Source organism: Tamandua tetradactyla, chromosome 11, assembly GCF_023851605.1.
Source record: "Tamandua tetradactyla isolate mTamTet1 chromosome 11, mTamTet1.pri, whole genome shotgun sequence".
NCBI lineage: Eukaryota > Metazoa > Chordata > Mammalia > Pilosa > Myrmecophagidae > Tamandua > Tamandua tetradactyla.
The window spans coordinates 13239770-13383948 of record NC_135337.1 but is presented as its reverse complement, the minus strand read 5'-3'; the positions used below and the strand labels follow the sequence as shown (position 1 = coordinate 13383948).

Here is a 144179-nt window from a genome sequence, read left to right as displayed (position 1 = left end):
AGCATGGAAGAGCTGAGGCTGTCCCCCTGATGGCTAGAAGGCTTCTCGACACCCCGGCACCAGCAGCGGCAAGGGGTGAGGTACAGGTATATGAGGACCAGGACCACGCTGAGAATACAGCCCACTAGGGTGGTATAGGCTGTGTTGAGAGTGTCATGGTGTCCGTGTAAGGTGAAATTGTGCACTTTCAACTCCACAGACAGGGTCTCGTTGAAAGCGTCCCCCATGGCGTAGCAAGTATACACACCCCCATTCTCAACCTGCACCTTCTGGAAACGAAGGCTTCCATCCTTAGACACTGTCACTGTACCATTGGACACCTCACCTGGCACTTGTTCATTGCTTGGTGTCATCCACACCTTGGTCATCCCCTGCTGCTTGGTGTCACACTTGATGGTCAAGCTGTCACCCAGGTGGGCCTCCCAGGCACGCTCCTTGTACTCGCTGCAGTTGAGGAAACTCAGGTTGAAAACATTGTGTATCTTGTTGGAGTTCATGCAGTACAGATCCTCCTGAAAGTCCGTCACCGAGCTCAGCTGCCGGTACTGCCAGTGTGAAAAGAGCTGGTAGAGCTCACAGTTGCATGGCAGGGGGTTGTTATGCAGGTAGAGCCCATTCTTGATCCAGGCGGGCAGGTTCTGCAGGTCGGGCAAGGGTAAATTCTTCAGCCTGTTGGAAGACAGATCCAGGAGCGTTAGGCTGGGGAGTTTGGCGCCTTCCTTGACCAGTTCCAGAGGGAAGCGGGAGATCTGGTTTTGGCTCAAGTAGAGTTTCTGCAGCTGGGACATGTCGTCGAAGGCGCAGCGGTCCACCTCTGTGATGTGGTTATTGTAGAGCAGCAGCACCTCCAAGGCTTGCAGTTCACTGAACAGGAACTCGTCCAGTGTGCGCAGCTGGTTGGAGGAGAGGTCCAGGTAGCGCAAGTTGGGTACTGGGGAAAAGGCCTCGGAAGAGATGAAGTTCAGGTGGTTGTGGCTCAGCAGCAAGGAGTGCAGGTGGGTCAGGCGTGTGGGGGTCCACTCGGCCCGTAGGCGGCTCAGGTTGTTGTGGCTGAGGTCCAGTAGCGCCGTGTAGCGGGGCAGGGAGTGGGGCACGTTGGGCAGCTGCTGCTTGGAGCAGCTAAGGATATTGCTGGCGCACAGGCAGGCGGCAGGACAGCTGACCACAGGACGGCCAGCTCTGGCCACCTCAAGGAGGAGCAGGAATAAGGGCAGCAACAGGAGCCCGAGGCCTCGCAGATCACACTGGGGTTGCATAGTGTCACTCGGGCGGTTGATGAAGACCAGGAGAAAGATCTGGGAGGGAGTCACCGGGCATGTTCTGGTAGGGCAAGGAAGGGTCACTTTCACTACAGGCTTAAGGAAGAGAGAACGGGCTTATAGTCACCAGGGCCTCTGGAGGGGAGGACAGACCCTTCCTCCCTGCCCTCCCACCCCCTAATCTCCTCCCCCGACTCCACCCCTTGGGCTAGAAGAGAAAGGAAGAGATGTTGGGACGTTCCCAGACACTGTGAGCAGTGGGCTCAAAACACTGGGGCAGAGGAAGGTGTAGACACAGGGCCCGCCCGACTGCGGTTACACGGGTGTCAGAGGGGACGACACGCAGGGTCACAGAGCTTGCCTGGGCCGGGTTTGGCGGCGGGGGCAGCTGGGCCTTTCGGGAGGAGCTGAGGGAAGGTCAACAGGACACGCAGTGAGATTGAGGGTCCCCGGGGCCTGTCGCGGCGGGCTCCCCCCAAGACCTCTGGGCACTGCACCTGCTCGGAGGAGGACGTGTCTCAGCCCATGGCCAGTCCGAGAGCCCCGTCGCGGCCTCCCTCGGCGGCGCCGCACCGGCCGGCCTGTCACTGCACCCGCCTGGCGCAGGGGCCCGCGCCCGGCGGCATCGCCTCCCGCGCACTCGCGGCGCTCGGCTCCTCTCACCCGCTCCGTCGCCTCCGCCGCTGCGCCCGCCGCAGCCCGCCGACCACGGCTGCCGCCTCCGGGGCTGCGGGCCGGGCGTGGAGGGGCCCGGGGCGCTGAAGGCGCCGCGATCCGAGGGGAGGGAGCGGCGTGGGGGCAGCGAGCACCGCGCGCACGCCCGCCGCCGCCGCCGCCGCCGCCGCCGCCGCGGGAGCCCCGGGGCGCGTGCGCGCGGCGGGGGCGGGGCGCACGTGCGTGTGTTTGTGTCGGGGCCCGGCGGGCGGGCGCGCGCGGGGCCGGAGCCCTGGCGCCGGGTTGCCGGCCGGTGCGCTGCGCGGGGTCATTCTCTGTGAGCGGTCCCGGGCGCTGCAGCTGGCGAGGAAAACCGTCAGGCAGTGGGTGGCGGGCCCCGCAGCCCCTCAGTTAATTCCTCGGCCATCCCGCGTCCGCCCATACCCCCGGTGCCCTTTCTCCCACCAAAGCCCGCACTCCGAGAAGTATTTCTAACTGAAGAGAATTCGCTTCACTCGGCTCCGCCGCAGGAAACGTCACCTGTCTTTTAATTTTCTAAATTAAAAAAAAAAAAAAATCTGGCTCAGCGCCCACCTGTCAGTGTTAGTGGGAATTCATTAGTCATGTCTTGAGTTCCCTCCTCCCCTTTATGGTGCACTGAAGTCAGGAAATTTTAGGGGAAGGCGTTTTTCTTCAGTCTCGGTGGTGGTAGTTCATGGCCTGGGGTACCGCTGAAGGGAGCAGCTTCACAGCCTGAAAGCCACTTGGGGTGGGGGAGTAAGGGTGGCTTCTGCGTCTCCAGGGCCAGGCTCCGGGGTTCCCACTTTCCCAGACACCCCGTGCAGTGGCCTTAGGCGGGACCACTTCCCCTCCCCATAAAGGGCGATGCCCGCATAATTTCTGTATTACCAAATCCTCAAGATGAAGGCCTGCGGGACAGGGTCTGCTTTAATGTGGCCCCTGAAACACTAAGAAGCTATTAACCAGTGTGTGTTGCTGTGGATTGGGGTGAAGAGAGGGGCGTGTAGGAAGAGTTTAGACCCTATAATTCGAAGGTTAGCTATTCTTGGGATGGTGGGCCCTGAGGGAGAAATTACCTTTTTGTTCTTTCTCGTCTCTTACAACAGCAAGAGCAAGATTGAAATTAATGTCTCAATAGATAAGCCTGCTAAGAGTTTTAAAAAGGAAGAATTTATATCTGTCACATACGTTTTACCCTGAATTTGAGTGAAGGTATTATCTCTTCAAAGGGTATTAGCGTGTTAACCTTATGCATAGTGTGAAAAGGTCTCTTTCCCTGTTCATTTCAGGGCTCCCAGAAAAAAGGTGGGGAGGGTATTCCTTTTGGGGGACAGGGGGTGGGAAATTCTGATATCACATCGCATCAGCTGCTTATTGCTGTGTAACAAATTGTTCCAAAACTTAGCAGCCTAAAACAACAATATATATTTATTCCGGAGTTTCTATTGGTAAGAGATTCAGGAGTGGCTTGGCTGGCATTTCTGGCTGAGAGGTTCCCCAGGTAGCCAGTCATATTACACACATGGCCGGCTCACGTGGCTGACTGTTGGTGGGCAGCCCCAGTTCCTATCCGTAAGGACCTCTCCACAGAGCTGCCTGAGTGTCCTGGTAGCATCCTGGCTGACTTTCCTCAGAGCAAGACAGCCAAGACAGAGAGAGCACTGGGGCCAGCTTGGAGGCTAGCTACCGCAGATATCCTCTTTGTAATCACATCTGTTTTTTTAATTTTGAAAAAATCTCAAACATATGCAGAAGTAGAGAAGATGGTACAATGAACCCCCATAAACCCATCATGCATTTTCAATCATTATCAAGGAAATGCTATCACATGCTCCCTCCCCTCACCCCATTCCTATATCTAGGGGCTCATCCAGGCTCTCTTCTTCTCTTCCTTTCCCCTTTTTGTTATGTTTAAGGGGTAGGGAAGAAATAGATAAAAAAGAAAAAAGAGGGTCTCCTTATGCTTGATACCAGTCTCAAGTATAGGTATGTGCAGTTTTAAGGGGGTGCCACAGGTGTGATCCTCATTTGGTCTTTTTCTTTAGCCCATTTAGAAGGAACCATTCCCTTTTCAAACTTTAATATTCATACGCATCACCTAGGGTTCTTGTTGGCAAAGTCTGATTCAGTAGGACTAGGGTGAGGCTTGAGATTCTGTGTTTCTGACAGGGTTCTAGCTGAGGCCTACCCTGCTGGTCCACAGACCACACTTTGAGTGGTAAGAATCTGGAGCTGTCCTGTCCCATGCCGCACCCATTAGCCACATGAGGCTACTTAAATTAATTAAAATTAGATAACATAAATCAATTCCTCAGTTTTACTGGCTACGTTTCAAATGCTCGAAAGCTTCATATGGCTAGCTGCTTTATAGGACAGCTGTGTTAGTTTGCAAGCTCCCAGAATGAGATACACCAGAACACACAGCTTTTTTTTTTCTTTTTTTAATTTTAATTTTTTAATTGTATAATATAACATATAAATAAAGCAAAGAAATAAAAGCAATCATTTTCAAAGTACTCTTCAATAAGTAGTTACAGGACAAATCCCAGGGTTTGTCATGGGCTACCATATCATGCTCTCAGATTTTTCCTTCAACTGCTCTAGAACTTTGGAGGCTAAAGGAATAAATATATTTTTTTTATCATCACAATCGACTTTTTTTCTTTTTTGTGAAAAATAACATATATACAAAAAAGCAGTAAATTGCAAAGCACAGCACAACAATTAGTTGTAGAACAGATTTCATAGTTTGATATGGGTTACAATTCCACAATTTTAGGTTTTTTCTTCTGGCTGCTCCAAGATACTGGAGACAAAAGGAAATATCAATTTAATGATTCATCAATCATCATATTAATTTGTCAAACCCTAACTTCTCTGTATAACTCCATCATCAACTTTGATCTTTCTATCCCACTCTTTAGCAGTATATGGGCTATGGGCATTCTAATTTTGCATGTTGGAAGGGACTGTCAATAATATGGGGTAGGAAGATGGAACTAGCTGATGTTCTGGAGAGGCTGGTCCCTCTAGGTTTCAGGACTTATCTGGTCCAGGGACCCATCTTGGAGGTTGTAGGTTTCTGGAAAGTTACCCTAGTGCATTGAACCTTTGTAGAATCTTATATATTGCCCTAGGTGTTCTTTAGGATGGTGGAATGGCTTTTAAAAAGGGGAATTTAATAAGTTACAAGTTTACAGCTCTAAGGGAGTGAAAGTGTCTAAATTAAGGCACCAACAAGAGGTTACCTTCACTCAAGAAAGGCTGCTGGGTGAGGAGCACCTCTGTCAACCGGGTAGTCATGTGGCTGGCATCTGCTGGTCGCTGGCTCCTGGGCTCCACTGCTTTCAGCCTCTGCTCCTGTGGAGGTTCCTCTCTATACTTCTCCAGGAACGGTTCTCATCTCTTGGCTTCCCTTGGCTCTCTCCAGGTTCTGGCTTGCTTCACATCTCATGGCAATATCTGTTGGGCTCCAAGCATCTCCACACATGCATGTCTCTGTTCTCCACGTGTCCTCATCTGTGTTAGCTCTCCTGTGAAGTTTCTGTCCGCTCTGAGGCTTCTGTTGTTTCTGTCATTTCTGACTCTCTCCAAAGCATTTTCTCTTTTAAAGGAGTCCAGTAAACGAATCAAGACCCACCTGGAATGGGTGGAGTCACATCTCCACGTAATCAAAAGTTAACACGTACAGTTGGGCGTGTCAATCTCTGCGGAAATTATCTAAACTAAGCAGGTTTCCACCCTACAGTGCTGAATGGGGATTAAAAGAAATGGTTGCTCTCACGAGATTGGATCAGGATTAAAACATGGGTTTTGTAGGGTGTTAATACCTACAAAATACTTTCAAATTGGCACAATAGCACAGGTAAAGAACATTTCCATCAGCACAGAAAGTTCCATTGGGTAGTGCTGATCAAGAGAATTAACTCATAATAACTTTTTAGACCCAAAGCTGCTTTCTAGACCAGAACAATTGTTTATTAATTCACAATGGAAGAAGACCTGGACTTTATAAATAGCAACAGTTGGTTTTCTCCTGCTAGAATGCATTAACCCAGTGTTCCTAAGTACAATTTGGAAGGTTGTTTGGTCAGTTCAGCATTTGACCAAAAGAGGTTGAGTGTTCATAAGGGGAATGTCCCCCAGGGTATGAGATTGGACGAATTGCTTTTTTCCACACTGGAAGTATTTTGATCTTTCTCAATAACTGGTACTGGTCATTGGAGTCAGAGCTGGAGAAAGCTAGGGGTAGGGAGGGCAGCACTATTAAGAAGTCCCCTTTTGACTTCTTAAAGACTCTCTGCAGTTGGCCGCCCTTCTTTTAAGACGGTACAGCCTAATTTGCTGGGCACACTTAGGCATTCCTTTCTATGATTTCACTTCATGTTGTGTGTATGTCCTTATAGTATTTTCATATACTGTTTTGTCTGTTTACATATCTGCTTCTTCGTTAAACTGTAAGCTCCTTGAGAGCAGGGATTTGTCCTGAGCCTGGCTCCTAATAAGTATTGAAAATAGGTTCACTGAATTAATTAGTAGGTATATCAAATTAGCATATTTGTTACATGTTAGTCTCCTCAATGCCTGATGTAGGGGTAGGGATGGAGCCTGGGGTTCGGGCTGTATATTGGCTGTGTAACTTTGGGCATATCTCTTGATTCTGTTAAATCTTATTCCATCATCTGTACGATGGGGGAAATAATAATGCCTGATTTACTTCATAGAGTTATTTTGAGGAACAAATGAGCTAATAGTTATGAAAGTGCATAATCATTTATAAATTATTATTTTTGTTTAAAAATTTTAGTTTTCTCAAGTGTTGGGAGATACCCTGATGTTTCATGTTTTATGTTTTGTTTTGTTTTGGGAGGTGCTTGGGCTGGGAATCAGACCTGAGTCTCCCTCATGGCAGGCAAGCATTCTACCACTGAACCACCCGTGCGCCCTACAGCCTCGTTTTGATGTCAGTGCATGTACAGGTTACCTTGCACAATTGCTGCCTTGTTCTCACATTCTAGGGTAATGTCTGTTTAGAACAGTCTCTCACAGTTTCAAGCTCTTCCTCTCAAGCCTATCTTTTACCCTTTAAAGTATTTCTAAATATGAAAATTTTTCACTAATTTGAAAAATTTAGAAATACTTTAAATATTCCTGCATTTTGCTGAGAACATTAGTGTCATTACTACCATCAGCACAGTTCTTATAGTTTTTGAGATATCTTCAAAAAGAATGGAGCTCTAAACTTATGTAGATAGTTTGATTGAATGTCATAAGTACTTGGAATCTCAGGTAGGACATGAGATTTTGTTGGTTTGTCCAGAGTGATGCCCCGATCAATCCCAGAGTGATTTGATCAGTGAGTGGAAAAGTATTTGCAAGCCCCCTTCAGGGAATGGTGAGAACAGGAAGAAATTCAACTTCCCCAAGTCGAATTCTTTTTTTTTTATTATTAATTAACGGAAAAAAAGAAATTAGCCCAACATTTAGAAATCATACCATTCTACATATGCAATCAGTAATTCTTAACATCATCACATAGATGCCTGATCATCGTTTCTTAGTACATTTGCATCGGTTTAGAAGAACTAGCAACACAACAGAAAAAGATATAGAATGTTAATATAGAGAAAAAAAATAAAAGTAATAATAATAGTAAAAAAAAAAACCTATAGCTCAGATGCAGCTTCATTCAGTGTTTTAACATGATTACTTTACAATTAGGTATTATTGTGCTGTCCATTTTTGAGTTTTTGTATCTAGTCCTGCTGCACAGTCTGTATCCCTTCAGCTCCAATTACCCATTATCTTACCCTGTTTCTAACTCCTGCTGGACTCTGTTACCAATGACATATTCCAAGTTTATTCTCGAATGTCGGTTCACATCAGTGGGACCATACAGTATTTGTCCTTTAGTTTTTGGCTAGACTCACTCAGCATAATGTTCTCTAGGTCCATCCATGTTATTACATGCTTCATAAGTTTATCCTGTCTTAAAGCTGCATAATATTCCATCGTATGTATATACCACAGTTTGTTTAGCCACTCTTCTGTTGATGGAGATTTCGGCTGTTTCCATCTCTTTGCAATTGTAAATAACACTGCTATAAACATTGGTGTGCAAATGTCCGTTTGTGTCTTTGCCCTTAAGTCCTTTGAGTATTCCCAGCAATGGTATTGCTGGGTCGTATGGCAATTCTATATTCAGCTTTTTGAGGAACCGCCAAACTGCCTTCCACAGTGGTTGCACCATTTGACATTCGCACCAACAGTGGATAAGTGTGCCTCTTTCTCCGCATCCTCTCCAGCACTTGTCATTTTCTGTTTTGTTGATAATGGCCATTCTGGTGGGTGTGAGATGATATCTCATTGTGGTTTTGATTTGCATTTCTCTAATGGCCAGGGACATTGAGCATCTCTTCATGTGCCTTTTGGCCATTTGTATTTCCTCTTCTGAGAGGTGTCTGTTCAAGTCTTTTTCCCATTTTGTAATTGGGTTGGCTGTCTTTTTGTTGTTGTTGAGTTGAACAATCTCTTTATAAATTCTGGATACTAGACCTTTATCTGATATGTCATTTCCAAATATTGTCTCCCATTGTGTAGGCTGTCTTTCTACTTTCTTGATGAAGTTCTTTGATGCACAAAAGTGTTTAATTTTGAGGAGCTCCCATTTATTTATTTCCTTCTTCAGTGCTCTTGCTTTAGGTTTAAGGTCCATAAAACCGCCTCCAATTGTAAGTTTCATAAGATATCTCCCTACATTTTCCTCTAACTGTTTTATGGTCTTAGACCTAATGTTTAGATCTTTGATCCATTTTGAGTTAACTTTTGTATAGGGTGTGAGATACAGGTCTTCTTTCATTCTTTTGCATATGGATATCCAGTTCGCTAGGCACCATTTATTGAAGAGACTGTTTTGTCCCAGGTGAGTTGGCTTGACTGCCTTATCAAAGATCAAATGTCCATAGATGAGAGGGTCTATATCTGAGCACTCTATTCGATTCCATTGGTCGATATATCTATCTTTATGCCAATACCATGCTGTTTTGACCACTGTGGCTTCATAATATGCCTTAAAGTCCGGCAGTGCAAGACCTCCAGCTTCGTTTTTTTTCCTCAAGATGTTTTTAGCAATTCGGGACACCCTGCCCTTCCAGATAAATTTGCTTATTGGTTTTTCTATTTCTGAAAAATAAGTTGTTAGGATTTTGATTGGTATTGCATTGAATCTATAAATCAATTTAGGTAGGATTGACATCTTAACTATATTTAGTCTTCCAATCCATGAACACGGTATGCCCTTCCATCTATTTAGGTCTTCTGTGATTTCTTTTAACAGTTTTTTGTAGTTTTCATTATATAGGTTTTTTGTCTCTTTAGTTAAATTTATTCCTAGGTATTTTATTCTTTTAGTTGCAATTGTAAATGGGATTCGTTTCTTGATTTCCCCCTCAGCTTGTTCATTGCTAGTGTATAGAAATGCTACAGATTTTTGAATGTTGATCTTGTAACCTGCTACTTTGCTGTACTCATTTATTAGCTCTAGTAGTTTTGTTGTGGATTTTTCGGGGTTTTCGACCTATAGTATCATATCGTCTGCAAACAGTAATAGTTTTACTTCTTCCTTTCCAATTTTGATGCCTTGTATTTCTTTTTCTTGTCTAATTGCTCTGGCTAGAACCTCCAACATGATGTTGAATAATAGTGGTGATAGTGGACATCCTTGTCTTGTTCCTGATCTTAGGGGGAAAGTTTTCAATTTTTCCCCATTGAGGATGATATTAGCTGTGGGTTTTTCATATATTCCCTCTATCATTTTAAGGAAGTTCCCTTGTATTCCTATCTTTTGAAGTGTTTTCAACAGGAAAGGATGTTGAATCTTGTCAAATGCCTTCTCTGCAACAATTGAGATGATCATGTGATTTTTCTGCTTTGATTTGTTGATATGGTGTATTACATTAATTGATTTTCTTATGTTGAACCATCCTTGCATACCTGGGATGAATCCTACTTGGTCATGATGTATAATTCTTTTAATGTGTTGTTGGATACGATTTGCTAGAATTTTATTGAGGATTTTTGCATCTATATTCATTAGAGAGATTGGTCTGTAGTTTTCTTTTTTTGTAATATCTTTGCCTGGTTTTGGTATGAAGGTGATGTTGGCTTCATAGAATGAATTAGGTAGTTTTCCTTCCGCTTCGATTTTTTTGAAGAGTTTGAGGAGAGTTGGTACTAATTCTTTCTGGAATGTTTGATAGAATTCACATGTGAAGCCGTCTGGTCCTGGATTTTTCTTTTTAGGAAGCTTTAATTCAATTTCTTTACTTGTGATTGGTTTGTTGAGGTCATCTATTTCTTCTTGAGTCAAAGTTGGTTGTTCATGTCTTTCCAGGAACCCGTCCATTTCATCTAAATTGTTGTATTTATTAGCATAAAGTTGTTCATAGTATCCTGTTATTACCTCCTTTATTTCTGTGAGGTCAGTAGTTATGTCTCCTCTTCTATTTCTGATCTTATTTATTTGCATCCTGTCTCTTCTTCTTTTTGTCAATCTTGATAAGGGCCCATCAATCTTATTGATTTTCTCATAGAACCAACTTCTGGTCTTATTGATTTTCTCTATTGTTTTCAATTTCATTTATTTCTGTTCTAATCTTTGTTATTTCTTTCCTTTTGCTTGCTTTGGGGTTAGTTTGCTGTTCTTTCTCCAGTTCTTCCAAGTGCCAAGTCGAATTCTTGATATTCTCACAAGCAGTGTGGACAACCAAAGCTATAGGCTGAGACCCCAGTCTTGGGGTTTGTTCATATGAAACGTAACCCCACAGGGGATAGGTCAAGCCTACTTAAAATTAAACCTAAGAGTCACCCCCAAGAGAACCTCTTTTGTTGCTCAGATGTGGCCTCTCTCTCCAGCCAACACAGCAAGCAGACTCACCACCCTCCCCCTGTCTACGTTGGACATGACTACCAGGGTTGTGGATCTTCCTGGAAGCATGGGACAGAAATTCTACAATGAGCTGAGATTCAACATCAAGGGATTGAGAAAAACTCTGGACTGAGCTGAGACCCAGCATCAAGGAATTGAGAAAACCTTCTCAACCAAAATGGGGAAGAAGGAAATGAAACAAAGTATCAATGGCTGAGAGATTCCAAACAGAGTCGAGAGGTTATCCTGGAGGTTATTCTTATGCATTAAGTAGATATCACCTTGTGGTTCAAGATGTAGTGGAGAGGCTGGAGGGAACTGCCTGAAAATGTAGAGCTGTGTTCCAGTAGCCATGTTTCTTGATGATGATTGAACAATGATATAGCTTTCACAATGTGACTCTGTGAATGTGAGAACCTTGTGTCTGATGCTCCTTTTACCTACCATATCAACAAAAGAGTAGCACATATGGAATAAAAATAAATAACAGGGGAACAAATGTTAAAATAAATTTAGTTTGAAATGCTAGTGGTAAATGAAAGCGAGGGGTAGGGGGTATGGTATGTATAACTTTTTTCTCTATTATTGTTTTATTTCTTTTTCTGTTGTCTTTTTATTTCTTTTTCTAAATTGGTGCAAATGTTCTAAGAAATGATGATATGCAACTATGTGATGATATTAAGAATTACTGATTATATATGTAGAATGGAATATCTTATTGTTTGTTTGTTATTTTTTTAATTAATAAAAAAAGTCAAAAAAAAAAGAATGGAGCTCTAAAATGGGGTTATTTCTGGGATGATAGTGATAAAGACAAGTCACTTGTTAAGTATTGCTTCAAGGGCTGGCATTTAAGCCTTCACCAGGGGCCGAGCCCTTTCTCTACCTAGAAGTCCGTCCATATTTCCACTTTTGGTCTGCCCCGTTGCCATCCTCTAACCCCCACTTACATGAGACATCAGTCATTTACTGACCCTTTTAGCCTTTTAACTTTCCTTCAGTAGGCTCACGCATTCATTTTTCAACTGTCCAGGAGTCAAATATTTCTTTTGGGGGGACAAATGACGTCTGACTCCCTTTTTGCCACTCCTTACCCTTTTCCACCTCAACCGTGTACACTTCTTGGAAGCCCCACTTGATCTGCGGAAAGCAGGAGGATGTGGATATTGACTAGGGGGCAGAAGAGGAATCACGGTGTGGGTGGAGGTTTGCCGTGGACGCCTGCCAGTGTCCTGGGCTCTCTGGGTTTGAAGCCTCGGGAGAGCAGGTCTGTCCGACAAATCCAAAGGCACCTTTAAAAATCTATGGCTCGTGCTGTCGGTTAGGGCTATCCTGCCTCCAAAGAAATGATCATTCCAGATGGTCAAATCATGAACATTTTATTGACTTTTGACACCCACATATGGACATCTCAAAATATTCCTGCACTGAATCATCAGATGTGCTTCTGAAATATGGCTGACAAATACATTTGTGGTTCAAAATGCTATTTCAGCCTTTATGGGTGGAGCTCTTCTACCATTGTCAGCCTTCAGCTGACCAGACGTCTCAGAGATGGATGACTTCAGTCACAGACACTGTAATAGGGAAGGCTCCCCTGGAACTCCTGTGTGGAACTAAATAATCAGGATGTCCTCTAAGAGAAGTTTGGTATTTTTTTCATGAAGAAGTTTCACCATAACTCTGAACATATTTTCTTTTCATGTACGTACAACCCTCTCTTTTAATTCCTAAAGGCTTTATATCTAAAATCAAATCCTAGCCAATGTTATAACTTCTCATCTCATTTCCAGACCATATGAACCCTTGACCAGCTTGTGTTGTATTTACAAAGTTAATATTCAATTTTAGGAACTCAGGGCTTTCATGATTTGGAGGAAGGATTATAGTTGACCTAAATATTAAGCTTATGGTTAAGGATTTTTCTCCCTGATCTGCAGCCATTTGATAAGTTCCATTAATAGCCCTTTCTGGGTCTATACTACTATTTCAAGTTTCTACTCTTCAACACTTATACTGTTCTTAGCTGATTTTCAGGCTCACTATATCTAACATTAGTCAGTCTGGGCATTGCCTATGATGAGAGAACTTTAGACTACCAGCACTGGAAGAGCCCTTAGCAGCCAAGGCACCCAATAGTTAATGGAGGAGCTGAACTGAGAAGCTGGAGAGGAAGTGTAATCTTCTGGTTAAGAGTGTGCCAGCCTTCTTGGGATCAAATCCCTGTGCTGCCACTCACTGTGTGACCTGAGTCAGTCACTTAACCTGTAAAATGGGGATAATAAGAGTACTCTGCCATTTAGGGTTGTTGTACATATAACAGCCACCTGGAATCCCCACCCCCCCACCCACCACCACCTGTTTCCTCTTTTTTGCTTGCAGATAGTGCCCTACTTAAACATCAACCAATCAGAATAGAGCAAAGCCAATAGCTGCGGTCAAAAGACTACAAAATCTAAGCAACCACAGCGCAGGAGTTTCCAGTTTAGGGCGCAAGTACAGTTCAATAACAAGTACCCTAGAATAAACATTAGCTCATTTTAATAGTACATTTTCTGCCTCTGGGCAGAAGTTAGTGCCATTTTTGAACATGTGATGTATGACCAAGTATGTTAGCATATGTAGTAACACAGAGCATGTGCAATTGCTCTCTCCTCCCTACCTGTCAATCCTCTCATCTACTCCCTTGACTGCTTCCTTACACAAGCCAATATACTGCTGCTACTCCTGTTGCTAAGGGAGGCAGATTTGAGAACTGTTCTCCTGACCACCGCCAGCTTAACAGCAGCTCTTCCCTTGTGTAATCAACCTTGTGTGGACTCCAGTTTCTTCTCCAGACAAGAACCCAGGGATCCAGCAGAGGTCCCTAACAATTTGGTGACCATGCAGGGACTCTGGTGCTTCTGAGGAGATTGCTGCCTGGAGGACTTGTTGGCTTCTTAGGGTAAGTGTTCTCCAACCTTGGTTTTGCCGCTGTTGGAGCCTCTTGCCTCTGAGAGCTGGCAGCAGTGCATCTTGCCCCCGTGTGCCACTGGTCCAAACAGCAGCGGATTCATAAGGAAAACAGCTTGACTTCCTCCTCAAGTCTGGTGAGTAACTTGGAGACATCTGTTGTTTGAGAAATTGTGAGTGAGGGTTTAAATCTTCTGCTGAAGTTGTATGTGGCTCAGCCATGTTTGTTCTTGTTTCTTGTGGGCACTGGGTGCTATTGGAAAGGGGAGCAGCCCGCTGGTAAAGGAGACCCCACCTAGCCCGGGCATTAGTTTTCTGTACTTGAATTAACTAGTTTATTTCTTGAGAGTATCCCAGAGTGCAGAAGAAGTAAGTCAACAAAATGGGAAACAAACTGAACTTTGAATTGGCTAAGGGAAAATGTCATCCATTAGACTATATTCTTAATAATTGAGAATAATTTTGCTGTGAACTATGACTAAGAAGAGAATGATATTTCTTTGTAAAATGTCCTGGTCTCAATATGAACTAGAAGATGATCAAAATTGGCTATCTAAGGGATCCTTTGAATACATTGCTATTTTACAGTTAGAACTGTACTGCAAGAGATTGAGTAAATGGGATGAAATACCTTATGTTCAATGCTTTATGGCCTTAGCTAATAATCCTAATTTGCTGCCTCAATGTTCTGTTCATGGAATTATGCTTGCTAATCAAAAGGGATGAGAGATAGGTAAAATATGAAGGAAAACACAAAAGAAACCCTCCCTGATTCTACCCCTAATGACGACGTGTTAGACTCTCTCCTTGTCCCCACAGCACTGCCTCCACCTATGAGGAGTGGATGGCGGCAAAGCCGAGGGAGATGACGCAGACACCTCCAAAATGGTTCCTCTCCACACCTGAAGGGATGCCCGGTTTGGACAATAAGTTAAGACAGGTACCAGCAGACACTGATGACCAGGGCAGACCAAGAGGCCATCGACTTGTCCACACCCTCTTCTCAATCTCTGACTTAAACAAATTAGAAGGACTGAGGCCTTGGTGATTGGGATGGCGCCAAGAAATGGAAAGTTTAGTCTCTCTTCCATCTTCGCCACACATAACCCAAATTGGGCTTCTATCCAAGCTCTGCTGAATGTGCTCTTAATGTCCGAGGAAAGACGAATGGTCCTGGGAAAAGCCCATGACCGAGCTGACTTTGTAAGCAACGATTACCCAAATAACCCAGTCCACATCCCTGGAGCCCAGGCAGTGCCCTGAGCCGAACCAAGCTAGAACCCAAACGATCAGGCAGACCGAGCCAAACTTGATTACTATAAGGCCTGCATAATAGAAGGACTCAGAAAAAGGTGCCCAAACCCAAAAGCCTCAGAGAGATCCTGGAGATTATTTAGGGTTCAGATGAGAATACATCTACTTTCCAGAGCGGCTTTTTGATACATGCACTGATTTAGACTCTGAAGACCCTGACAACTCACACATTATTAACACGTATTTCCTGAAACCAAAGTGTACCAGATATAAGGAAGAAACTCCAAAAGCTGGAGGGAAGATTGGGCATGCCCATGCCACAACTAATAGAGGATGCTTTTCAAGTATTTAATCACCAGGAATCCACTTTTGAGAAACAGCAGAAGAAACATACTGCCTATAAAGCCAGACTCACAGGAGCCTCTGTAAGTCAGGACTTCAGGGGCCCACAGACCCCGAGGCTAAGAAGCCACAGAGATATCAAGGAAGGGTAAGACACCCGGGCCCCCAAAGAAACTACTAAGTCTCCAACAATGTGTCTTTGTCAGGAGGAGGGACAATGGAAACAGGGCTGCCTGAGTCTCACTTAAAAGGGAAGGGCTGTCACCTCACCTAATGGCCCAACTCACCCAGCCGGCAGGGGATGAAGACAGAGACTTAGAGAGTGATGGGGCTGTCAGTCGGGAAAGCATCCGCTCACCCACACTGAGCTTCGGGTACCCTCCCAAGTGGGTAAGAAGTTGATCAATGTTTTGGTGGACACTGGAGCCAGTCCTGAACTGTAAGTTTTTTTTTTTCCTTTTTTATGAAAAATAACATATGTATAAAAGCAATGCATTTCAAAGCATAGCTCGACAATGAGTTGTAGAACAGATTTCAGAGTTTGGTATGAGTTACAATTCCACAATTTTAGGTTTTTACTTCCAGCTTCTCTAAGATACTAGAGACTAAAACAAATATCTGTTTAATAATTCAGCAATCATATTTGTTTGGTAAACCCTACCTTCTCTGTATAACTCTATTATCATCTTTGGTTTTTCTGTCCCACTCTTTAGGGGTATTTAGCCTATGGCCATTCTCACCTTTTCATGTTGGAAGGGGCTGTCAATAATATGGGATGGGAGATGGAACTAGCTTATGTTCTGGAGAGGCTGGGCCCTCTAGGTTTCAGGACTTATCTGGTCTGGGGACCCATCTGGAGGTTGTAGGTTTCTGGAAAGTTACCCTAGTGCATGGAACCTTTGTAGAATCTTCTATATTGCCCTAGATAGTCTTTATGATTGGCTGGAATGGTTTTGGTTGGGGTTTGGCAAGTAATGATAGGTAGCAATGTCTAATTGAAGCTTGTATAAGAGTGACCTCCAGAGTAGCCTCTCGATTCTATTTGAACTCTCCCAGCCACTGATACTTTATTAGCTGAACTGTAAATTAAATAAAGAATCTGATGAAACAGTTCCCATAATTAGTGTCTTGAGAGCCAAAACCTTCAAACTCTTCCTGCGACTATTACACTGTCACATCAGGGAGACCCAGTTCTCCCATAAGTTTCTATACCTGCCAGAATGTCCAATTCCCTCCTCGGCTGAGACTTGCTTTCCAAATTTCAAGCCACCCTCTACTTTACAACTAAAGAAATAGCTTTGCAGATTCCCATAGAGCATGCCTCCGAGCCCCAAGCCATGTTACTAGGCCTGGCCTATACCAGTGGGCAGCTTGGAGTTCCCAAAGAAAGAGAAAAAAGCAAAGTGCCCACAGAAGAATGGGTCATGAAGGACAATCAGGATGAACAACCGGTTTATGCTCAGGCAGTCAAGGAAAGAGTGTGTCCAAACACCACTCCATCACACCGGAAACAACCCCTACTCTGACAGGAAGCCAGGGAAGGAATTTCGTCTCTAGTTGAAAAGTTTTTGTCTTGAGGACTGCTTAAACCTTGTCAGTCTGATTACGGCACTCTGATCCTACTGATACTGAAACCTAGCACACAAGAGTATAGATTGGAACAAGACTTGAGAGCTATCGGCCAGACAGTAGAAGACATACCCAGTGGTATCTTACCCATGCACACTCTGTCAACATCGCTGAAGCCCATACCTGGTTCACAGTAGTGGATCTAAATGATGCTTTCTACTCATCCCCTTAGATCTAGAATCTCCATGTGCGTTTGCTTTTGAGTGGGAAGACCCCAAAACAGGATACAAACAGTACTGCCACAGGTTTTAAAAATTTTCCCAGGCCTTCTCTAAGGACCTATGAGGATTGCAGCTCAAGGATGGCATATTCCTACAGTACATAGATGACGTTCTTATTGCAAGCAGGACTAAAGAAACCTCAGATAAGAAAACTGTTATTATGATGAAAGGTTGGCACAAAAAGGCTACAAAGTCTCACCTAGAAATTTTAAAATCTCTCAGACTCATGTTAATACCTAGGCTTTGAACTCTCCAAGAGGCAATGAGCTCTTTCACCAGGCGGAAAAGAGGCTATATATCAAGTGTCTCAGCCCAGAAGTAAGAAAGAACTCAGAGGGTTTCTCAGTATGGCAGGCTTCTGTAGAATATGTATTCTAATTTTGGGCTCATTGCCAAACCACTGTATGAAGCTTTAAAAGGGAGTGACAAAGAACTACTTGACTGGACACTCACATGCAGCTTTGCCTTTGCTGGTATCAGTGAGTGGAAAAGTATGTGCAAAGTCCCCTTCGGGGAATGGTGAGAATGGGGGAAAACTCAACTTCCCCAAGTCGAATTCTTGATATTCTCACAAGCAGTGTGGACAACCAAAGCTATAGGCTGAGCCCCCAGTCTTGGGGTTTGTTCATATGAAACTTAACCCCACAGGGGATAGGTCAAGCCTACTTAAAATTAAACCTAAGAGTCACCCCCAAGAGAACCTCTTTTGTTGCTCAGATGTGGCCTCTCTCTCCAGCCAACACGGCAAGCAGACTCACCACCCTCCCCCTGTCTACGTGGGACATGACTACCAGGGGTGTGAATCTTCCTGGCAGCGTGGGACAGAAATTCTACAATGAGCTGAGATTCAACATCAAGGGATTGAGAAAACCTTCTCTACCAAAATGGGAAAGAGGGAAATGAGACAAAGTCTCAATGGCTGAGAGATTCCAAACAGAGTCGAGAGGTTATCCTGGAGGTTATTCTTATGCATTAAGTAGATATCACCTTGTTATCCAAGATGTAATGGAGAGGCTGGAGGGAACTGCCTGAAAATGTAGAGCTGTGTTCCAGTAACCATGTTTCTTGATGATGATTGTATAATGATATAGCTTTCACAATGTGACTGTGTGATTGTGGAAACCTGTGTCTGATGCTCCTTTTATCTACCTTGTCAACAGATGAGAGGAACATATGGAATAAAAATAAATAATAGGGGGAACAAATGTTAAAATGGATTTAGTTTGAAATGCTAGTGATCAATGAAAGGGATCAGTAAGGGGTATGGCCTGTAAAAATTTTTTTTTTCTGTTTGTTATATTTTTCTGTTGTCTTTTTATTTCTTTTTCTGAATTGATGCTAATGTTCTGGGAAATGATCATGATGATGAATACGCAACTATGTGATGATATTGTGAATTGCTGAGTGTATGTGTTGGGAATGTTTGTTTCTTGTAATTTTTTTTAATTAATAAAAAAAAGAAAAAAAGTTAATGGCTGGTCCAGCCTAAGGACTCCCAGACCCCAAGAAAGAATTCATGAAAGGCAGGGTATCACCTTGGGAGCTTGAACCCAGCCCTTCAGTGGGTATGCCAGATCTGTAGTTTATTTATCCAGACAACTCCACCTGGTAGCAAAAGGATGGCCTGCTTGCCTGAGGGTGGCAGTTACTGCTTGTGACCTGCTACAGGAAACTGAAAACTACAGTTTTTACCTCCCATTATATCCTAACATTATTGGAACAAAAGGTGGGGGGCATTGGGTAACCAAGAGGTGCTTTAAGCAAACGCCAAGCTCCCTGTTAGATAGCCCAAATAGTGAACCGAAAGTGGGTATGAAACTAAATCCTGCCACCCTTCTACCTGAATCATAGAAACTGGATGGCAGCAGCCTAATATGACTGTCTACAGCTTGTTGAAGAAGTCTATTCTAGATTTCTGGATTCACTGATGTGTCCTTAATAGATTCAGAACTTGAGCTTTTCACAGGTGGCAGCAGTTACATGGGCCCTGGGAAATAGTGAGCAGGCTATGCTTGATGGGGTGATTGAGGCAGAAGCACAGCCCCCAGGCACTTCAATCCGAGGAGCAGAACTGGCCCCACTATCTTGAGCATTCAGGTCAGCATGGTAGAAGAGCAAACATTTACACCCATTCCAGGATGCCTTTGCTGTCTTACACATGCATGGGGCCATATGGAAAGAAAGATGTCTGTTAACATCTATCAAGGACATTAAGCATGGAGAACAATTTAAAAACTCCGAGAAGTAGTATCCCAAGAAGTTAAAAGTAATGCACTGCCCAGGGCACCAAAAGGCTGACTTAAAACAGGCTGCAGGGAATCCACCAGCAGACCAGGTGCTAAAGCTGCTGTTGGACTGTGATTTTAGTCTCATTCATTGCAGCCTGTACCCTGAACTTAACCTCCAACCTTTTGAAGCGCCTAAATATTCAGAAAGAGACTTACAAAGAGCCCAGGAATTAGGATTTACCCAGCAAACAAAGAAAGGATGGTTTGAGAGTGAGGAAGGGAAAATCGTCATTCCAGAGAATGTAAAAAAGGCCATTGTCAAATACTTCCATGACAAGGCTCACTGTGGCCGAGGAGACTCTGTATCAATGGCTATTCAGGTTCCTAGCAGGGCCATGGGTGAGCAGAACTATACGAGTTACTAATACACAATGCAAAGATCAACCCTGCCCAGGACCACCAGTTTTCAACAAAGGAGTACATTATAGGGCTCTGGGTGAAGAGGAAGATTGGCAAATAGATTTTACTGTTATGCTCAGAGAGCCCCAGGCATCTTGAAGCACCTGCCAGTCTCTGTAGACACATTTCCCAGATGGGTGGGAGCAGTTCCCAGCAGGACTGAAAAATCACAAGAAGTAGTGAAAATGCTACTTAAAGAAATCATTCCTAGATTTGGGCTCCCAATTTCTATTCTGAGTGACCACGGAGCAGCCTTTGTCTCCATCACAAAAGAAGTCTCAAGACTACTAGACATAGAATAACCTTTATATTCACCTTGGAAGCCCCAATCTACAGGAAAAAATGAAAGAATGAACTGTACTTTGAGAGAAACTATAGCCAACCTTTGCCTAGAGATGGGTCTCAAATGGGATAAAGCTCTGCCCTTTGCCCTCTTGAGAGTCAGGACTGCTCCCCAAAGTCGGCTTGGTTTAAGGCCCTATGAAATGATGTATGAGTACTCAGAAATGAACAGATCTATAGCCATCATGTCTGTGCTGAAATAGCAATCGTACGGTATGTTAGATCTTCAGGAGCAACTTTAAATGCCGTTCAGGGCTATGCTTCTATGAGACGTTCGTTCCCTATAGACACTCCATTGCTCAGCGTCAGTCCAGGAGATGGGGTGTTGCTACAGATCTGGAGGCTCTCCCATCCCAACTCAACTTGCCTTTAAGTGGACAGGACTTTATTTAGTGTTGCTTATTACTCATTCTTCTCTCACGTTGCAGGGTGTCCAGCCTTGGGTGCACCAGACCCATGTGAAACTCTTGGAACGGGAAGAGGGAGATACAACCCCATCCAATGGAAAGCTCTTGATGACTCCCACAAAGCTCTTCTAGCCGCGAGAAGACCCCTCCAAGAACTTCCAACCACACGTGTTCCTGTGAGCTCTTAGATGAGCTCAGAGTCTTATTCAGGAAAGCTGCCCGTGCCCCAAGGGCCCCCCAAAAGAGGGACTACTTGACCTGGCACTCTTGCTGACCCTGCCTCCTAATAATTGCCTCTTTACTCCTAACCTCAGGGATTTGAATATTAGCTAATTTAAATTTCTTGCTTTATCTTAGACATGTACTCTGCACCCAGGAGTTTACTCTTGATATTTTTATGCCCCTACTGTACATTAAACCTGCTAATCTAACTGAAACTGGATGTGGAAACAATTTTATCATAACCTTCCAGGCCCTAGCCTGGGGAGGTCATTTAAGAAACTGTTGGATGGAGCCTGTCCAAGCTAAAAAAAAGAGAGACTTTTGGATATACCATCCCAACCCATATACCAAATCTTCTTCCTATATCGCTACACCAATGCAAAACTTCCATCAAGTCCCAGACCTAATCTCTTTTACAGGCCAAAAAAATGTAAAACCTGAGCCTCCTATAGAAGGGGCATTGCCAGCCAACAGTCCATTTTCATGTTTTAGCTTGACCTCTCCCCAGAACCAATCTCTGGAAGATGGGGAAGAAAGGAAAAGAGGAACAGGAAGCCTGTACCTAATATCCCATACCCCTGACTTGCCATATCCTGAAGCAGCTGGATACTGGCAGGTAGACATAATGAGACTCTTTGTAATAACACTGTAAATGGAATTTCAGATAAAGAGGCCATATGTCAGGACCACAAAAGGGAGACAAAAAACACAGGGGAACCCCCCCCCCCATACATATGCTATACATTTCAAAATCCAGGGTGGGCATAAGTACAAGGAACCTTGCGAAGGGCATGAGATTTTGTAGGTTTGTCCAGAGGGATGCCTTGATGAATCCCAGAAGGACTGGAACAGTGAATACAAAGTACATGCAAAGTCCCCTTGGGGGAATGGTGAGAAAGGGGGAAAATTCAACTTACCCAAGTGGAGAATTCTTGATATTCTCACAAGCAGTGGGGACAACCAAAGCAATAGGCTGAGTTCCAATCTTGGGGTTTGTTCTTATGAAACTTAACCCCACAAAGGATAGGCTAAACCTACTTAAAATTAGGCATAACAGTCACCCCCAAAAGAACCTCTTTTGTTGCTCAGATGTGGCCTCTTTCTCTCAGCCAACACAGCAAGCAAACTCACTGCCCTCTCCCTGTCTATGTGGGACATGACTCCCAGGGGTGTGGACCTTCCTGGCAATGTGGGACAGAAATCCTAGAATGAGCTGGGACTCAGCACCAAGGGATTGAGAAAACCTTCTCAACCGAAAAGGGGAAGGACGAAATGAGACAAAATAAAGTGTCAAAGGGTGAGAGATTCCAAACAGAGTTGAGAGGTTATCCTGGAGGTTATTCTTATGCATTAAATAGAAATCACCTTTCTAGTTAAGGCATTACAGAGAGGCTGGAGGGAACTTCCTGAAAATGTAGAGCTGTGTTCCAGTAACCATGTTTCTTAAAGATGACTGTGTAATGATATAGCTTTCACCATGTGACTGTGTGATTGTGAATACCTTGTGTCTGATGCTTCTTTTATCTACCTTATGGACAGATGAGTAAAACATATAGGTTAAAAATAAATAATAGGGGGAATAAATGTTAAAATAAATTTAGTAGATTGAAATGCTAGTGATCAATGAAAGGGAGGGGTGAGGGGTATGGTATGTATTAATTTTTTTTCTGTTTTCTTTTTATTTGTTTATCTGAATTGATGCAAATGTTCTAAGAAATGATTATGATGATGAATAACAACTATGTGATGAAAAAAGAATGTTCATATTGTATGTTGATTGCTTTTATTAATAAAAATTAAAAAGAGAAAAAAAAATCCAGGGTGGGAACTAACATACAAAACACCAAGAAAATGAGTTGCTTGGAAAAAATCTTGTGCACACCTGCCTTGGAATCTCATTCATTGCAAGACCTATACAAACAAGGTCCTCTGTCTAACCTCTGCTATGTCCTGAACAAAACATCGGACAGTCACAAGATTTTCAGGAAAGTTCAGGCTTTACACGGAACTAATTGAGAAGTCCCATGTGCCCCTAAAAGTTGAGCTTTTCGTCTATGGATGCCCCAAGAGTCAATGACCTTTTAAGACATTTGGAAGAGATGTCTGTAACTCTCAGGTCCAGATACTCCAAGGTGTGAACAGTATTTGAATAAAGGCTGATGTACAAGAGGAAATCTAAAACCTATATCTCTATTTACCAGCCTACTAGTCATACCCATAATAAACATGTGCTAGGCATGAAAGTGGCTAGTCTAGGGTTAGCCTTAGGACTGTTAGCACCCTAGAAAGGATTTGCCTATCAGGAGGCCGCTCTGTATAATTTAGCAACTACAGCAGAATTGCTGGCCAACACCACTGCTTCTGCTTTCAAAGCCATTCAAATTTCCAGTGGCACATTGGCTAATGTTGTCATAGATAACCAGGTCGCTTTAGGCTATTAGCAGAACAAGGAGGAATATGTGCTATAGCAAATACCTCCTGTGTACTGGGTAAATACCTCAAACCAGATAGAGTGAAACATAAAACTATACACCCAAGCCACTTGGCTGCACAATATAAACAATCCTTTCTGTACAATCTGTAAGGCAATCTAACAAGCATTATCTACCCAAAGTATCTTGGTTCTTGCCAATACCTAGTCCTGTAATAACAATCTTTGTAATTCTTATATTTGGTCCAGTGATTTTGAAATTAATAGCCTCTTTTGCTTTTAAGCGCTTAAGGCCACTAGACTCTTCACGGACTACCAGCCCTGCACAACTCTGACCCTGAAAGAGGCAATCTGCAGTTCTTCCACCAGCGGATCTAGTGTTTCACCAGCAAGACCCAGGCCCACACCCACTGCCAGCAGAAAGTAGTTAGAGTGGTAATCGCCTGCTTCCCCAAGGTTGGTGAAAGATCCTAAAAAGGGGGGACTTGTAAGAGCTACCCAGAAAAAAAAAACCCCACCTGTTTCCTTTCCCTTGCTTGCAGACCTTGCTTTACTTAAAGGTCAACCAATCAGAATCGAGCAAAGCTAATAGTTGTGGTCAAAAGTCAACCACGAAATCTAAGTAACCACAATGCAGGGCTTTCCAGTCCCTGGTATTAGAGAAATTTAACCTATAATGAAATTTAGCTCATTATAATAGTAAGTTCTCCGCCTCTGGGCAGGATTTAGATGCCATTTTTGAACATGTGATGCATCACCAAGTATGCTGGAATATGTGGTAACACAGAGCATGCACAATTGTTTAACTCCTCCCTACCTGTCAATCCTCTGACCTAATCCCTTGACCCCTCCCTTACACAAACCAATACAATGCTGCTAATCCCATTGATTGCTCGGGGAGGCAGATTTGAGATTTGTTTTCCTGAGCTCTGCTGATTTAATAAAGCACTTTCCCTTGTGTGATCAAGCTTGTGTGGACTCCAATTTTGCTCCAAGCAAGAACCCCAGGAACCAGCAGAGGTCCCTAACATGAGGATTTAATGAGTTCCTGTCCATAAAGCATCTTGAACAGAGTCTAATGTGCAGTAGGTTCTTTATAAATGTGGGGAGTGGGGAGTGACCCGTCTCCTGCATCCTTGTTCAGGATTTTTTTTTCAATGCGTCATGATATTGCCAGGGACAGGGCAAAGCAGACAGAACTGGGGGAAAGCTGTGATCCGTGACTGGAGCTCTCCCCAGAGCAGGCGGCAGTTCTTTTAAACTTGCACAGGAGTCCTGTTGTAATCAGTTTGGGTCTGACCGTAGCTGGTGTATCACATTCAGTTCTGGGCAGCTCATTTACAGCTGGAGCACAGCCAGAGGTAGTCGATGGAGTAGAGAGCAGTCCAGTAATCATATCATAGGAATTTGCTAACAAATAGCTGCTGAGCTTCCAGGGCAGTGCACTGTGTTACATGTCTGGGGGTGAGGCTGGGTGGAGTGGGCTGCAAATATGCTTTAGAAATAGTTTCTTCTCCCTAGGGGCTAGAAAGTAAGATAGGTGGAGTCTATTCAATTTCTCAAGTACCGTTATGTTCAGGATGCTGTCTAATTGATACTGCCTTTGTGGCTCAGTAGAAAGAACACTGAACTGAGTGAGTCTCAAGGGAGCTGGGTTCTAGTCCTCCTCCTGTCACCGACTGGCTGTGTGTCTGTGGGTAAGTTACTCTGGGCCTCGGTTTTCTTACATCTAAAATGGAACCTATTGAACCTACTCTGTTAACAGTACAAATTCCCAGGTCCCTGACCCACTGAATTAGACTCTCCAGGGAGCAGCTTGGGAAGCACTGGGATATCAGGGCAGTTGGGAGAAACTACCCTTTAGGGCAATGTTCTCCATGTGGGGCTTTCAAACTCCCTACATCAGCATCTCAGGGGAACTTGCTTAAAAAGGAGGATTCCAGGGCCCGTCACTCACTTGCTTAGATAGGAGCCTGGGAATCTGTATTTAAAGGTGATCCCTGGTGATTCTTTGTACTCCGCAAATTTAAGAGTCTCTGTTACAGGATTTTGTGCAGATTAAATGGGAATGTATATGAATACTTACGGTCGTCACAAATGAAGAATGATTTAGCAGTGGGGCCTTTTACTTTGAGAGGAGGTTATAATAACCACCCCTGAAAGTTGAAAGGTTGTGTATTAGTCAGAACCGTTGGGACTGCAAGGGTAAGCTTCAGGTAGAGAGATTTATTGCAGGAACCCTTAGCGTAGCCAGGGAGTTCCCTTATGAGTTGTAGTTGTTGTGGACCCAGTGCTTCTGAGACTTGGAGAATTGAAACAGTGATATGAAATGACACAAGAGGCTTGCATCCCCAAAGTTACCCTTCTGTGGGTTCCGCCAGGATGCTGACTTCCCCAAAGACAGGCTTTGAATGAGGCAAATGGCTACCATCCAATATGGAACATTCTTTTGGGTAGAATTCTTATTCAGCCCTTTCCTTTGGCCTCCTGTGTGTCCCACTCATATGTGGTTAATTTCAATATGTGGTCTAATCCCCATGCAAACAAATGTGGTTAGAGTTGCAGAGTTGGTTTTGCAAGATACATGACAGATGCCATAACAAGTTGGGGAGCTGCTTTCTTCAAAACTCTGAGGAGGGAAAATCTTAAAAAGTCAGCATTTTGAGGCTTCATGTTGTTTGTCATATATAGGTTCCCATGAGGAGGAGAGAGCAGACGATTGGAGCATGGCTCTAAAGCTTGGGAACACAGATCCTTTTGAGAAAGCAATGGATCCCCTCCCCCAAGCACATGTGCAGAGACACACCCCATTTTACATAAATCTTTGGGTGGCATGAACCCAGCCATAGGTTCTTGTGTTGAGTACTTCTGCTCTTCTGGGCCTTCAAGGACAGAAGTCTACTAAAACATGCAAGTGACAGAGAAGCAGATTTACATTCACGTACAGAAACAGCTTCTAATGTTTCAACTGTCCAATAATGGATGGGCCATCCTGAGGTAGTGAACTCCCATTAAGTGAAGAATTCAAGCAGGGGTTGGATGAACACTTTGTAAAGGTGTTCATTTGTTCATTCATTCATTCTGTCACACACACACCCATTCACATAGCAAGAACTCCAGTGAGTGTGTATAGGAGTAGAAAAATAGCATACAAAGGTAGACAAATAAGAAATAGTCTCTGTTCTAAAGGTGCCATGGTTTGGTAAAGGAAACTGAGACATAGGTGATCACAATGCACAGTGACAGGTGATATAAGAGCCAATATGTAAAGGAATAAGGAGGCCAGAGGGGAGAATGAAGCAAACCTGTGGTGGGGTCTTGCATGCGGCCTGAGGTTGACCAGATCATCCCTAAATCCTTTCGCAATTTTGGTACCCTGTGCAGCAGTGGGGCCAAGGGGTGGCTTAGGGGGTTTTAGCCACGCCGCTCCAAACAGATATACAATATACGTAACAAACAATGTGCTTGCTCTGCAAGCATAGCTACAGGACGAGTCTTCAGGCTCCCCACCCTCACCCCTACTTCTGCTTCCAACCAAATGGTCCCCTCTTGCCTACCCTATATGGAAATTCTGGAACTGCCGCGGAGCCTATGGTTCTCTACTTCTCCAGGTTAGCAAAACACAGGACTGAGCCATTCCCAGAGGTTGGGATTTGAATGGCGCATCTTGGAATGGAAAGCCACTGGGCTTGCCAGCGAGAATGTGCTGGTGAGGATGAGGAAGGGAGCAGGAAGGAGTGCAGCTGAGCATACAGTAGCTGTCCTCACACCTACAGCCAGCTCCTCATGTTTGTTCCAACAACTTTAAGGTCTGAAAGCATTTCCTTTCCCTCCTGGTTTCCCTTTTTCTGTGCCTGCTTTCACAGACAGTGCGCCCGCCCTCTCTCCCTCCCACCAAGGTCACCACTCAGCAGGCTTTGATAAATGTCATCTTTTTTTTGAAAGTCGCCTTGGAAAAAGGCAATTTGACTGCAGCGAGGCAGAACAGGGAGCTAAGTGCCAGCAGCCCTTTATCGACCAGAGCCCAACCCCAAGAACAAAATCAAGAGGACTGTAGAACCGCCCTGGGCTCCTGGGGGGTCCCTGGGCCTCTTTTCCCCAGGGATCTGTGCACTTTGCCAAAGCCTGCAGCGCCTGGGTTTCGGGGGTCCATGTCCCCTCCTTCTTCCCTCCCTCTCCCCAGCCTTTTGTCTTCTGCTACTTGTTTCCTGGCTGGTAACTAAAGGTCCCTGAGAACCCCCACAGCTCTCTGGGGGCGGGAGCCCTCTCCACTGTGCAAGCAGTGGGCTGCTGATTAGTGTGGGGAATAAATAACAGCAAGCTAATTATCTCCCTGATTGCGACTTGCCTCACTAACAAGGCTGGGCTGGAGTGGTGATGCGGCAGTTGATACTATTCCAAGCCTGCTTCTGGGTTCAGGGAAATTTCCATGCCTTTCCAGTCTGGAGACACTTTCCTTTCCCAGATGCTCTGAAGTTCTAAGTGCAGATGTTCCCACTCTTGCTTCACCTTGGAATAGAGAGACTCACCCCAGACAGTCAGATTGGTTGTTGCAGTCCCTAGAGGTGATGGGAGCTGATTTCTCGTACAAGCAGGGAAAGAATCTGGGTTGGCCGAGGGCACTGAGAGATGGCTCCTTGGGGACCATGCACTCCAGCACTTAGTATCCTAATTATATCTGCTATTCTGACCCCTTAAACTGAGTGCTTCGCATTCGATTTGCAAACAATGTAGAAAAGTGTGTAGAGCCCTGGTCTGGGAGTGGAGAGGTCTGGAGTCTATTCCTATCACTGACTAACTCTGTGTTCTAGGTACAAGCTTCTCAACCACTCTGGGCCTCCATTCCCTCTCCATGAAACAAGGGAGGTAGGCATGGTAACCTTGGAGCTTTGCTCAGCTCTGGAATTGAGATTCTGTGACTCTAACTCTGAAATTTAGACTGAGATGTTTCTTGGTATCCCAAGCTAGGAAACTTCGGATGCCTTTTGCCTCCTCATCTCCAGACTGAATTTTTCCTTTCCCCCACATTGTTGCATTGTTCTCCACCCACCCTCTGCTTTGCCTGACTTCTCTAACTTCTCTGTCTTGAAAACTTCTTGCCTGGAGGGAGAGGGGTCAGCAGTATCCTTCTTAGGAAGATTTAAGTTCCTAGCAGCCTGGGCTGGGCTGGCTGGCTGAACCAGCAGCTATCAGCCCATGTAATGGCAGGATGTAACCAGTACCTGCCACTGGCCGGCTGTGTGTGTAAAGGAAGAAATTTAATTTGTCCCCCAGGCACTCTGGCCCCTCCCTAGACTAGGCTCTTTCACCACAGTGTCCACTTGTAGGAAATCGAATGGCTCTTTCTTCCCCTTTTGGCTAGAGAAATCCATCTGTACTGGCTGGGCAAGTCTCTTTCTCTCCATGCTTTTCTTGGAGACACTAGAACTTTAGGTGTTAGACAAACCAGATGTTTTCATCTAACCAAGATGAATCCATGAAAGAACAAACCTGCAGGGGTCACCATCCCCATAGGAAAGGGGAAGGGAGAAAAGGTAGAACTGGTGTCAGACTTGGGCTAAGGAGGAAAATATCGCTTTTAGAGTAGAGAAAGTTTCTGAAAGATAGGGCTGCAGCCTCCCGAGGTCGCAGTGTCCAGGCTACCCGTCTGCTCAGACAGGAAGAGCCCATAGGAGTCAGAAGGTCATATTCAACATTGTTTTGTCAAAGCACAAATGTGGGCAGTTTATTTACTTCCTTTATGAGTTAGGTGACCTAACTGTTGTGACTAATAACCCCCAAATCTCAGGGGCTTATCACAACAGAAGTCTACGTCACAATGTGCAAAACAGTTAAGGCAGGGGCTCAGCTCACAGCTTTCTGGGAGGTGCCGCAGGGGTCCAGTACTGTGGAGCTGCTAGCTGGGAGGGGTCTCGGGGTCCTCGCTGCACCCTCTGTCTTCAGTCAGCTGATGGGGAGAAGTCAGGGAGCAGGCAGGATTGCGTGGGAGGTTTTATGGGCCACGTCTAAACACAGCATTCATCACTTCTCCCCACATTTCACTGACCAGAACTCAGGCATGTGGCCACACCTGACTGCAAGGGAGGCTGGGAAGTGTAGTCAAGCTATGTATCCAGGAGGTAAAGGAAATGGTTTGATGAGCAACTACTCAGTCTCTGATGTACCTTCTTTGAAATTATGTCTTCGAATTTATTAGTAGGGCAAAGGGCCTCTACTAATTATCTCCACAGACCTAGTATGAATATGAAAAATAGAAAAACAGGTTATGAGAAGCAAATGTAGAATGAATATACACAAACACACTCATATATTATAATCTGTTTCTCAGATTAATCTAGAATAACAATAATACTGGCTCTACTGGAAACATTAAAGTGCTCTGATTCAGAACAAATAACTTTGGGTTATTTAACAAGTGTCTGAATAACTGTGGAATTGGTTCCACTGTATGCTAAAGACTGAACACTTTAATAAATCCAATCCTTTTAAAACATTGTGAATTGTGTCCCTTCCTTTCCTTCTTCCCTTTAGTCAGGATGGAAGATTCAGACAGCATAGCTGGTACGATCAGCAGGGTTGGAGCAAATATTTGGCTGACCCCACCAGCATGCTTGGTGAGGTACGGCAGGAGACATGGTTGGATGATTAGGAGATCAGTTACAAGCTGAGGAACTGAACAAATGGATAATGCATTGAAGATAATGGGGGCCATATTTCTTATGGCTACTGGAGGGAGTTACATATATGGAAAGGGAAAAGACTGGTAGAAGATTAGAATGGGAAGTATTAGTCTGAAGTCATGTCAGATAGATAATAGGTAGAGAGACAGATAGATAGATAGACAGATAGATGGATGTTGACGTAAGTGTGTGTGTATTTCTAACTTTGCTGAGAAGTCCAATGATATCTCAATAGCAGTGGGTACACCAATCACTCATAATTTGGCTTCTAAATACCATTCTCCATTAAAAGCAACCACGCCTGATCAGCCTTGGGTGATTCTGTAGAGAAATTACTAGATGAGTCTGGCACACCTTGTTGCACTAGAAAGGAAGTGCTCAGAGACTGATGGGAACATATCAAAAGGGTATAGAATCAAGCTCGAAAGGGATCCCACAGGACAAGTCTGGGATAATTTATGCATCAAAATAAATAATCGTAGAAATAGATAACAACCTGTTGTATAAAATAAGAATCAACGCGTTAGTAGATATAAATAAATAAATAGGGGAGAAAGGAAGGCTCTACCTTATAGTATGCCAGTTAATAAATATAGAAAAAAAGGTGAAATTAGAAAATTGTCATTTGGTAACCATCATAATAATGACTAATATAGGCAAGAATAATCAATGGATGCAAAAAGTAGTGGGTAAAAGTTTGAGGAGGAGCACAATAATATTTATATGGTCTCTCCACAAAATGTTACCCCACAAATTCTTATTAATTGATGAACAGACAACATTATTGACTAAATAGTGGAGAAACTTGGCAGACATCATCTTACCAAGTAGTCAAAGTTATCCTGGTAATAGGACAAGTCACCATTGCGTGCCTCTTATTGAGAAAAACTAAGAAGCATCACTTTTGTAGCATTCCTGACAAAAATGCTTAATTGCATAAACTGAATCCACTCATTAGGAAACATCAGCCAAACTCAAATTCAGGGACATACTGCAAAGTAACTTCATGTATTCTTCAAAAATATCAAGATCACAAAAGACTGAGGAACTGTCTAGATGGAAGGAGACTAAAAAGACAAGGCAACTAAGTGCTGCCCGCGATCCTCGATTGGAACCTGGACCTACAAACACTATTATTAGGACCATCAGCAAAACACGAGTGGAGTCTCTGGAATAGATGACAATTGCATCAATGTTACTTTCCTGATTTTGATGTCGTAGTGGAGTTACGTAGGAAATACACATTGAAGTGTTATAGAAGGATCATGTCTGCAACTTACTGTCAAACAGATCAGAAAAAAGTACATATGTGTTGTCATGGTCAGGTTCGTGTGTCAGCTTGGCCAGGTGGTGGTATCCGGTCATCTGCTTGGACAAGCGCTGGCCCGTCTGTTGCGATGAGGACATTTCATGGACTTAAATCATGACTATGTCAGCTGCATCCACAGCTGATGGCATCTGTAATCAGCTAAGGGGGCTGTCTTCTGCAATGAGTGATGCTTAATCTAATCAGAGGAAGGCTTTTACGGAGGATTCAGAAGACACAGTCACTGCTCCTTCTGCTCCAGCCGGTGAATTTGTCTGGAATTTGTCCAGACTCGTCACTGGAGTGGCCAGCCTCACACCCCGCCCCACGATTGTCCAGCCAGCGTCTCCTGAGAGTGCTTGTGGGCTTCACTGGAGCTACCAGCTTGCAGCCTGCCCTATAGACCTTGGACTCTACAGTCCCACGGTTACATGACACACTTTTATAAATTTTATATCTACAGATATTTCCTGCTGATTCTGTTTCTCTAGAGAACCCTAGCTCCGCGGTGTATATGTACATGCATGTGTATATACTTATAGAGAGAGGGAGGGGCAAAATAAAAAGTTAGAGTATAGAATGTGTAACATACTGAACAGCTCCACCTCTAGACTCAGACAGGAGAGACGCGTGGTGAGAATTAGAAGTTAAGGAGAGGTGAGAAGCAATAAAGTGTCCTCGAAAGGGAACAGGATTTGAGATAAATGACCTAGATTGGGTCTGATCCCGTCTCCTACCAGTTGGGTGAGCTGGAGGAAATTCATCTCTCTGTGCCTCAGATAATAGCACTGAATCACAAGAGTGCCATGTGGCTTAAATAATAATATGTGTGACAGTGCTTTAAACACCATAAAACACGATCCCAAGTATAAGTCAGTAGTGGCATCTTCTTTTTCCTGGAAAACCACAACTAATGAACGCACAGCTCTTCCTCCAGGCCTGACATCTCTTTTAGTTCTTGGGTCAGCTACATATTCATGAAGTTATGCTCAGAGAAATCAACTCCCTGATGTCCTGGAACTGGGGAGGGCTGCCACCTGGGAAGGGGACACAGTTGACAGCAAACCACTGGGGACTGTCCTGGTGTGTGTGTGCTCATGTGTGCTTAGGTGTGTACACATATCCTGGAAGCCTCGGTTTTAGGTGTCCTCTCTGTGAGCAGAGAGACCCTGTGGGGACTGATGTGAACTATTATAGATTCATAAACATCTGCTAGGGTGACTTGAGTAGTCCCTTCTAGAAGGAAAGCCCCTTTGCATCACTCCTGACAGTACTTGTCTACCCAGTATTATGATGCAAACCATTCCCTGGAAATCTATGAAGCAGGGTCCTAAGGCACCGCAGATTAGCCGAGAGACAGCGGCGTGTGGTTATAACAATCATCCTTACTGTTTGCACATTTTCCAAAGCCGTTCGCTTTAGAGACACAGCAATCTGGAAGGTAAATATTGCATTTTCCCACAAATCAGGAAACTAATGATCATAGAGCCTAGGACTTGTCCTAGTCCACAGATGTAGTAAATGGCACAGATGGGACTTAAAGCCAGGACTTTAGCAATATCGCTCCACACCAGGGTGGCACAGAAGGTGGTTTGTCGTTGGCGCTCCTCTCATTCCTTTTCCATGTCCCCTTTTCTGCCTCTCTTTCCTTCCTCCTTGTGCCCTTGATATCTCAGAGCTCTCCTCTCCTGCCACAGTGATCTCTGTCCCCTAGATCTGCTCCCCTAAGCACGCTGTGCCTGGGTTCCCCTCTCTCCCTGCACCCCACCCCCATTCCAGCTAGAGCAGCAGGGGTCCAGTATCTCAGCCTCTGCTGCTTAAGGCTGTCACTGCCACTCCCTGTTCTGGAGCCAAAGAGGCCATCCTGCCAATGGCCTCAGGAAGTTGGCCCTGTGACCCCACCTGTGTGCCCCCTCTGACAGCCAGTCTGGTCCCAAGTGCATCTCTAGCCTGTGTTGACCTTGTCCCTCCTCATAACACCAGCAGAAGGGACAGTATACAATTCCTTCTAATTCACTCCATTCCTGAGAATCCTGCTGGAGGAAGCTGCAGCAATACCGGGTTATTATTAGGCTCCTTCTGCCCCACGTGCCTCTGGCATCCGGGCCAACAGGCAGATCAACATGGGACGTTCCATCTCCTACCACACCTCAACTGACGTCTCTGCTCGCCCAGTGGGGTGTAGCAGCCTCCGAGCTGAGAAGGAGCTGGGTGAGCTCGGATGGGCACCAGGCCTTCGGTGCTGTTCTGAGAGCCCTGGGAAAGAGAGGTCACTCTGGGTTTGCTAGGGAGAAGGGACGTGGGACATGCTAGATGGGCCAAGGCTAGGGCGCGAGGCCTTAATCAGCGGTTTTGGGGACGCAGAGCCAAGGCCTGGTGGGGGAATGGGGCCAACACGGACCACACGGGAGTTGGGCCACCTGGTCTCAGCTCTGTCTCTAAGCAGCTGGGTGTCCTTGGGCAGACTGCTACCCCTCTCTGGGACACAGTTTCCTCCTCTGTAACATGAGGAATAAAATGTAATGGCCCTGCTCCCCAACTTTGTGTCCTAATTAAATCGGTCTGCCGGGCTGGAGCCAGGCCTTGAAGGAACTCGAGTCTGGGATTCAGGCCTTCTGACTCCTGTGCTCTATTCACTGCTGATTCTAGAAACTGAAGTCACGGTGGGAAGTTTGAGGAGCAGGGGGCACCCTTTGCACAGACTGGCTTCTGTGCAAAGCAGGGGAGGGAAACAGTTCAGGAATCCAGTAGCTGGACTCAAACAGGACTGCCAGGGAGTGGCACTGTGTTCCGGGGAGGTGCTGCATGGGGCTGGAGGCTGGAGGTGGGGTGGAGGGGAAGCCTGGCTGTCCCCATACCTGTACTCCACCAGCGGCCTGAGGACATGTGCCTGAGGAGCCTCAGGGCTCTATCAGAGGTCAGCACAGAACAAACAGGAGAGGAATAGAGAGAAGCATTTGTTAGAGTCAGTCTGGCATGTTAGGGCTTGGTTTCTTTCTCTGTAAAATGAGGAGCACAGGGTGGTGCGATGGTGGCTCAGTGGCAGAGTTCTTGCCTGCCATGCCAGAGACCCGGGTTTGATTCCCAGAGCCTGCCCGTGCCAAAAAAAAATAGAGGAGCCAAGGAAATGAGGAATGCAGATCAGGTATTTTGGCAGTCTCTTCCAGACTTGACGTTTTACAACTTCAGTTAAGAAGTCAGCTCATTAAATAATGCTGACCTCCCCTCTGTCAGCGGGATTCTGGGGGTCAGGCAGTGTGGACAGAACACAGCCGGGGAGAGGGAGAGGGAGAAAGAAAGTGAAAACTATTGTCTCTTCTCCCCGTTCTTCCACTCCCCTCTGCACCATCCTCCCCCCTACCCAGAGTCCGAGGACCCCCTGCCATCTCTCCACCCCACAGGGAACCGATCCGGCTCAGCCCCAGGGGCCACAGGGAGGTGGGCCTGGGGCCAACAGAAACAGCTGCCTTAGGTGTCAGCTTGCCGTGGGGGTGGAGAGGAGCTGGACTCTGACGGTCCCCTCTGAGACCAACGTAGGTAACCTGAGACCCTTTCTGGCCCCTCTTTATCTCTGGAGAGGGGAGGTTCAGAGAGTCCCCTGCGGGCCAGTCAGGGTCAGCCAAGGGGCCACGAGCCCATCTTTCCAGGCTCCAGGAGGGAAGGAGTTGAGCTTTTGTGTGTGGAGGCAGAGGAGCTCAGCTGGCGTGCAGCCCCTGAGAGCGACACAACCCAGGGTGCCAGAGGAGGCAGCACGAGGCTGCTTCCCCCACAGACAGACGGGTATTGATCCTGCTCGCACAGCCCCTCCCTCTCTCCACTTCATGGCGCAGCTAATGGCCTGGAAAAAACTGGCCAGCTGTTCCCCAGCTGTGACATAATGAGCTCAGGGACGATCAATGCCCATTCCGGCCTCTAATTAGGCCGGGGAGCTGGCTGGGGGTGAGAGTGTGGCCTGTGTCCTGAGGGCACCGCTTCCACTCCAGCCCCCAGCTGCTGTCTTCTGGCAGCCACCTGGGCCCACGCATCTGTGCCCTGGAGAAGTGGTCCTGGGGAGGGTCTTCTGAAGTAGGGACTCCATAGCTCCGTTAGGTGGAGGTGGACAGGCTTGGGGGGTGTAGTCTGGCTTGCATGTGGAGCTCATGGCCCCCCAGCTTGCTGCCACACCCCTCTCTCTGCCTGGCACTGTCACTCTGTACAGTGGCTTCAACCCTGACCCCCTCCAGCTCCCTATCCCTGAGACCTTGCCCAGCATCTTCCCTCCACTGCTGGTCCTGGACACCTAAGGCCCAGGGCTGCAAGGAAGAGGTTGGTGGCAAGTTTGGCTCCTAGCCCAGTCTCCCTCTGCTATTTATACCCCCAGTCCAGGGAAGGCTGGATCAGATTCTCAATGTACTCATTGCAGAGGAAGAAGTGAGGGTGGAGAAAGATGGAAAAAGAAAGGTGTACAGAGGGAAAGAAACAGAGAAGCAGGGAGAATAGGGATCCATGCAAAGATGCTCCGAGTCTTGGAGAGTCCCGACAACAGGAAACAAAAAGCAAATAAGAGAAAGATCCAAGGAAGGAAATTGAATGAGAGGCAGAAAAAGTGAGAAATGGGGCCATCCAGGAAGGAAGAGGAGGCGGGATACAGGAGCAGGCCACACCCCCCGCTTGCATGTTAGATCAGATGCTCTGTAAGGGAAGCTGGGGTGCTGGGCAGAGTGAGTCTAAGGGCCTGGTGTGAAATTACAGGATCCAGGAGAGAAGGCCTGGGGTCAAAAAGCAGCCAGGGAACAGAGCATTGAGGGCAGGGACAGAGGCTGGTGGGGTGAGGGCGAGGAAGGGGAGTCCAGACATGGGGAAAGCCGAGCAGTACTCACCTCTAAAATCGAAATGTGGACTTTGCTTTCTGGAGGTGGAGGTGCTGGCCGGGAGCTGAAAGCAGGGGTCAGAGCAGCCCAATCTGGCCCCATGGCTTTTGGGTGTCCTCGACTGGAAGGGGCATCCTCCAGCCAGCCGCCATCCACACCCCTTACCCCCTGCAACTCATACCGTTGCACACAAAGCAATCAAACAGACCGCCTTAGATGGATCCTTCTCGGCCTCTACACCGACCTAGGACTGCATTTCTTCCTAACTGTGATTCCCAGAAAAATGACCTGGTTTGTGGAGGTCAGGGCATCCACTGATATTACCTCTGCCCTCTCCCACCCACTGCCCGGGGCCTCTCAAGCGGTCAGCGCCCTGGAGAGAGAAGCTACTCAAAGACAGCAGCTGCTGACTCAGATTCTTAAAATCTAGAACTGAAAAAGATCTTAAAGAACATCTAAAAATTCTAACCCAACCCCTCATTTGAAGCAGGGGCTCAGAGAAACTAAGTAAGTAGCCCAAAGCAGACTGTTCGTTTAAGGGCAGGTGCGGATCTGGGCTCCAAGTTCAGTGTTCTTTCCAGCAGTCTGTCCGTCTCTTCCCAGTCACCTCCTAGAAAAAGATTTTCATTTGCCTGGCTCTGTAAAGGTGGGGCCCACAGGCCGGCAAGCTCCCCAAGAGGGAGAAAGCTGTTGGGGGTTTGAAAGGAGAAGCTGGTCTCCAGAGACCGCAGTCAGCGCTTTGCATCTCCACGGCCAACACTGCCCCCGTGTGGCTGCTGGCTGCCAGGACAGCCTGGGGCCCTCAACTGAAATAGTCAGTTCCTATTTCCCGCTGAGGCCCTCACCATCCTGGGAAAGCTGCCCTAGATGACAGGCTAGATTTAAACCCTTCAGGGCTACCCCTCCAGGATAGAGGACCCAAAAGACTCAGTTTCACACCCATGTGTCCTCCAATAGGGTCTCCAGGCAGGCAAGGGCTGACCATCGCTCCCCTCCAAGGGGCCACTCGCAAGCCGTCTCTCCATTTCCAAGGAGCCCCTAGAGAGATTTGGAACCTGGGCATCTGGCTCTTCCTTGGGCTGAAAGAGCGTGAGAGTTGGGGGATGGGGAAGAGTCCTGTATTTAGGTGGATCAGGAGTGGTAGGGAGAGAATTTTGAAGAAGGAGAGTGACTGGCAAAGAGCCCACAGGGTTAGTCTTGCCATGCCATGGATGCCCAGCCAGGAGAAGGAGGAGTAAGCCTGCCCAAGGCTCAGCGGGGAGTGGCATGGCTGGGGACAGTGATGCTTAGGGAAAATTGTGCCAGAAACATAGAGCAGAGGCACTTCCCAGAGTCACAGATCAAGTATTCCTGGCAGGGCTCTGTGGAACCCTATGGTGGAAATCCAGCTCAGCTTTTTGTCTTAGACCAGAGCCAAGGAAGATGGCCTTGGCTGGGCATCCCGGGATGGCACAACTAGCTAAGTGGTCCAGAGTGCCATCGGCTGCTGATCAGGCTGGGCAGCTTCTTATGACACCGTAATGCTACAGGGAGAATTTCCAGGCACTCAAATTACCACTCCACCCTTTTTACCTCCTCCCCAAAGAATGGACATGCAGGTTACTCACAGGTACTGGGACCAATTCTCCAAGAGCTCCACCTGGGAAACGTATTATCTGATCTCTATATCATTTCATCTCTGACCCACCCTTTCCTCTGGGCTCACTCCGTAATATGTTCACACGTACGCTCTCTGTTGATGACCTATGTGGGTTTTTTTCTCCTCTCTCTGGGCCTGAGTGACTAGGAAAATTTCCAGCCTCTAGTTCAACCCCTAGCTTTGGAACTTGTAGGTTCAGTAAATACTTATTGACTGACTTTGTGGCCCCTTGTCTCCTGGCTCAAAACAATTTGGCTTTGTCAACTTCTCAGTCTGGCTTGCGAGGCTTACCACGGTCCAGCCAATCTACTTCCCTGTTCTCACTTCTTCCCTCCGCACGTGTTATTTTTCAATCAAACTGGATAACTCACAATGCCCTGGTATTCCTCAGAACTTGTCTGTTTCCATGGTTTTGCTTGTCCTGCTCTCAACCTGGACTAATCTTCTCCTCAGCCCCCTTCAATCCTACCTCTCCTCTAAGACCCATGCCACTTCCTTCATGAAGCCTTCCCGGATTTCCTGAGTGGGTTCACTTTTTTCTTTGAATCTTCATAGCACTTTGACCCTTCCTTGTAGTTTTTAACCTGTTTTGTACCCATCCTAGATTGTAAGCACCAGGAGGATATGCTCTGTATTTGTTTCCTTTTTGTATCCCTCTCTCTCATTCCCTGTGTACAGTTTTTGCACATGGTAGATGCTTAATAAATGTTTCTTGAATTGAGTGAAATGAGCCTGAGGGAGGGTGGAGCCTGCAGTCCAGGCTGCTGGTTGCTGAAGGAGAAGGAATGGGGTGCCTGAAGCTTTAGACCGCAGGAGTGTGCTTGAAATGGGGAGTCAAAGACCTGTACAGGGGAGGCTGGCGGGGCATCTGGGCCTCCTCAAAATTGTGCTTAGAGGCACTGTGCTGAAGGGAACAGGCAGCTGAGTGGGCCTTGGAGCTGCAGTGGATTGAGGAAGGGCACCAAGTGGGGACCCCAGTGCCAGATCTGATGGACACCAACTGTCTGCCTTCTTAATGACAGGCCCAAAAAAAGGAGTGTCGGGGGTGGGGGGGAGATGCAAGGGTAGTTCAGTGGCAGGATTCTCACCTGCCATGCTGGAGACCTGAGTGGGATTCCTGGCCCATGCACCTCCCTCCCCGACCCTGAAAAAAAATCAACAAATGGTGCTGCAATCACAGGATAGTCACATGAAAAAAGAATGAAATGTGACCCCTACCATACAGCATACAACAACAACAAAAAAGGAGTGGGAATGTAGAGGCTTGGATTCAGATCACACCTCCTTCACCCTCTAGCTGTGTGATCTTGGGCAAGTTACTTCCCCTCTCTGAGCCTATTCATCCATACTGTAAGGGATTAGATATCTGACCTTTGATGACCTTTTCAGCTCTGCTGTTCTGATTCCATGTCAAGCTCTGTGCATAGAGGGGAGCTGAACAATGGAGATTTGTATACATCATCACCTGCCCACCCCCACCCCCCCACCCCCCGCCCCAAGCCCCACTCCCAGGCCTTAGCACCAGTAACGACCCGACCCCACGAGGTCTTAAGCAGTTTCTCAGAGAAGGGGACAGAGCTGAAAGCCGTGAGGAAGGAGGCAGTATGGTTGGGGTAAGCTGTGGTCTGCTTGGAGGATGGAAGGGTGGGGTGTCAGGGGGAAACCACATCTCCAATTTAGACCAAATTATCAGGCCCCAGGGCAAGATTTTTGGGGACATCCTTTTCCTTTGTTGAGCTTCTCTGCCCTCTTCCTTGCCCCACCTTCCAGTCTGAATAAATATATCTGGGATTTTAATCCCAGCTTCTCAACTGTACAACACAAAGAAAGTCACTTACCCTCGCCGAGCCTCAGTTTTCTCACCTGTCAATGGAGTTATTGAAATGAACTCAGAACGTGGTTGTGGGAGAGCTCAGCTGAAAGGGTGCAGAACTGGGCCTCCTGCTACGGCTGCCTTCCTGAGTCTGGCAAAGGACCGCTGGGACAGACTGCCCACCAAACACAGGGTAATGGTTAATGCAGGTTTGCCAGTGCCTCGAGGCTGGGCCGGGGCATACAGAAGGGCAGGCCCCCGATGGGGGGGTTGGCTGGGAAGAATGGGCACGGGGGCATTGCCCAAGAAGTCTCTGATGGCTAGGGAGGAAGGCCCACTCTACCTGTAGAGCTATTTATTGTGTACTTATCAAGACCTGGGAGCCCTTGGGGACGTTTTCTTTGAGGGGGGGTGTCCAGCATTGACTCCCCCCAGCTAGAGGATGGGGTTAGGGGTCAGCATCGGGGACGCTCCCTGGTCGCCCAGCAAACCTGGCCTGCATATGCACTGTGGGTGTTCCTGCCACTCTTTTGAGCCCGGTTCATCCGAGGCCCCCAGTTTCTAATCTGGTAGGGAAGGATTTATTTTTGGGTCCCTGTAACCTAGCAATGGGCTCACATGACCAGTGGCAGCTGCAGGCTGAATATACAGTTGGATCTCGGCTCCAGGCAGGGGGTGTGGGCTAGACTATGGAGGCATAAATGGAATGGAAAGGCTCTCACCTCTGTTTTCCTCCACCTCCCTCCTCAGCTCCTCCACCTGGCCCCCAGATGGCGGGCAGGGGGAGGTGGGCACCTGGGGAACGGGCAAAGCCAGAGCTGCCACCGGAGGTTCTGCACAGCCGGGAACCAGGCTGGGATGGGAGGACCCCATTTGTGGATCTGCACCCTGTGGGGGGAGGGTCAGCTGTCCATGTGCATGGAGGCGGACGGAGATGGAGCGAGAATGCGACGCTGGCTTCCTGGGGCGGGGAAGGTGGAGGGGGCTAAGGCCAGAGTTGGGTGTAGGTGGTCAGAGTGACAGCCTACACTGTAGGGCCTCAGGAGCACCCCATACTGAAATTCCAACATTCCAGCCTCTTCCCTTTGTTCTTTGTTAAATTGTTAATATTCCTGGGAGAGAGAACACATTAAACCTCTATCAGCGTGAATGGATTTATCAGCCTCTTTCTTGAGAGCCGGTTTTGACAGCAGGCAGATGGAGCAGAGAAGGGGTGCAGTGGGCACCACTCAGCAGGCGAGGGGCTAGAGGCAGGTGGCTGTGGGCACGTCAGAGTCATTCAAGAGATATTTATTGAATAAATGGATGAATGAATGAAATATAAACTCAACCTTCAAGGTCTCATCCTGGGGCAAGAAAGGATGGGTGGGGTGGATATAACCCAATCAAGAGGTGCTGGTGGGCAAGGGGAGGGCAAGGGGAGGGGCAGGGCTGAAATCAGTCTTCGGTACCAAGGACCCTGCCATGATGGTGAGGAAGGAGTTGTCACTGCCGGGAGGTGGGCCTAGTCCCCATGTGGAGCAGGAGGCTCTTGGTGGGTGTGTATGCAGCAAGGGTGAACCCTGAATCTGTTTGTAGGGCCACACCCAATGCCTCCACCTTTGACATCCCCTCCATTGTGCAAAGCCTTCAAAGGAGGGAGTGGCAGGGTGGGGTGGGGATATGTGAGGTCAATAGCTCATTTAATGAGATGCAGCATATGAAGTGCCTCCCCTGAGTGGGCCCTCAAGAACTAGTGGCATGGTTATTATTATCAGCTGGTCCCAGGCCAGGGCAGAGGCAGCGTCCTGCACAGCCTCCCCTCAGGCGCCCTTCCCTGCCTTCCCTCTTCCCTCTCTCCTGAATCAAGATGCCTTCCAGCAACCGAGATGATGCTCCAGTATCCTCTGCCCCTTTTCCCCAGAGCTCTGTGGGAGGAGTCTTGAGGGCCTGGAGACCTTGCCCACTGGTCACCACACCAGCCGTGTGGCCTGCCAGGCCACCAAGCTAGCTCCCCCAAGCCTGAGAAGGAGGCTAGGTTTGTACTACAGGCTCCTTAACCCTACTATATCAGCTGGGGAGTAAAGAATTTTGCCTATTTTAGAGATAGAAAAACGAAGGCAGAACTGGCTAACTTACAGGCCAAGGTCTTACCACCAAACAGTAGAATAGAGCCAAGGTTTGCTGACCCCCCTAATTCAGCACTCTCTCTACAATCCTGTTGTGATGAGCCCAAGTCTGCCCTGAGTCATTCTGAGCCCCTTTGGAAGCGGCTGTGTCAGTTCGGGCTGGGCTCCTGCAAGAAGAACGCGAGTGCTGAGCAAGGATGGGCTTTCCCGGGTCTCAGAGAGTTTGATTGACGCCAAGATGATCTTGCCAACATGATGGCACATGATCTGATTGAAACCACTCTGCTGTCTGCAAGCTTTTTATTTGCCATTTCCTTTCGATTTCCCTGCAGCTGGGTGTATCTAACGGGGTTTGTTCCAGGCAGTCTCTTGGAGGGCAGAGGCCACTTCCGTTGAACCTGCTTTAGGGCTTAAGCCCTGAGCCTCAAGTCAGCTTCCAGAGAGGCCACAGGGGGATGGCGGGAAGGAGCGAACGTTTTAGCTTCAAACCAATCTGGGTTCAAATATTGGCTCTGGCACTTACTAGCTATGTCATCTGGGCAAAGTCACCTAACTTCTTGAATCCCGGTTTCCTTACCTGTAAAACAGGGTAAGTAATGGCTGCCTTGAAGAGTTGGTGTGAGGACTGAAGTTGCTGTATACAAAGGGCCTGGCACTTGTCAGAGCTTAAAGATGGTGGCTGGGAGTAGAGATCACCGCATCACCTTTGGCTGGTCAGTGACCTCTTTTGTTGTTGACCTGGGGCAGCCAACTTGCCCTCTATGAATTCCCTGAGGAATTCACTGATCTTATGACTCTTCGGGTTGTACCAGTAAACAATTCTAGAATTCCCTTTCTTCCTTTTTGGAGACCAAAGGAGCAACAGAATAGGCAAACCTCAGGGCAGAAGGCTCTGGAGTAGGTATCATGCCTGAACTCCCTGTCTAAACTCAGGGCTTTGCCATGTGGAGCTGTGTGGCTTTGGGCAGTCTCTTTCACTCTCTGGGCATCTGAAACATGGATGCCTGGGCTTGTAGGATGTCAGACAGCTCTACAGTGCTTTGATTCTATCCTTGGCTGAAGTAACCATGGGAGTGAACTGTTCCTGGAGAAACTGACCCTCTTCTCCATATCTCATGAAACGCTATGTCCCTTCATCTCACCTCCACAGTTGGGAGTATGTGTGGGTGTCCTCGTTGATTGGGGAAACCCACCACACAGCTTCTGAACTTCTAGGGACAATGCTTCCCAGCTCTGCCCAGTCCCAAACCCAGACCAATCTGAGTCTTCCTGGGTACCTGGCTCTTACTTGACCTTCAGGAAGGAGGGTTGTGGTGATGTTACAAGGTGGCTCAGGGGAATGTCAGAGTCTGCTCCCCCCACTCCTATCAGCCTCTAGAGCCCCACTCCAAATAAACATACAAACTAAGAAAACAATAATTACTTGCTTTTTGGCAGGCAAGTGCAGGGTCAAGACAAGCCCTTTAGCTTCCCTTCAAATCCAACTGCCACTCCTAAACCTGTTCTCTATACATCTTCAGAGCTGTCAAAGAAGCCAAGCCTTGAGCCATGCCCTGGAGCCTCGGTTCCTGCCAGGCCTAACTTTGGGGTCCTGTGACTGCCTTGACCTCTCACCACAAAAGCCCCTTGGCTTTGATGTCACAGAGAACCAAGCATTGGAAGCACTGGAAGGGACCTGAGGGCTCATCTACCCTATGTTCCCTTTGAACAGATAAGGCAACCAGAGCCAGAAATCAGAAGGGACTTGCCCAAGGTCACATGGCTAGTAAGTACCAGAGCCAGACCTTGAACTTGGATTTTTCTGACTCCAAGAGCTCTGTTTACTTCATCCCGCTGGCCAGGAGGGTCTCCCTTGCCTCCCTTCACCTGGTGCCATATGGTTTTTGAGATGCCACTCCAGTAACTGGAGGGAAGGGAGAGGGGCTGTGCCCACTCCTGGGCACCTTGCCTCCCGCACTGGTGTTAGGCTCTCTGCTCCAAAGGCTGGGTGGGAAGCAGGAGGCCCTTAGGACCCAGAAGCTCTCGAAGCATCCTGCCCTGCCGGCTGCCTCTCACCGCTCACTGCAGTGGTTCAGGCTTCAGCAGCCTTGGAGAAGCATCAGCTGAGAGGAGCTATCACATGGGAGCCAGGAGCTGCTCAGCAAAGGTAGGAGTTGCCGACTAGGCCAGGACCAGGGGGCCAGACCCAGGGCCTGGTGGTGAGAACTAAGGTCCCTACAGAGGGATTGCTCTGTATTCCAAGGAACAGCTCACTCTGTCCTGTGGTTGACAGTCTTGCCAGAAGATGGGCCCCCAGATGTCCCAAAGGCAGAACTGGGGTGTGGGCATCTATGAAGCCTAGAGACGGGGGGTTGACCTCCTGTCGGCAGGAGTACCCACACCCTGCAGACAGACAGACTCTCCATCTGTCTCGTTCCATGTCATAGAGATGGGTCTCCCACATCCTCGGAACGTGTCGGGCTGATGGGTAACTCTGTGTCCTCGGCATGGGCTGCTGGGCTGGGGGAGAGGTGTTGGCTCTCTAGAAAGGCATCTCATCTGGCTTAGGAAAGGCAGGAAGGCTGGGCTCAGGTCCTAGGGGTGGAAGCTCTATCCCTGGGAAATAGGTGCTTGTGAATTCTAACGACATCCCTGTGGCTTTGGGCTGGGCACTTAATATGCCGCGGGGGCAGGCCCATCTCGCACCCTGAAACAAGGCTATTTGGAACTTGCCCATGCCCCTGCTAGCAGCCCAGCCCTCTGCCCCACGGTGGCAAAGCCCTCCAGGCACAGAAAGGTCCTCAGGGTAGGAGGGGAGTTGCTGGAAGGAAGCAGCAGGGGGATGGGGTAGAAGTCATGATGATACGAGCTAAGAGTGGAAGGAGGCTGCCTGGGTTTCCCCCTCTGAAGCCGTTCACCGTGGCCCTCCCCTCCATAACCAGAGCCCACCCGTGAGGGGGTGCGGAGAAGCCCGGTATATTGATCCATCTGTTAGGAGGTAAATTGGAATCCTGGGAATTAGGAGTCAGTGTGGAGATCCTGGCAAGGCTGAGGGGGCTGTGAAAAAGAGAAATGTCCAATGTCTTCTTGCCTGGGGCTCCATCACGGCTGCATGGTAGCTCTCCACCTCCGTGTGGAAACCATTTCTGATTCCCCCAGTCTGGGACCCCGGTGGGGCCCTGCTAGATCAGACTGCTTGAGGCCCACCTATCCATGGTGGCCTTCTCCTTCTTTAGCCCGGGCAGTGCTGGTGGCAACAACTAGCAGAGCCACGTCTTCTGGGCCCCGTTCACAGGAAAGGATGGGTTAATCAAGGCATGGAGACTAATGGGCAAGCATGCCTTCTGTAGTATTTCTTTCTGGCATTTTTCCTGGTAGACACTCTCACGAGAAGTTGAGGCTCATTATCTCCTCTGCAGACCCCAGGTCTACAAGGCCATTTTAACTGAGAAAAGAGCTTTCGGGTATCCCTGGAGAGAGGCACGTTTCTAGGCAGTTGTCCAAAGTTAGGGTTGCCTCGCATCCAGGAACCTGGGTTATCCTTTCTGGAAGAGAGTCCTCTGGCTGGCACACAGCTGAATGACTGAGTATTCTTGGAGTGTATACTGGGGGGCAGGGATCCAACCAATCAATTTGAGTTTGATTCAGCTCACAAAATTGTACTGTGCACTGATGGCAGGTATGTATGGCATGCTAGCAGCTAGATTAATTGTTGGTACCACAAAAGCCCAGGCTACAACAATGGACAGGCGTGGGCCCGTCTGCCTCAGGTGCTCCTCTGTTTCACAATCAGAGAAATGATTTTTTTTTTCTTTTAATTGAGCAACCACCAGGCCCTCTGCAGCCCAGGAACTCAGGAGTTATCAAATGTAATCATGCATAGAAATCTTGGAAGTTATTTGGTTCGACACCCCCCAACCCCACTACCCTCCACCACTCCACCCATTTTACAGATGAGGAAACTGTGTTCTAGGAACTTGTGAGTTGTCTATGGAAAGGGGATCAGACTTGGCACATCCACAGTTTGCCTCTGATTTTGCGAACCTTCACACACTATACTTATGGGGTCTTGACTGCAAGAATAGTTTATATAAATGAGAAAGATTTTAAATTATATTGGGCAACCTCTTTCAATGATATGCAAACTCAGCAAGTTCAGGAGGCCCATGAGACAGATTTGATCTGTCATTCCAGATTGGGAGAAATGAGAGTCACTGAGACCACAGACTTCCTCTTCTCCCAATTTCCTTCAGTTTTCTTCTCCACTTTATGTTTACCCACTTCCACGATCATGGTCATCTACCCATTCTCCCTGGACCCACCTTTTTCCACAGATGCCTATTCCTTGCGGCTAGTTCTGTGACTGCTAATACCAGAACGCATCCCTTTTCCTTTCCTTTCCCAGAGCGTGAGGCTTTTGGGGTAGGGCTCCTCCAAGGACCAGAGACCTGGGGCGCTGGAGAGTGGAAGGACGGGAGCACTCACCCGCCCCCACCCGGAGGGGTACAGTGTCCCTGAGAAGTTAGTGGGTGGGTGGAGATGGGAAGATGACTTTTCCCAAAAGTCAAAATGACTTTTGACTTTCTGGCTTCAGGATCAGTGGAGGCTGGCTGAGCTGGTCCCCCAGGTTCCTTCTACCCAGGCCATTTTGTTTTCACTGCTCCTTCTCCCAAAGTTTTTTGTGTTTGAAGTGGGGGTGGGGGATGTCAGAGCAGTCTAAAGCACAAGTAGTCCTCTCCCTTTCCAGGTGACCTCTTAGACCCTAGAGCAGAGAGAGAAATTTCTAGAGACGGTTCAAATTCAGCTAATATCGACAGCACGCCTACTATGTGTAGGCTCACAGCCCTTCCCGGGCAGCATGGCACAGTGGTCTTGAGTCCTGGCCCTGGAGCCAGACTCCTGGTATGTGCCTGGATCTTGCCACTTACTAGCTGTGTGACCTTGGGTAAGTTACCTGCTTTAGGCCTCAGCTTTGTGACTGTAAAATGGGGATAAGAATCATCTTTATCTCAGCGGGTTGTGGTGAGGATCAAAATGAGCTAATATATGTAGAGTGCTTAGACAGGTCCTGGCAGTGGTAAGCACCACATAATCATTACTGCTTATTATTAGTATTATTAATACATTTTCACAGGACCCATCCAACATAGTTGTGAACTGGGCATTATTCCCTTCCTTTTGCAGAGCCTTTATGAGGAAACTGAAGTTCAGAAGAGTCACAGACTTAGTAATTCCCCGGCCTGGGATGGGGAACCAAATCTTGTGCTCCTTCTACACTCCAACAGTGGCTGCAGTTCTGAGGAGACAAGAAATCAGAAAATTTACATAAGCAACACCCAAAGTGGGACACTATCCCAGAGCTCAGCAGGACCTTGGGACGAGGAGACAGGGCATTCCGAATCCCTGGATAATCGTCCTTAAAAGGGGAGAAGGACATGGAGAACGGAGGAAAAGAAGTGGAAAAGAAGGAGCTGGAGACCACTCAGAAGGTGGAGCGTTGAATGGGTGGGGCTCCCACATCTCTCAAGTGTCCTGCTTCTTTGCTACCTCCCACTAGAAAGGGAATATGAGTTATTGAGCCTCAGCTGCCCGGCCTGGCGCTCTGTACCCCGACGAGCCTCTCCAGGAAGGCTGGCGGGAAGATCCGGTCAGGGAGGCCCCAGCGGGAGGCGCCTGTGGCGAAATCAGGAAGCCTGGGCCTGGGCTCGCCATCCCAGGGTCGCTGGACTAGGATGGGGGATGGGGCCGTGACAGGAGGCGGCCTGGGTGTCCTCTTTCGGCCCCATGGAGTCCTCACCCATCCCTCAGTCATCAGGGAACTCTTCCATTTTGGGCAGGGCCCCTCAAACCCCAGGCCCCTCTACTGCCAGCGGGGTCCCGGAGGTGGGGCTGCGGGACGTGGCTTCGGAGTCTGTGGCCCTCTTCTTCATGCTCCTGCTGGACCTGACCGCCGTGGCTGGCAACGCTGCCGTGATGGCTGTCATCGCCAAGACGCCTGCCCTCCGGAAATTCGTCTTCGTCTTTCACCTCTGCCTGGTGGACCTGCTGGCCGCCCTGACACTCATGCCCCTGGCCATGCTCTCCAGCTCCACCCTCTTTGACCACGCCCTCTTCGGGGAGGTCACCTGCCGCCTCTACCTGTTCCTGAGCGTGTGCTTTGTCAGCCTGGCCATCCTCTCTGTGTCGGCCATCAACGTGGAGCGCTACTATTACGTGGTCCACCCCATGCGCTACGAGGTGCGCATGACGCTGGGGCTGGTGGCCTCCGTGCTGGTGGGTGTGTGGGTGAAGGCCTTAGCCATGGCGTCCGTGCCTGTGTTGGGAAGGGTCTCCCGAGAGGAAGGAGCTCCCGGCGACCCCCCAGGCTGCTCGCTCCAATGGAGCCACAGTGCCTACTGCCAGCTTTTCGTGGTGGTCTTCGCTGTCCTTTACTTCTTGCTGCCCCTGCTCCTCATGCTTGTGGTCTACTGCAGCATGTTCCGGGTGGCTCGCGTGGCTGCCATGCAGCATGGGCCCCTGCCCACGTGGATGGAGACGCCCCGGCAACGCTCGGAATCGCTCAGCAGCCGCTCCACCATGGTCACCAGTTCTGGGGCCCCCCAGACCACCCCACACCGGACGTTTGGGGGCGGGAAGGCAGCAGTGGTCCTCCTAGCCGTGGGGGGACAGTTCCTGCTCTGCTGGTTGCCCTATTTCTCTTTCCACCTCTATGTCGCCCTGAGTGCTCAGCCCACTTCAGCTGGGCAGGTAGAGAGTATAGTGACCTGGATTGGCTACTTCTGCTTCACTTCCAACCCTTTCTTCTATGGATGTCTCAACCGGCAGATCCGCGGGGAGCTCAGCAAGCAGTTTGTCTGCTTCTTCAAGCCAGCTCCAGAGGAGGAACTGAGACTGCCTAGCCGGGAAGGCTCGATTGAGGAGAACTTCCTGCAGTTCCTTCAGGGGACTGGCTGTCCCACGGAGTCCTGGGTTCCACGACCACTCCCTAGCCCCAAGCAGGAGCCACCTGCTGTCGACTTTCGAATTCCAGGCCAGATAGCTGAGGAGACCTCTGAGTTCCTGGAACAGCAACTCACTAGCGACATCATCATGTCGGACAGCTACCTCCATCCTGCCCCCTCACCCCGGCAGGAATCATGATGGGTTACTGGATGTTTGGAGGGAGATGGGGTTGGGGGTTGGTTATGATTGCGAGGACCACCTTGTGGGATCACCTTTTCCCAGCTGGGAGGGGCCGGGACAGGGTCTCTGAACCCATCTTTTGATGAGAATTTCCTGGGTCAAGAACAGAGTCAACAGGTTGGACATATGACAAAAGTCCTTGGACTTGGCTGAGAGCCTTGATGACTGGGGGAGGGAACCCGGGAGTGGTGAGACACTGATGAGAGAAAAGGTCACAAAGGTGAGGTGAAGCCTCTCAACTGGGGAACTTTCCATGCCTCAGGCAGCAGGGAAGCTCTGTAAGGGTAGGATTTGAAGGATATAGGCCAGGTTTGGCCTTATTCTGGGGCCATTCAGAATATTTTATTTTTCAGTGTAATTATCCAGGGCAGTAACTGCACCCAAGCAAAGTAAGAAAATGATCTGTCTTCTCATCTCCTTGGTAGGCTTAACAAGTATTAAATTACAGCCAAGTGTTTCCATTTGAGTTAATAGATGATTTTCTAGTTTTATACCTGATATTTCTTTAAAGTGAGAGAACCAGTTGGATATATTTCTCTCTACCAGTTTTCTGAGTTTTACCAGAAGTAAGGAGAAGGTAGCAATCAGGGTATATGGAGTAGGAAACAGGAAAGCTGACTGCAGCTTCTCTCTTCCGCTCTTCAAGAACAGTCCTTTTGCTCTATTTCCCTGTTTCTCTTCCATGCCTGGAGACCAAGATTGAGGCTTAATCTCAGCAAAGGCAAAAATAAGACAGGGATGGCTTTTTCCCCCCTCATTTCAGAGTCAGAAAGCTGGGGGTAGGGGGACTAACATTTGAATTGCTAAGGTGACTGGGTACAAAGGGACCAGATAATCACCTTGATCAATAATACTGATCACCTTTTCCTTCCAGGAATGACCTCCCTGATCTTTCTCCTCATGGCAGTGACTCCACCTCCAGCCCTCTGGACAATAGGGTACAAGAGACTAAGGTTGGGCATGGGAAAGGTGGGGTTTCCATGGTCCATTAAATTTCTCCCTTTCATTCATCGTGCTCAAAATTAGCTTCATAACAAAAACTTAAATCTCTCTCCAGTATGCAGCTCTGGGTTGGAGACAGGGCACAGGAGTTGGGCTCAGCTTTCCACGGTTTGATTCAGTAGGAACTGTGTTGGTTGGTAGTGGTGGCCAACGCATGGATCAACCAAATTTTCAAGTGAAGGGGAATAACTGCAAACTGGACAGGATGTGGGACTACCTGTCTACCCCATTTCCGTCAATACAGTCAGGTGACACTAAAGAGTCACGGACAGCATGGTGGTGTGTCTGCATTTGAATAACGCCTGACTCAATGTTAATGGGGAAAATGGGATGGTGGGAGTGGGATAGTTTCCCCTTTGAATAGCCAATAAATAATTTTTATTATAAAAGACTATACTGATATCAACATTGACTCTATCAGTTCCACTCAGTGCATAATATTTGGATACCCATATCCCCTGGGACTTACAGAGAGGATGTGTGGTCACTGCCTTCAAGGAGTTCATAGTCTAATTTGATCAGATATATTGTACTTTACAGGGATTTACAGCTGGTAAAGCACTGTAGAAAATATTCAAGAAATAGAGTGGAGAATATATCCAGGGTTCTAACTTTTCAGAGTTGAGTCCATTGCAGCAAAATATCTACACTGAGGCTTACTGCAGATTGTGGAAAGGATGGGGGTTGTAAATGAAAATTCTCTAGTGAAGAAAGTAAAGAAAGGAAACTGAGCAAACCTTCCTTTTCCCCTCTTCACCTAGGAAAATTTCCAGGTTTCTGTCTTCCTACCATTTACTCCTCCAGTTTAGTGCCTACTATATTGAGGAAATCCCTTAGAAAGATAGTATATCCAGGGAGGGGAGTCCTTTGTGATTAAAAACATGTACTTTACTCCCCTCTCTCCTCCATTTTGAGGTAAATTCACACTGAGGAATTTCATTCCTAGATGGTGGGGGGAAACTATTCTTCCTAAAACCCCTGATCAGCTAGTAGACCCTAAGTATTGCCAGCAGGTGGCAGTATGAGTCCAGTGGAAATAGGAAAGGGGCGTATCCTAGGGGTGGTGGTGGGTGGTGTTGGCATTAAACCATTAAACGTCTGGCAGCCATTTTATTAATTTATTTTGCCTTTTCTTTTGGTTTTGCCCTCTAACCTTTCCTTCACATACATCAAAGAAGAAAGTTTTAATTGCAAGGATTTCTCTAGTTCAGACTGAAATTTCCTGACACTGTGATCTCACTAGCGTTTATTATAGTTTGACATATATGGGTTCACTTGCCATTTATTCTTCTCTGTCCAAGGGCATAATGAAAGAGACTCTTCTGTTATGCTGAGAACCTGCCCAACAATTTCAAACATGGTCACTTCCCAGTTTTCTAGTCACCAGAATAACCCGATAAAAATTTAATATGTAATCCTTAGCTCGGAAGCTATTCCTGGACAAAACTTGAACTTTCCAATCATTGAAGAATCAACAGATTGGGGAACCTATCTTGTCAATTCTTTTTGGCTTCCTGGTAGTGTCAGGGTGACTCCCAGTCTTACGTGAAAATTATAGATCCTCTCTTGTCAGATCTTCTCAATTAACGTCATATAGGGGCATGGTAGAAAAGGGGCAAATTTGGAGTCAGATCTAGTACTCACTGTGTGAACATGGGAAAGCTGCTTAATTTTCTCTGAGCCTATTTCCTCATCTGTAAAAATGGGGATAATATTACCTACCTCACAGGGTTGTTGTGAGGATTAAGAGATGAAACATGGAAGCACTAGCCTTACCTGGCATATAGGCACTCAATAAATATTGGTTTTTCTTCCCTTTCCTCTTGCCCTTTTTCCCCAGAAATATTGATTATGAAAAAACTGTCCCTTTCATCCTAAGAGTCAGTCTGGAATGAATGGGAGACTTTTCAAACTTTGAAGAATTGGCATTGATAAGAGTTATGGTGGGTGATGCAGTCTAAGGTGGCTCTCAAGGAATCACTCTAATTAATCAATCACCATATAAACGTTTCTGCTGGGAACCTTAGATCCTAAGGTTTAAATTCTATTAGGGTAATGAAATAATTTTTAATCACAGGCAAAGATTTTGGGATCTACAAAAGAGTCTTCCTCCTGAGAAATTATGGTGAAGACACTGAGGGGGGTATTTGTCAGTGAAAGAAATTTAGGGCATTTTCACACTAGTACTCAGGGTTACCTGTGAAAGGGTATCAGTCTGGGCTTTCACAGGGATTTACTTATCTTCAGGTGACACTTGAGCTGAAAGTCAAGCTTTACTAAAACTTCCCTTTTTGTGTGGTACAACAGGAAATTTTAGGAGTTTTACAGGCCGCAATGGGTGGTTTTGGAGGAGGGGCTGAGGGTGACTAATTTTGGCACAAGTCCTAAGCCCCTAACCCAAGACATCTGTAAACGCTATAATTGGCTTATATTGGGAAGAAGGGCAGCAAGCAAATTTTAAGCAGGAACTACACGCTTAATTTTCAGGTTACAGGGTATCAGTTGGTGATTGCAAATGGCCCTCAGTCAACATAAGAGCTGGGTAATTCCCAAGCCCACAGTGTAAGTAATGGCACAAGGACCACGATACACTTTGAAAGGAGGAGGCAGTGAGTCGAGCAGAGGGCAGAAAGGGATCGCTAACCCCCCCGCACGATTGGTGTTACTGATATCAGATGTGAGGCGTGGCCGGGGCCCAAGCTAGGCAGTTTGTTCCCATCCTATAGAACCTGGCTGAAACGACCCTGGAGGAGGATAGGATCTAAACTTGGGCAGGCCCAGATCTCTACCGCCAGAGAGCAAAGAAGCCTTCCGGTCAGGATCGATAGATTGCACCAGCAAAGCTCTGGGTGAGGGCTAGTCGTTCTTAACCTGGGAATTACACCCCAATCGCCACACCCACCCAGGTCCAAACTCTGCTGTGTGACGTCGGGAGGCCTCTAAGAGCTGGAGAAGCCAAGCCCGGGTTTGTCTATAGTTATGGAAAACAAGCAGCCGAAAAGGGAAAAAGGGACTAAGCTCGGGTGGCGTACAATTGGCTCCACAGGACCTCGCAGCTTCACGAACCACCGCCCCGCGTCGCCTCTATTCCCAGCACTTCCGTTTTCGTTCACCTCTTCTGTTCCCAAGCTAGAGATTTGAAAGGGGACGGCCGCGGGGCGTCTCCGGAAGTGTCGCAAACACCGGATATCCGTTTTCTCCGGGCTCTCCGGGAGCCTACAGAGAGGGCCGCCGCCCAGCAGCAGACGCTGTCTCTGTCGCTCGAACCGCAGTTCCCGCGGTGTGTGAGTGTGTCCGGGCCCTGTCCCCTCTCCCGCCGCCGCCATGGGCTGCACGTTGAGCGCCGAAGACAAGGCGGCGGTGGAGCGGAGCAAGATGATCGACCGCAACTTGCGAGAGGACGGGGAAAAAGCAGCCAAAGAAGTGAAGCTGCTGCTACTTGGTGAGGGTCCCAGGGCGGGGCCGGTGAGGTGGTCGGGAGGGCCTAGACATTTGGGGAGGCCTGAGGCGGGGGCTCACGTCAGGTCAGCGGAAAGTACCCCGATGGGATCTAGAGAGCGCGACGGACTTGGGGCGGGGTGTTGGGGTTGGTGGCTGAGGCCGGGAGGGCGTGATGAAGGGGTGGGGCTTTGGGGTTGTAGGAATTAGGCTGTAGAGGGTGTGACTCCTTGCTGGAATTGCGTTTAGCAAAGAGAATTTGGGAGCGTGGGGCGATAGGATATTTGGACTTTGATAGAAACATGGGACATGCCTAAAGGAAGAGCTGATATTAGGGAAGGTTTTGTATGGGGTTGGTGTATTGAGTGAGGACGCGGTAGAGTATGATGTGTTGGGCTTGTTTAATGGCTTGTGAGTTTTAATGACAGGATAAAGCTGGGAGACTTGAATGATTATTATAAATAGAGAGGCTGGGACACGGTGGTCACACAGGGATCCTATCGTGTTAGAGAGGGAACATTCTGAACTATTTGTAAGGTGGAGGAGCCTTCAGTTATCCAGGAACATGAAGGTAGGTGGTTGAAATGACAAGTTTTCTAGTTTAAAGAAAAAGACCTTGGGTGTTGACGCTATCTTTATACTTTACCCCTTTTTTCTATCATTTGTATTCTTTTAAGGTTTCATACCCCCCCTTTTTTTATAAAGAAGGGTGGATGTTGGTACCAGCTGAAGAATTTAAAGAATGCTTGTGTTTTGACAAAAGAGGTAGAGGGTAAAAGATTACACGTTGAGAGTTGCCGAATAGTTGCTCGGAATAGTGCGCTGGGAATGAAGGAGCTATTTTAGTATAAAATATGGAATTGTACGTTTTCTGTAAAGGTTGTGACAGAGCTCTGTGAACTATTTTTATCTTTTCTGGTCTCTTCAAACCAAAATATTGGCTTTTACTGTTTATGTTACCGGGCATTGGTTTTAAGTGGTTTTTATGTACAGTTGTATGCACTTTACTCAGCATGACTTAGTCTAAAAATTTTTGAGAAACTGGCTTCTAGAGGCTCAATAAATCATATAAGGTACCTTGACGTTAGCTTCCCAAGAAATCAAGCCACATTTCTTCACTATTAGTATTTTCTAGGGATCCGTTAAAGAAGAATAATTAGGAGTAATGATTTCTGTAAGCAGTAGAACAACTTTACTTTTTAAAACATTTGACTTTGGAGCAAAAATAGTTGCTTTAGGGAAAATGCCAAATTTTCTGCCCTGGAGGAGGGAATGCTCCACCATAGCTCTTGTCTTTTTTTGTATTCCAGGATGTGCCTGGTATTCCTGCTTGTCTCTTCTTGTTAACGTATTTGGTTGTTTGTAGGTTGAACAGGCTGTGTTAACAACTTATTTGGACATAGGGGGAAAGTTAGGCACTGGAGCTTGAGCGTCCAGTTTGAATACCCAAACTTTCAGAAAGCATAAATTCTAATTGTTCTAGACTGCCACTATATAATAGATATCATTTGTGGATGAGCACAATCCCTGGCACGTAGTTGATGTTTTTTAAATATTTGCTGTTAACCAGCAAGAGCCAGTTAATGTTGATATTGATCCTGGAGGCCTTTTAAATATTTAATATAAACCACAACACTCAAGGCATTGGCATTTTCTCTATTGATCAGTTGGTTATGAAATTAAAGGTGTATTCTTATCTTCTGTGAGTGTTTTAATTTACATTGATCTTCAGAAATCCTCGCAGGATATTGGCCTATTGTAATGTAGTTATAAACTGTGAGGCATTCTTCCAGATGGCAGGAATTGGCAGGCAGAACTTGGGCGTGCAGAACTTGTTCAAATGTCTAGAAAAATCTTTATTCAGGACTTTATAAATAGTGTATCTAATTAAAAACAAAATCAAACACATGATGACTTAGGGAACTTGTAGAGCAGTGAATAAAAATCAAACTACTAAAACATTTGTTTTGAATTTTTATCAGATTTATTATTTTTTAAGTGTTTTTGTATTCTTGAGCAAGTTCAGATAGCTTGCAGAGAGACGAATGCTCTTGCTTCAACTGTATCATAAGAAACATATGAAATTAAAATGATCTTCCTTGCTATTTCTGTAAGTAGAAGGTACCCGTCATGGTACACAAATAATTCTTTGTCGTAGAATACCTCCTTTGATGTGCGTGCAAGTCATTTTTACTTCATCACTGTGAAACTATAGAACTTAGTTAATTTGAGATCTGTCTACATTACCCTTGTCTCTCCTGGCCCATAATAGGTATTTAGTAAATATTAATTTATTTTCTTCTTTACATAGATGTAGCTTAGCATAGTGCTTAATAACGTGGGTTCTGAAGTCAGACTACTTCAAGTCTTAATTCCCATTTACCAGTTTTAACCTTGGGAAAGTGATTTATTCAGTTTTTTTCTCTCAGTTTCCTCATGGTTAAAACAGAGAAAATCAAGGTTCTTAGATTTGCTATAAGGATTAATTATAAGAATGTAAAGTAGAATACAGCTTGTCAAATAGTACTAGCTCAATGACAATTATTTATTAGTATTTATTAGTATTGTTTGTTAGTATTAAGCCAAAATGAATGTTAGAGATTCTAGATATTAGAGAAATTCAAATAAAGAAACCACTGTGGACAGAATTAGTTAAGGAAGACTTCAGTATTGGCAATTTTTCCTTTGTTATATATCTTTGATGTCTTTAGATGTTTTTGGGAAGCTCTTGATATGTCAAATTAGTGTTCAGTCAGTGTTCTCTTGAAAAGCAAAATTACATTATGCAGTTTCCCAGTCAGTGTGCTTAGAGCATATGATGCCTTACAGATGCACTACTTGCACATTTTTTATAGTGTTGAAATTTCAAATTATTTTTGTAATTTTTCATAATTGTACAACAGTTAAAATGATATTTGATCATTTTTCGTTTAATTCCCTCTGTAAACTTCCTGAATTTGATCATTTGAAAATATTTTATTTAGAAAGTTTGTGCCAAATCAGTATTCAATATCATCTGTAATATTTTGCATTTTATTTTTCGTGTCAGAAGTTCATAGTATAAAGTAAATATTTGTTTTTCACCAAGTCCCTCCATTTTACCCTGGTCTTACCAATACTATAATTTTCGATGTGTGCCATGATAGGACAAAAGTTAGGAAGCACTAGTATGATGGATAAGAGCACAGTCCCCACCTGCGAGGCCCAGAGCAAAGAATTTAACCGCACGGTAGCCCCTCAGAAGTACACCGTGATGGTTCCACAGGAGGCTATGGGTGGGGTTGCCGTATTATCTTGCAACCTTGTTGCTAGATGTATACCTGGAGGAACTGAGAATGGGGACTTGAATGGACATTTGCATACTTATGTTTATGGCAGCAGTGTTTGTGATTTGCAATGAATAGAGATGACCTAAGGGGTACAGTGACTGAGAAATGAAAGGGGAACTGTAGTGTTTATGTACAGTGAACTACACAGCAGCTGCAAGAAGGAATGAAGTTGTGAGGCATGCAGCTAGGTGAATGAACCTTAAGGACAGTATGCTGAATGAAATGGGAGAAGCAAAAACAAATATCATGCTTCACTCACATGGACTAACTAGAATATACAAGCTCAGAGAATTGAAATTGAGAGCATGGGTTATTAGGTTGGGGTCTATTGTAAAGGGTCCTAGATTGTAAGCTTTTACTGCAGTCATATATATTCAGGATTTGTAACTGATATTTCTAAATTCTGATACACTGAACTATTTGTATATAACTTGCTCATTCCCTGAAACTTCAGGTGTTTATGTGATACCTGAGACTCAGAGTTAGAGCACTGAATCTGTGAAAGTCAGCATTACCCCATTCAGCAACTGTTAAAAAAGCTGAAAAAGTGATCAGACTTCGTCTAAAGGTATGAATGAAGCTGATCTGGGTAGGACTAAGGTAAATCAGAATACTGGGTAAAGGATGATATGGCCCATATTTTCAAACTTCATCCTCTATGCTAGAGCAAAGGGAGAGATGTTTATTTAGTGCAAAATTTATATTTTGGGTAGCATATTATCTAATTTAACTTGTATGGTCAGTTTACTTGAACACCATAAATATACGGAATCTTGAATAGGGCATGAGATCTTATTGGTTTGTATAGGTTAATGTGATGCCCCAATAGGTCCCAGGGTAATTTGGGCAGAGTGTAAAAAAGGATTTGCAAAGTCCCCTTGGGGGACTTGTGAGAAAGGAGGAAATATTCACTTCCCCATCTGGGGAATTCCTAATATTCTCGAAAGCAGTGGGGACAACCAATTCAATAGGCTGAGCCCTCAATCTTTTTTTTTTTTTTTTTTTAACTTTTTTTATTGTATAATATAACATATATACCAAGCAAAGAAATAAAAAAAACAATAGTTTTCAACGTAATCTTCAACAAGTAGTTACAGGACAGATCCCAGAGTTTGTCATGGGCTACCATATGATACTCTCATATTTTTCCTTCTCGCTGTTCCAGAATATAGGGGGCTAGAGTGAGCCCTCAGTCTTGTGCTCACCCCAATGAAGCTTATTCCTGCAAAGGAGAAGCTAAGTCTGCTGATAATTATGCCTGAGACACCACAGAGAGCTAAGCCTACCTATAATTATGCCTAAAAATCACCCCCAGAGAACCTCTTTTGTTGCTCACATGTGGCCTCTCTAAGCCAACTTGGCAAGTGAACTCACTCCCTTCCCCCCTACATGGGACATGACTCCCAGGTTTATAAATCTCCCTGGCAACATGGGACTGGACTCCCGGAAATGAGCTCAGACCCAAGATCATTAGAATAAGAAAATCATCTTGACCAAAAGGGAGAAGAGAGAAATGAGACCTAATAAAGTCTGAATGGCTGAGAGATTTCAAACAGAGTCAGGAGGTTATCCTGGAGATTATTCTTATACATTATATAGATATCCCGTTTTAGTTTATGGTGTATTGGAGTGGCTAGAGGGAAAGTACCTCTGTTGAAACTGTTGAACTGTGTTCCAGTAGCCTTGATTCTTGAAGAAGACTGTATAAATATGTAGTTTTTACAGTGTGACTGTGTAATTGTGCAAACCTTGTGTCTGATGCTCCTTTTACCCAGGGTATGGACAGATAAGTAAAAAAAATAATAATAAATTAAGGATAAAAAATTAATCATTGGGGGAGATAAAGGGTAAAAATTGGTTATATTGAAATACTGTGGGTCAGTGAGATCATGGGAGAGGGATATATGAGTTCTTTTATTTTTCTTTTTATTTCTTTTTCTGTAGTGATACAAATGTTCTAAAAATGATCATGGTGAAAAATACACAACCATGTGATGATATTGTGAGTCATTGTATAATATCTTTGCACAGTATGTGTGTGGATATTTCTCAATAATTATAAAATAAAAATAAAAAATATTTCTCAATTATTAAAAGAAAATAATTTAACCATAGGAAGCTCAGGATAATGGTGATGCTTCTTTCATTATATGAAATGAGATAATGGATATAAAATGCGTAACATTAGTGCCTAGTAAATAATATTCAATAAATGATAACTCCTATTACTATGATGATATTTGTGAAGCTAATCATTTTAGTTCCTTTTTTTTCAGGAATGTTTCAGATAGGTATTTGATTATTTTTCAAATATTAATATATCCTTTTCAGAGATCTTCAAGGAATTTTAATATCTTTCTTTTGTGTTGGGAGGAATTAATATTACCATTTAATGTTGTAACTTATTGATTGATCTTCTCCTGTGCTGTCCCATAAATAACAAAGCATTATTATCAAAGTTTGTTCTTTGGGATTTTGCTAGTGGTATGGCAAAGATTAGGTTGCATGCAGTCTTTATCATCTAATTAATTAAAACTCTGATTATGTAGTTAATTATTCACATTTAAATTTGTGCATATTATTGACTGAATATGTATGATCTTTTTGAAAGTCCTTAGATAAATATGCCATTACATTATATCCTCCTATAGAATGTATTCTTTATAATGTTTGCCATTTATTTGGTATAAGATTCATAAACAGTTGTCAGATTTCTTGTGGAGATGCATCTTGTCTGATTGGGAAAAAGAACTGATGTAAAAAAGTGGAAATTGGCATTACAAAAAATTGTTTTATGTAAGTGCTTATTCTTTATATCTTTTATTTAAATGCGTGAATCACCTCTGCAGTCTAAAAATATTGCCCTTTTCAATAATGATAATATTGTAATCTTCCCTGACTGTACTAATCGAAGTGGTTTTCTTTCTTAACTGAATTCCTGGAATATAGTGATGACCACTGAGTAGAGAGTGCTTAATATTGTTCTTATTAGACGTGGCAGGGCATGTAACCTTTTAATCAAGGCTGCAACTCTGTGTTTTTTTAAATAATTTTTAGCCTTATAAACTTATCTACTCTGTTATTTAAAAGTGTTTTAGTTTTTGTGCAGTTTTCTTCGATAAAAGTGGTTCCTGGTGAAGAGACCTTGTTTAGAGATGGTTGGTGATACCTAAAGCACTGCTTTTTTTAAAATTATTATTTTTATTTTATGTTATTTTTTAAATACCAAAAAACACCAAGCAAACGAAAACTGAAAAAAAATTTATATATATTACCCCTTACCCTTGCCTTTCATTGATCACTAGCATTTCAAACTAAATTTATTTTAAGATTTGTTCCCCCATTATTTATTTTTATTCCATATGTTCTGCTCCTCTGTTGACAAGGTAGATAAAAGGAGCATCAGACACAAGGTTTTCATAATCTCACAGTCACATTGTGAAAGCTATATCATTAACATTGTGAAAGCTATATCATTATACAATCATCTTCAAGAAACCTGGCTACTGGAACACAGCTCTACATTTTCAGGCAGTTCCCTCCAGCCTCTCTGTTACATCTTGAATAACAAGGTGATATCTACTTAATGCGTAAAAATAACCTCCAGGATAACCTCTCGACTCTGTTTGGGGTCTCAGCCATTGACACTTTGTCTCATTTCACTCTTCTCCCTTTTGGTAGAAAAGGTTCTCTCATTCCTTTGATGCTGAGTCTCAGCGCATTCTAGGATATCTGTCCCACATTGCCAGGAAGGTCCACACCCCTGGTAGTCATGTCCCATGCAGGCAGGGGCAGGGTGGTGAGTTTGCTTGTTGTGTTGGCTGGAGAGAGTGGCCACATCTGAGCAAGAAAAGAGGTTCTCTTGGGGGTGACTCTTAGGCCTAATTTTAAGTAGGCTTGACCTAGCCTTTGTAGGGTTAAGTATAGCACTGCTTTTTACCTCATCTCTCCCCTATGATGCTGAGCTGCTTTGTCCTCTAGTTTGCTGGGAAGGAAAAAGGAGTGGATATGATATAACCTCTTTTTCCCCCTCCTTTCTCTCCTGTTCCTCCTTCCACAGTATGTTTTTCTTGCTTGCTTGCTTTTTTTTTTTTTTTAACCTGGGGTGTTTACACCTTCAGGGCTTCAGAGGATCCATGAACTTTAAAAAACTGTTAACAAAATTTGTGGGTATGGGAAGGGGAGCCATATTTTTCATTAGGTGCTTTTCCCTTTAATGCTACTTAATTTCTGTGTCAAGTCTCATCTTTGAGTAGAAAAAGCAATGTTAAGAATCAGATGCAGGACTTCCGGAGAAGATGGCGGCTTAGTAAGACGCGCGGGTCTTAGTTCCTCCTCCAGAACCGCAACTAAAGAAACAGAAACAATACGAAACAGCTCCCGGAGCCACGACAGAGACCAAAAAGACAGTGTACCCCATTCTGGAACGGCTGAACGGGCAGGGAGAATCCACTGCGGTGAGATACCCGAGGGATGTACGTTTTCCCAGCCGGGGCAGCTGGCAACTGGGGTCCCCTCCACGCACGTGGCTCCCCGGTCTGACTGGGAACGTTGGATAGCGGGGCCCTCCCGCCACGCTTGGCGTCTCAGGCCAGCTGGGCAATTTGGACCGGCACTCCCCCAAGCCGCGGCGGCCGGCGACCCCCCCTCCACGCGTGGTTTCCCGGCCCACTGCGAGATTCAGATTGGCAAGTTAAAGGAGCCACAGCATCTTTTACTGGTGGGACCCGCAGACAGACGAGTGCCACGAGCGCCACCTACTGGGCAGGAAAAGAAAAACAGAGCCCAGAGATTTCACAGAAAAACCTTTCAACCAGCCGGGTCCCACACCCAGGGAAATCTGATCAAATGCCCAGACACCAGCAGAAAATAATGGATGACGCTCGGAAAATTGAAGATATGACCCAGTCAAAGGAACAAAGCAATAGTTCAAATGAGATACAGGAGCTGAGACAACTAATGCTGAATATACGAACAGAAATGGAAAAACTCTTCAAAAACCAAATCAATAAATTGAGGGAGGACATGAAGAAGACATGGGCTGAACAAAAAGAAGAAATAGAAAATCTGAAAAAACAAATCACAGAACTTATGGGAGTGAAGGACAAAGAAGAAAAAATGGAAAAAACAATGGATACCTACAATGGTAGATCTAAAGAGACAGAAGCTACAATCAGTGAACTGGAGGATGGAGCATCTGAATTCCAAAAAGAAACAGAAACTATAGGGAAAAGAATGGAAAAACTTGGGCAGGGGATCAGGGAACTGAATGACAATATGAAGCGCACAAATATACGTGTTGTGGGTGTCCCAGAAGGAGAAGAGAAGGGAAAAGGAGGAGAAAAACTAATGGAAGAAATTATCACTGAAAATTTCCCAACTCTTATGAAAGACCTAAATCTACAGATCCAAGAAGTGCAGCGCACCCCAGAGAATAGACCCAAATATGCGTTCTCCAAGACACTTACTAGTTAGAATGTCAGAGGTCAAAGAGAAAGAGAGGATCTTGAAAGCAGCAAGAGAACAACAATCTGTCACATACAAGGGAAACCCAATAAGACTATGTGTAGATTTCTTAGCAGAAACCATGGAAGCTAGAAGACAGTGGGATGATATATTTAAATTACTAAAAGAGAAAAACTGCCAACCAAGACTTCTATATCCAGCAAAATTGTCCTTCAAAAATGAAGGAGAAATTAAAACATTTATAGACAAAAAGTCACTGAGAGAATTTGTGACCAAGAGACCAGCTCTGCAAGAAATACTAAAGGGAGCACTAGAGTCAGATACGAAAAGACAAGAGAGAGGTATGGAGTAAAGTGTAGAAAGAAGGAAAATCAGATATGATATATATAATACAAAAGCCAAAATGGTAGAGGAAAATATTATCCAAGCAGTAATAACACTAAAAGTTAATGGAATGAATTTCCCAACCAAAAGACATAGACTGGCAGAATGGATTACGACCCAGCAATACCACTGCTAGGTATCTACTCAAAGGACTTAAGGGCAAAGACACAGACGGACATTTGCACACCAGTGTTTATAGCAGCATTATCTACAATTGCAAAGAGATGGAAACAGCCAAAATGTCCATCAACAGATGAGTGGCTAAACAAACTGTGGCATATACCTACGATGGAATATTATGCAGCTTTAAGACAGACTAAACTTATGAAGCATGTAATAACATGGATGGACCTAGAGAACATTATGCTGAGTGAGTCTAGCCAAAAACTAAAGGACAAATACTGTATGGTCCCACTGATGTGAACCGACATTCGAGAATCAGCTTGGAATATATCATTGGTAACAGAGTCCAGCAGGAGTTAGAAACAGGGTAAGATAATGGGTAATTGGAGCTGAAGGGATACAGACTGTGCAACAGGACTAGATACAAAAACTCAAAAATGGACAGCACAATAATACCTAAGTGTAATGTAACTATGTTGGAACACTGAATGAAGCTGCACCTGAAATATAGTTTTTTGTTTGTTTGTTTGTTTGTATCTTTTGTTTTTGTTTTTTCTTTTTCCTTTTTTTATATATATATATATATTTTATTAGTATTATTATTTTAATTCTCTTCTCTATATTAACATTCTATATTTTTTTCTGCTGTTTTGCTAGTTCTTTTCCTAAATCGATGCAAATGTACTAAGAAATGATGATCATACATCTGTGTGATGATACTAAGAATTACTGAGTGCATGTGTAGAATGGAATGATTTCTAAATGTTGTGTTAATTTCTTTTCTTTTTTTTGATTAATAAAAAAATTAAAAAAAAAAAAGAATCAGATGCAGGAAAACCAGTAGCTAGGCAGGAATGGAATATTCACAATGCAAAGGTAGATAATAGGAAAAATCTAGACATAGTGAAGAGTCTTTTATTTTGTCTGTTAGAGGATGGTTTTTTACTTAGAATTTTTGAGAAATCTGTTTTTGTACTTGAGGTGACTCTCTTTCGTTCTTCCCCTCAAGTGTATTAATGGCTACTACTTGATGCCACTTACCCTGTCAATGTGTCTAATATAGAGTTTACCTCCCTTTCCATTTCTCTTCCACCAATCCCTCTGTTGTTCTGTTCTCAGAATCATCTAGAATGAAACACTTTTTTTTTTTTTAACTTCTCTCTTGCTCTCATTACTTAATAATCAGTCAGTTACCAAACCCTGTGATCAAGTCCTTACCAGATTTGGATTTCATGAACCAGTAAAATAAAAAATCAAAATAAAATAAAAAATTGTGGACTGATAAAAGATTCCAGTATTTTATTTTTCTTAGTAAATACATTTTTAAAATATCCCAAGCTACCATCTCCTTAGATTATTATTTAGTTCCTTTCCCTCCATAAAACCTTTTTCTTTTCATGAAACCTTTTTTGAATTCTTAATTTGGATATAATTTGGGCATTTCTTTTTGAAATCTCACTGTAAACTTTGTGCCTATTTTATCCCCTTATAGGCTCTTTATTATTTGGTTATTTGTATACTTAGCTGCTCCCAACTCTGTGTTCTTTGAGAACAGGGGAACTAGGTATTTATCATCTTTATATCTGTTGCAGAACCTATACTAAGTTTTTTTGTCTGCTAAGGAATAGAAACCCACTCAAACCAGTTCAAGGAAAGGAGAAGTTTATTAAAAGGACACAGTTAGACAAATTCATAGACTTAGGCATTCAAGGATAGATGAGAAATGAAATGTAACCAGATTGCATCAATTATGATATCCCTCCTCAACCCTTATTCCTCCTACAACAGAATGGCCACTTAATCAGCTTTGCTGGTAGGTCAGATCAGCTTTTTCTGCTCATTTATGACTTCTTTGCCCCAGCCTGCCTCTCTTCCAGTCTTCAGTTTGCCGTGTAGCTTTGGCATACTCTGATACTATCTCTGGCTTACGCGCTCCCTGGCCTGCTAGTTCAAAAGCTCCATGCCTCTGACTCAGGCTCCCAGGATCCCCATTCCAGGTTCTTGGAGAATCGTATAGGATTGGGCCAAACAGTGGTGGCGGGGTTTGGCAAGGTCAAAGGGGTATCATGAGCTTTATTTATAAGTATTGCAGTGGGTCAAATTCTCTAAAAAGAAGACGTGGCAGAGAGTTAATAATTAATAGATAGATGACAATCTCTACCACCTAGCAGACACTTATTAAGTATGTTGAACATATGGTATGAGAAAGAATATGAGGAACTAAACATATTACTGCTTTAGTTTCTCATTATTTCATGCGACCACGCCTCCTAATTCTCAATATTAAGTTGTCATTTTGTATGGATTGGAGGTATACCTGAGGTAGGGTGGAAGGATTTCAAATTCCATTATGAGTACATTCAACTCAGAATTTAATTACTTTGATTTTAATTTAGGAATTAATTTTTTAATATTAACATTAAAGACCAAAAATTAACATATTGTGAGCCTCATAATAAGAACTGAGAGCAGTGGACACTAAATTTGTTCGGATTACTGACGTTTGTTTTAAAATTTGTTTTCTAGCTAACAATACACTGGACAAGTACTAGTAAAATAAATCTGTTTGAACTGGTAACCCAATTCAGAAATAGGAGATACCATGTAATATGGGGCAACAAGCAAAGAGATTGAAAATTGGGAGATTAGTTTTAGTCCAAATCTCTGAGCTTTATTTTCCTTTCTCTGTGCCAGTAAGGGGTTTAGATTAGCTCTCAAGTTTGTCTGTGAAGAGAATGCTAGCAAAAAGGTGGAGTATTTTAACACGCAATACAAAGGTCTGTTCTTGTGTTGTTATTTCTCTTGTTCTTGAGTTAGATTGAAATTAGTTTAATGAAGCTGTTTGAGAAGTTTTTTGTTTGTTTTTGCATTAGTCTGGTACATTTGTTACAATTCTTGAGAAAACATTTTTATATTTGTATTATTAGCTATCGTCCATTATTTACAATAGGGTTTTCTGTGTTGTACAGTCCTGTTTTTTATTTTTAAATTTTTATTCTAGTAATATATATGCAACCTAAAATTCCCCTCTTAACCACATTCACATATATAATTCAGTATTATTAATTATGTTCACAATGTTGTGCTACCATCATCACCATTCATTACCAAAACTGTAAGATCAAGTCAAGCAGAAACTGTGCAATATAAGCATTATTGTCTCATTCCTTGTCCCCAATCCCCCCACTGATAACCTGTATTCTACATTCTGACTCTAAGTTTACTTAAAATTATTTCATATTGGTGAGACTATGCAGTACTTGTCCTTTTGTATCTGGCTTATTTCACTCAATCTGATGTCTTCAAAGTTCACCCATGTTGTTGTAAATAACTGAACGTCATTCCTTTTTGTGTGTGTGTGTGCAGATTTTATTGTGATATATTTTGTTGTGATAGATTTATCATATATTCACCCAAATTATACAATCATTCCCTCACAGTATCATCACTTAATTGTGCCATCATCATTACATGCACTTTTCAACCATTTTCATTATTCTGAAAAGAAAATTATCAGATAGACACATAAAAAAAGCAAACCCAAAACCCCTAATATTGGTGTGATACTCCAGTTACTGTTGATGAAAGGATTTTAAGGTATTACTGTTATCTATAGTCCATAGCTTGCAGTAGGTATTTTCCCCCATGTACCACCCTATTACTAACTCTTTGTACCAATGTCGTATAGAACTTCATTCCTTTTTACAGCTAAATAATATTTCATTGTGAGTGTGTATGTGTATGTATACCACATTTTATTTGTTCATTCACAGGTTGATGGACACCTGGGTTGCTTCCATCTTTGGGCAATTGTGAATAATGCTGCTGCTGTGAACATTGTTGTACAGATAACTATTGGAGTCCTTGCTTATAATTCTTTTGGATATATACCTAGAAGTGGGATTACTGGGTCATATGGTAATTCTGTGCCTAGCTTTCCAAGTAATAGCCAAACTGTTTTCCACAGTGGCTGCACCATTTTACATTTCCACCAGCAATGAATAAGTCTTCCTGTCCACATCCTCTCCAACACTTGTTTTCTATTTTCCAGTAGCCATTCTAGTGAAATAGTATCTCATTGTCGTTTTTATTTGCATTTCCCTAATGGCTAATGACATTGAGCATCTTTTCATGTGCTTTTTGGCCATTCATGTATATTCTTTTTTTTTTTTTTTTTTTTTGTGCCAAATAAACATTTTTGCTTTAGTCTCATACATAAGTTAAAGTTTTAAAATATTAATTACCATCTATTTTCAACACCCTGTAGTATTGCCATTCCTTTTAAAAATGAAGATTAATATTCCAAATCCAATTGTATTTCTCTGCACTAGCATTTTAAAAGGAAAGTAAGTATACAATTCTATTTATAAAATATTGAAAACAATCAAATACCTGGGTAAACATTTAATAAAAGAAGTGCAAAATTTGTACTTTGAAAATTGCAAAACATTGTTGAAGGAAATATGATAAGACCTGATTAAATGGAAAGACATTCATAGTTCCTGGACAAGAAGTCCTGGTATAATTAAGATGGCAATATTCCCCAAATTGACCTGCCCATCAATACCATTGCTAGATATCTACTCAGAGGACATGAGGGCAAGAACACAAATAGACGTTTGCACACCAGTGTTTATAGCAGCATTATTTACAGTTGCCATGAGATGGAAACAGCCAAAATGTCCATCAACAGATGAGTGGCTAAGCAAGCTGTGGTATGTGTATATATATATATATATATATATATACACACGATGGAATATTATGCAGCTGTAAGAAAGAATAAAGTCATGAAGTATGTAAACACATGGATGGACCTTAAAGACATTATGCTGAGTGAGATTAGCCAGAAACGAAAGGACAAATACTGTATGGTCTCACTGATATGAACTGACATTAGCAAATGAACTTGGAGAATTTCAGTTGGTAACAGAGACCATAAGGAGATAGAAATAGGGTAGATATTGCATAATTGGAGCTGAAGAAATACAGATTGTGCAGCAGGGCTGATTGTAAAAATTCAGAAATGGATAGCACAATACTACCTAACTGTAATACAATAATGTTAGAACACTGAATGAAGCTGAATATGAGAATGACAGAGGGAGAAGGCCTGGGGGCACAAATGAAATCAGAAGGAAAGATAGACAGTAAAGACTGAGATGTTATAATTTAGAAATGCTTAGAGTGTATAATGATAGTGACTAAATGTGCAAATTTGGAAATGTTTCTGCATGAGGAAGAACAAAGGAATGTCAGTAATGCAGGATGTTGAAAATAGATGGTAATTAATATTTAAAAATTTTAATGTATATGTGAGACAAGCACAAAATTTTATTTGGTACAAAATTTATATTTTGACTAGTGCATCTCCTAATATAACTTATGTGGACAGCTTAATCAAACACCATAGAACTTGGAACCTTGTGCAGGGCATGATATTTTGTAGGTTTGTCCACAGTGATGCCCAGATAAATCCTAGAGCGATTTGAACAGTTAATAGGGAAGTATTTGCAGAGTCCCCTAGGGGGAATGGTGAGAAAGGGGGAAAATTCAGATTCCCGAAGTGGAGAATTCTTGATATTCTCACAGGCAGTGGGGACAGCCAAAGCAATAGGCCAAGCCTCCAGTCTTGGGGTTTGTTCATATGAAACTTAATCCCATAAAGGATAGGCTAAGCCTACTTAAAATTCGGCCTAAGAGTCACCCCCAAGAAAACCTCTTTCGTTGCTCAGATGTGGCCTCTCTCTCAGCTGACACAGCAGCAAACTCACTGCTCTCCCCCTCTCTATGTGGGACCTGGCTCCCAGGGTTGTGGACCTTCCTGGCAGCGCAGGACAGAAATCCTAGAATGAATTGGGACTCAGCATCAAGGGATTGAGAAAATGTTCTCGAGCAAAAGGGGGAAGAACAAAATGAGACAAAATAAAGTGTCAGTGACTGAGAGATTCCAAACAAAGTCGAGAGGTTATCCTGGAGGTTATTCTTAGCGCATTAAATAGATATCACCTGTTTAGTTAAGGTGTAATGAAGAGGCTGGAGGAAACTGCCTGAAAATGTGAAACTATGCACCGGTGGTCATGTTTCTTGAAGATAATTGTATGATGATATGGCTGTCGCACTGTGACACCGTGGTTGTGAGAGCCTTGTGTCTGATGCTCCTTTTGTCTACTTATTGATGGACAAGTAAAACACATGGATTAAAAATAAATAAATAGTAGGGGCAACAAATGTTAAAATAAATTTAGTAGATTGAAATGCTGGTGATCAGTGAAGGGGAGGGGTAAGGGGTATGATATATATGAATTTTTTCCTATTTTCTTTTTATTGCTTTTTCTGAATTGATGCAGATGTTCTAAGAAATGATCATGATGGTGAATATACAACTGTGTGATGATAGTGTGAATTATTGATTATATAACAAGAACGTAATGATCATATAAGAATGTTTGTGTTTGTATGTGGTTATGTATCATAAATAAAAAATAAATTAATTAAAAAAAATTGATCTTCCCATTCAGTGTATCTTTCTTTTTTCTAATGCAATTTTATTGATATAGTATATACTCATATACCATATAATCATCCATAGTGTATACTGAATGCTTCATAGTATCATATAGTTGTACATTCATCACCACAATCAATTTTTGCACATTTTCGTTACTCCAGAAAAAAAAAGGAATAAGAATAAAAAAGTACACCCAGAACATCCTCCCCTATTATTTATTTATTTATTTTGTCATTATTTTCTTACTCATCTGTCCATATCCTGGATAAAGAGAGTGTCAGTCATAAGGTTTCACAATCACGTGGTCACACTGTAAAAGCTATATAGTTATACAATCATTGTCAGGAATCAAGGCTACAGGATTACAGTTCAACAGTGTCAGGTATTTCTTTCTAGCTATTCTAATATTCTAAAAGCTAAAAAAGGGATATGTATATGATGCAAATCAATAACCACCAAAATGACCTCTTAGTTCTATTTGAAATCTTTCAGCCACTGAAACTTTATTTTGTTTCACTTCTCTTCCCCCTTTCGGTCAAGATAGCTTTCTTAATCCCATGATGCCAGGTCCAGGCTCATCTCTGGGAGTCATGTCCCATGTTATCAGGGAGATTTACACCCCTGGGAATCATGTCCCATGTGTGGGGGGCAGGGGCGGGCAGTGAGTTTATCTGGAGAATTGGCTTAGAGAGAGAGGCCACATCTGAGCAATAAAAGAGGTTCTCTGGGTGAACTCTTAGCTATAATCATAAGTAGAGTTAGCTTCTTTGCAGAAGTGAGTTTCATAAGGGCAAGCCCCAAGATTGAGGGCTTAGCCTGTTGAATTGGTAGTCTGTAATGCTTGCAAGAATTTCAGGAATTCCCCAAGTGGGGAAATTTAATATTTTCACATTTTTCCCCAGTCCCTCAGGGGACTTTGCAAATACTTTTTTATTTTCTGCCCAGATTACTCTGAGATGTATTGGGGCATCACATTAACCTCTACAAACCAACAAGATCTCACTCCCTATTCAAGGTTCCATGTAATTATGGTGTTTGAATGAGCTGACCATACAAGTTGAATTAAATAGTCTGCTATAGAAAATACAAATTATTCACCAAATAAACATCTCTTCCTTTGGTCTCACATAGAAGTTGAAGTTTAAAACCCACTTGATATAATCCTTTACCATTTAGTCTAACCAGGAGTCCTAACCAGATCAGATTCATTCATATCTCTAGTTGAAGTCTGATCTCTTTCAGCTTTTTAAACAGTTGCCATGTGGGGTAGAACTAGATCTCACAGACATTTGCAGAATGTTGCATCTGTCAACAGCAGGATATACATCTTCACAACTGCTCATAGATCATTCTCCAGGATAGGCCACATATAGGTTCACAAAACAGCTCTCAACAAATGGAAAAAGATTGAAATTATACAAGCACTTTCTCTGATCATAATGGAATGAAGCTGGAAATCAATAATAGGAGGAGGAGTGGAAAATTAACAAATTTATGGAGGTTAAACGTCATACTTTTAAACAATTGGTGATCAAAAAAGAAATCACAAGAAAAATCAGTAAATATCTAAGGACAAATAAAAACAAGAACACAACATAATCAAAAGTTATGGGGCCAGGAAAAAAAAAAAGGGGTGGTGTGATGGTGGCTCACTGGCAAGAATTCTTGCCTGCCAAGCCGGAGACCCAGATTCAATTTCTGGAGCCTGCCCATGCAAAAACAAACAAGCAAAAAAACTTACAGGGCCAGATGGGGCCAGAGACCTGGGTTTAATTCCTGGTGCCCACCCATTAAAAAAAAAAAATCCAGCCAGTGGCACTTAAAACAAACAAACAAACAAACAAAAATTTATGGGATACAGTGAAGGCAGTCTTGAGAGGGAAATTTATTCCCCTAAGCACCTATATTAAAGAAAGTGTGCTGGTTTAAAAGGATGTATGCCCCCTAGAAAAGCCATGTTTTAATCAAATTCCCATTTCATAAAGATAGAATAATCCCTATTCAATACTGTATGTTTGAAACTGTAATCAGATCATCTCCCTGGATGATGTGATTTAGTCAAGAGTGGTTGTTAAATTGGATTAGGTGACGACATGTCTCCACCCATTTGGGTGGGTCTTGATTAGTTTACTGGAGTCCTATAAAAGAGGAAACATTCTGAAGAATGAGAGATTCAGAGAGAGCAGAGAATGCTACAGCACCATGAAGCAGAGAGTCCACGAGCCAGTTACCTTTGAAGATGAAGAAGGAAAACGCCTTCCGGGAAGCTTCATGAAACAGGAAGCCAGGAGAAGAAGCTAGCAGATGACGCCCTGTTTGCCGTGTGCACTTCCAGATGAGAGAGGAACCCTGACAGTGTTCACCATGTGCCTTTCCAGATGAGAGAGAACTCTGACTGTGTTCGCTGTGTGCCTTTCCACTTGAGAGAGAAACCCTGAACTTCATCGTTCTTCTTGAACCAAGGTATCTTTCCCTGGATGTCTTAGATTGGACATTTCTATAGACTTGTTTAATTGGACATTTTCTCGGCCTTAGAACTGTGAACTAGCAACTTATTAAATTCTCCTTTTTAAAAGCCATTCCATTTCTGATATATTACATTCTGGCAGCTAGCAAACTAGAACAGAAAGGAAGAGCTAAAATCAAAAACCTAACTGCTCACCTGGAGGAACTAGAAAAAGAACAACAAATGAACCCCATGGCAAACAGAAGGAAAGAAGTAATAGCGATTAGAAAGACGTGAAATTGAGGACCAAAAAACAAAAGAAAAGAAAAGGAACAGTAGAATCAGTGAAAGCAGAAGTTTATTCTTGGAGAAAATCAATAAAATTGACAAAACTTTAGCTATACTGACAAAGAAAAAAAGAGAGAAGATGCAAATAAATAAAATCAGAAATGCGGGAGTGGGGAGACATTACTACTGACCCCACAACAATAAAAAGGATCACAAGAGGATACTATGTCTACCGATAAAGTAGACAACTTGGATGAAATGGGCAACTTCCTAGAAACACATAAGCAACCAAGACTGACTCTGGAAGAAATAGAAGACCTTAACAAACCAATCACAAGTAAAGAGATTGAAATGATCATCAAAACCTTCCCAACAAATAAAAGTCCAGGACCAGATGGCTTCACAGGTGAGTTCTGTCATAGATTCCAAGAAGAAATAATACCAGTCATGTTCAAACTCTTCCAGAAAATTGAAAAGAAGCAAAAACTACCTAACTACATTCTATGAAGACAAGATTTCTCTGCTACCAAAACCAAAGATACCAGAAAAAAAAATTACAGATCAATTTTTCTAATGGATAATAGATGGAAGAATCCTCAACAAAGTATTAGCAAATCAAATCCAACAGCACATTAAAATAATTATATACTGTGGTCAAATAGATTTTATCCCAGATATGCAAGGATGGTTTAATACAAGAAAAATCAATTAATGTAATATGCCACATTAACAAATGAAAGGGGTTAGACCATATGCTCACCTTGATTGTTGTAGAAAAGACATTTGACAAAATCCAGCATCCTTTGTCGGTAGAAACACTTCAAAAGATAGAAATAGAAGAAAATTTTCTCAACGTGATAAAAGGGCATATATGAAAAACCCACTATAATGTCATACTCAAAGGTGAAAGACTAGAAGCTTTCCCTCTAAGATCTAGAATAAGACAAGGATGTTTACTGACACCATTGTTATTTAACATTGTGCTGGAAGTTCTAGCTCAAACAACAGGCAAGAAAAAGAAATAAAATGCTCCCAAATTGGAAAGGAAGAAGTAAAACTGCAGATGATGTGGTCCTGTATTTAGAAAGACCCCCGAAAACCATAACAAAGCTAGTAGAGCTAATAAATGAGTTCAGCAAAGTGGCAGGATACAATATCAACATGCAAAAATAAGTAGTACTTCTGTATGTTAGTAAGGAACAATCTGAGGAGGAAGTCAAAAAAATTCCATTTATGATAGCAACTAAATGAAACAAATATGTAAGAATAAATTTAACGAGGACATAAAGGACCTATACACAGGAAGCTACAAAACATTGCTAAGAGAAATCAAGGAAGACCTAAATAAATGGAAGGACATTCTGTGTTCGTGGATTGGAAGACTATATATAGTTAAGATGTCAGTTCTACCCAGATTGATCTACAGATTCAATGCAATACCAATCATAATTCCAACAGCCTACCTTGCAGAAATGGAACAATCAGTCATCAACTTTATTAGGAAGGGCAAGGGGCCCTGAATGGCCAAAACATCTTGAGAAAGAAAAAGAAGTTGAAGTACTCACACTTACTTCCTGACTTTAAAGCATTTGAAGCTACAGTGGTCAGAACAGTATGGTGCACTCAGTCATACAGGGCCAAGATGCTTCTGGAAGAACCATCGTGATGGCAGTCCAAGCAGAACATTGAGTTCAGTTTAAACTTATATTGGTTGGTGATGGTGGTACTGGAAAACCTGCATTCGTAAAACATCATTTGACTAATATATAGCCACCTTGGGCGTTGAGGTCCATCCCCTTGTGTTCCATACCAACAGAGGACCTATTAAATTCAATGTATGGGATATCGCTGGTCAGGAGAAATTCAGTGGACTGAGAGATGGCTATTACATCCAAGCCCAGTGTGGCATTATAATGTTTGATATAACATCAAGAGTTACTTCCAAGAATATGCCTGAGTGGCATAGAGATCTGGCACCAGTGTGTGAAAACATTCCCATCATGTTGTGTAGCAACAAAGTGGATATTAAGGACAGGAAAGTTAAGGCAAAATCTATTGTCTTCCACCGAAAGAAGAATCTTCAGCACTCTGACATTTCTGCCAAAAGTAACTACAACTTTGAAAAGCCCTTCCTTTGGCTTGCTAGAAAACTGATTGGTGACCCTAACTTGGAGTTAGTTGCCATGCCTGCTCTTGCCCCACCAGAGGTTGTCATGGACCCAGCTTTGGCAGCACAGTGTGAGCATGACTTAGAGGTTGCTCCGACGACTGCTCTGCCGGATGAGGATGATGACCTGTGAGAAAATGAAGCTGGAGCCCAATGTCAGAAGTCTAGATTTATAGGCAGCTATCTTTTTGTGATGTCAGTGGTGCAGCATGTTTGCCACTTTATTATATAGCCAAGCAGAACATGTGATTTAATCTTTGGGATGCTGAAGGAGATGAATGGCTTTGGAGTGAATGTGACAGTTTAAAAAAAAACACCTTTTTTTGGACCTGCATCTTTAGCTGTTTTGGAACACAGTTGTTTCCTTTTTGAATTTCAAGCATAAGATTGCTACAGTCACATCACAAATGATAAAATAGCATGGTTCTGTCATAAAAATAGATATATTGACTAAAGGAATCTAATTGAGACTTCAGAAATAGACCTTCACAACTATGAGAAATTGATTTTTTTTTAACATTCTTTTTTTTATCACATAGTTGTATATTTATCATCATTATCATTTCTTAGAACAATTGCATTAATTCAGAAAAAGAAATAAAAAGAAAACAGGAGAAAATTCATACATACCATACCCCTTACCCCTCCCTTTCATTGATCACTAGCATTTCAATCTACTAAATTTATTTTAACGTTTTTTCCTTATTATTTATTTATTTTTAATCCATATGTTTTACTCATCTGTCTATAAGGTAGATAAAAGATACCTTATAGTATCTATTAAATAGACTCTATTACATCTCGACTAACAAAGTGGCATTTATTTAATGCATAAGAATAACCTCCAGGGTAACTTCTCAACTCTGTTTGGAATCTCTCAGCCATTGATACTTTATTTTGTCTCATTTCACTCTTCCCCTCTTTGGCCAAGAAGGCTTTCTCAATCCCTTGATGTTGAGTCTCAGCTCATTCTAGGATTTCTGTCCCATGCCACCAGGAAGGTCCACACCCCTGGGAGTCATGTCCCACATAGACGGGGAGGGCAGTGAGTTTGTTTGTTGTGTTGGCTGGAGAGAGAGGCCACATCTGAACAACAAAAGAGGTTCTCCTGGGAGGTGACTCTTAGGCCTAATTTTAAGTAGGCTTGACCTATCCTTTGCGGGGTTAAGTTTCATATGAACAAACCCCAAGATTGTGAGAATATCAAGAATTCAACTTGGGGAAGTTGAATTGGGCAATTGAATTTTGACAAGGCGGCAAGTCTGCTCAACTAGGACAGAAAAGTTTCTTCAACGAATGATGCTGGGAGAACTGGATATTCATATCCAAAAGAATGAAAGAGGACCCATATCTCCATATCTCACACCTTATACAAAAATTAACTCAAAATGGATCAAAGGCCTAATCATTAGAGCTACTATGATAAAATTCCTAGAAGAAAATGTAGGGAAGCATCTTCAAGGTCTTGTGGTAGCATATGGTTTCTTAGGCCTTACACTCAAAGCACAAGCAGTGAAAGAAGTAATAGATAAATGGGATTGCCTCAAAATAGAATACTTTTGTGCTTCAAAGGACGTTGTCAAGAACGTGAAAAGGCAGCCTACTCAGTGGGAGAAAACATTTGGAAACCACATATCCAATAAGGGTTTAATATCCAGAATATATGAAGAAATCTTACAATTCAACAATAAAAAGACAACCCAAGTAGAAAATGGACAAAAGACTTGAATAGATACTTTTCCAAAAGAAATACAAATGGCTAAAAGACACGCGAAAAGATGTTCAATATCACTAACTATTGGGGAAATACAAATCAAAACCGCAATGAGTAATTTCACACCTACTAAGTGGCCATTAAAAAACAAACAAACAAACATGGAGCTACTTACTGTGAAAAAGTTGCTAAGAACGTTAAAACAAACAGAAAACTACAAATGCTGGAGAGGATGTGGTGAAATAGGAACACTTATTCACTGCTGGTGAGAATGTAGAATGGTGCAGGCGCTTTGAAGGCAGTTTGGCCGTTTCTCAGGAAGCTAAGTATAGCTTATGATCTAGCAGTCCCGTTAACTAGGTATATGCTTAGAAGAACTGAAAGCAGGGGTGAGAACATCATTCACACACTGATGTTCATAGTGGCATTTTTCATGATTGCCAAAAAATGGAAGCAGCCCAAGAGTCCGTCAGCTGATGACTGGCTAAACAAGCTGTGGTTGTGTATATATGTAATGTAATATTATGCAGCTGTAAGAAGGACTTAAGCCTTGATGCATGTGATAGAGTGGATGAACCTTTAAGACATGTTGAGTGAAATAAGCCAGACACAAAAGGACAAATCATTGTATGGTCTTAATATGAATTAATTATGAGCAAATTGTGGGAGTTAAACTGTCAAGTATAGGTTGCTAGAAGATAGAAAGAAGGTAGAGAATGATGCTTAAGATGTACAGAATTTTTAATATGGTTAATTGTAAATGTTTGGAAATGGATCAAAGTGATGGTAGCACAATACTTTAAGTGTAATTAACAGTGCTGAGTGTGAATATGGTTGAAAGGGGAATCTCAGTTCATGTATATCATTAGAAGGAAAGCTAGAGGGTAAAACATGGGATTGTCTAACAGTGAAAACTGTTGTGGACAATGATTGGTTAATTGTGCAAATATAAGAATGTTCTTACATGACTAGAACAAAAGTATGTCACTATTACAAGGTGTTAATAATAGGGTGGTATGGGAAAATATGCAATTAATGCAAACTAAGGACTATAGTTAACAGTAGCATTGTAATATTTCTTCATCATTTGTAACAAAGGTACTATACTAAAGCTAAGCATCAGTAATGAGGGGTGGTATGTGGAGTGTAGGTTTTTTGTTTTTTGTTTTTGAGAGCAATGAGAATAGTGGTGAATGCATAACTCTGGCTTTACCTAGAGCCATTGGTTGTACACTTTGGATAGATTGTGTGGTATGTGAATAAAACTGTTAAAAAAAAAAAAGACATTCATAAAGCAGGAAAAATGTAAATATTTAAAAGAGAATATAAAGAAAAGAAATTGTTCTAAGAGTTTTATTTTCCTCACAATTTTGCTTTCATTTTGATATAATCCTTTCTCAGTGTTTGGCAAGTTAGAGTTATCTTTAAAGCCTTTTGTCTATCCAGGCTATCCTCTTACTTGCTTAGTAATCAGTGGTATCATTACTGTAATCCAAGCTGCTTGGACTGAATAACACTGTATTAGGATCATTGTTTAATTGTTCTAGTTTTGATACAGTGCTCTATATAAATGAAATAACCTATTTTCCTGTATTAGCCGTTAAGTTGTGATAGAAATTAATGTCTGACTTCAACTAAAGAAGAACACCAGAAAAGATAAAATTTATTTGAATTGTACCTTAATAATTGTCTAGTAGTCTTAGAAACAAGTTTCAGGGAGATCTATCCAGTCTTTAGACCTAGAACTTGGGAACCCATTAACGTCCAAATGGAAGTTCAATGACATTATATAATTACCACCATGATTTACATTGATGACTTAGTTCTGATGAATGTGATAAAATAGTGCAATGTTAAGCTTTCTGTGTAAGCTGTTTCACTTTATGTAATGTGTTTTTGAAAATAGAAATTGAGCAGCTTCAGTTTAGAGGTGTAATTGTTTTTTGTAGCATTAATAAATCCTCACGTTTTCATTCATTGCAGGCTATTAAAAATAAGTTCCTTCTCTTTGTAATAATAGAAATATGTATCTTATTTTTCATTTTTTGCTATCATGGTTGTAATTAAAGTTTGTATTCATGCCCTCTATCAACATTGGTAGTTCTTTCAACCTTTTCTGGAGTACTTAAAATTTTTTTACTAAGCTTTTTATTTTGGGATAATTTCAAATTTACAGAAAAGTTGCAGAGACAGTAGAGCGTTCCTGTGTACTCTTCAACTATTTTCCCATAATGTTAACATCTTACATAACTATGGTGCACTTGTAGAAACAAAGAGATTAATATTGGTGCATTATTCCTTTTTTTTAGATTTAAAAAAATATATTTTTATTTAAGAAAACAAAAATACATTTAGAACCACCAAAAAAGGGATATCTTAGCTTATCCATAGGCATATTTAAATAAAGTATCGAAATTGTCATTGTAGTACCTGTTTGCATAGTAAATTTCATAAATCAATTTAAAATTAAGGCAACAAGGAAAAAATCTACAAATTCAGATATCAGAATTTCTTAAATTCCAAATATTAAACACTAACATAAATACCATCTGATCAGCTGTCAAAACTGTGAATGTTTTCAAAATATCAAGTAGAAGGTTATGAATATCAACATTGCTATAGCAATGACCAACATTTTCCTGATTTCAGGAAAATAAAGTACAAATATCTTTATTTATTTATTTATTCTATTTATTAAACATACCAACACATTCTTACCTTATAATCATTCCATTCTACATATATAATCATTAATTCACAATATCATCACAGTTGTGTATTCATCGTCATGATCATTTCTTAGAACATTTGCATCAATTCAGGAAAAGAAATAAAAAGAAAATAGAAAAATTCATACATACCGTACCCCTTACCCCTCCCTTTCATTGATCACTAGTATTTCAATCTACTAAATTTATTTTAACATTTGTTCCCCCTATTATTTATTTATTTTTAACCCATATGTTTTACTCATCTATCCATGAGATAGATAAAGAAGCATCAGACACAAGGTTTTCACAATCACACAGTCAAATTGCAAAAGCTATATCATTATACAATCAACTTCAAGAAACATGGCTACTGAAACACAGCTCTACATTTTCAGGCAGTTCCCTCTACCCTTTCCATTACACCTTAACTTAAAAAGGTGATATCTATTTAATGCATAAGAATAACCTCCAGGATAACTTCTCGACTCTGTAATCTCTCAGCCATTGACACTTTGTTTTGTCTCATTTCTCTCTTCCTGCTTTCGGTCGAGAAGGTTTTCTCAATCCCTTGGTGCTGAGTCCCAGCTCATTCTAGGATTTCTGTCCCATGTTGCCAGGAAGATCCACACCCTTGGGAGTCATGTCCCACGTAGAGAGAGGGAGGGCAGTGAGTTTGCTTGTTGTGTTGGCTGAGAGAGAGAGGCCACATCTGAGCAACAAAAGAGGTTCTCTTGCGGGTGACTCTTAGGCCTAATTTTAAGGAGGCTTAGCCTATCCTTTATTTGGACTTCAAAAGTTGTTTCATTAGTTTATTTTTTTGTTTGATGATCCAGTCCACAATATCATATTGCATTTAGCTGAGGCTACTTTTTATTGAGTTTTTTGGTTTTCACAGTTGCATTGTCAAGTGGAAGCTCATTTATGATTATGTAATTTGATTGTTTAAGGCAGCACAGATATTTTTCTAGCCTGAAGACAGTTGAGAAATAGACGTAACTTCCAAACTGCATGAATGGCTGAATGAATAAATAAAATGGTGAAAAAAATACCTCTTAAGCAGTTCAAATTGGGTAGATAAACAAGTCAACAATGATAGTATATGTGGATATGATTTCAGAATGAGGAGCCGATTTTGGAAGTAGGAGGAGAAAGAGAGAGGACATCAAGGAAGTCCTTACAGAGGAGGTGACATTTGTGATGGTCCTTGAAGGACAAATATGAACACTTAAGGCAGATTGTACAGAAGCATATCTAGACAAGAGGGGATAGTTTGCCCCTCTTGCCCCTCTTCATTTGACTGGAATGAAGGGTGGTATAGGAGGAAAAGTGTAGGAGATAAAGCTGGAAAGAAATAGGGATTTGAAGATTTGTTTATTTGTATTTTTAAGTAATTGTATTTCTTTTTTTTTTTTTTTTTACTTTTTTATAGTATAACATATATACAAAGCGAAGAAATAAAAAGGCAATAGTTTTCAAAGTACTCTTCAGCAAGTTGTTACAGGACAGATCCCAGAGTCTGTTATGGGCTACCATATTTTTCCTTCTAGCTGTCCAGAATTATAGGAGTCTAGAGGGATTAAATTTTTTTTTTAAACATCATAGTCCACTTTTTTTCCTTCTATTTTTGTGAAAAATAACATATATACAAAAAAGCTATAGATTTCAAAGCACAGCACCACAATCAGTTGTTGAACATATTTCAGAATTTGACATGGGTTACAATTTCACAATTTTAGGTTTTTACTTCTAGCTGCTCTAAAACACGGGAGACTTAAAATAAGAGATATCAATTTAATGATTCAGCATTCATATTCATTTGTTAAATCCTGTCTTCTCTGTATAATTCTACCATTACCTTTGATCTTTCCATCCCTCTTTAGGGGTATTTGGGCTATGGCCACTCTAAATTTTTCATATTGAAAGGGTCTGTCACTAATATGGGGTAGGGAGATGGAACTATCTGATATTCTGGATAGGTTGGGCTACGTTTCAGGACTTATCTGGACCAGAGACCCATCTGGAGGTTGTAGGTTTCTGGAAAGTTACTCTAGTGCCTGGAACCCTTGTGGAATCTTATATATTGCCCTAGGTGTTCTTTAGGATTGGCTGGAATGGGTCCTGATTGGGGGTTGGCAGGTTATGATAGGTAGCAAGGTCTTGCATAAGAGCAACCTCTAGAGTAGCCTCTCGACTCTATCCAAACTCTCTCTGCAACTACTGCACCATTAATTACACTTCTTTTCCCCTTTTTGGTTAGGATGGAATTGTTGATCCCATGGTACCAGGTCTGGATTCATCCCTGGGAGTCATCTCCCACGTCGCCAAGGAGACTTTCACCCCTGGATGTCATGTCCCACGTAGGGGGAAGGGCAATGATTTCACTTGCAGAGTTGGGCTTAGAGAGACTGAGGCCACATCTGAGCAACAAAAGAGGTCCTCTAGAAGTAACTCTTAGGCATGCCCATAGGTAGTCTAAGCTTCTTCACTAGCTTCACAAGCTAGCTTTGTAAGCTTCACAAGAGTAAGCCTCCTGATTGAGGCATGACCTATTGATTTGGGTGTTCCTAAAGTTTGACACAGTATCAGGGGATTCCCTGATGGTAAGGTTTAATACTTCCATATTCTTTCTCCCATCCCTCAGGGGACTTTGCCAGTACTTTTTGATTATCTACTTAATATACTCTAGGATGTATTCAGGCATTACAATAATCGAAAAGGAACTCCTTCTTATTCTGGGCTCCCTGTGTTTCAGTTGTTCAAGTGAGCTATACAGATAGGTTGAATTAGATTATGCACTACAGAAAATTTCAGTTCCAGACCAAATAAACGTTTCTTCCATTGGTCTCAAAGAGTATGTGTGGTTCAAAAGTATAGACATGGTCTTCCTTACCCCTATATTCTGAATAACTTTAACCCCAAATAGCCTCTCAAAATTCAGAAATAATAATCACCACTCCAGACTTAATGTGTCTGCTCTAAGGCTTACAATCTAAGGTTCTGTTTTCTTATGCGCATTTTCTAAAAGTGACCATACCATTGTTGTTTTTTTTGTTTCTGATTTATTTTATCTGACCAAATGTCCCACATGTTCCTTCACATCATTGCATGCCTCATGACTGTGCTCATTTTTGTTGTAGCCTGTGCTGGTTTGGAAGGATGTATGTCCCCTAGAAAAGCCAGGTTTAATCTAAATCCCATGTCATAAAGGCAGAATAATCCCTATTCAATACTTTGTATGTTTGAAACTGTAATCAGATCATCTCCCTGGAGATATGATTTAATCAAGAGTGGTTATTAAGCTGGATTAGGTGATGACGTGTCTCCACCCATTTGGGTGGGTCTTGATAAGTTTCTGGAGTCCTATAAAAGAGGAAACATTTTGGAGAATGAAAGAGATTCGGAGAGAGCAGAGCAGAACGACAACCAGTGACCTTTAGAGATGAAGAAGGAAAATGTCTCCCGGGGAGCTTCATGAAACAGGAAGCCAGGAGAAGAAGCTAGCGGATGACACCGTGTTCGCCATGTGCCCTTCCAGATGAGAGAGAAACTCTGACTGTGTTCGCCGTGTGCCTTTCCACTTGAGAGAGAAACCCTGAACTTCATCGTTCTTCTTGAGCCAAGGTATCTTTCCCTGGATGCCTTAGATTAGACATTTCTATGGACTTGTTTTAATTGGGACATTTTCTCAGCCTTGGAACTGTAAACTAGCAACTGGTTAAATTCCCCCTTTTCAAAGCCATTTTGTTTCTGGTATATTGCATTCCGGCAGTTAGCAAATTAGAACACAGCCTAATCTTCATTCATAAGTATGCACCATCGTTTACCATCCTACTCCGTTAGTACATCATCCTTCAACCACCTGCATTCATCGGGCATCATTTAGAGGGCCCAAAGTCCACAGTCCATCAGCATTCTCAATTTTAGATAATTTCATTGTCCCAAGAGAAAGAAGACCAGTAAAGACACCCTTGCCCAATGGAAATTCTAAACCTCCTCTTAACTCGTTTCCCTCACTCCATTATTTACCTCTAATGTTGCTGTAGTCGTGCTGAGGATTTTCTTTTGACCATAGCTCATAGCATGCAATAGCAGCTTTCCCTCTGTACCCTGGATTTAAACACTCTTTATACAAGAATCATGTCTTTGAAGTAATTCTTGCGAGAACTAATTAATATTTCTAGTGTTAATCAGTGGAACATGTAGGTCTATACAACCCCTTTCAATCTTGTTCATCTTCCATATGGTAATACTAACAGACTCACTAGAGAACCACCTTCGCTCCTATCTATTCCTTACATTGGAGTTCAACCTCATTAGCTAACCATTCACCCATCTCTAGCTTGTATGTATCTGTAAGTCCCCTATATTCTGTATTATAAGCCTCTGATTATCCCTTTATGCTAGTCATAAAACTGGAATCAAACAATATCTGTCCTTTTGTGTCTGGCTAATTTCACTCAGCATTATGTCCTCAAGGCTTAACCATCTTTGTCATGTGCTTCAGGACGTCATTTTATCTTACTGCTGCATAATATCCCATCATATACATACACCACATTTTGTTGATCCACTCCTCTGTTGATGGGCACCTGGTTTGCTCCTGTCTTTTGGTGATTGTGAATAATGCTGCAGTGAACATCAACGTGCAAATGTCCGCCTGTGTTGTTTCTTTCAGCTCTTCTGGGTATGTACCAAGTAATGTTATTGCTGGGTCATAGGACAACTCGACATCCAGTTTCCCAAGGAACTGCCAAACAGTCTTCCATAGTGACTGCACCACTATACATTCCCACCAGCAGTGCACAAGCGTCCCAGTTTCTCCACATCCTCCCCAACATCCACAGTCTCCTCTTTGTTCAATAGCAGCCACTCCTACAGGTGTGAGGTGGTATTTCATTGCAGTCCCAATCTGTACTTCCCCCATAGCCGATGAAAATGAGCATCTCTTCATGTGCTCCTACGCCATCTGCATTTGCTCTGCAGAAGAATGCCTACTCATATCCCTAGCCCATTCTATAATTGGGCTGCCTGTTCTTTTGTTGCTGAGGTGTATGATTTCTTTGTATATACAGGAAATCAAACCTTTGTCTGATATGTGATTTCCAGATATTTTCTCGCATTGCGTTAGCTGCTTCTTTACCCCCCTGACAAAATCTATTGACGTGCAGAAGCATTCGATTTTGAGGAGTTCCCATCCATCTACTCCCTCTTTTTTTGCTTGTGCTTTGGGCATAAAGTCCGGTTAGCTACCTCCTATTACCAGGTCTTGAAGATGTTTGCCTGCATTTTCTTCCAGAAGCCCTACGGTGCCAGTTCCCATATTTAGGTGTTTGATCCACCCTGAGTCAATTCCGGGTAGGTGTAAAACAGGGGTCCCCACCCATTCCTCTGGCTATTGACATCCAGTTCTTCCATGCCCAACCATTGAAAAGACTATTCTGTCCCAGTTCAGAGGATTTTAGGGTCCTTGTCAAAAATCAATCGACCACAGATTTGGTTGTCTATTTCTGTACTCTCAATTTGGTTCCATTGGCCAGTGCCTCCATCTTCATGCCAGTACTATGCTGCCCTGACCACTCTGGCTTTATAATAGGTTTTAAAGAGAGGGAGTGTTAATCCTCACGCCTCGTTCCTCATTCTTAGGAGGCCCTTAGCTGCTTGAGCTCTCTTTCCCTTCCAGATGAATTTGGTAGTTAGCCTTTCCAGATCTTCAAAGTAGGTTGTTGGAATTTTGATTGGTAGTGCGCCAGATCCATAGGTCAATTTGGGGGGAACTGACATCTCAACTACATTTAGCTCTCCCATCCATGAGCAGAGAATGTCCCTCCACCCGTCTAGATTTCCCTTGATTTCTCCTAGCAATGTTATGCAGTCTTCTGTGTACAAGTTGCCTACATCCCTAGTTAAGTTCATTCCCAAGTACCTAATTCTTTTAGTTGCTATTTTGAATGGATTTTTTTCCTTAACTGACTCCTCAGCTAGGTCATTCTTTGTGTGTAGAAATGTTACTGATTTTTGCACATAAATTAATGTGCAAAATTATAAAAATTATAAATTAAATTTATAAATCCTGTCACCCTGCTGAATTTATTCATTAGCTAAAGTAACCTTGCTGTAGATTTCTCAGGATTCTCCAAGTATAGTATCATATCATCTGCAAATAATGAGAGCCCTACTTCTTTCCTTCCAATTTGGATGCCCTTTATTTCTTTGTCCTGCCTGCTTGCTCTGCAACCCCTTTGAGCAAAACCTCCAGCACAATGTTGAATAATAGTGGTGACAGTGGTCATCCATGTCCTGCACCCTATCCTAGGGGAAAAGCCCCCAGTCTCTCTCCATTGAGTATGATGCTGGCTATCGGCTTTTCACATATTCCCTTTATCATATTGAGGCAGTTACCCCTGATTCCTATCCTTTGGAGTGTTCTCATCAGAAAAGGATGCCGAACTTTGTCAGCATCAAATGCAATGATCATGTGATCCTTCCCTTTAGATTTGTTAATGTGCTATATTATATCAGTTGATTTTTCCGTGTTGAACCATACCATTCATGGTATAAATCCCACTTGGTCATGGTATACAACTCCCCTAGTGTGCTGCTGAATTCAACTTGCTAATATTCAGTTGAAAATTTTTACATTTGTGTTCACCAGGGAGATTGGCCTGCAACTTCCCCTCATATAGCATCCCTACCTGGCCCTGGCATTAAAATATTAGCTTCATAAAATGATTTGAGTTCCTTTTTCCTCATTTCTTTGGAAGAGTTTGAGCAGGATTGATGTATGTTCCATCTGGCCCCTCTTTGTGGGAAGATTTTTGATGACTGAATCTCCCTACCTGTGATTGGCCTGCTGAGATCCTCCACCTCCTCTTGAGCCAGTGTAGCTTGTTTGTGTGTCTCCTGGAAATTGTCCATTTCAAATAAGTTTCAAGTTTGTTGGCATATAGTTGTTCATAGTTTCCTCTTATGATTTCTTTTATTTCTTCAGGGTCTGTGGTAACACACCCATTGTCATTTCTGATTTTGTTTATTTGCATCCTCTGTCTTTTTTTCATTGTCAGTCTTGCTAGTGGCCCATCAATTTTATGGATTTTTTCAAAGAACCAACTTTTGGTTTCATTGATTCTTTCTATTGTTCTTTTGTTCTCCCATTAATTTGTTTCTACTTTAATCTTTGTTATTTTTCTTCTATTTGCTCTGGGGTTAGTTTGCTGTTCTTTTTCAGGTTTCCTCCAGGTGTGCTGTTAAGTCCTCGATTTTTGCTATTGTTTTTTGATATCGGCATTTAGGGCAATAAATTTCCCTCTCAGCACAGCCCTTGCCACATTCCATAAATTCTGATAAGTTGTATTCTCATTTTTGTTTATCTCCAGATAGGTACTGATTTCTCTAGCAATTTCTTTTTTGACCCACTGATTGTTTAAGAGTATGTTATTTAATCTCCATATATTTATGAATGTTCTCATTCTTTGGTGATTATTGAGACCCAGTTTTATCACATTGTGATCAGAGAAAGTGCTTTGAGTAATTTCAGTGTTTTTAAATTTATAAAGACCTGTTTTGTGCCCCAGCATATGATCTATCCTGGAGAATATTCCATGAGCACTAGAGAAGAATGTATATCCTTGTGCTTTGGGGTGCAATAACCTATATATGTCTGTTAGGTCTAATTCATTTATCAAGTTATTTAACTTCTCTATTTCCTTGTTGATCTTCTGTCTGGTTGTTCTATCTATAGAGGAGAGTGGTGTATTGAAGTCTCCTACTGTTATTGTTGAAACATCTGTCGTTCCCTTCCGTTTTGCCAGTGTCTGTTTCATGTACTTTGGAGCTCCTTGATTGGGAGCAGAAACATTTATGATTGTTGTATCTTCTTGGTGAATTGACCCTTTAATTAGTATTTAGTGTCCTTCCTTATCTTTTATGATGTCTTTATATTTGAAGTCTATTTTGTCCAATATTAGTATAGCTATTCCTGCTTTCTTTTGGTTATAACTTGCTTGGAAAATCTTTTTCCATCCTTTCACTTTCAATCTATTTGTATCCTTGTGTCTTAAGATGAGTCTCTGGTAAGCAGCATATAGCTGGATTATGTTTCTTAATCCATTTTGTCAATCTGTATCTTTTAATTGGTAAATTTAATCCATTAACATTCAGAGCCATCACTGAAAGGACGTTTCTTGACTCCACCATCTTATCTTTTTTTGTTTGTTTGTCAAATCTATATATTCTTTTCCCTCTTTCTCTTTGAATTCTTTAAATTGCCTTCAGTGGTACCGTTCAATTCTGTGCATTCCTCTAGACCTCCCTCTCCTGTCTTTTTTTTTCTTCAGCTGTCAGGACTCCTTTTGTATTTCTTGTAGGGCCAGCCTTTGTTGACAGATTCTTTCAGGACTTCTTTGTCTATGAAAACTTTAATCTCTCCCTTAATTTGGAAGGACAATTTTGCTGGGTACAGAATTCTTGGCTGGAAGTCTTTCTCTTTCAGGATCTTGAATATAGCATATTACTGCCTTCTCGTCTCCAGGGTGCTAGTTGAGTAGTCCTAACTCAGTCTTATTTGGTTTCACTTGTATGTAGTAGATTGTTTTTCTCTTGCCGCTTTCAGGATTTTCTGCTTCTCTTCAACATTTGACAGACTGATTAGTATGTCCTTGGGGAAGGCCTGTATGGATTTAATTCTGTTTGGAGTTCGTTGGGCTTCTTTAACTTGTATATTTATGTCATTTATGAGGGTTGGGAAGTTTTCCCCCATTATATCCTCAACTACTCTTCCTAGCCCTTTACTCCTCTCTTCTCGGACACCAATGATTCTTATATTTGTACGCTTTGTTTTGTCTATCATTTCCTGGAGTTCCCATTCAGTTTTTTCCATCTTTTTTGCCATTTGTTGTTTTTGTGTTTTTGAAGTCAATTATCCTGTCCTCTATATCATTTATTCTTCTGTCTCTTCAAATCTGGTGTTGTGTGCCTCTAGTATGCTTTTTATTTGGTCAACAGAGTCTTTAATCTCTGTGATATCTGCTGTTTTTCTATTTATTCTTTCAAATTTCTCTTTATTCTCTTCTGCTGTCTTTTGATCTCCTTTATGTCATTTGCTATCCCACTTATTTTATTAAGTAGAGTTGTATGAACATCTTTGATTAGTTGTTCCAACATCTGTGTCTCCTTTGGTGTTTTAGTTTGGTCATTAGGCAATGCTTTATCTGTCTGCATTGTGATGTGCTTAGTCATCTTCTCTTCTGTTCATGGCATGTAAATATCTTTTTTTTTTTTAACATGAGCAGGGACTGGAAATCGAACCTGGGTCTCCAGCGTGGCAGGCAAGAACTCTGCCTGCTGAGCCACTGTGGTCTGCATGTAGATATCTTGATTGATTTACTTTGGGAGTTGATTTCTTTCAGTAGTCTAAGGCCTTGTGTCTGTGGTATGGTTGAACAGTAGGGAGCAGGGCTTGGGGTGGGGCACTCAGTGCAGTTATTTGTTTCAGGGCAGGTTTAGGCACAGGTTAGGGATGTTATGCCAGTGCTTGTTAACGTGGGTTCCCAGCAACCAGGGAGGATGTAGCTGTGCAGGTACACTGGTCTGGGGGGTGTAATCCTGGTGTGCGCTGGTCTGAGGCACAGGTTCCTTTGTGCGCATGCATAGAGCTGTGGCAGCAGGTCAGCGTTATGCTTTGTGGATTGGGGGCAGATGTGACCTGGCTGTGCAGGTCGGCACTCTCTCAGAGCTGGGAAGTGAGGCTGAGGGCCATCGCGTGCACAGTTCTAGGACTACTGTGAAGTGTGGCTCCCAGAACTGAGTGACATGTTTGGGGCCTGTGTGCATGTGTGGGCCTGGGAGTGCCGTGAACTGATGTGCAGAGCTCAGGGAGGGTGGGATGAGGCTGTGCTACACTATGGGCAGGGGGGCAGGGGTAGCCTAGGTATGGAGGTTAGTAGGTTAGAACATTACAATTAACTTTGGAGGACATGTGCACTGTATGTGAAGAATTATTGTGAATGGGTTAAAATGAAGTCTTTGGATTATTTATTAATTACTGTCTTTATGCACTGGCAACAGCCTGCAGGGAACAGGAAGGGGAGGTAGTGCTTAGGAGGGGTGCAGGAAAGGTGGGTTGGGCTGCACTTGGGGTGGAGGTGCTGGGCAGGTATGTGCACTGGGGGCTGGTGGGGTTGGGGTCGCTTGGAGTGCGGGGAATGGGAGCAGGTGATGAGGTTTGGGTGTGTGGGGTGTGGGGTGAGTCTCCAGTCACGGGGCTGCACAGGTGAGAGTAGTGCGCCCAAGGAAAGTGGTCTGGCTTACTTCCTTAGTCCTGGGTTCCCGTCTGTGCTCTCCCATGGGTTCCATGCCTCTGAGTTTCTCAGCCTCTGCAACCATGGCTGCCCCATGTGGTGCAGAAGGCTCTCCCAGGTCAGCTACACTCCCAAATTGTCACCTCGGTCACCATCCAGTCCCTTCTCTAAGTTTTCCATGGAGCGGGGGTAATCTCGAGCTACCCTATTTGGCCATCTTCCCGGAAGTCTCCTAAGTAATTGTATTTTAAGCCATTTTTTATTATATATTTTATATATCTCACTTACGTATATGAATTGATGTCATAGGGGGAAAATAATTTAGAGACTTTGCATTCTCCTCCTGTTTATTACTTGCCCTTTTGCCTTTCCACTACTCATTCACTGCTGTAACAAAGGGATGAGTAGAGTAAATCTGTGAAACCTACACTTTGTATTTGGGTTAACATGATGTGGTACATATGTTAAAGGAAATTTAAATTGTAAGCATCCCTTTTCATCTGGCAACTCATTATATTATATTGCTATTGGTGATTTTTTTAAGTGTGGTATTAATTTGCATTTGATTTAATATAGATGTAGAGAAATGTTCTATGCTGCCATTAGGTTTTGAGGGCCCTAGGTTGAGAAACGCTTCTAATTTTAAATGTAAAATTTAGGGGGATATAATAAAGGTTTTGGTGGATGAATTTAACATTACAGTTAACTTTGGAGGACATGTGCACTATATGAAGAATTATGTGAATGGGTTAAAATGAGGGCTTTGGGTTATTTATTAATTACTGTTGTTTGTGGCATTTCTGTTCTCTTGTAAATAAAATTAGCTCTGATTAAAATCTTTGCTATATTTTGATCATGATACTTCAAATTTAATCTCTTAAAATATATCACAAAGAAATTTTGAGGCAGAGCTAATAAGAAATGTACCTTTGCAAAAATAGTTTCTAGTCATGCCCTAACTAAATACCATAGTTGAGTATTTGTGCTAAAATGTTTTTATTGTCCTGCTTTCAAAGAAGTAAAAGGAAGCTTACAGAGGCCAAAATTAGAGCTTTGAAGCTGCTGGAAGCTAATTCCCTTGCTCACAAATGACTGCTCCCTTAAGCATTCTTCTATTATTCCAGTAAAATGAGGAATAAACTCCCATTTCTCCCCCTTCATTGACCACTTGCCCAAAGATAATACGTGTTCTTGAACAGCACTGCATTATATTATTTATATTCTCAAGTGATAACATTTTGAGGAGATCTACTTGGTTACATGCGGTGCTTTTTTTTTTTTTAATCTCAAATCCTCATCTTCCCGAGGTGATTTATGAATGTTCAAGTGACTAACTGGCTTTCTGCTTTATGGTTTATAAAGTTTGTAAAATGATAGGATCATATCCTTGTAATTGGTGAAAGAACAAACCATACACTGGTGTGTAACAGACATGATTGTTAGGGCTTTTTAGAAATATATACCCCCCTCCCTCATTACATTTTTATACTTTCTAGAAGTATTTAATGAAAAATTAATTGATATTGGGGAGGTATATATAGGTGGCTTCAAGGAAAATTGGTAATGTTTTATTTTAAAGTTTGTGATGAGTACACAGATACTAGTTTTGTTGCACATTCCCTTGTATGTGTTTGATATTTGATAGAAATAATTTAAAATATTTTTAAAGGCAAAAGAAAGAATAATTGAAGCTAATTTCAGTAAAGACAGTTCCAATCTCTCTCTTTTTTTTTTTCAAGAACAGGAAACTTATTCAATAAAAAGTTGATTAGAATATAGAGAGGTTTTGTGAGTATGGAGGAAAAGCTGAAGAGCCTAGCTACAGTGTTAGGTTAGGGGAACGGGGAAGAGCACTGCAACTGGAGCTGCAGAGGCTGTGTCACCCCTCCCAACCTGACTTCTGGAACTAATGAACTGCCCCTTCAGGACGTCACCTGACCTCCATCCTTAAAAGCTGCCTGTGCCGACGCCCACTTGCACACTCACCTCCCTCCATCTTGGGTTTGGTGAGTTCTGCCCAGGAGCGTAGAAATACCTCCCCCCCCCCCCCCCCCCAGTTTAAATTTCCTGGTCTACCTTTCTTCTTTCTCACCCTTTCGCCTCCTAAACCTTTCACACAGCAGCCAAGGCAGCTCTAGAACTGGCCAGACTATTGTCACTTCCTTTCTTCTGTCCTTTGTCTACCCTATTCTGCCTCTTTCTCACCGATTTGCCTATTTTCTGTCTCTTTTTAAGCACCTGTTTTCACTTATTTTCCTCTGTCTCTCTCTCTTTTGTCTTTTATTCTGTCCATCCTCTCTTTCCTCACTCACTTAGTTTGTATCTTATGCATGCTCTCTTCTTCTCATGGCATCGTTAAGTCTCTCTGCATAGTTGTCTATTCTCTTTCCTCTCCAGACTGATTTCCTCTGAGCCCTTTCCTTTATGACCTTCCTGTGGGTGTAGCCCTATAATGTTTTCACACTTGTGGCCTTTTAGTTTAGGATAGCTTTTGTCTACTTCTTAGTTCATATTCCTTAGATAATTTGGTCCTGCTTTTCTTTTGTAGCTAGGGCATCAGGTTGTTGTCCCTGGCCAACCTGTGACTGGGCCACTCCTTTGTCAAATAGTTACTGATGGGAAGGGAAGTAGCCCAGATCTTGTGGTTCATTATCCATTTAGGAACCAAAAGTAGAGATTTCTCAAGGAGGGATTATGGGCAGGTGGGTATTCCAGAATTTTATCCAATGTATCAATTAAGTTTTTTCACAATTTTACTTTTTGATCTCTAGGCCTTTTTGGTGAATATTATGATAATTTCTTAGAAAATACTATTTTTTTCAAAAAAAAGAGACCTATTTTCTCTGTCTCAGTCATAACTTACTGCCTTCTTTTATCCTTAAGATAATAATTCATTTGTTAATTCATTGAATAAGTATTTAACGAGTACTCACTATATTTGATGCACTGTTTTAGGTATTAGGAATACAGAGGTGAACAGGACAGCTTTATAGCAGCTGATTTTACTGAAGTGGAGGGGTGGGTGCAGGGAAGTTTGGACAAGAATTGAGAGTAAGCAGGGTAGAGGAAAGTGAGGCCTAGTGAGTCCAAAATTATTGTCAGCTGTAGTCATAGTCATGGGGTGAGAGTTGCAGGCATACCCATGAGTGGGTGTGAGCCTGAGTAATAGCAGAGAAATGGAGATCTTTTTTTGTTAACTGCCCACTTTAAAAATTCCATCCTTAGCAACTGGTATTTACAAAATGTGATTATGCAACCACTGAATCTCATAGAAACTTGAGCCATTCATCCCACAGATACTTATCAGGTGCCTACTCCGTCCTAGATTGCACTCTGGATTTGTTGGGATGTTGGGAGGGCCAGCAAAAAAGATGCTATTTTGTGCTTTCGAGGACTGGGCTTTGGAGTCAAGGTTAGTGGAGCCCTAAACAGACAAAAACCAAAGTAATTACAGTAGTTTGACCAAATACTAGTATTATTTGGTGTCATGGTGTTTGGCACTAGATTACAGGGCCTCATTGAGCCTGGTCAGGGTGCCCTTGAGGGGGAAGTCCACCGGCACAGAAGGGTTTTCAGGTCATGCCAAAAAGAGTTTCATTATCATTTTCCTCAAAATTAAGAAAAGCAATTGATTTATGAGAAGTGAGTTGATGAGGAGCTGGGAAGATAGTCAAATAATTGTTTTTAGAATAGCCAGAACTGACTAGAGATAAAATGATGAGAGAGTGCCTAGGAAAGATAGTTTGAGAGTTAATTTCTGAAATCACCAATTTCTGAAACTGATACTAGAAGGGAATAATCTATGCCAGTTTTCCGAGTAGGAGTGATAATGTGTTTAGGGGGAGTAGGGAAGGTTTCAGCAAGGAGGTGAATTTTTGGTTGAATAAAAATGGTTAGAGTTTTCAAGGGTGTTTATATACCGAGTCTTGGCTTGTTTAGGGGGACAGTGGGTTAGGTAAAAATAAAATTATTCTGATATTTTAGACTAAGGGAACTTGCCAACTTCATAAGAAAATTATACCTAACTTCTCCCATAGATTCCTAAATTTATTTGTATTTGAAGTCTTAATTTTCAGCAGTTTCAGGTACCTAGGAGACATGTTTGTTCATAGAAATGAATGAATAACATAATTTTTGTTTGCCTAGTAACATTTTTCCTATCTGTAGTTCTTCTAATCTTTTCTTATATTGAATTAAGAAGCAACTGGTTTGTTTTGCTTTGTTTTCTTTTCTTGAAGTTGTGAATTTGCAGAAAAGTCATGCATAGAATACAGAATTCCCTTATACTGCCCTATTGTTAACTATTACCACCTTGCATTAGTGGTGTATGTTTAAGTTCGTAAAAGAACATTTTCATACTTGTACTATTAACCATAGTTGTACTATTGACTATAGTCCATTGTTAACAGTAGGGTTCACTGTGTTGTACAGTCCTATGAGTTTTAAAAATTTTTCTGGTATGTACAACCCATATATACATCCTAAAATTTTCTCTTTTAGTCACATTCACATATATAATTCAGTGCTGTTAATTACATTCATAATGTTGTGCTTCCATCACAACCATCCATTAGGAAAACATTACAGTCAATACAAATAGGAATCCTGCACATTTTAAGCTTTAACTTCCCATTCCTTATCCCCACCCTGTCCCTTGATAACCTATTGTTTTGGTTTGCTAAAGATGCAGGAATGCAGTATACCAGAAATGGGTTTGTTTTTATAATGGAGATTTATTAACTTAATTTACAGTTTTTAGGCTGTGAAAATGTCCAATTCAAGGTATCAAATCAACAAGTTGATACCTGGACTCTGAAAACAGGCTGCTGGCATCCTGGGACACCTCTGTCAGATAGCAAGGTATCTGTCTGGTGTCTGCTGATTCTTTGCTCCTGGGTTTCCTTGCTTTCAGTTTCTGATTCCAGTGGCTTTCTCTTTGAGCTTCTGTAGGTCCTCTCTTAGCTTCTCCAGAGCTTTTCTCTATAAGCTTCTCTTAATTTCATCTCTTTGAGCTCTCTGGGTTTTTCTGTCTTTTATCCTCTCATAAAGGGCTCCAGTAAAAGGATTAAGACCTATTTTAGGGCAGCTCCTCTGTTGAAATAATCTAATCAAAAGGTCCCACTCACAATAGGTCTGCACCCACAGAAATTATAAAAACATGGCCTTTTCTGGGGTACGTAACAGCTTCAAAGCACTGCACCTATATTCTAGATTCTGATTCTATGAGTTTGCTTATTCTAATTATTTCAAATCAGTGAGGTTATACAATATTTGTCCTTTCGTGCCTGGCTTATTTCTCTCAACATGATGTCTTCAAGGTTCATCAATGTTGTATGTATCAGTACTTCATTCCTTTTTACAGCGGAATAATAGTTCATTGTATATATATATATATACCACATTTTATTTATCCAGTCATGGATTGGTGGAAACTTGGATTAGAAGCAACTCGTTTTTGTATTAATTATAGTACTTCAAAAGCATTTTGAATAAAGTGTCACTTTTAACCTTACTGTATTATTTATTTATACCTATTAATAAAAGTGATCATTGGAGGCAATAGATATTCCTGTTGGGAATTGTGTGGACTACACTCCTTTGATCTTTAGTTATAGTATTCACATTTTTTTATTTTTAAGAATAGTCCGACTTCAGTTAATCTAACTTGAGTAGTCTAACTTGAGCTGCTAGTTTGAGATTAGATATAGAATACCCTCAAACATGAATATAGGAAGTTGATGTGCCAGACATCTTCCTTATTGTTGCTGCATTCTTTTAATTCTCTCTACTGTTTGTCCCTTCTTGTGCAGGAAGAGTAATGTTTGGAGAATACATTAATCACCATGTTGTGGCAGCTTTCATAAAATAGTTGAGTTCATAGGAAGATGTAGATCTGCTGTTTGATTTGAGGCCTATGTATGGCAGGATAAGAGATTTAATATGCTTTTAGCATTATAATAATAATTATAGTAATAGAATATTAGAATATAAGCACAGAGAGCATCTAGGCCAAAACCTTCATATTTTATATATAAGGAAACAGACATTGACCCAGGGTTCCACAGCTAGTCATGGCAATTCAATTGGGACTAAAACCTAGTCTTCCATAGAGTTTATTGCTATATGATGTCATTAGTCAAAAAATCTTTCTAACTACCATTTTGTAAATGAAAGGTGGGAATAAAAAAATAAATTTATTTGTTAATCAAGTCTTTTAGACTGCTGTGGGAAAGGAGCTATTGAAGGCCTGTAGAGGGAGAGAATCTGAGTCTAGCACTGGCTAGAGGATTATCCCCAAATAGTACCATACTGGGATTTAGCTGTCCATACCTCCAGAAAGCGGGCTATGCTCTAGTTATAATCTTGAGTTATTAAAAGTTTCAAGATTTCTTCGTAGAAACAAGTATTTAAAAGGAAAAGAAGGTGTTTCAGGTGCCATTGGAATAAGCACTAGCACAGGTGATAGTGGTACAAAGCTATGAGGAAATTTCAAGGAAAAGCTGAAAGGTACAGATGGTGAGTAGTTTGGGCGAGGACATTGTATTTAGGAATATCTAGGGCTGAAAATATATTTAAGGAAAATGGAGTAGGATAGAGAAAATGACTAATGCTTTTTTGCTGTAGCTTTTAGGTTATAAACGTTGTTTTAGTGTGTGGGTCCAGATTCCATCTAGAGTTTTGTTGCAGCTAAATAATTATAAAATTTCTACTAGGATTTTAAACCAACACCAATATCCAGGGAGTTTTTATTAGGTTAAACTCTTTGGGGCCATGGTATCATTTGGTAGTATTCACAAATAAGAGCTAGCTAACATTTATTGAGCACTTACTATGTGCCAAGCACTGTTCTAAACATTTTCTACAAATTAACTCATTTAATCCTCTCAAAAGCCTTGGGGTAGTGTTACTGACTCTTTTATAAATGAGGAAATTCATTGTGCCTGAAGGCACATAAGCATGAAAGAGCATAATATAATCCTGCTTTGGACTGGTGTTCTTTTTTATCAAAATGAAAGAGAAGTAGGAGAAAGGCATCAAGTGGCACAGTGTTTTTGAGTATCAGCCATTCTCCGGATTAGTTTTAAAAATTAGTCTGTATGTAAGCTGGATGAATTTGCTTGTATGACAATGATTATATTTATATGAGCAAATCCATTCACTGTCCTTTCTGTTTCTTTTTTTTTAATGTCTTGAAAAGAAATCATCACCATTCCTTTCATAATGTATATTTCCTTAATGTGTAGTATATGTTATAGGAAAAAAACAGGGAAGCATATGATATGGTGTCTGCTCTTAGGGATCTTTTTAAAATTAAAATTAAGAACCTACTTAGGCTATGCAACAACTCCCTCTATCCCACCCCCCCCAAAAAATAAATAAAATAACCTATTTAGGTATATACAGTGATTCTTCAGATCTGTAGTCAGTAACTACGTATTAAATTGCTTTTCTTCTAACAGTCGTGGGGATTATGTATGCCAAATAGTACACACACCTCTTGTTCTATTTGGTTGTTTATGAGATGGTTTTCTAAATTATTTTTACCCTTAATTCTCTGCAGGTTACCTTGCCTCCTTATTGAGAATAAGACCATCTAACATAGCTTCCTCAGGTTCCCTCCTTTTTCTCTCAGAAATCTCTGTAATTTCGCCCTTCATCCTTTCTTCTTATTTTAGAAGGAGTGTCCTTTTAAGGATAAAGCTTCTAAGTTGCGCTGATCCTATTCTCTTCTGATTCTGGGACATTTCAGAATTTCTTCCCCTATATATCCATCCCATCCTCTACCTAGCTCCACCCCTTCTGTCTACAGAGTCATTTTCAGTTCCTTTCTCTCCAAGCCAGAGATTCTGTCTCTGCATTGTTCTTTGTATCTATCCCGTTCTTCGCATCCCCACTGTTACTGAAGATGGGCAGATGAATCTCCCCTTAAATTTGTGATAAATTATGAACGAAGATGGGTAAAAGATGTGGAAGATTTTCCTAGCATCACAGATGTACTGGGGGTGGGGGCAGGGTATAAGAAGTAGCGTGGGGAAAACTTGAGAGTGAGATGTTATCAGATAAGAAACTCTGAGGATTGAGTTCAGACCTAAGAAGAATAGACTGTAGAATGTGTTTGAATAATTTGGAGAACTGTTAGATAAACTGACCTTTTTTCTTTTTTTTACTGCCAGTTGAAAATGATGAGAAGAAAGAGGGACTTGGAGCTGCAAGTCTGATAAAATTTTATCAGTACCAGAGATAACAGGCCCAAAGTCAGACTCAGACCTGTTAGGAGTAGAAAGGATTAATTTCAGAAATGGGCATAAGAAGAGAGATTTTGTTACAGCTTGATGTAAGGGAAGAAGAGGAGTGAGTGGTTTCCAGATGACTCTTAGATTTCATTCTTGGAAGACAGGTGAGATGGTGACACTTTCACTTATGATCTAGAAGTCGGATGAACTAAAGACTTTTTTGGTATAAAGCTATTCATTCTGTATTTGTATAAAATGCCCTGAAATTTCCATTGAAACAAATCTTGTGTTTAGTTGTTTTGTTTTTTAACTTTTTAAATTGAATAGTATAACATATTTACAGAGCAAAGAAATAAAAAAGCAGTAGTTTCCAAAGCACTCTTCAACAGGTTGTTACAGGACAGATCCCAGAATTTGTCATGGACTACCATACGATCCTCTCATGTTTTTCCTTCTAGCTACTCCAGAATATAGGAGGCTAGAGGGCTTAAATACTTTTTTATCATCACAGTTGACTTTTTTTTGTGAACAATAACATATATACAAAAAAGCTATAAATTTCAAAGCTCAGCATCACAATTAGTTGTAGAACGTATTTCAGACTTTGACTGAATTTTTCAATTTCCTAATTTTAGTTTTTACTTCTAGCTGTTCTAAAATACCAGAGACTAAAAGAGATATCAATTTAATGGTTCAGCATTTGTATTCATTTGTTAAGTCCTCTCTTCTATGTATAATTCCTCCATCATTTTGATTTTTCCACTCTCCCTTTGGAGTTTGGGCTATGGCAATTCTAAATTTTTGATATTGGAAGGGTCTGTCACTAATACGGAGTAGGAAGATGGAACTATCTGATGTTCTGGAGAGGCTGGGCTAGGTTTCAGGACTTATCTGAACCAGGGACCCATCTGGAGGGTGTAGGTTTCTGGAAAATTACTCTAGTGCCTGGAACCCTTATACAATCTTATATATTGCCCTAGGTATTCTTTAGGATTGGCTGGAATGGTCCTGATTGGGGCTTGGCAGGTTATGGTAGGTAGTAAGGTCTAAGTGAAGCTTGCATGAGAGCAACCTCCAGAGTAGCCTCTTGACTATTTGAACTCTCTCTGCCACTGATACTTTATTAACTACACTTCTTTTCCCCTTGTGTTTAGTTTTGTGGTCAGTAAGAGGTACCTTCTTTTAAGAGATAGAGCTGGATGCTTAATGAAAGCTTGGAATAAAATGTATAGTCTGATAATAAAGGAGAGAGACAAACCAATATTTTATCAGGGAGCCTAAGAAAAGTGTGAGAGAGGTAGGGCCACATAGTTTTTTCAGCCAACTCCTTCACAGGGCATAAATTAATGAGATAGGTAGAAATTGAATCTGTGATTAATATAACTTATTGATTATTTCATTCAAAATAATTCATCATGAGTGGTAAAATGTGGGTTTTTAAAAAATTTATTTATTAATTAAAAAATACAGAAACAATAAAACAATATACATAATCAGTAATTCACAATATCATCACTTAGTTGCATATTCATCATTTCTTAGAACATTTGCGTCGATTTAGAAAAAGAAATAAAAAGATAACAGAAAAAGAAATAAAACGATAACAGAAAAAAAAGTTATACATACCATACCCCTTACCCCTCGCTGTCATTGATCACTAGCATTTAAACTAAATTTATTTTAGCATTTGTTCCCCCTATGATTTATTTTTATTCCATATGTTCTACTCCTTTGTTGACAAGGTAGATAAAAGGATCATCAGACACAAGGTTTTCACAATCACACAGTCATATTGTGACAGCTGTATCATTATTCAATCATCCTCAAGAAACATGGCTACTGGAACACAGCTCTACATTTTCAGGCAGTTCCCTCCAGCCTCTCCATAACATCTTGAATAACAAGATGATATCTACTTGATGCATAAGAGTAACCTCCAGGATAACCTCTCGACTCTATTTGGAATCTCTCAGCCATTGATACTTTGTCTCATTTCCCTCTTTCCCCTTTTGGTAGAGAAGGTTTTCTCAATCCCTTGATGCTGAGTCTCCGTTCATTCCAAGATCTCTGTCCCACGTTGCCAGGAAGGTCCACACTCCTGGGAATCCTGTCCCACGTAGAGAGGGGTAGGGTGGTGAGACTGCTCGTTGTGTTGGCTGGAGAGATGCCACATCTGAGCAACAAAAGAGGCTCTCTTGGGGGTGACTCTTAGGCCTAAATTTTAAGTAGACTTGACCTATCCTTTGCGGGGTTAAGTTTCATATGAACAAACCCCAAGACTGGGGGCTCTGCCTATAGCTTTGGTTGTCCACACTGCTTGTGAGACTATCAAGAATTCAACTTGGGGAAGTTGAGTTTTCCCCCATTCTCACCACTCCCCGAAGGGGGCTTTGCACATACTTTTCCACTCACTGATTGAATCACTCTGGGATTCATCGGGGCATCACTCTGGACAAACCAGCAAAATCTCATGTTCTACCTGAGATTCCAAGTACTTATGGTGTTTGAAAGTGGTTTCTTATATATGGAATAATTATGTTAATTAACTAATTAATAATGTTACTTATACCAAGCAATTACATGTGAGAAGAGAGCCTTTCATTATTTGGGCAGCCTACAAGGGGCAAAACACAACTAACGTTTTCTGCAGTACCAACTTCCCTCACCATTCTTGTGAACTATTATTTTTATTCCACCTGTCCATTTCTCTCTGCTTTAAAATGTCTGTGAATTCCCTGTAGAGAAAATCCTAATCATAAAGACCTGGTTTTAGCTCCAAGATGCCAGACATCTCCACCCTTATGCATGCTTTTATGCAAGCTTTGCCATCTTCTATAATCACAACGGTTTATTTTTTTTCCACCAGATGCCCTCCCACTAATCTTTCTCAATTTGACTCAGAGGTTACCTTTTCTGGAAAACTTTTCCCAACATTAAGTCATTCTCTCATCTGGGACCCCATCCAACTTTATAGAGAACTATGTGAGTTCACATGTCTATCTTTACATTAGCCTGTAAGAACAAAAGAATAGATGAATTTTTATTCACCTTTGTATTCCCCAAGGCGTTCAATCAAACTATCTACATAAGTTATATTAGGAAATGCACTAGTCAAAATATAAATTTTGTAACAAATAAACAGTTTTTGCTTTAGTCTCACACAGAAGGTGACATTTTAAAATATTAATTACCATCTATAAAATGCAGTTTTTAATATATTTAAAGATGGGACACATACCTTCATTAATATGTGCTTTTCCTGGTTAACCTAGTAGCTCTTGCTAACATGAGATAATCTGGGAATTCTGTGTTTTAAGCAATTTAAAATATAATAATGCATTTATCTTCTGTTTTCCAGAATTGTCATTAGTTCTTTTAGATTTGCATGGAGAAATTCACTTCCTTCTAACATTGTCATCAGAAAACCCTATATATTCTACTTGAATACTAACTATTTTAGTTATAAGAACACAGGTAATGTAATACATAAATGTACCTTTTGACTCTGAAAGAATGTAGATATCTGGAATTTTGATATTATTTGAATTTTAACATTTTTGGTTGACAGAGGTGAGAAATATTTAAAGGATTATGCTTACTGAACATTAGCCATTCATTTGTCCAACTGTATTTATTTCAGTAACTAATTTATATCAGGTTCCATTCTAGGCCTGAGGAATATAGAGATGAAAAAGTCTTTATGGACCTTAGATTTTAGTGGAAAAAAATAGCAAATGAACAAATCTGCAAAGTAGAAAAGTGTTTAATGCTATGAAAAAAAAGTAACACGGGGTAAAAGGGAAGTGTGGGATGGGGCCTGTTGATGTAGATTAGTTGGGGAAGCCTGTTCTGAAGCAAAGCAGAAACTCAAATTAAGGACAAAATCTTGTAAAAGTTATTCTAGGTAGAGAGAAGAGTAAATGCAAAGACCCTGAGTTAGGATCTATTTCAGTGTGAACCAGTTTGGTAGGTTGGAGGAAAAGTAAGAAAGCTGGTCTGACAAGAGCAGAAAGAACAAAGTAGAGAGTAGTAGGAAATGAGGGTGAAGAGGTAGGTAGGAGCCAGAGTGTATTGGGCCTGTTGCCCATGAATTTTATTTTTAATGTAATTAGAGGCCATATTAGGAGTTTGAGGAAGATTTGTGACATGTTCTGATGTACATTTTACAAAGTTCATTCTGAGTGTTGAGTGGAAAACTGACTGTAAGAAGATAATAAGGTTTGAAAAATTGGACTATTTGGTCAGCTTCTGCAGTGATCTAGGCTGTAGTTTCCCAAGTGCTCATGATGATCCATAGTGGTACAAGATATTTCTATTCCTTTATCTTAAAATAAAGAAAAATTAAGCATTACTAATATTACAAATTAGTACTAGCATCTACATGCTATGTTGTTCACATGTCACTTATCATTTTTGTCTGAGCAACTTGAGTGCTGGTGCTATTTACTGAGATGAGAATTGCAGGGTTTGTTGGGGTCAGGGTGGGGAATCAGTAACTCAGTGTGGGCATGTTAAGTTTGAGATGTCTTTCAGAAATCTAATGAGATATCAAGAAAGTCTGGAACCAAGATTAGAGATCTAAATTTGGAAATTATTAGCAAAGAGGTAATGTATATGAAATTTAAATCACACAATTTGATTTTGATAAAATTAAAATGCAAATCTTAGCTCTGCCACTTAGAAATTGTGTAATTTGGGCCAAGTTACTTGACAACTTTCTGCTTTACTTACCTCTTCTGTAAAATATGCATAATAATAATTCCTGCCTCACAGGGTAGCAACGTGCTTAGTATAGAGTACAGCATATAGTAAGTACTCACTAAATGTTAACTTTTATTATTAGTTTATGAAAAACTAATGATTGGTGCTTAAAACCATGAGATTAGATGAGATAACCTAGAGAATGAGCTTAGAGAAAAGGCCAAGGACAGAGCTCTGAAGCAGTGTCTTTAGAATTTGAGAACTGGTGGTGGAGACTGAGTATGAAGGAGTCAGACCAGGAGGGTATGGTATCTAGAAGCCTGTGTAGTGAGAAACTATTTCAAGGAGGTTATCAACTTGGACAAATTCTGTCTCAGAGTTTGAGTAGGATGAGGACTGACAATTGACCACTGAGTTTATTAAGATGTAAGTTGTTTCAGACCTTAAGAAGGGGTTTCAGTAGAGTAGTAGGAATGAAAGCCTGATTAGAGTGGAGTAAGGAAAGAATTCGAGGTAGAGAGTCGGAGATAATGCGTATAAATGACTTGTTTGAGGCATTTGGCTGTAAAGAGGAAGATGTATAGGGTCAAGAAAAGATACGGATGGGGTGTGTGTTGATTTAAAGATGGGAGATAATGCAGCCTATTTGTTTGCTGATGAGAATGACCCAGTGGGAGGAAAAATGAGTGATGTTTAAGTGACATAGGATAATTGCAGCAGCCAGAACCTCGAGTAGGTAAAATGCCGCAGAGAGTGCACAAGTAGAGTGGTTAGTCTTAGACATTGCATCTGTTGATAAAGGCAGAGAATATTAATCACAGTGCAGTTGATAGCTTGTTAGATTTGGTTACAGAAAAATGAGGTAGTTTTTTGATTGCTTTAGTTTTCCAGTAAAAGAAAGAGGCTGGATCATCAGCTGAGAGTCGGGAGTGGGGAGGAGTTTGTAAGGTTTGAGAGAAGGGAAGTGGTATGAAATGGACATCATGTAGGGAGAATTGACTAGGAAAATGCAGTCAGATTGTCGAGGGTTTCAAAGGGTCCATTTGATATTTGTGGTCATTAGTTTAAAGTGATTCCAGCTGGCTAAGAAGGAAAATGAAGTCTGGAAAGGAGATCTACAGTAAAAAAATGGTGATGACAATGCCTGTTCTACTTCTAATCTATTTTCAATCTCTTTAGCTCATGACTAAACCAATCCTCAGTTCCTTGGACAGAGGAACTTAGTAAAAGTGAATAGGCCAGAAAATATCATCTCATTTTCACCTATGTTTAGTATCTATATCATGATATTTCATGTAGAGGATGAGTTCCTAATGATTTAAGTTGCCATCTCTCCCTGGGTGCACCTTTACACAATCCTTTACACAAATGATATCAAGCAGACCCTTTCATTGACACTTTCAATTAATTGTATTTTGTTGCTGAGTTATGTAAAGAAAGTGAAATGCTCTAATGGAGAGATCCAGTAGTTTTCGCTGATAACCATGAAAGCCTTACCGAAATTTTTCCTAGGACCTGAGGTTATAATTCATGTTGATATCATACTTCTTTGTTTGGTTACAGATAATGTAAGGTCTGTCTTTTTTTTCTCTCAGGTGCTGGAGAATCTGGTAAAAGCACTATCGTGAAACAAATGAAGTAAGTTGAAACCTGGTCTTTTTGGAAGGCTAGATTTCCTTAGAACATAAGTCTGTAGCATCTTTCAGTTTACATCCATGGTAATGGCTGTGGTTTTCTTCTTTTTAAAGAATCATTCATGAGGATGGATATTCAGAGGAAGAATGTAAACAGTATAAAGTAGTTGTCTACAGCAATACTATACAGTCCATCATTGCGATCATAAGAGCCATGGGACGGCTAAAGATTGACTTTGGGGAAGCTGCCAGAGCAGTAAGTGTTTCTCATGCCCTCATTACTTGCTGTTATTCAGTAGATATAGTTAAGGGAGAAGCAAACTTGCTTCATATTTTAAGGAAATGAATTTAAACAAGATAAGATATGGCAAAATACTCTGTCATCATTTGAGAAGTGTTAGCAATCTGCTTTAGGAGCTATTAGATTACCATTACAAAGCAGAGTATAGGAAATGGAGTTCTGTTGATATACTGTTGGTTTCTGTAACAACAGTTTATTTAATTTTTTCTTTCATATCACCACTGACTATTATTTTATAGTACTTAAATAATAGAAAAAAGGAAGTAATCTAAAAGAAAGGTTGCTGATGCTATATAGCTCTGCTTTGTGACGTATAGAGATCAAAGGCAAAAATTGATTTCCCAGAATAAATAAATAGGGCATGAGCATAGAATTCTAAATTTTAGAGAATAGTTTTCAGGAATTCAAGAATACTGTATCCCTAGGCTATATTGAACTAAAAACTATAGAATTGGATTATATCATATTGTAGGATAATTCTTTAATGTCTTGCACACTGACAGATATTTAAAATTTTATTGATTAGTTATAATATTTGGTGAACCCTGCAGGTCTACATTATAAATTCAGATGTTTGAGCCACTGGTGAGAGGGGCAAAATGAAGTAGGGGTGGGGATCTTTTATATTATCATCAGCTAAAGTCCAGCAGCTGGCTGGAGATATATAGAATTATTTCATGAAATTAAGGGTGCCATCAGCATTTCCTCAGCGCCTTGCTCAGAGCTTCATACTTGGGTGCTATGGAAAAATAAAAGAAAGTGACTTGGAAAGTGTGCCTGGAAAAGCAAAGCCAATGTCTACGAAGCACCCTCTCAACTTCTCAGATGTAAAGTAATATATGACAAATAAGTAGGGAAATTGCTGAGGGGAAAAGAGAAAAATGTGATCATAGTTCAATGGCATTAGGATAGGAAGTATCTTGAAAGTGGCATGGGGAAGCAGAACTAGATTAAGGGTTATAAAATGATGGGAAGAACCGTGGGGAAAAAAAGAAGAGATGAGGAAATGGGTGAGGCATGAATTTTATATTTTTGTAACAAGGTACCCGACATAATCAGTGTCTACATAATCAGACTTTTTTTTCCTAAGTCTCTGAGCAGGGAAAAATTGATAGATAAAGCAAAAATAAAGTCTTTATTCATGTTTTGTTCTTTTCTCTTCCTTCTTTCGCCTGCTTTTCTTTCCTTCGTTGCCTTTTTCCTGTCAGCTCTCTCCTGTGCTCTTATTTTCTCCCTCCCTTTTCTTATTCCTCCCCACCACCTAGCTCTGCTTCCCTCTCAAACTTGCCTTGTCAGGTAACTGGTCTGTAAGACCATTATTCCCTTCCCTTTCTTTGTTGGCTTTTTTTCCATTTCAGCTATTTACTTCTTTTTGTTTTTCCTTTTCCCTTTTCCATTTTGTATTTCTCTCCCCCCATCTGTCCTTCTTTATTTCTCGTAATCACCTTTTCATTTCTTTCCTTTATCGTATCAATTGTCATTGATCTTTGGGGCCTAACACTCCTGGGTCGCCAGATACAGTTAACGTCACTGATCCCTGTTAGGCCTCTTGAATCTCTTAGCTTTCCCACATCTACCCATCCTAATCTACAGTCCTATTTAGTTTTTTTAAAACATCTGTTTTTCCTTTCATATATAAGAATTTATAGTTCCTCTCTGATCCTTCTTTTAGTTTTTTTATGATTGGTTAGAGAGTGAATGAATAAGAATAGAGCTGTGTGTGAGATAGATTGCTTTTTCATATCTGCTTAGGATGGAGATATCAAGTTCATTATAAAGAGGGACCTCTTTATAGACCTATAGAGGGGTTTATTGGTCTCCTGACCAATCTCCTGATTCAGATAAATACTAGATTTGAGGTGGGGAAATTATCCCATAAGACCTGTGCTTAGTTTTAAACTATCTAACAAGGAGGGGTGGATAGGAAAAGCAAAAACAATCAAATGTTCACCCTTTTTCTGTCTTTTCTTTCTCACATATTTTAGGTTTAAAACTATAACCACTTATAAAACTATGTCTATAACTCATGAATGGTTTGATGTCGTAATTGCTTTCTTTTCCTCCTGCTGCCTTTCTCCCCTTTTCTTGTTTATAGTTATTATTCCTTGAGGAATACTGAATACTTCCCTTAGGGATTTATTTCCCTTGCTAGGCGTCCAGACCTCTTTTTAAATGCCTCCAACTCCTCTTCTTCCTATTCTGCTCTCCTGAGCTGACTGGAAAGCTTTTTCCTTAAATCTGATTAACGTATGTGTTTAGATTTTACCTCTTCTTACTTGCTGCTAGGCTTCTCATTTCTATTTTTATGTAGGCTTCCTTCAACAGAATGGGAGTGTATTGCATCTACATGTCTTGCAGACCAGTTTTCTTTTTCTTTTTCTTTTTTTTTTTTCGTGATACCAGGATGGAGATTTATGGGCCAGTCAGAAGAGATCTTTTTTTTTTTGGAGGTGGTGCTGGAGATGGTGAAGGGAAATGAAATCATCCCTCAGCTCAGTTCAGTTCTGGGCTTTTAACCACAATCCTATCTTTTAGGTGGAGTGAGAAGGACAAAAGACTTAATTGTAAATTTTCTCAAACTGCCCTACCTGAAAAGGTCTTCTTAATATTTCTTTTAAAATAATATGACATAGAATCTGTTTCTTTTAAAGAGCCTGTTTGTCAAGTGTTTAAGAAATAAAGAATCATCTCTGTCTTTCTTAACTGCTTTCTTCAGGACGATGCCCGGCAGTTATTTGTTTTAGCTGGCAGTGCCGAGGAAGGAGTCATGACTCCAGAACTAGCAGGAGTGATTAAACGGTTATGGCGAGATGGTGGGGTACAAGCTTGCTTCAGCAGATCAAGGGAATATCAGCTCAATGATTCTGCTTCATAGTAAGTAGTTTTTCTCTGAAACTATACCAGAAAAAATTTGGTGACCCTAGAGAAAGTTCAGTACCCCTCCTTAAGGAAATGTTTAAGTAACAGATTTCTGTAGGATACTTTATAAAGATTTTCTCAGTTCAAGTTTTATAACCTTGGGTCCTTTTATGACTTGGAGAAAACATTCCGTTTTGAAATGTACTCAGGAGGTGGGAGACTTGGCACCATGAAAGTAGCTAGCTCCATGGTATATTTATAATAAGGAAGTGGAGAAGGAAAGAAACCATTGTAGCTAGGTCTTGGATCTCTTCCAGCTCAGTAAGTTCCTTCTGTATAAATGCTTTGCTTTGAGAGCCAGCTAGAGAAGGAAATCAGACGTGCTATCCTTTTCTATACCACCAACTCTGTGGCTGGCCTGCGCTATGGATGTATCTGGAACTAGCCACCACAGTAGTTGACTTTGTATAGAAAAAGCATGATGAGTATTGGAATGAAGTTGAAGCATCTGTTTGTCAGAGAAATTCTCTTGGGTATTCCATAGGTTTGGAGTATTTTAAATTAATTTTTAAATTAATATTTCTGTTAAGCTGTTACTTGCTTTCCTATTTTGCTTCTTTAACATGTGTTTGCTTATAAAATCTGTATTCAGAATGTTTTTTTTAAATGTATATTTGGGGGCATGGTGAGCTCTTGTTTACTAAAATCCATGTGTGCTAGATGAAGACTTCTAATGGTTTTAAGCATTAAGGTATTTCCTCCACTAATTACATTTTCCCATCCTCATTCTGGTTTAACTGCTCTAAGAAGAAATTAAGTGATATTTGAAAAACTTACTCATTTTCCCGATGAAAACTTGACATTAGAAACATTTCAGGAATTTTGCCCCCTTTATTTAATTGTTTTTTATCAGCCACTTCGTAAATTCGCAATCCTCTGAGCACACCTGAAGGTGATTTGTAGAGGTTTTTTTTCCTTCACTGTTGATCTAAATTTGACCGATTCCTTAATATTAATGGTAACACTTGGTTTTGTAGAAGATAAAGATTTCCTTGTAGTGGTATTACATGTGCTTCAGTTTTTTAGTCAAAAAATATTTAGGAACCGTGCAGTCAGTGAAGAATTTAGCTTTGAAGCAGTTTTTTAATTTTTCTACCCAAACAAATTTTTAAATTTCCTTGGAGGTATTTATGATTTGTTTTTAGCTTAGATGAAATACCCCATGACTCTTCTTTCTGTTTCCTGGGTGGAAACAGGAAATAATCCTTATTTAGTATAATTCTTGCTCTTTTTTTAATCATTAAATGTTAAATTTTATATAATACATGTTACCACAATAAAAAATATTTAAAAATAAAATAAGGCAGTATTAGAGAATAAAACTTGTGGCTGCAGCTAAAGAGGTACACTTAGATGGATAGTTAGTATTATTATTTCTTTTCATATGCAGGCTTTCCATGCATTGTGTACAATCAGTGGCTCACAATATCATCACATAGTATATTCATCACCATGATCATTTTTTAGAACATTTGCGTCACTCCAGAAAAATAAATAAAAAAAAAGTACCCCTCCCTCTCATTGACCACTAATATTTCTATCTACCCCATATATTTTAACATTTGTTCCCCTATTATTTAGTTTAATCCGTATTTTTTACTCATCTGTCCATATCGTAGATAAAAGGAGCATCAGACACAAGGTTTTCACAATTGTATAGTCATATTGCGAAAGCTATATCATTAGTATAATTCTCTTTTTAGTTTTAATAATTCAAATACCATTCTCTAATGTCCTGTTAAATGATTAAATGTGCAATGATCCATTAACTTTAAATGTCTGAGAGCTTTTGTTTTAGGTTGGTTTTTGTACTGTACAATGCACAGTTGATTTAGTATTGAATTTCAGGAATCTTTAAAATTTCCATTAAAAAAAATTGGTCTTGATAGTTTCATTCTGCAGAATTAAAACCCACTTTGCTGTATACATAGAACCTAATTTAATTGTCCTATGCTGGGTTCACATTTTTTCTCTGATCCTAAAGATCTGATTTTAATCTTTTCCTCATTTAGTGACAGGTTCATAATCTATTTGGGCAAGGAGCTAGTTAAGTCTGTTCACTTGCTATACACATGATTGGCTTTACCAGGTGAAAATAAATGTGTGTTTTATTTAGTTACCTAAATGATTTGGATAGAATATCCCAAATCAACTATATTCCAACTCAGCAAGATGTCCTGCGGACAAGAGTGAAGACCACAGGCATCGTGGAAACACATTTCACTTTCAAAGACCTGTACTTCAAGTAAGTCATAATCTTTTTGCTAGGTGTACCAAATGCAGAAATGTCTTTCCTTTCGTTAGTATCTCTTAATTGGAGTAAAATTTCTTTAGTGGATATCCTTGGTTTAGAAATTTACCATCATACTCATCAGCCAGTATTTGAGTGTTTTAATTGAATAGGGACACAAATATTTCTTCTTTCTCCAAATGGCCTCATTTTTATTCATTTGGAGGACTTTAAAATTAAATTATAGCTCACTTAAAAGAAGAGAGAATTAATCATGTGGTTACAGATTTATTTTAGTTTTAATTTTGTACTTGTCAGTTGTTTTTTTGTTGGAGTTGCCAAAACAGATATTGAATGTCTGTGGTTTAGAAAGATACTAAAAAGGTTAGAAAGCCAGTTTTTTGGTTTAGGTTTTTTTTTTTTGGCATGGGCAGGCTCCTGGAATCGAACCTGGGTCTCCAGCATGGCAGGTGAGAATTCTGCCACCGAACCACCGATGCTCACCCAGTTGTTTGGTGTAGTTTTATAGCTTTGTTCTGCCATTCCGTTTTGATAGTAAAATAGAAGTGCTTTTCTCACCAGTGTCAATCCTTTCTTACTGGTCTGCATTTCCCTTTAAATTTAATGTAATGGAGCTAATATTTGCCATGACTCTTGGACTGATTTGTGCACAGTATCATGCACAACTAAGTTCTTAATACAGGACAGAGTAGAAAATTCGCCTGGGGATAGATGTATTTTGGGGAAGTGTGATGACAAATCAACAGTGGTTGTTTTTGTGAGAGAAAGAATTCTCATATTTTACTACAAAGGATTTTCTCATTGGCATAAGTAATACTAAGACAAGTTCAGCTTTTCTCTGTCTTAGTGGTCTTCTATACATTTTAGAAGCATCTTTTTGGGTTCCAGTTTTCTGTTTTGTGACCTTTGAGATTAGAAGTAAGTTTTTCCCCTTCAGCGTATGACAGACCTTTTGGCTACCTCATTATGCTTGTATGTAGAATGTGATATTTAATATCGTTGCATGCAAATATAACTACAACCTCAGATCCTCTTGGTTTTCTTTTCTCTGAAAATACTTGCTCCACAGAATTTGTGAAACCCACACAGGGTTTTAGATATCACTAGGAACCAGCTGAGGTCTTGAAATCTTAATACACCAAATCAGATTTGAAACCTGGTGCAGGAAAATAGCAATAGAATAATTGCTTTTCTTCAATACTGATGAATTTATTTACTGAGAGCATAAAAGCCACATGCATTATCATCTGTGAAACCATTAGAATAAGATATTTCTGTGGGTACTATAAGGTTAGTAATCCACTAACTGTAATTAGATACTGTACCCTTTATTTAATGCAGAGCACTTTGAGGTTGTGATAGATTGATCTTTAATTAGGTAAATCCTACGGGTATTTTATGCCAGGATCAATAGCCAGATTTAATTGAGGTATCAAACCCAGTTTATTGTTGGCTTGTTATGAAGTACTATCACTTCTTCCTTTTCCTTCTTCTCTCTAGGAAAAACCACTATCCATTTATTCAAACATTTATTGAGCATCTCCCATATACAAGGCATTGTGTAATTGCTTACTTGCCTCTCAGTTTTGAGGTAATGTTTATAAAATTTGATCTGTTAGTGAATAGTATTGTAAATGCTAATATGTGCTGAGAGCCCAACTTGGAACTTCACAGTGTTCTACTAGTTTTATTGACTTTGTAGAAGAAAATGGTAGAGTAAACTGAAATTATTGTCCCTTGAAAGACTTCCATGGTGAGATGTGTGGTGTTAGCCTTCCTAAAGTCTGTAATATGATTCTGTTTTCAAGCCAGTTTGTGCTAGCATTATTCCATGGGTCGTGACCAAGGGTTGAAAAGAATTGTGTAAGATCAACTAAAAAGAAAATGTTGGGTTTTGTAGGGATAATGTGAATGTTCCTTTTGGAATATTGAGATATTACCAACTATGTCTTATTTCTCTCATTCTCTGAGGGAAAAAAAAAATCTCTGAAAATTTAGCAGCTAGTTAGTAGATTTGACGCACTAACCAGCTTGCAGAAGTAAGCCTTAATCTTTGTCATCAAACATAGATCTTAAGGAGTATTGAACCTTTTGCGTACATACCTCATCAAGCCCTAGCATAAGCTAAAAGACAAAGCGGTGCAGGTGTTAATTTTCTATAGGAGTAGATGTAGACACTGTTGGCAGAAATTCAGCAATCGAATCAGGCTATCAAGTAAGTCCCCCAGAAAGGAGTAGCATACTAAAACTGATCTGGAGTGGAACTTAAATTGTTGTGAACAGCTGAGGCATTGTTATCATTAATTAGGTGCAAATAAGACTTGGTGGAGTTGAGAAATATTAAGTTTTGTTTTTAGATATTGGGTTCTTAAGGTCCACCGTGTAATTGTGATTTTTTCCCCTATAGTCTCTAAAGTATTTTTTTCCCTTAAAGTAAGGAAAACAAAAACTTGACTTGATAGGGAGAAGTTGTGAAACCACAATGCAAGTTGGGAATTTGTATTTTTTTCACTGTTCTCTTTTAACTAAAAAGGTGAACCATTATTTTAAAGGTAGATTGGTATTGTGGTTAAGAGCACGGACTCTGGGTATAGAGTACTTGAGTTCAGGTAGCCAAGCCCCATTTGTTAGCAATATTCCCTTGGGCAAATTTTTAAACATATCTCTACCTCAATTTCCTCATTTGTAAAATGGGGATAATGATAGTATTTTAGGATGTTTATGAAGGTAAATTAAGTTAATATATTTAAGGTGTTTAGGGTAGTATCTGGCCCCATGATAAACACAATAAATATTATTATTATATTAAGCTGTATTACTCAGCTCTTCGTTTTTCTTATCTTTCCCCCTACCTTCCTTTACTTTATTTCAATACTTATTCTGCTGGCTTGGCACTTTCAATACAAGCTTTGATAGGAAGCTTAATTGTTTATCTAAAATGAGGATTTCTGTTATTCCTAAATTTTAATTTTTCATGTTGTTCTCCTTTACTTTTAACTACACATAATTATTTTGACTACATTGTAAAATGTCTTTGTTTTTTCTGTTATAAACGAGGCTTTGAATATGCAGTGAGAAGTTCCCTAAACATTTAGATTAGGGAAGGGTATATGTATGACCTCGTTGAATTTGTGCTTTCTTTCCCCTTACTCAGGATGTTTGATGTAGGTGGCCAAAGATCAGAACGAAAAAAGTGGATTCACTGTTTTGAGGGAGTGACAGCAATTATCTTCTGTGTGGCCCTCAGTGATTATGACCTTGTTCTGGCTGAGGATGAGGAGATGGTATGTTGGAACTTCTGGTAAAATGAAAAACCTGTCTAATGCAGTCAGAAATGGAAAATAACTCTTAGGAAGACTTTGTGCATCCATTTTGTCATTGAACCAAACCTTAATATCCTTAATTTTTCTTGTCAGTGATATTAGATTTTCAGAATATTTATCTGTGCCCTATTCCTCTTGAACAGATACAATAGTCACACAGTGTATATGGGCAGGATTAAATCCTTTGATTAGCCAACTCTTTTTCCCAGCCCCAAGTCCTCAAAATTATAAAAATGAGGACTGACCCAGCTTTTGTTTTATGCATCTAATTTAATTCTGTGAATGCCATTCATTCTTTTAAAACTTATTGTACTGTTTTTCATTAACAGTTAATTCACTTTCACTTTTTGTTACTGACCCATCATCCTTTTTTTTTTCCAGAACCGAATGCATGAAAGCATGAAACTGTTTGACAGCATTTGTAACAACAAATGGTTTACAGATACTTCAATCATTCTTTTCCTCAACAAAAAAGACCTTTTTGAGGAAAAAATAAAACGCAGTCCATTAACTATCTGTTATCCAGAATACACAGGTAAGGGACCATGGAAGATTTTATTGGAGGTGCATATCTTAGATCAGCATTTTGGTGTTTATACAACTACCCTTTGTTTTGAACAGTGTATGTATATTCTTACGGAGAATGTTCACAGGTAGTAGAATCAGCTTTTAGCGTATGACTAAGACTCCTTAAGTCTGAAGTGCTATTCCAGACATAATTGGGTTTACTGTGTTTATTTTTTCCTCATATCTTTAGGAAAATGGTGTGGGATAAAATTTGGTCACTGTGCTCAAGAAACTTGAAACCTAGGTGCAGAGGGAGACAGAGCCGTACATGATTTTATTGTAGTGTAAAATGTGCATTAATAGAAGTAGAAGAAGTGGTTACCTCTGGTGAGGTCAATGTAATCTTTTCCTATAGGAAATGACAGTTAGGTGATGTATTAAGAGGATGAATATGGGAGTAAAAAGCATTTTAGGAAGAAGGAATAGCATATATGAAAATATGGAATAAACAATAGCATGATTTGTTCTGGAACCCAGAAGGAGTTTGGTATTGCTGAACTTTAAAGTGGTGGGAAGGAGTGGTTGGAGAAATGAGCAGGGATCAGTTACTGAAAGGCCTTAAATCTCATCCTGAGAGAGTGGGGAACTTTTGAAGGATTTTAATTGGGGTACATGATATAGTTGAAACTGTGCTTTGCAGATTAAGCATTAAATGGTAAGAAAGACAGGTAGGATAGTTGAATTAATAAAGGCTCTCGTAGGATACAAATAAGAACCATTAGTAAGGATATAGGAATATACCACAGAAGCCAAGGGCAATTATGCAGCCAGTTCTTAGAATGGGATTAAAATGAAGAAATATGAAACTGTCAGGAACTCTGGAAGCACTCTCTTTCTCCATCTCTTTTCTCTCTTTCTCTCTGTGTAGATTCTTTATTCTTTTCTCTCTCCTTACCAACTTTCTCTACTACTCAGCTTATAGATAAAAGATGGCCCTACCACAGTTTCTATTTTTCCTTCATTGAAGAGACCAGACTACACTGTGATTACTTGGACCCAGGTCCAAATTCCTAGGAGAGTGACTCTGGATGATGTTAAGACAGGCATTCATCCATAGCCCTGTCAGTCAGTTCAGGGGTACAAACATGACTGCCAGGAGTACACCACTATGATCTTGTAGATCAGAGTGGGATATTTCCAGGGAAGAGGAACAATTGTTAGCTAGAAAAATACTGTAAATGGTTTCTTTATAAAGTGAAGTAAAAGAATTAGGAGATGTATAAGATACTCTCAGATTTCTGTCTTGTTTGGATACAGCTATTGTGAGCTGCATTCATGTATATTTTTTACATTCATATTTAAGAATATTAATTTTGAAGAACCTGGAACAGTCAGATAGAAATATCTAATAATTGGCAATTACATAGATGACCTTAGAACGCAGGAAAAGGTTGAGGTTGGATGTGTTGATTTGGGAATCCTTGGTAAATAAAATATGAAAATTGGTGACATGACCTAGAGAGATCATATAGAATTAGGAGAGAAAAGGGTCTTGGGTAGAATGAGAGAAAAATACCAGCCTCTGTTGACAGGAGGAGAAAAGGGAAAGTTTATATAGGATACAAAGAAAAGAACCAAAAAAGTCAAAATGTAAAAACCAAGAGGAGAGTTTAAAAAGAGAGGAGCAGTCAACATGTCATGTACAGATTAAGATACATTCTGGTAATAGACATTTGGATTAACAGGTCGGAGGCTGTTGACCATTATTGAGAGCCGTGTCAGTGCAATGGTGAGAGTAAAGTCAGATGCAGGGAGTTATTGATTGATGCAGAGAAAGTTGGAAATGAAGATGAGTGCAGACTGTTTCTGAGCAGCTTGAATAAAAGTGAAGGACAGACTTAAGAGTATTTACAGGGTATCACAACATTATGAATGTGGCTGAAAGGGGACATTTTAGGTTGTATACGTTACCAGGATAAAAGTTAAAAACAAACACCGCAGGACTGTATAACACAGAGAACCCTAATATAAACCATGTATTTTAGACTTAATAGTATACTTACAATAATTTTATTTCATCAGTTGCAACAGTGGTAGCACACAAATGCAAGGCGTTGATGGGAGAAGCTGGGGGGAACGACTATGGGAAGTCCGTATTTTCTGCATGATTTTCCTGTAACCCTACAACATCCCTAATAATAACAATACAAAATAATGTTTTAAAATTTAGAGGTAAAATATAGCAAAAGAGAAGTAAAAAGTAGGTGTAATTGATACAGCAAGGTTTCCTAGCAGATGGGGAAAAAAAGAAATCAAGATTGTAGGTAAAATGATCGATAAATTTTGGTATTTCTATGCAATGGAGTATTAAAAGGAACCATAAAAAGGAACAAAGTACTGATACATAATACAACTTGGATGAACCTCAGACACATTGTGTGAAATGAAAGAAGCCAGGCACAAATGGCTATATATTGTATGATTCCTTTTATTGATATATCCAGAACAGACAAATCTATAGAGACAGAAGGCAGATTAGTGGTTACCAAATTGGTGATGGGGTAAGGTGTGGGGTGTGTGATTAAATAATGGGTATGAAGTATTTTTCTGGGGTGGTGAAAAAGTTTTGAAACTAGAGAAAGAAGGTGATTGCACAACATTGTGAATATAATAAATGCCACAGAATTGTATACTTTCAAATGGTAAATTGTGGGTTTTACCTCAAATATTTAAATAAAGAGTCTAGATAGAAAAATTGATTTTTGAACCAGAAGGAAGATACCTCCAGAGATACAAATAAGTGTGGATATAGTTAACTTTTTATCTAAATGATCTTATTTGAGAAAACAAGCAATATACTTAGAATCACCAAAAATGATATTAGTTATCTTATCCATAGGCATATTTAAATAAAGTATCCAAATAATCATTGTAAAGCCTGTTTGTATGATATGTTTCATAAACCAATTTAAAATTAAAGCAAGCAAGGAAAAAATCCACAGATTCAGATATCAGAGTTTATTAAATTCTAAATATTAAACACTAATATAAATACTGTTTGATTAGCTATCAAAACTGTATATGTAATCTAAATATCAAGTAGAAAGTTATTACAAATATCAGCTTTGCTATAGTAATGACCTATGTTACTGAACATTTTCAAATTTTTGATTTCAATATAAAGATACAATGTTTTTACAATTAATATATAAAAATTTTAACCACCAAAAATAGATATCTTAGCTTATCCATAGTCATATTTAAATAAAATGTCTAAATAATTATTGTAAAGTCTCTGTTTGTACAAAATGTTTCATAAACCAATTTAAAATTAAAGCAAGCAAGGAAAATATCTGCAGATACAGATTTTCATAAATTCTAAATATTAAATACTATCTTAAATGCCATTTGATTAGCTATCAAAACTGTGTATATTCTCAAAATATCAAGTAGAAAGTTATTAGAAATATCACTTTCTGTAGTGATGACCTATTTTACTAAATATTTTCAAGTTTTGATTTCTGGAATTTATTTTATCTGATATTACTATAGCTGCCTATAGTTTTTGTCAGATCTATATATTCCTTTCCCTCTCTCACTTTTTTTTTTGGCGGGGGGGTTGCATGGTCAGGGAATTGAACCCAGGTCTCCTGCATGAAAGGCGGGCATTCTAACCACTGAACTACCCGTGCACCCCCTCTCTCACTTTTTATGTTTTAAATTACCCTTGCAAATATTCTTCAATTTTGTACCCTCCTCCAGACCTCCCTCTCTGTCTTATTTCAGTTGCCAGAGTTCCCTTTAATATTTCTTGTAGGGTGGGTCTCTTGTTGACAGATTCTCGCAACCATTGTTTATCTGTGAAGATTTTAATCTCTTCCCTCAATTTTGCAGGACAACTTGGCATGATAAAGAATTCTTGGCTGGAAGTCTTTCTTATTCTAAATCTTAAATATATCATATCACTGCCTTCTTGCTTCCATGGTGCCTGTTGTGTAGTTCGAACTGTCTTTTATATATTTACCCTTGATGTAAAATATACTCTTTTCTCTTCCTGCTTTCATGACTTTTTGCCTCTCTTCAAGATTTGGCATTCTTATAAATACATGTTTTAGAATAAGCCTGTTTAAATTTATTCTATTTGGAATTTGTTGGACTTGCTTGATTTGGATGTTAATGTTTTTTTAAGGGTTAGTAAAATTTCCCCCTTAATATCATCAACTAGCCGTTCTAGTCCTTTACTCTTCTTTTTTCCTTCTAGGACACCATTAATTATATTTGTATGCTTCATGGTGTCTGTCATTTCCCTGAGATCAATTTGCATTTTTTCCATTTTTCTTGCCATTTGTTCATTTGAATGTTCAAGTTCAGTTGTCCTGTCTTCTAAATTCACTTATTCTTTCCTCTGCCTCTTGAAGTCTATTGTTATGAGTCTCCAGTATACTTTTTTTTTTTTTGCATGGGCAGTCCCCGGGAATCGAACCTGGGTCTACTGCATGGTAGGTGAGAATTCTGCCACTGAGCCACTGTTGTACTGCCTTCCAATATACTTTTAATTTGACCTACAGTAGTTTTCATCTGATATTTTTCTGTATATTCTTCTTTATGCTCCTCTAGTGTCTTTTTGATGCCTTAACGTCATTATGAACAATCTTAATTAGTCCCAAATTCTGTGTCCCCTTGGGTAATTTAATTTGGTCATTTAGCTGAACCATATCTGCCTGGATCTTCGCATGCTTTATGATCTTCTATTATAGACAGAATTTTTAATGTTTTAGTAAAGTTATTTTGCAGATTTATTCCCTTCCCTTGGCTTAGATTTTTAATCTACTTGTATTAGCTTTGAAGATCCCCTTTTGGATTTGGTTTGTCAGTCTTTCCCCCTTGAAAACAAGTCCCTAATCTCAAGGAGGGGAATTGAAATTCTACTTAGGGCTTTTTTGAAAATTAGGCAGATAGGCAATTTGTCAGAGTGCGCTTTCCACTTCTCCCCAGCAAATAGAGCTCTTCAGTCTTCTTGTCCTCTTAGGCCCACCTGTCCCCGACTGGTACAGTGTCTAGCAGCCAGTCATGGTGCTCAGCTGGCCCAGCTTCCTTGGCCTCACCTCTCTGTCCGTACATACCTGCAGCTCTGGGCCTCCGTGGAAGAAGGGGACTGGCATCAGGACCCAGACAAGTGTCTTTTGCTGGTTGGATGTTGGACCAGCACCACTCCAACCTCCTTCCAGGGGAAGGGATCCCCAGGTTTTTGCTAAAAAAAAAGACAAAGCAAAGAAAAACAACAGCCGGGTGTTCCCAGCAGCATATCACAGAGGTGGGGAGTAAGCACTACACCTTGGCTAAGTGGAGTCTGTGCACAGGAAAAGTACATCATATTATCTTATAAGTTCTCCACAGGAACTCCCCAGCTGTGGAGCCCAAGGGAAAATCTTCCAAGCCAGCTGCGGGTGTAGGTGGAGTCGTGACCCAGTACAGTCACCCTGTTCTCTCCATCCCAATTTCTCCAAGGGCCTTCCTATATAGAAGACCCTCGCACCCTGGAGTCACTGTCCTAGTCGTTATTCTGTCACATCTCTCACTGAATGGAGCTGGGGTTAACTCAGCGTCTCCTGTTCCGTCATCTTGCTGAAATATAGTTAACTTTTTCAGTGAGGCAGTGGCTAAAATACTGAGATGTAGTTTAAGCCCCACAGGCCTCTGTTTTCTTAGGTAAGTTGAAAATGTAGTTATCTGTTCAGAGTTAGGCAGGTTAGAATTAGGTAAGGAGTTCATAGAAAGTAGCTAAGTTTTAGGATGGGAGAGAAATCTTAAGACAAGTGAAAATATTGACATTAATGTTGAAGGGCCTAGCTGTAACCAAGAAATCAGGATTTAAGGGATGATTTTGATTACTGAATCATTATATAAATATTCCTTTTTGCTTTCTGGTCTATCAGAGTAGACAGGGAAATACCTGAAATCTCTGAATTGTAATCCAGCTGCCTTGATCTCTGATGATGGTTGTATAGTCCTTATCTTCTGCCCCTGTGATTGTAAAAACCTTGTGACTAACCATCATCTGTACCTAGGTATCCAGTTTTTCAGCTTTAGAAGTCCTGCAATCACTAAAGATAAGGCCCTAATGGCTGCTAATGAAGGGTCTTGGGTCCGCTCAGAACTAAACCACCCCAAGTCTAAATTATCTTGATGACCAAAACTTGATCTAACCAAAGTGTGCCGTCCTGACATGCGCACTAGCTTAAACTGTAACCTACAAGTTGTCTAGACCTCATTCTGCCATTTGTTCTGTGACTAAGCATGTAATCACCCTGTGCATGCTTGATAATCAGATCACTTCTGATTATATCATCTGGGGCCACTGTGCTCACTGTCCTAAACCCTGCCCACTTTTTCTCTAATAAAACTATCCAAATTACTGCAGTTCGGGGAGACAGATTTTGGGCCAGTAGGCTGTCTGCTCTCCTACTATGCACATATTAGTAAACTCTTTCTTTGAAACCCGGTGTCTCAAGAATTAGTTATTGAGGCGTTGGGCAGAAGAATCCACGGCCTTTGTCCAGTAACATAGCTAGGAATTTTTACACATAGTAAGCCACTTATAGTATTCTATCCAATTTTTTGTGTGTGTACTTTGTGTCAACTTCCAAGCCTATCATCCATTGACTTCATCCCAATTTCCCAAGTATTATCTGTTCCCAGCAGGCAGACATCACTTTTCAATCACCTGCCTCCTTTAATTTACAGAGATTGTTCAGCATATCTCAAGAAAAATACCTTCAAGCACCTACCAGGCTATCTTCCTTCAGTTCTTTAAATATCTGGTTTAATTAGATTTCCTTTTTTTCTTATACTTTTTTTTGTTATTCAGTCATCTTTATTTATGTAGCTGACATTTTTTAATCATTTAATGTCCACTGAAAATAGCCTCTAGTTCACTGAAATAACTGTGTGTTGTCTTTATCAGAGTTTCCCTGGCTCTGCATCCCCTATCTAGGGCTACCCTAAAGGCTCCACAATAGGCAAGATGGTGTAGAAAACAGGTGATTAAGAGTGGTAACTATAAATAGTGTTGAAAATAGGATTTAACTTTGGCTTCCTTTCCCACCTTTAAAAAATAATAGCCTTTTTGAGATTCACTTCACATACCATAAAATTCACCCTTTTGGGCGGGCCGCGGTGGCTCAGCGGGCAAAGTGCTTGCCTGCTATGCCGGAGGACCTCGGTTCGATTCCCGGCCCCAGCCCATGTAACAAAAACGGAGAAACAGAATACAATAAAAAAACAAGAAAATGTTTAAAAATGTTTCCCTTTCTTCCTTCCTTCCTTCCTTCTATCCTTCCTTCCTTCTCTCTGTCTTTCCTTTAAAAAAAAAAAAAAAAAAAAAAAATTCACCCTTTTGATGAAGGGTATATAATTCAGGTTTCTTTCCCTTTTGCATCTACTAGTTTTCCTTTGGTTATTTAAAGTATTGCTTTGAAGGCACTGAGGCAGAGTCCTTTAAAACTGGAATGATTTTGAAAAGAAGCTCTTTTGGATTGTGTTTTTCAAGATCACTGCAAGGAGCACAGGCTCTCTGGCCTTTTAACCAATTCTGTCTAGAAATGCATCCTGCTTCCATTTTTCAGCTGAAAATTGAGATAAAGGGGAAAGAAAGGCTTAAAGTTTCGTTTTTTCTTGATTTGTGTGTGATGATTTCATTTTAGTTACAATGAAAATCTGCTCTCATTATTGTAGAAAAACCTAATAAGTATAGTAATACAGAAGTCTACCTTGGTCCTGTTCCTCTCTATTCCTAAATAAATGGCAGTTGCCTGATTTAGGTGCGTTCAGGCAACTATTATAATAGGAAATGTGAATTTGGGCTCTCTTTTTCAGGTTCCAATACATATGAAGAGGCAGCTGCTTACATTCAGTGCCAATTTGAAGATCTGAACAGAAGAAAAGACACCAAGGAGATCTATACCCATTTTACCTGTGCCACAGACACCAAGAATGTGCAGTTTGTTTTTGATGCTGTTACTGATGTCATCATTAAAAACAACTTAAAGGAATGTGGACTTTATTAAAAGAGTTTGGATGTTCGTAAAAGGTAAAATTTCAAACAATTTATAGTACTACAGTGATGTTTCTTGGCCTTGTAAACTTAAATCTAATTAAGAATGTTCTTCTCTTCTAGTTATTACAATGTGGAGTGTTGAGACCAGACTTCTTTTGCTGTCTTGTGGGACAGCTGCAAGCATGACCGGGACCAGGGGAATGGCAGCAGCATGCAGAATCTTGGCATTCTTTAGCACAGTCTTCTGTGTTAGGGAACTTTTAATTGACGTGAGATGCTAAAGTCAGACATTGGATTTGGAACATCTGTAAAGTGTGATTTGATCATCAGGACATCACTTGAATTTCATAATCTCAAATGTTTAAGGCAGATATGAAGTTGAGGTGCTGCATTCCAGAACTTCAATATGTAGCTTACTTTTTATTTTCCCTTCTTAACAAACCACCAGTAGTTCATTCTTAAAGATTTTTTTTCCCATCAAGAGAAGAATAACTTTACTAAATTTTATTTCTTTGCAAAAGATTCTTTGTTAAAACACAATCTTATCTATGCACACGATGTGACCAGATCATGTTGAAAATATTCCTCTTAGTAGGAACTCTTTCTTTTTAACTCTTGGTATGGTCAGAATATAATATTTCCGTAATTACTTAAAATTCTTGGGGCTATAATTGTAGCTTTTTTTGGATGCAGTTTATGTTACTATCCTGCTCAAAGTACCATTATTGTTTCTAAATGGAAATTACATTAGGGAGTTTTGCAATAAGATTTTCTCTCTCTTTTTTTATGGTTTTGGTGGAAGATTAACCTGGTTTACGCTGATTACCAAATTGCAAGATAAATACTAATATAGTATGATAAAACCAGCTTCTTGGGTTACAGACACACCCAGGGCCGCTGCCAATTAGAATTGCAAATTGCTAAATTCCAAATGGAACCAACGACTTTGCTGCTACATATCTAGTAAATTTGATTCTTGCGTGTTTGTCTCAGTCATAGGGAATTTTGTAAAAGGTGCCCCTTGTTTTCCATCTTCTGTGGCCTTTTCTGTTGGGAGACATCTTAAGTGTATTAACAGTGCATGCTTTTACTTTGTAAATGTGGTGCCAAATCCCTGTTTGCCATTGTTTTTATTGTAGCAATGTTAACTGTAGTAACCCTTAGTCATTATGTTCTTTTGCTGAAACTATTGCATTTGGGGAATTTTTTCCACTTTGTCATGTGTACAGATTTTAATCTGTTATAGTTGGCAGCAGTATTAAAATGGTGAGTAAAGTGTCCAGGTTTGCTTCTGTTTGTAACTAGTCTTTTCTGGAAATATTTTCCTCTCTCCTTTTTTTTTACTCTGTTGGGTGTGCTTTTGGCCTTTGTCTAAGAATGAATTTAGGTAGAGTTCCTTGAAGGTCTAGTTCTTTGATGTAATAGTATTGCTGAATTTTGGCCTAGTGTTGAGGAATGTTATTTTTTATCAGTGTAAGTGATAAGCAGTCACAATCCATTTTCCAGATTTACATTTTGGTTTTGTAGAGAACTATATTCACTGCAAGCCCTTTTGTACAATGTACAGCAAATGTCATTAAATATCAAATGGTCTATTAGGGGAAGACAAATGAAGATAATACATTTTGAGCATTCAAATTAGTAGTTTGAGCAGTGCCTTTTTGGATCCAGTCTTTTTGGATTGGATAATATTTCATCTTTTGATATGACCTTTCACTAGTTTAAAAAAAAGAAAGTCTATGGTCATCAGAGCTGCTTGAGAAAGCAAGCCACTGCAGTTCAGTGCCTTAATTGGTAATTTTAATTTTTTTAAATTCTTTTTGGAACAGTATAACTATGTAGATGGTATAACTGTATTATCAACTTTTTTACGATGGGAAAACTTGATGTGAAAGCAAGAAAATTATCAGCTTCAACTGGAGACTGATTTATACCCCACACTGTAAATAGGGTTGATAGTTCTTATTTGTTCATTTTGCATATCTTTTCCTTATTGTACTCTGTAATATAGGATCATTTGGAAATGAGAACTGGTGGAATGTTGTTTTCAACTGTAGTGTTTCTATACTCTGGACTAATGAAATATTTTTGATAATCATAATCTAGTAACAGATAATCCAAAAAAAAGTCATTTTATTTTGGAATGCATTTTGTATTTTCATTTGAATATGTATTTCTGATATGTTCATTTCTTCAGTCTCCCTTTTAATGAAAAATAGTTCATCTTTTTTTTTTTTTTTGCCCATATACCATTTACATTTGCTCTGTATGTACCTGAAGACCACCCCTAACACCATCCCAGATAACTGATCTTAATGCACATTCCTTGAGGATACAGGGAGGCAGTTTAAATCTGTGGCTCTCAAATAAGTCAAAATCACCTGGACCTATCTCAGAGACTGACTCTTGGCTGGAAATTTATAATTTTTAAAAGGTGATTCTGATCATCACTCAAGTTTGAAAAACACTAATTTGTATTTTGAAATGAAAGATCTTTTCTCATGGCAGGATAAGGACTTGGAGATGAAAAGTCATATTTACTAGCCTCGTTTCAGAAAAAGGATTGATACTTATAATCTATGAAGCTCAAAGCTGTCAGGTATCTTTTTACTGGAGAGTGCTTGAAATTTGTGTTGGTTAATGTGTCAGAATTTAAGTGTCCAGTTTTTGATCATCTAAGAAGTCAGCACATGTAAGAAAATTAAAATTTAATGAATAAAGAACAGTAGAACTAGCAGGAAGAACTGCAGCAATAGCTTTATTTTGTTGACAGTCTCATCTCCACCCGATTAAAATCTATTAGGCCATGGAATTGCCATCCATTAGTCTCTGTGCAAAGAGGAATTATTCTGTTCCTTAATAGCCAATCTTCCCATCCCTTATAAATTCACCTTTGCAACAGATTTCACCTCCTGGCATGAAGATTCCAAAAACATTTACAGTTATTTATAAGTGGATCTTTAGATGACATTTTCATCTAGAGAATTTGAATTTTAAATCTCTAGTTCAGTGTAGCATTTTATTATTATTTTCACTGTGGATTGTTATTTTTCACTGGTGCTGCTGCTTTCAATAAGAATAGATTGACCAAATTTAAAAAAAAACAAATGTTTCTTGTTTATTTTTATTCTCATGTTTTCTATTCATCTTCTAATATGTATATTTTGGAGTATTTAGAAATAACCGTTGGTTCTTTTAATTCATCCACCCACCTTATATTCTTATATTCTGGCCACTGTTCTCTGATTTGTAGCTGTGATTTATTTGGACATTGCTTGCTTGTTTGACTAATCATTTCATGTATTTATCCATTTATTTAGAATGTGTGTCAAAGTTCTGGTGTTTCCTCTTGCAGAACTCTCTTGCTATATTAGCAATTACGTGTAGGGTAAAGTCAGTCTTTGTTCCAAGTAAAACTCCACTTTTTATAGATTCTTTCCCTTCCAGATGTTAAAAAAAATCATCTATTCATGTGTACAAATCTCAAACAGCACTAATTACCTTCAGTTTCACTATCTGTGAAAGTTTTCCTTCTCATATGTAGTACTGACTTTAAAAACAAAGTTATCTTGGTTTTCCATTACTTTCAGGTAAGAATTATGTTCTCTTTCAGGCTTAATAGTACAAATCAGAGATCTGACCTGGACCAGCCATGGCTCTCCACAAAAGTTTTATGACCATTGTATTTTATTAAATTGCTTCCAGCAAACACAGGAGAAAAAGCAGGCTATGTAGAGTCCTGAAATTGAAAGTTGACTTTGGTATCAGCTATCAAGAAGTAAGAGGAAGCTTTAGGGGGAAGCACTGGAAAACTAACTTCCAGGATGGTCAGGGTCTTTGTTTCTATATGCTTGCGTACTCTTTAAATTGTTTCCCCAGTTTGCTCATTACCCATTCTGACTTGCTTCTGCTGAGCATAGCGTACTTAGAACAGGTCAGGGCAGGGCACTTTTTTTCCTGATACCATGTCCAGCCTAGGCTGGCCTGATGCAAGTCTTCTCAGGAATAAGGGTTAGTAAGGAATGTTACACAGCAGTAATTCCCAAATCTGGGTTGCATGATTTAATAAATGGAAATTACCTGGCTAAGCCCTACTCAGTTAGAATATCTGTGACAGGTATGGAAATCTGTATTTTATACAGTTCCTTAGGCATGTTCTGGTACAGCCAACCTTGGCCAACATTTGGATACAACTAAATAGGACTTACTATTAAAGATCAACATATATATTAAAAACAAACAACTTCAGTGGACAGATTTCAACATCACTAGTGAACTACTGAGTTATTTTTAAGTAACACCTTTTGTACATGACTTAAAGTGCCTTTCACTAAAAAAAATGGTATCAGGACTATTTGGTCAAAGGAACAGTCCCACATTTTAGATACAAGGTATTTAGTTTTTATATAAAATGAAAATGAAATAAGAAACTTGGGCTATCCAAATATTTATTTTTATTTCATTGCATTTGTTTATGTAGTAAAAACTAAAAGGTACACACCACATAAAAATAAAATATGACAGGTGACTTTAAACAATAACATGAATATTCATTTACAGAGGGCAAAGCTAGTAAGCTCATAAACTATATTATGAAAGTCTTTTTTTCAGAGGGCTTGAGAAAGACTAGGAAAGGGGAATGATTGAGGAGTCAAATGTGAGTCCTTGTATTGCTGGAGCTAATGTTTTCAGATTCCTGAAATCTAGTAGGAATCAACAAGATAGCAGAAATCATCAATGAATAATATGCTTCTGGGACACACTATCTCAATATGTTAGTATTCCTTAAGCCTATAAGATCTTCGACAGCTGGAATAATGAATTCTGTACGACCTGGTTTATCTCTTCTAACCTCTCTGCTTTCCAACACTCCCTTGATTTATCCTGATTGGACTTACGTATATGTAAGAGAGAAACAAAGTAAGAAGTACCTTTATGTTTGTAGTCTTTCTAACTGTTCTTCCTTTCTCATGTAGAATAAAGGTCCTGAGAACTCTCAGAATCTTGTGAGGTTGGAGTATTGTTTGGTGTGCTGGGTTCTGGTCTTTTCTCTCTTCCAATAGCTATGAAATCTGTGTAGGTCACTTTCAGTCTTATATCAACTCACCTGTTACCCAGAGGTGGACTACATCACCCAGCTATGATTATCTATGGTTCTTACAAATAGAAGTAATATATTTTAAAGCAGTTTTTGAATGTTCTTTATGATACTCAGGATGATAACGTCACTGCAAAAATTGCAAAGTAATCTCCTAACGTATTACCAACAAATATATTTGTTATAAATTGGTTTCTGTTCTCAGTATCTCTGTTCCCATATTCATTTGGAAGACCTGAAACGAAGTTCAGCTATAAGTTGCTCTTAAGTACTTGAGCAATTGTATAACCTGGCTTATCTCTTCTAACCTCTCCCCTACTTTTCAACACTTGGTTTATCCTGATTAGACTTAGGTATATGCAAGAGAGAAACAAAGCAAGAAGTTACCCTTGTATTTGTATAGTCTTTCTAGCTGTTCACTTTGAGGAACATCTCTTTACTTTTTACATTTAAATCTAATTCTTTATCTTCTATTTATACTCAGTGCTTACTTTTTCATGACTGAAAGATAGAAAACTTCCCTTCTGCAATCTCCAGTATATTTCTTTGGACCTCACAGAAATGTCTTAACGCTTTTACCTAGCAGGACCACCAGAGGCTCTGGCACACTTGCACTCCCTGGCCCAACCCTGAACTCCTGCTGGAATCTGTGCTCCGGGGGCTGTGCCGGGTAGAGAGGGCAGTGGGAGGTAAGAGCTCTTCACCCTTCACCACCTTCTCCACCCAGCATGGCCAGCACACTTTGGTCTACGCACATCTCCAAGTGTAGGATGGGTTTTGAATGCTGTTATATCTCATCTTGGGGAATGGGGAAGGGATATCCTGATTCAGACTATTTGGAATGCATTTAAGTGAATTTTACTATCGGAGTAAGGACTATTAAAGTAAATGTTCTTTTATTTTACTTTTAAGATTGAAATTTTGTGTTCCATTCTTTTTTATCCACAGAAGCAAACATATTTCCATTAGTATTTTTATTTAAAAGAAAATGTCATCAGATTTATGTGAAATGGAACCTAATTTACTTTTGGTTTATTGTCATTGGTGACTCTAATCATGCTAGCTAGGGAAATTCATTAGGGTCTCTGCCCTCCAAGGACTTCAACTGGAAATTATACCTTCCACAAACATTTATATTTTTGTGATTTCATGTGAATTTTACATTCCATTTGCAGAACTGTTGTGTTTAGCTTGAAGATGATTTTGTTAAAATACTGATGATTTAGAGATGGCATAATAACTAAGAATTTGGTTGGGGATGAAGGAGCTTAGGGCATTGGAAGTTGACTGATTTTATGGGCTGTTCATAGCAGGATGTATATAGGAAGACCTAGATTCAGAAGACCTGATTTGGAATACTAGTTCTGCTACTTCCTGACAGTGTGATCTTAATAGACACTCCCCCTCCCTGGGCATAAGTTTCCTTTCTGCAAATTGCTATTGATGGTCCTAGAATATTTTAAAGCTTTTTCTAGCTTTATCATTCTAAGAATTAAGATTGCAGTTCAAGAAAATAGGCTCAAATATTTGTTTTCTACCTACTTTGTTACAAAAAGAATTTCTCATGGCTTGTAAAGATACAAAATTCAACAGTACATTGTAAATTAAAATGAGGCACCTGGCACCGTGGAATCAACACTCCATCCTGACCAAAAGGGGGAAAAGAAGTGTAATTAATAGTTGAGAGGCTACTCTTGAGGTCTTACGCAAGCTTTAGTTAGACATTGTTACCTATCATAATTTACCAAACCCCAACCAATACTATTCCAGTTAATCCTCAAGAACACCTAGGGCAATATATAAGATTCCACAAAGGTTCCATGCACTAGGGTAACTTTCCAGAAACCCAAAACCTCCAGATGGGTCCCTGGACCAGATAAGTCCTGAAACCTAGAGGGTCCAGCCTCTCTAGAACATCAGATAGTTCCATCTCCCTACTCCATATTAGTGACAGACCCTTCCAACATGGAAGTTAAAATGGTCATAGCCCAGATACCTCTAAAGAGTGGGATAGAAAGATCAAAGGTGATGGTGGAGTAATACAGAGAAGGTAGGGTTTAACAAATGAAAATGATTGCTGAATCATTAAATTGATATTTCTTTTAGTCTCCAGTATTTTTAAGCAGCTAGAAGTAAAAACCTAAAATTGTGGAATTGTAACCCATACCAAACTCTGAAATCTATTCTACAACTAATTGTGCTGTGCTTTGAAAGTTACTGCTTTTTTCGTATAGATGTTATTTTTCACAAAAGAAAAAAATTGTGATGATAAAACAATATTTATTCCTTCTAGCTTCCTATATTTTGGAGCAGCTAGAAAGAAAAATCTGAGAGGATGGTAAGGTAGCCCATGACAAACTCTGAAATCTGTCCTCTAACTACTTGTTGAAGAGTGCTTTGAAAACTATTGCTTTTTTCTTTGCTTTGTATATATGTTATACAAAAAAAAAGGTTTAAAAAATAATTTAAAAATGAGGTAAAAGGAGAGATACAAAGAGACAATGGAGTGCATGGCTTAATTTTGGTTTTAAGCTTTCTAGTAACCATTTTATGAAAAGAAAACTTTTCATGTATACAGTCAAAATATTCATGAGATATAGAGAAGTCAGCTCTGTAGAAGTACAAATGCATTTGGTTTCTAGCTCTAACAGTGTAAGATTTAAAAACAATCTGTTGGTCATCCTGACTGTTAAGCTGGGATAAGGGTTAACACCTTTTCTGGAAACCTGTCAAGAGACTTTGAGGTGAAATCCCCTTACCTTTACTCAGAGCCAAGGCGGGGCCAGGAGTTTCACAAAATAATTTTGACTTTGTTCTAAGGTACACGTGAATGGATAACCTTGCATGATGGTACTCCATGTAGCCTTGCCAGAAGAGCCTTAGCTTGAAAATATAAGATGAAAGTAACCAGATCCTTACCTCAACCAAAATAAAACGTCAGTAACGTCACTGTAGAACACTTGTTGCTTTAAGCACTGCTGTTTTCCCCCATCCTTCCTCCAAGATAAACTTTTTTGCAAAGTGTTCATATGAGGTGGCTTGTGTAAAATTGTTTATAAACCAGTTGAAAGTTGGGATGTGTACCAGAGAAAAAGAAAACTAAAATGTAACCATCTTTTATTCTGCTTGAGATTTTTAATTGTCTCACGAGAAGATCAGTCCCACTGGCCCTGTTTTCATGCTCGTACTATAGGGCGGGTTCTATATGAACGTAAGTTAACAAGGAAGCCTGTGTTAAACTTTTATAGTTCAGCCCATAATCAATTTCTATCTAGATTCAAAGACCAAGGAGAAGTTAATAAAAGCACCAAACAATTTGGGGGACATGAAGATGGAATAAATGGGATGAATTGTGTGTAGGGCTTGAATAAACAAGATCATCCATACCTGTTGTGAGAGTTCTTGACTTGGGGCTCCAAAGCTCCAGAGAGTTCACGGTTAGAAGTATACATAAATGAAACTCTCAGAACCCCTACATGTAGGGCTGAAGTGAACAGATTAGTGATGGGTTGGCACATGCTGTTCAGAGTAGCCCATGAACAGTTCTTGGATTCAAAGAAGTCTTGCTGAGGTTTTTTCTATGGCCTAAGTTTTTAAATTGGTAGTAGGTAGAGTAATGCCCCTTGTGTTTCTGGTAATTCTCTTTCCAAGTTTGTTTTCAGGGAATCAGAAAGACTATTAAATGAATCCAATTTTAACAGCTGCACATTTTTTCTTCAGTGTGTTGCAAGCTCATATGGCTCTCTAGTATCAATATTGCTAGTAGCAGCCTATGTGTGAATGTGAGTTTCTGGCAAGAAGCAGGTTTTCATTTTAATTGACACTTTCTTTTATATACTAAATCTCAGATGCCAAGAGATTTCCTCACTAGTAGTTCTAAGTACTAAATTTGTACTTGACGTCACCACCTCCTGTCAAGATTTATGCACGCTTTCCCCTCAGAATAGTTCAAAGGAATAATTTACTTGTTGGCTTGATTGGGGAGGTGCTATTTATTTTCAGCTAGCATCACATGGATCCAGCTGCAAAGACTGTCAATGCCTAAAGTAAGATCTGCTGCCTTTTTTGTTCTGGAACATGCAGAAGTTGAAATGAGAATTTTAGGATTGTTTACTTGTTCTAAATTCTATAATAGAGAAGTGGGAGCAATAAGATCATTAATACTCTTAAGTGGGAATATGTTGTCCTCTAAATTTATTCAGAAAGTATCTTGTATAGCTGAGAAGCAGTTATTTATGGAGTTAAAGGAAACTGTCTTTTTGACAGACTGGGGTGGGGGCAGAGGGACAATCTATGCTCAGTAAAGATGGTCATTTGTGGATGTGTGCCTTGGAAGCTAACAAACTCACTGTATCCAGTGGTGAACATCTGTGAGCTCAAGTACATAGAGGTCTGTTAACAAAAAGAAGGTGGTAGGTTTATCAAGGTTTTATTTTTATTTTTGCAGAGGGTAGAGAAAGTTTACTGTTTTGCTTAGAAGATGTTCTTGGAATAATTTATTCTAAAAAACTCAAGTGATGAATTTTATGAAGGGCAGCTTTTATATAGGATTTCTTTCTGTGACTTGAACCACATTAGCTTTTATATGTTTTATAAGTTTGTGTTTGTGACGCTCAGGATAAAACCCTGTGAAATAAGTAGGGAAGTTATCTTCATTTTATAGAAGAAGGACTCAAGGTTTAGAGGAATGATGAAGTAAAGTTTCAAATATCTGTGGTAAGTTGCAGAGCCAGAACTGGAACCTGGGTCTTCTGATTTCTAGCTTCTTGCTCTTTAAACTGCACTAGCTATCCCACATTGAAAAAAAATGTATGAGATATAGTTGTATTCATGCATACTCCATCTCCAAAGGAGAATGGATTTGTTCTTTGTATCATGATGTATTGACCTGTGATTTTTTTGTTTGAAATTATCAAAATTCCAGGTCTGTTTATAGAATGTGTACCTGAGGAATGGTGAGGATTAGAAGAGTCCACAGTCCTTGAGGTTTTCTTTGATGATAATATCTGTAACTGCATCAAACACAAACTTGACATTCTGTGTGTCTGTAGCACAAGTCATGTGACTGTAGATTTCTTTGACATCTCTTCGCATATTGAGGTCAAGGAACTGGTTCTTGATATAATTCCCTGCATCCTCATAAGAGTTGTTACCTAGTTTTCCAGAAAAAATGGTGAAGAAATGGGATAAATTAACCTTTAGTTGCTCATTTTTAGGAGATTGATCCTCAAATGTTTGTTAGATAACTGTAGTTGCGTGGCCCATTTTTGGAGGAAGGATTCCCTCCATTGCATTTCCAGTGTTTCTCATCTGAACTGAGCAATGAAATGGAAGGGAGAGGTCTCTCTATCTATGTCTCTGCCCTTGGTTTCTGGTAGGTATAATTTGAACAGTCAGTGACTCTCCTGTATCTAACATCTACTCTATTCCAGAGACATCTGAATTAAAACCCTATAACCGAAAGCCCAAATTTCTCCCTTAAGATAACTTCTTATATGTCTCTATGAATGATGATATAGGGAATGAAGCAATCACCAGTCATTACTAAGTAAGCATCACCATTGTCTCCACCCTTGACACTTACCATCATACTCTGGAAAACAAATGCTGAGATGGACTTTCTTGATTTTTTCCCCAAAGAGGTCCTTCTTGTTGAGAAAGAGGACAATGGAAGTAGCCGCAAAAAACTTGTGATTACATATGCTGTTGAACAGGTGCAGAGACTCATGCATACGATTCTAATGAGAGGAAACACCATCAGAAGTATCAAACTGGGCTGTCTACTTCCTGTTCTTGCTGCCCTTGGAGAGGCCAGTGTTCCAAATGTAAAAAAGAAAGACAGGAACAGCTTATCTCTTCTTTTTTTTTTTCAGCTTATCGCTTGTTAATGTGGTAGAGTAGAGCCAACAGATCTGAGTTCCAATCCCCTTTCTATCATGTGACTTGGGGAAAATTACTGAGCTTTTCTGAGCCCCAGTTTCCCTATCTTACAGGGTTATTAGGAAAGTTAGATGAGATCATATATGTACAATGCTCATGATGGTGGCTTACCCTTTCTCCATAAATTTGTAGCTCTAAAGTGCTAACCCAGAAGCTGAGGAAGAAGAGTTTTTTCTGGAATTGTTTGCATGAGACATTGATTGGTCTGCTAGAGGACTGCTAGAGTTTCAGTGCTAGCTGAAATCACCCAGGTTGGGAAACTAGAACAACACAAGGCATAGAAGGAAGGTCCCAGGGAAAATTTGCTCTACCAAAGCTGCTTGGTGCTAAGGCTACTCACCACTTCGTCATCTTCCACTAGCACCATATCATAGGCACTGAGGGCTGCACAGAAAATGATGCAGGTGACTCCCTCAAAGCAATGGATCCACTTCTTTCTCTCAGATCTCTGCCCTCCCACATCAAACATCCTAAGGGAAGAAGCAGCTGTTCTCATAGATGTGCACAACTTAGGATCCACATGTCTTTGGTGTTCACCTCAGAAAGGTGGCCACCTTGGGTTCGTTTGCAGTAAGAGGAAAAGTGGGGAAGAGTAGTTCAGGTTGGGCTTCAGGAAAGGCCAGCCATGCCCATGTCCCTTTTGAGATTCCACATGTGTATCTGAGGTGCCCAGGGAACAATGTACTCACCTGAAATTCAAGTCTTTGACTGAAAATTTGGTCTCAATGATGCCTGTGGTTTTGACTCGAGATCGTAGTACATCTTGCTCATTAGGTAGGTAGTCAGGGGATGTAATCCGGTCTAATTGGTTCAAGTAGCTAGAGAAATAGTGATTGGCATTGGTCTTAAAACATTAAGTTTTAAGACCAAGAGAGATAAAGTCATACGCTAGTTTGGTGATAGAGCCAAAACTAGAATCTATATTAAATCTAGGATTCTTTCCTTCAAACTCTCATGTGTCCTTATAAAAGGAAGTGAGGAGCGGGCTGAGAGACAAGTCTCTTTGAGACAGAGTTCCATCCCGTTTAAATAAAGACAGATAACTTTTTTTGGGTTTAGTCTGACTGTAATCTTTCCTAGACCCTTAATGAGATTTAGTGTTTTAAATGCATGTCAAAAATTCCATCAAGAACTGGGAATAGATTAAAAGAGATTGAGAGATATATGAACCAAATATAATACTTGGGCTGTGTATCCTGAATCAAACTGGGAGGAAAACATTTGAGATAATTGTGAAACTTTGAAGACTAAGTTGGCTATTTGAAGATGCTAAGAAATTGTAATTTTTTTTAGGTGTGATGATACTGTGATTTTTTTTCTTTTTTTTGAGATAAACAATGAAATATTTAGGATGAAATGATATGGTATCTGGGATTTGCTTCAAAATAATCTGGTGGGGGGGGTAGAGGTAAAATGAAATGAGTGATCATGAATTTATAACCTTTGAAGCTGGAATCCACTATATTCTACATTTGTTTATGTTTGAAAGTTACTATCAAATAGTTTTATAGTTAAAAGAAAAAAATGCAGGAGGGAGGCAGTTGTGAGATGACTGAGAGGAGAAGGGAGGGAAAATTAACACTAGTGCCTTGTGTATGCCAAGCATCTTCACATTTTAACTTTCATAAGTCTTCAATTTTGTATCCCCATTTTAAAGATGAGAAATATAGATGAGTTAAATAACTTGCCCAGGGGCAAGAGGCTTTGTGGTGTATTATTTAAAAATACTCAGCTTTGTAGTAGACAGACCTGGAAATCAAGTCCAGTTTCTGCCATTTATCTATATGTACCTTTGGGCAAGTTAATTAACCTCTCTGAACTTGAGTTTTTCATTTCTAAAATGAGGCTAATGAAAGCATTGTTTACCTTGAAGGTTGACTGTACCAGATTAAATGAGATGATGCATATAATGCACTTAGCACTTCCTTGGCGTTAGTGAGTGCTCCATTACAGTATTAGGTGGCAGAACAGGGCTTAAACCCAGAATTGTTTGATTCCAAAGTCCATGCTGAACACTATCATACTGCCTGAGGTAAAATTGACACACTCTCTCTTATCTTTGGGGAACCAGCTTTGCAATGTTGGATTTCTCAAATCCCTGTCCACTTTTCTTTTGTTTGTTCTGGCAGTTTCTGTGTCCCTACCACCCTGGCACCCTGGCATAAGATGCTGTGGGTAAAGGAGATTTCATTTCTACTCAGTGGCTTAAGTGGAGTCTGGGTTACCAGCTAGAAAATTCAGCCCTGAAAAAGCCATTATGAATCACATAAACCTCTTGGGAGAGCGTGTGGCAGAACTGCAGGGGTATCTTGGTGTTCATGGTTCAGAGAGGAAGGTCTAAGTGTGTGGCCTCATTGTGAGGACAGGAGTTGAGAACTGCTAGACAGAACACCTCTGTTTTGAATTTTGTGTCTTCAACTTTGTACCAGTGAGCTGATGCTCCACTGAGTTGATGTAGGACAATATAGAGTGGTGGGGAATGTGGCAGATGTCCCTATCTAAATGTGTTAAATTCAAGATAAAGTATTACACAAGCCTAACAAAACAGTTCTGAAAACTGAATTCAGTCCATGTGCTTCCAGCTTTTCAATGCCTAAAATTTTAGCCTGGGTAAGATTTCTTCTCACAGGTTACTTAAGCCTCATCCCATCCCCTCCACAATCAGAGTCTTACTAAGATGCTGAGTCATTGAGCTGGTACTCTGCCGCTCTGTCGAAGCAGGCTTGCACCCCACCATCCTTCCACAACTTCCTGATGACCTCCACTAGCTCGGGAGGCATGGTGCCCTCCTCAATGGAGTCAGCCAGGCTGTTGAGCTGTTGCCCATCATCCTGTAAAGCAGAAACCTGACTGAGAACTACAGAGGAATAATGGCTTTCCACGAGGCTTCTGGAAGTACTGCTGAATGGAAAACGTTTTGCCTTGCTCCCAAAGCCTAAGGTAGAGGCAGTCTCCAGCAGAGATTCTGTCCCCCCAGAATAGTATTACTGAGTTGTGCTCCTAAGATAATACAGGGTGGCAATATATCCAGCCCTAAGAATGCTAGGGAATAACCAAGATCTCAAGTATTTCCTTTCTGGTGTTTCTATCTTCCATCATTCATCTGCCACAAAACATGAATTCTCTGCTGTAGGGAGATTGGAAGTTTAAAGGCCAAACTGACCATGAAATCAAAAAGATGGAAGATAGGAACCCATTACCTTAGTCCTCTCAATGATTCAAATCTAGGAAAAGGTCAGTACTAGAACTGGGGATTTAGCTTATAAAAGTTCCATGGCCAGGGCAAGTCATTTAAATGGCAAACTAAGACAAAAAGGTAGAGAAGGTTGAGAGCAGATTTTGTTAACATTTATTATAAAGGTAAGCAATGCTTGCTTCTCTAGGACTGAATAAAAAGATTAGAAGCTCACAAGGTGGGATTTTAGTTATATAAAACTTTTTCTGACCTATCTTATAGCTTCTTGGCCTCTATCTGTTCTCTTCATTAGTCTTTCCTGCTTCCACCTTTAACCACATACCACTCGGCTTGGTTCAGCATAGTCAATGCCCAGTGTGGACATGGCCCGGATGATAGCCAGGATGGACTGCAGCACATTCCCATAGATAATGGACTTGAACTCCAGGCATTCTTGTGGTGTATAGCCATCCTGGTGAATGATCCTGCAAGTGGTAGATACCTGGACTCAGCCAGATCTGAGTAACCAGTCCTAAGGGGTTGGGAATTGGGTGGTTAAAAGGATCACAAGAACTATGTCTCTATTTCTATGGCTGTCCCAAGGTGGAAGGGAAGGCAAGGAGCAAGGGGCATGCAATGAGGGGCACTGGAAATATATATTCTTTACATCTTGGTCCCTTAAGACTAAAGAGCCCTTCACCCTCACTACCTCCACTGGCTCTACTGACTTCATTCCACCCTAGTCCTTTGGGAGGTTGATTCTTACTCACTTCATCTGTTTGACGATAGTGCTTTTTCCTGACTCCCCAGCACCTGGAAGGAAAAATGCTTATGCTTTAAATTTCTACCAGTTTGCCCCAACCACAGGTAGATGACCTGTGGGAATTTCAAGTCACTGCTTGGTTGGGAGTCACGTTAGGGGAGCAGACATAGGGGTGATGGCTGTCTTCAATGTCTACCAGCCTTGAGCTTAGACCGTTCAACCTGAGCAAGATTTCTCAACTTGGCCCTACTGACATTTGGGGCTGGATAATTCTTTGTTGGGGGAGGAGGGGGTTGTTCTGTGTATTATAGGATATTTAACAGCATCCTAGGCCTCTACCCATTAAAGGCCAGTTGTCACAACCCCCAGTAGTGACAACCAAAAATGTCTCCAGACATTGCCAGATAGCCTCTGGGGGTGCAAAATCTCCCCCTTTAGAGAACCACTGATAGATTCAGGGGAATTCCTTTAACACACTTCTCTTTTCTGTCCATTTTGACCCAGGAGATTGGTCTTAGGGTAAGATTGGTGAGAGCTGGGTCACTTCACTGAAATACTTTTTTTTTCATCATTTCCTGGTTTAGTAATTACTTACTAAAATGTCCCTATATCCTCATTCACAGTCCACTGTCCCCCATCAGAAGTCCCTTCAACTCTCTGTCCCCACAATCTATTCAACCCTGATGCTTCAACCCCCTTCCACTTAGTCTGTGCTTGTTCCCTCTAAGCTGCTTATCTTGAACCTAGGAGAAAGCTGCTTAGGCTTAAAAGGTCTCTATGTGGCCCTGCTGTCTCTCAGTTTCCCCTTTTTGCAACTTCCTGGGCTCCTTGGACTCTGTCCAGTTTACAGAGCTATGTTCCTGAGTTGTGTCCTTATGAGACCATACCACAGATCAGCTGGGAAAAGGAGGTTCTTTAACCAGGTGCTGCAGTTCCCAGGCTCCTTATGGGTGCGGAGCTGACTGGGCCAGCCAGTTTTTCACTACATAGAGTCCATCTGCCCCAGTTAGTCTACTCTTTGGTAATATTGGTTGTTTTCTAAGCCAGGTCTCCCAAACTCTTCTTGTCTTGATTCTTTTTACAGCCATGATCAACTTCTCAGACTGACCGACTGAGGTGCTTTGCTTTTCTCAGTATAGACTGGTGATCTGCTTAGGAGCTCATCAAGCTGATGAATCTCCCATCTGGCAGGAGTTTTAGAGGCAGCTACTAAATAGAAAGCCAGGAAGGGGCTACTGTAGATGAGGATTCCACTCCTCCCCATCAGGCCCCCTATTTTCAAAGGTTTTACTCCTCTGAAAGCAAGAGGAAGAGGCCAGTATACTTGGAAAGAACCAATGGGACTCTCCTTGGTTCTATATGGCACTGATTATACAGTGGAACTTTTGAGTCCATTGGTGAAGGAAATGTCCTGTCCTCTTCTGATTCCTTGGCCCAGAGTTCTCTGACTGCAGATGGGGGTGAATGTCTGAAGCCCCAGGTTCTTGGTATTCAATAAGCCAAAAGGAGATTGTAGGTTTGGTTTGCTTAGGAGATGGGTGGGTCTATCCTGGATCAGGGGGAAAAAAAATTCCAGAGTAGCTTTCTGATCACGTTTTGGGTGGCTGTGCAGGCCCCATTTTAACTCATCCCTAGACCTCCCAGTCTGAGCCTGGATAGGGAGAGGGAAACGACCTGCCACCCCTCTTTCCCATGGGGTGAGCTAAGACCCACCTGCTACCTAGGAAAAACCAGAAAGAGCAGTGCCTACTCCTTTTCTGGCTCATCTTCCCTTCTCACTCACCCAGCAATAGCAGCTTGACTGTTTTGGCTTCCTTGTCAGCATCCTCCTGCAGCTTCTTTTCTAGCTCCTTGGACCTCTTGGCCAATTCTTTGTCCTCAGCACTGATTCCACTCCCCATCTTTCTGCCTTCTCCTTGACTGATTTCCTCAGGCTCTTAAGCTTCTCCTCTAGGATTTCCTGTTTGTGATATGGAAGACAAGGGAGAAATTGAATGCCAGCTCCTTAGCCCTCCTAAAAGCTATCCTATGTGGGTTTTGGGTGAGGGAGCAGGCTAAAAGTTCGTGGACCCTGCCTACCTTGGCTGAGATTCCCTACTCCAACCGAGACTTTCCTTCTTAGCCTAGAGATTATAGTCTGTATATGCACACAATGTGATGGGTCAAACCGATTAAAGGCTTACTATGACAAAGGGCAAAGACTTAAATGTTTGTGTACTAGGGAAATGAGCTGCTAGGTTCTGACACAGGAGGATAGTAAGGGGGTGCTGGAGCTCCTCCGAGTAGGAAAACAGTTGTTCCCATCTTTTTGAGGGGCTCATTCCTTAGAAGACTCCTGCCTTAGATTCACTAGCATCTTAGGGGTATAAGCATAGGAAGCACTCCCCATGTGGAATCACCAAATGACAGGGTCTTTTGGTTTCAAAGGCTTTGAGGCATCATAGCATAACCCTCCATTATAGCAAGCTGGTCCTGGCAAGGAATTTTTGTTTTGGGTGGTGCCTTTTCTTGGAAAGATTACATATCTTTCACTGAGCTCCCCCAGTGGCTGCTCCTCCAGGAAGCTGTTAACATTGTTTGTATTGTACTTTGTTCACAAATCTGTTTCCCCCAGACTGAATTCCTCCCTCTGGAGGTCAGGGACCAAATCTTAATTGTATCTGAATCTCTCAGACCTTGTGGTTTCTTAGTGGGTCCTCAGTGAAGGTTTAGTAAATGAATGAAATTTAAAAAGGGTATGTGGGGCAGGCCACGGTGGCTCAGAAGGTAAGAGTGCTTGCCTGCCATGCCGGAGGACCCAGGTTTGATTTCCGGTGCATGCCCATGTGAAAAAAAAAAAGGGTATGTGCTTCCCGAGGCACAACTTTACTTGGTAACTGAACTTTGCAAGTCTTTGATGTGGGATTTATGCTGCTTCATATAAATTCTATTTCCTTGGGAAATTGGGCTCTTATCTCTGACTTCTCAGCGGTTGGGGTAGCTCGTCTTCTAGCCCTTATCCCAGCTGCCCCTTCCTCAGGAGAGATGAGAGCAAGATCGAGCAATTGCCTCACAGACTTCTGGAAGACTGTCCTTTGGTCATATCTCTCTATGCCAATTATTTCAGTTTGCTTAAATGAGCCTTGGGGGTGTAGTCTTCCTTAGATGGAGATACTTTAAAACTTTGTTACCCAAAATGTGGTCTGAGGACCAGCAACACCAGGTCACATGGGAGCTTATTAGAAATACAGGGTCTCAGGCCTTAACCCAGACCTTCTGATGCAGAATCTGCATTTCAACAGGATCTTGGGTGATTCCTCAGGACATAAAGAGTTGGGGTACACTGCCCTAGGGAAATGATTTTTTTTCCTACAACTTTGCCTAATAAGAATCACCTGGGATGCTTGTTTCTGCAGTTCATCAAATCTTAGAAGACATTGATGGGAAGATGCACCCTGATTTCAAATATGTTAAAATAAATACATTTTAAAAGTTGTGTTTTAGAACCAATGAATTCTAGTAAGAGTCCTGATTCCAGAGCCTAAGAAACTGTATTTTTATCTAATGTAAGTGATTATTATCATCTAGCAAGTTTGAAAAACCCTGAGAACAGTGGTTCTCAACTTTTCATGTACAGTGGATTTAGCTGGGGGAGTTGCTGGTTTGTTTAAGTGTGTGTTTGTTGTTGTTGTTTTACTACTGACTGAATTTGTCTGGAGTGCTGTCTAGGCATAGGGAGTTTTAAATTTCCCCAAGTGATTCTGCTGTGCAGCCGAGATTGAGAACCGCTGACCTAGAAGGATTTAACTTGCTTTTCCCTTTGAGAGCTGGATTTGTGCAGTAGTGGCCAGGTGGACTGTGAAAATGGGAGTCTCCCACCTACCACGTGCCCTGAGACACCACTGATCATCTTGCTCCCTCTCTCCACCTTTCAAGTACCTGTCTGGGTATCTGGTGGAGAAGTCCATGGCCTGAAGCCCAGACTCTCAGGGCTGATGAAGAAATAGACCAGGTGATTATGTTTTCCCAATCAAAAATTAGCAAGTGCTTATTGACGTAAGGGAAAACCGGCGAGTCCATTTGAAATTGTGACTCTCCTGGAATTGTGGCTATAAGATTTCAGCAATCATATCTCACCACCAGCCCTGCCCTAGCCTATCAACATTATTAGTAACTTATACTTAGGCCAGTAGCACTGAAGGCTACCCTGTTCAAAGCAAGGGATTGCCAGGAACTGTAATAGACAATTCAAGTGGCTCCTGTCAGTTAATTCTCAAGTAACTCCCCAGTAAGTACAGTTGTCCCAAATTTGCAGACAAGATAACTGAGAATTTGGGGGTAAGTAACTTGTTCAAGTTCAAGTAGCTTACTAAACAAGCAACCCAAATTTGGTCTAGTTTCCAATGTGATCTTACCACTAACCCCAAATAGCCAATCAGCCAGAGAAAGAACACTTGATCCCAAAATATAGGCAAATGCATGAGCCTGATCACAGCGGTACTTGGGTTGTTAAAGGAACCACTAACTTGTTTCACACATGGAGAAAATGTTCAAGTTTATTTCTTTTTCAGCTACCACATCTGCAAACTTCAGTGCTCCTTCTGCTTCATTTCCTTGCTTGTTGGGTGGAAGTTCCCCATTCTCACTACTAAGCTGAATAAGGGCACTCCTGAATACAGACTGACATCTGTGCGTGTGCTATCCTGCCTCTGGTCTTTAACTCCTCGGCCTTTCTTATGGCTGTTCCACTTCCATCTTCTACGAGAAAGAGGCATTAATATTTATAAATATACTGTGAATTTGTGTAGTGTGATTCTTTAGTTTTCAAAGTCTTTTATATCGATTACCCCATTTGGCTATAGTGACTTGGTAAAGTTGGTAAAGCATCTAGATGCTATTCCCATTTTACAGGTGAAGGGACTGAGGTACAGAAAAATGATCCCCATAGTAATAAGTAGTATCAGAATCAAAGCTGGACTCAGGTATCCTGGTTCACAGCCCTTATAGCCATATCTTTTTTTTTTTTTTTGCATGGGCAGGCACTAGGAAGTGAAGGCCGTTTCATTTTGATTGAAAAAGGAATGACTACTTCTCAAAGAATTTGGACATTTTTTTTTTTCTGGTTAAAGGGAGATCTCAGCATCTGTTTTACATCCAGTGGTAGGATTGTGGGTAAAGCTTTATCCCAGATGGAATGGGGAGCACATGAAAAATGAGGTACTGCCTTCGGGACCTCCTGGGCCAAAGGGGGAAATAAGGTAAAATCACAGGAGGAATTTAGCCAAAAGAACACTCTGCTAGCGTGGGCAATTCAGAGCTGTTTAAACCTTGGGAAAGGCATTTACACACACATCTTGCTGTCAGGCTGTTAAGTTCTATGGTAGAAGAAAGGAATGGGTGATTGTAAAATGAACAGACATTCAACAGACTGAAAGGTGAAGCAATAGGAATAGAGAGTAGACATTTTGGAAAGAGGAAAGAGCATGAAGAAAGGGCATGAAGGTAAGAGGTACAAAGTGTTCTCTGAGTGGGAAGCCTGATGTGACTGTGGGAAAGTGCCCAGAGGGGAGAATGGGAAATGAGGACAGGAAAGGGAAGTTGGGGGCAGCTGGTGAAGGGCCTTCAATGACAAGCTACCGGGTTTGACTAAAATCCAATGGGAGGGCGGGCCGCGGTGGCTCAGCGGGCAGGGTGCTTGCCTGCTATGCCGGGGGACCTCGGTTCGATTCCCGGCCCCAGCCCATGTAACAAAAGCGGAGAAACAGAATACAATAAAAAACAAGAGGATGTTTAAAGATGTTTCCCTTTCTAAAAAAAAAAAAAAAAAAAAAAAAAAAAAAAAAAAAAAATCCAATGGGAGTCTAATAAACAAATACAGACATACAGCTGCAGGATGCTATAAACAGTGCTGGGTGGTGGAGGTAGGGGTAGTGGGTGGAACTGACTACTGGGACAAGCTGAGAAGCAAGAGTGGAACAGCTGGTTTGAAATAACTACTTAGAGGAGGAGGGGAAAGACCTTGCTTGATGGAGAGGTGTGACTCCAGGCTTGAGTAAAGCTTGGCTGTAAGGTACACTTGAGCCTGTGAGAAGCCCGGAGGACAGAATCAGGACAGAATTTAGTGGACCAGAGCCTGGACAAATCTAGGCATAGGGTGTGGTTTGGGAAATTGTCCTAGCCTAGGACCTTTTAGGAACTGCAATTATTCTCTCTTACAGCTAATATCTGCAGAGTGGTCTGGCCTAGATTGGAGGGCAGAATCATGGAGAAACAGTTCTTCAGAGAAATAGCAGTGCACCCTCTGAGAGGGTCTGGGATCCTGGGGGACCAATTAAGGAATTACCCGGGGAATAGCCTAGAAAGGAAGGAAGTTGTGTTTGGAGCGAGGGAAGATCCTGGAGGCTGTAAGGCAACATTCAGGCCCTAACATGAAGAAAGCCAGAGGCCAAGGGCATGACTCACTCCTTTATTTCCCAAGCTCTGTTCTACAAAGACAATGAAATGCCACTGAGATTCTTGTTGGTGTTGAGTAGGTAGGGAGATTGGTGCGTGGCTGTAATCAGGGCAGACTTCTTAGCAGTGACAACACACTGGGATGGCCTGGAATTACAGGAGAGCCTTAGGGGGAAGGCTGTGTCTCAGGACTAGGGAAAAACCTGAAGGGAGCAGGGAACCTGTTTTCCTGGGGAGTGTAGAGGGCAGGGATTGCCACCTGTTGGCCAGCTAGCTAACAGGTTTGGATTGAGGGGGTCTCTTGAAGAGGGCTGGCCCAGAAAATAAATGATGTTCTACATGGGTATACGGTGCTTGATTTTTTTTAATTTTGAGATTTCTTTTATTGTTCCTTGTTGAGAGCCTCACAACCTCAAAATTCCTAAAGGCCCCAAGACCAGTGTAGGGGACTATATTAAAATAGTTTTAAGTCTGGGATTAAGACCTAGGGATGCCAGTGTGTGTATGTAGGTTATTAGATTTTTACAGATTTTTGATGTTTTTTTCCTTCCCCTTGATAATAAAAGTAATGGATGCACTGTAGACAGTTTTTTAGATGCAGGAAAGTATAAAGAAGAAAATAAATATACATGAACCCATCACTCACAAGACAATCATTTGTAAACTTGTAGGTATGTTTATTTTTCTATACATATATATTACAGAGGAGGGGGCCAAGATGGCGGCTTAGCAATGTGCGCATAAGCAGGAACCATAACGTGTACTTCTTTTTACCTACATTTATATTGTAAATATTTCCATATCATTAAAAAAAATCTCCAAGAACTATTTTAATGTCTCTATTTCATTGTATGCCTTTCACATAATTTAAACATTCTCTTATTGCTGAACCTTTAAGTTTCCAGCTTTTCTGTGTGATAAAACATTGCAGTGATGAACAAATTTTATTCATATATATTTTTCTGGCAGCTTTAAAAAAAGAACTTCCCCCCCTATGTGGGACATGACATCCAGGGGAGAAAGGCTCCCTGACAGTGTGGGAGATAACTCCCAGGGTTGAGACTGGCCCTGGCACTGTGGAATTGACAATGCCTTCCTGACCAAAAGGGGGAATAGAATTGTAACAAATAAGGTATCAGTGGCTGAGAGAGTTCAAATAGAGTCGAGAGGCCACTCTGGAGGGGAGTCTTACCTAAGCTTCAGCTAGATACTGCTATTTACTGGTTTGCCAAACCTGAACCAAAATTTCCTGCCAATCCTAAAGAACATGTAGGGCACTATCTGAGATTCTCCAAAGTTTCATGCACTGTGATTACTTTCCAGAAACCTACAACCTCCAGTTGGGGCTTCTAGGCCAGATAAGTCCTGAAACCTAGAGGGGCCAAACTCTCCAGAACATCAACTAGTTCCATCCCTCTATCCCATATTATCAACAGCCCTTTCCAACATGAGAAAGTCAGAATGGGCATAGCCCAAATAACCCCTACAGACTGGAGAAAGATCAAAGGAGAAGGTGGAGTTGTAACAGAGAAGATAGGATTTAACAAATGAGTATGATTGCTGAATCACTAGATCGGTATTTCATTTAGTCTCCAGTGTCTTTGGGTAGCTAGAAGTAAAAACCCAAAATTTGGAACTGTGACCCCTACCAAACTCTGAAATCTGTTCTATTAAAAAAAAATTTTTTTTTCTGGCAGCTTTAAAAAAGAATTACTCTTTACACTTCAAGAGTAATTCCTTGATGTGGAAGTACTGGGTCTAATAGTAATGAACTTTTAAACTCTTGGGTATATATTGCCAAATGGCTTTCAGAAAGGTTTGTTCAGTGTTTATATCCACAACCGTGTGTGTGTGTGTGTGTGTGTGTGTGTGTGTGTGTGTCCCATCTCACTAACTGCATTAGGATGATCTTTTTTTTTTTTTTTTACCTATCTTGCTAATTTGATAGTTAAAACATGGAATCTCCTTGTTTTCTTATTAGTTGTGTTGATTCTGAGGTGGACTTCCTGTGTGTATGTCTATCTGAGGTGGACTTCCTGTGTGTATGTCTATGGAGGCTATTGTTTT

The 144179-nt window shown here is 41.1% G+C and overlaps 4 protein-coding genes and 1 pseudogene across 5 annotated transcripts in view; 3 read left to right on the top strand and 2 right to left on the bottom strand.

Moving 5' to 3' along the window:
- AMIGO1 (adhesion molecule with Ig like domain 1) overlaps positions 1 to 1841 on the bottom strand; it is a 5708-nt gene extending 3867 nt beyond the window's left edge. Inside the window, exons 1-2 of one of the 2 annotated variants that reach the window (XM_077119997.1) lie at positions 1757 to 1841; positions 1 to 1320 (exon numbers count right to left, since the gene is read on the bottom strand). The exon at positions 1 to 1320 is cut by the window's left edge and continues 3867 nt beyond it. In XM_077119997.1, the coding sequence (XP_076976112.1) occupies positions 1 to 1256 (1256 nt within the window). In that variant the 5' untranslated portion in view covers positions 1257 to 1320; positions 1757 to 1841. Of the gene's footprint in view, positions 1356 to 1756 lie in introns of both variants that reach the window. The other variant, XM_077119996.1, reaches the window with a different exon arrangement.
- Positions 1842 to 47465: 45624 nt separating this feature from the next.
- Positions 47466 to 50238, top strand: GPR61 (G protein-coupled receptor 61). The gene has a single exon (XM_077119472.1). The coding sequence runs from the start codon at positions 47507 to 47509 to the stop codon at positions 48860 to 48862; it is 1356 nt and encodes a 451-aa protein (XP_076975587.1). The 5' UTR covers positions 47466 to 47506; the 3' UTR covers positions 48863 to 50238.
- A 2844-nt stretch (positions 50239 to 53082) lies between these two features.
- GNAI3 (G protein subunit alpha i3) lies at positions 53083 to 121984 on the top strand. Its single transcript, XM_077119994.1, has 9 exons — positions 53083 to 53348; positions 103309 to 103351; positions 103462 to 103603; positions 106365 to 106522; positions 108684 to 108812; positions 111973 to 112102; positions 112523 to 112676; positions 120524 to 120737; positions 120825 to 121984. The coding sequence occupies exons 1-8, from the start codon at positions 53231 to 53233 to the stop codon at positions 120712 to 120714; spliced, it is 1065 nt and encodes a 354-aa protein (XP_076976109.1). The 5' UTR covers positions 53083 to 53230; the 3' UTR covers positions 120715 to 120737; positions 120825 to 121984.
- On the top strand, positions 63299 to 88571 carry LOC143649899 (GTP-binding nuclear protein Ran-like; annotated as a pseudogene).
- Positions 121985 to 129981: 7997 nt separating the features above from the next.
- GNAT2 (G protein subunit alpha transducin 2) lies at positions 129982 to 137629 on the bottom strand. The gene is made up of 8 exons (XM_077119995.1): positions 137464 to 137629; positions 135688 to 135730; positions 135261 to 135402; positions 134416 to 134573; positions 132432 to 132560; positions 132083 to 132212; positions 131387 to 131540; positions 129982 to 130955 (listed from the first exon to the last, which is right to left on the bottom strand). Exons 1-8 carry the CDS (start codon positions 137579 to 137581, stop codon positions 130765 to 130767), a joined length of 1065 nt encoding a protein of 354 aa, XP_076976110.1. The 5' UTR covers positions 137582 to 137629; the 3' UTR covers positions 129982 to 130764.
- Between the last annotated feature and the right edge of the window lie 6550 nt (positions 137630 to 144179).

What these genes read in the sequence shown, in the direction of transcription:
- GPR61 (XM_077119472.1), top strand. Translation starts at nt 47,507, where the DNA reads ATGGAGTCCTCACCCATCCCTCAGTCATCAGGGAACTCTTCCATTTTG.
- GNAI3 (XM_077119994.1), top strand. Translation starts at nt 53,231, where the DNA reads ATGGGCTGCACGTTGAGCGCCGAAGACAAGGCGGCGGTGGAGCGGAGC. An exon ending in ACTATCGTGAAACAAATGAA is followed by an intron (nt 103,352 to 103,461) that starts GTAAGTTGAAAC and finishes TTCTTTTTAAAG; the next exon opens with AATCATTCATGAGGATGGAT. An exon ending in CTCAATGATTCTGCTTCATA is followed by an intron (nt 106,523 to 108,683) that starts GTAAGTAGTTTT and finishes TGTTTTATTTAG; the next exon opens with TTACCTAAATGATTTGGATA.
- GNAT2 (XM_077119995.1), bottom strand. Translation starts at nt 137,581, where the DNA reads ATGGGGAGTGGAATCAGTGCTGAGGACAAAGAATTGGCCAAGAGGTCC. An exon ending in CTCAATGACTCAGCATCTTA is followed by an intron (nt 132,561 to 134,415) that starts GTAAGACTCTGA and finishes CTATTTCTCTAG; the next exon opens with CTACTTGAACCAATTAGACC. An exon ending in TAGTGGAAGATGACGAAGTG is followed by an intron (nt 131,541 to 132,082) that starts GTGAGTAGCCTT and finishes TCCTCTCATTAG; the next exon opens with AATCGTATGCATGAGTCTCT.